This window comes from Aotus nancymaae, unplaced genomic scaffold (assembly GCF_030222135.1).
Source record: "Aotus nancymaae isolate 86718 unplaced genomic scaffold, 86718_ANA_hifiasm-v0.15.2.pri h1tg000076l, whole genome shotgun sequence".
NCBI lineage: Eukaryota > Metazoa > Chordata > Mammalia > Primates > Aotidae > Aotus > Aotus nancymaae.
The window spans coordinates 19,775,189-19,897,084 of NW_026988491.1; the positions used below are offsets into that span (position 1 = coordinate 19,775,189).

General features: G+C 50.5%; 5 protein-coding genes and 1 long non-coding RNA gene across 15 annotated transcripts in view; 3 read left to right on the forward strand and 3 right to left on the reverse strand.

The window, feature by feature from the left end:
* KIAA0930 (KIAA0930 ortholog) overlaps positions 1–20,273 on the reverse strand; it is a 43,760-nt gene extending 23,487 nt beyond the window's left edge. Inside the window, exon 1 of the mRNA XM_012449476.3 lies at positions 20,194–20,273. Coding sequence (XP_012304899.1) covers positions 20,194–20,257 — 64 coding nt within the window. The 5' untranslated portion in view covers positions 20,258–20,273. The remainder of the gene's footprint in view (positions 1–20,193) is intronic.
* A 5,484-nt stretch (positions 20,274–25,757) lies between these two features.
* Positions 25,758–26,907, reverse strand: LOC105715243 (leucine-rich repeat-containing protein 28-like). Its single transcript, XM_064368350.1, has one exon. It carries the CDS (start codon positions 26,748–26,750, stop codon positions 25,758–25,760), a length of 993 nt encoding a protein of 330 aa, XP_064224420.1. The 5' UTR covers positions 26,751–26,907.
* An 11,585-nt stretch (positions 26,908–38,492) lies between these two features.
* Positions 38,493–43,905, reverse strand: LOC105715242 (uncharacterized). The gene is made up of 3 exons (XR_010339427.1): positions 43,836–43,905; positions 43,127–43,253; positions 38,493–39,866 (listed from the first exon to the last, which is right to left on the reverse strand). It is a non-coding gene; the product is annotated as an uncharacterized LOC105715242 (long non-coding RNA).
* Positions 43,906–58,173: 14,268 nt separating this feature from the next.
* UPK3A (uroplakin 3A) lies at positions 58,174–70,415 on the forward strand. Of its 2 annotated transcripts, XM_064368352.1 has the most exons (6): positions 58,239–58,290; positions 59,177–59,332; positions 60,959–61,238; positions 63,975–64,057; positions 67,606–67,738; positions 70,105–70,415. In XM_064368352.1, the coding sequence occupies exons 1-6, from the start codon at positions 58,239–58,241 to the stop codon at positions 70,262–70,264; spliced, it is 864 nt and encodes a 287-aa protein (XP_064224422.1). In that variant the 3' UTR covers positions 70,265–70,415. The 2 variants fall into 2 exon arrangements, with proteins under 2 accessions (XP_064224421.1, XP_064224422.1); XM_064368351.1 differs by lacking the exons at positions 60,959–61,238; positions 63,975–64,057 and having other exon boundaries at positions 58,174–58,290.
* A 1,398-nt stretch (positions 70,416–71,813) lies between these two features.
* On the forward strand, positions 71,814–78,798 carry LOC135271276 (putative endogenous retrovirus group FC1 Env polyprotein). Of its 3 annotated transcripts, none has more exons than XM_064368204.1 (2): positions 71,814–73,361; positions 73,662–78,798. In XM_064368204.1, exon 2 carries the CDS (start codon positions 76,579–76,581, stop codon positions 77,530–77,532), a length of 954 nt encoding a protein of 317 aa, XP_064224274.1. In that variant the 5' UTR covers positions 71,814–73,361; positions 73,662–76,578; the 3' UTR covers positions 77,533–78,798. The 3 variants fall into 3 exon arrangements, with proteins under 3 accessions (XP_064224274.1, XP_064224275.1, XP_064224276.1); XM_064368205.1 differs by having other exon boundaries at positions 71,814–72,686; XM_064368206.1 differs by having other exon boundaries at positions 71,814–72,365.
* Positions 78,799–89,393: 10,595 nt separating this feature from the next.
* FAM118A (family with sequence similarity 118 member A) lies at positions 89,394–121,581 on the forward strand. 7 transcript variants are annotated; one of them, XM_064368209.1, is made up of 9 exons: positions 89,394–89,470; positions 101,582–101,628; positions 102,401–102,656; positions 107,021–107,242; positions 109,919–110,047; positions 112,103–112,388; positions 114,697–114,729; positions 115,765–115,848; positions 119,569–121,581. In XM_064368209.1, the coding sequence occupies exons 2-9, from the start codon at positions 101,582–101,584 to the stop codon at positions 119,586–119,588; spliced, it is 1,077 nt and encodes a 358-aa protein (XP_064224279.1). In that variant the 5' UTR covers positions 89,394–89,470; the 3' UTR covers positions 119,589–121,581. The 7 variants fall into 7 exon arrangements, with proteins under 7 accessions (XP_064224279.1, XP_064224281.1, XP_064224280.1 ...); XM_064368211.1 differs by having other exon boundaries at positions 102,404–102,656; XM_064368210.1 differs by lacking the exon at positions 89,394–89,470 and adding an exon at positions 97,193–97,371.
* The last annotated feature ends 315 nt before the right edge of the window (positions 121,582–121,896 follow it).

Here is a 121,896-nt window from a genome sequence, read left to right on the forward strand (position 1 = left end):
ATTCTGCACGACCCTGGATCAGTGATATAATGGCACCAACAGCTTAACAGCACTGGTTTCAGCAGCAAGGAGCATGATGACAGCTTGCGTGTGCCCTGCATCTTACAGTTTATTTATTTATTTATTCATTTATTTTTGAGAAGGAGTTTTGCTCTTGTCGCTGAGGCTGGAGTGCAATGGCACCATCTCGGCTCACTGCAACCTTGGCCTCCCAGGTTCAAGCGATTCTCCCACCTCAGCCTCCCGAGTAGCTGGGATTACAAGCATGCACCACCAAGCCCAGCTAATATTTTTTTTTTTTTTTTTTAATTTTAGTAGAGATGGGGTGTCACCATGTTGGCCAGGCTGGTCTCAAACTCCTGACCTTAGGAGATCCGCCTGCCTCGGCCTCCCAAAGTGCTGGGATTACAGGCGTGAGCCACCGCACCCGGCCTACACTAGTTTATAAAGCCCTTTCACCCATTGTCTTTTCAGATCCTCAAGGTAACTTTATGAGGTGGGGACAACCTCAGCTTAGTTTCAAACTTCAGTCTTCATTTTCTTTCTTTCTTTTTTTTTTTTTTGAGACGGAGTTTCGCTCTTGTTACCCAGGCTGGAGTGCAATGGCGCCATCTTGGCTCACTGCAACCTCCGCCTCCTGGGTTCAAGCAATTCTCCTGCCTCAGCCACCTGAGTAGCTGGGATTACAGGCACGCGCCACCATGCCCAGCTAATTTTTTGTATTAGTAGAGACAGGGTTTCACCATGTTGACCAGGATGGTCTCAATCTCTTGACCTCATGATCCACCCGCCTCGGCCTCCCAAAGTGCTGGGATTACAGGCTTGAGCCACCGTGCCCGGCCCCTCAGTCTTCATTTTCAACCAAAACTTGAGACTCTAGTGGCTAGATGATATATGCAGGAGCTGAGACTCAAACCCAGTCCCTCTAACAGAGCCCATATCCTTCTTCTGGATAAGCCTTCATCCTTATCCTTATCCTGGCCCTGCACAAGGATTCTCCCGGCTATGTTACAAATGCAGAAACTGAGGGAACCAGGGGGTCGCCTGGTGAACAGCTAAGAAAGCAACTTAGACTTTCAAACCTCCCCTTCCCCAAAATTCTGAGTTCCCCATGGGGGTGGGGTGCTCACGGGGGCCACTCTGAGCCCTGAAGCACCCTCAGGGCTTCCTGGGATATCCTAAGAACCCCTAGAAGAATTTCAGACAAGAGCTTCATGCACAGGGGCTGTAGGGTCCGCTTCCCAGCCGAGTGCCAATTTAACATAATTCAATTATTTTCCACGGAGATGGTTCTTCAGAGGTACACTGAAAAGGAAGAGAAACGTTTATCTTTCAAGGCCTTTCACATGAATCCAATCACAATATGGGATGGGGGAAGACTTCCTCAGATTGGAGGTTCAAGAGTAGACTGGATTCCCCTTCCTGATGCACTGCCCACGTGGGTAAGTTACTTAAGCTCTCGACCTTCAGTTTCCTCATCAGTAAAATCAGAGCTGCTGCCTCCTATGGTTACCATGGAGACCACATGAGCTCCCACACAGTGCTCAGCAGTGCAACAGGCACTTAGAAATGATGAATGACAACTGCCACAGTGGTTCCTATGACAACTTGGAATATTTTCCATTAACCAGACCCTGGGAATAATCATGAATTAGATTTTAGAAGGCATTCCTTGAAATCCACGCCAATCCTCTTCTAAACCATTAAATCACACAAGTTAAGCAAGTCATGGTAAAACCCTAATTAAAATAGTTTATAGCCATTAAAAATGATGGTTCTGTATTAAATAGAGAAAAATGTCCAAGAGTTATGCCCCAAAAAAGTATATTAGCACAGCAGGACAAGAGGTGATTTTTTTTTTTTTTTTTTTTTTGAGATGGAATCTCACTGTCACCGAGGTTGGAGTGCAGTGGCATGATCTTGGCTCACTGAAACCTCCATTTCCTGGGCTCAAGTCATCCTCCTGCCTCAGTCTCCTGAGTAGCTGGAACCATAGACATGGACCACCACGCCCACCTAATTTTTGTATTTTTGGTAGAGACGAGTTTCACATGTTGCCCAGGCTGGTCTCACACTCCTAAGCTCCAGCGATCCCCCAGCCTTAGCTTCTTAAAGTGCTGGGATTACAGGCATGAACCACCTCTCCTGGGCCAAGAAGTGATTTTGAGAAGGCAATTCTACCAGATCTACAAGAAACAGGCAGCTAGCTTCAGGGCTACTCACACAACTTTAGAGCCTAAGAAATATGCCAATTATTTTTCACAAGAAGGCATAATATTGATTCCAAAGACCACACACACAGAAAATTACAGGCTAATTTCATTTACGGATGTCAAGACAAAAATCTTAAATATAGTATTTAAAAGAATCCATTAACTTATTAAAAATATATGCTATTGGCCAAGCAAGATTTAATCAGGAATAAAGAATGGTTTAGGCAGGGCTCGATGGCTCATGTCTTTAATCCCAGCACTTTGATCATTATGTTCACTGCTATACACTTAGTTTCCAGCAAACAGGAAACAAGAAATATTTGCAAATGGAAGAAATGAAATGAATTAAATGATTAACAAAAGCAAGGTGGTATCAGTACATGACTGGACAGATCAATGGAGCAGAAGAGAAAGCAAAAACACGTAACTCAAACACAAAATAACTGAGTTTTGGGTTTTGTTTTTTTTTTTTTTTTGAGATGAAGTCTTACTCTTGTTGCCCAAGATGGAGTACAGTGGCATGATCTGGGCTCACTGCAACCTTTGCCTCCCAGGTTCAAGTGATTCTCCTGCCTCAGCCTCCTCAGTAGCTGGGATTACAGGCGTGTGTGACCACACCTGGTTAATTTTTCTATTTTAGTATAGATGGGGTTTCACCACAGTGGCCAGGCTGGTCTTGAACTCCTGACCTCAGGTGATCTGCTCACCTCGGCCTCCCAAAGTGCTAGGATTACAGGAGTGAGCCACCACGTCTGGCTAAGAGTTTTTATGAAGATAGCACTTCAGATCAATAGGATGCAGATTTTTCTTCCACACTTGGTTTTGGGACAAGTGGCTTGCTGAGGAAAAAGAATAAGGTTGGGTCCCTGCTCGAGCCAAAATAAATTCCAAACAGATTAAAACTTCTAATGTTAAAAGTAAAACTATAAAAAAGAAAAGCCATGAGAGGATTTTTTATTCCCTCAGATAGGGAATAAAATATGTTTCTAAGGAGAACATAAGAGCCATTAAGAAGAATGATCAATCAAACTACATAAAAATTTTAAATTTCTCTCTTTTTATTTGAAACAGGGTCCCACTCTGTCACCCAGGCTGGAGTGCAGTGGCACAATCACTGCAACCTTGACCTCCCCAGGCTCAAGTGATCCTCCCACCTCAGCCTCCTGAGTGGCTGGGATTATAGGCACATGCCACCACACCCGACTAATTTTTGTATTTTTTGTAGAAATGAGGTCTCACTATGTTGCCCAAACTGGTCTCAAACTCCTGAGCTCAAGTGATCCTCTTGCCATGGCCTCCCAAAGTGCTAAGATTACAAGCATAAGCCACTATGCCTGGCTCAAAATTAAAAATTTCTATAGGGCACAAAAATACCCACAACATCCCCTGCAACACACACACACACACATACACCATAAACAAAGCACAAACAAATACCACACTGAAAAAACAGACGAAACTCTTAAATGAGGGCAATTTCCTTAACAAATACTAAGTTGTAACCAATGCATAATAAAATGGAACAGAAAGCAGGAAATATAAGTGGTTTTAGAACACAAAAAGACACTCAACTTGATACAATAAGAGAAATGTAAATTAAAGCTACAAAATTCTATTTTCCACCTATCAGATTTGCAAAGATAAAAATACCTGATGACACTTCAGGTCCAAGAGGATGTGGGGAAACAGGGACTTTATATCCTGTAGTAGGAACGTAAACTGCCAGAGACATCAGACGGTAAAAATCACAAATGCGTTTTACCTCTGACCCACAACCCCACAGATGAATTTTTCCCTATGACCTCACTATATACCACCCATGTAAAATTCTGTATTACAGCACTGTTGGCAAAATACTGGAGTTGCCCTATCAATAGGGAAGTAATTACAAAACTAACCATAAGACATTCACAGAACAGAATAGTATGCAGCAAGTAAAACAATTGAAGCAACTCTATCTGTTCTGAGAAGGAAAGTTCTCTAGGATAAATGAAGTGAAAAATGGAGAGCAGACCAATATTAGAGGTTTTTCTCATTAAAGCCAATCATTGAAGATGACTCAGATGCTTGCTATGCACAGAGCATGCCCAGAAGTGCAGACTGGTGGGCTGGGAGATTAGAGTCTGTGGAAGAAAAGGGAAGTGAGGAAGCCAGACTGTCAGGGTTCATCCTGGCTCCAGCAGTTCTGGTCATGTGACGGACAAATCCCAAACTTCTTGGTGCCTGTTTCCTGACTTGCAAAATGGCAGTAACAATGGTATCTACCTCCTGGGTTGTTGAGAGTTTAAGTTAGTCCATCCAAATGAAGCCTTTAAAATTGTGCTGGCACCAAGCCAGCACCTAGAATCAGTACGAGATAAGCACCCAGGGTCAGCACTGAGCCAGCACCCAGGATCAGCACCAGAGGAGCACCCAGGGTCAGCACTTAGCCAACACCCAGGATCAGCCCCAGATAAGTAACCAGAGTCAGCACTGAACCAGTACCCAGGATTAGCACCAGATGAACACCAAGGGTCAGCACTGAGCCAGCACCCAGGGTCAGCACCCAGGGTGGGAAAGTATTTACATTATTACTAGTATCCTCCTGGCCTCTGGAGAGAGAAACTATGGAAGAGAAAGAAGACTCCATGTTTTCATTAAGAACCTTCTCATACCTTTTGTATTTCATACCCTGAGCAAATTTACCTATACAAAAAAAAGTAATCAAAATATTTTTAACAATGCAATCACTTGGAAAAATGCTCATGGTAGAGGAAAAAAGCCAGGACACAAAATTACACGTAAATACTTAAAGGAAGGAAACTGTCTATTTTAAAAAATGCCTAGGAGAAAAGACTGAAGGAATTACAGGAAACATGGTGGTGCAGTACACAGATCCTCATCCTGCAAACAAAATAAAGACAAAAACGAGTGAAGCCAGAATAACTTTATCCTGTTTTTCAAATATTCTGCAGCATGCTTACAAATACACCCAGGCTTCCTGTGTGCCAGGCATGGCACTAAACACTGGAGCCTGGCATTCTTGATCTCACAACTGAAGCAGGTTTTATTTTACAAATGAGGACACGGCAGGAGGGAGACTGCCCGGTTCCGCAGCTGGCTGGAGTTGGCACTTGAACCCACTCATCCTCACATCAGTCTGGAGCCGGCTTCCCAGTGCCCCTCACCAGAGCACAGAGGCGAGCAGGATCTCATGCGATCCCTGCCTCGCCGCCAGAGCTTCAGGGGAAGCAGGATTTATTGGTAAGTAACACAGACAGAAGTGAGATGGTGGCTGCGGCAGGGGCCAGGAGGGAAGGAGGTGGCTGGACAGGGAATGCCAGTCAGCTGGGGACTCAAGGAAAACTATGGGTCAAGCAGGCAAAGGTGGACAGAATTCAACGCTCCACTGGGAAGAGACTGGTAAGGCTAGGACGGTGGAGCAGCCCTGGGGCCAAGGACGTGGAGTGGGAAGCAGAGCTGGAGGGGCCGGGCCCTCCTCAGTGGGTCAGGGGTTCTATGTTACCCCCAGAGGGCTGGAGACCCCGAAGGGTTTGGTGGGGAGGGGCTGAGAAGGCATCTCTGCTATGGGGTAGCCTGCAGATGCCAGGTGCCTGTCCCGGGACTGTCTCGGTCAAGGGCCTCTCGAGAGCACACCGGGCTCAGCAACAGACTCCACTTGGCCCTGGCCACGGTTCAAAGGTGGGGGTCAACTGGCCTCTTTGGGGAGAGTCCAGGAGGTCCTTGGCCCTCTGGAAGCCTCTGCACCCAGGCAGCCAGGGCCGAATGAATGGGCTTCTGTGGCCCCTCAATAGGCCTTTCATCCACTCGTGCCTCCCAGAGCCTCTCCCAGGGCCTCTCCAGCTGAGGGCCTCCCTCCCTCGGGGCACAGAAGACAAAGGGAGGCCCCTGGCTGCCCTGACAAGGCACGTGGAGGATGGGAGCTGGACCACTGCATCCCCACGTGAGCAGGGCCATGGCTGGGCCCTCTCCTCTGACCCAGGGAAGTGTGGGGTCTCCACAGTGTGAGCCTAAAACCCCTGCCTGGTTCCACATCTTCCTCAGGAAGAAGCCAAGGCTCCCTTGCCATGCTCTCCAGGTAGCCCCCGACATCTACTGTGTGGTCCCTAACGTCCTGGTCAGCCTTGGCCCTTCTTCCCCGACCAAACACCCTGTATCCCCCTGGAAGGCCTTGCTTCCACTCACCAGGTCTTGACCACGCCACAGGGCATAGGACACTGGCACAGGGCCCATTCCCACTTGGCCGGTGCAAGTCAGCTCAGGTCAAGCTGACCTCTGCTGCCACCCCCTCCAGGTGCCTTTCTTACCTTCTCACCCTGGCACTGGCTTCCCTGACCCAGCTGTGGCCCTCCAGGGCATCCCAGGTGCTGCCAGTGCCCACATACACCTGACCGTGTTGCCTCCCTTGATCTTCACAAAGATCCTGAGAGGTAAGAATAGTTCCCTTCATTTACCTGATGAGTACCTTGGTGTACAAAGCCTGAGCACCTGGTCTGCAGTCACTCCGCTGGCATGAGGCAGGGCCAGGCCACAGCCCCACCTGCCTGCAGAGCTGCTCCCAGCACCATGTTATGGGCTTGTCACACTGGTTCCTGACTACCTGTCCTGAGGGATCCTCCCAACCCAGATAAGGCCCCTTGCTGGCAGGGCATCTGGAACTCAGCGCAGGCCAGTATCCACCACAGGGAGTCGGTGAACGACAACAAATAAACACAGGGCATGGCGAGCCCCATCCTCAGTGCGCTCAAAGAACACACGGCAGACTCTCCACTCACCCCCAGCTGCTGGCAGGCAGAACTTTAATCATGGGCCTGTCTTAAACTTACACAACATAGTGAAATCCCTGAAGTGCTTTCACAACCCCAGACCACATCTGTGACCTCCTCATAGCCTCATTTTACACTTAAGGAAACCAAGGCCTTAAAGTCTGGGTACCCTGCAAGCTGGTGGGGGCTGGGCTTCGTATCCAGTTCTGTGGGCCAGCTCTGCCCCAGGCACTGCGTGAGGTCCTGGGGGACAAAGGGGAATAAACCCCGACCTCAAAGTGCATTGTATGGGTTGGAGGCTCTGCTGGATTGGAGCTCCCATAAAGTGTCCTTTATCCTCCTCCAACCAGCAATTCCCACAAACCCCTGCCAACACCTGTGACCACTGCACCTGCCGCCCACACCCCACAGTTGTTTCCAGACAGTTTCAGTATCTCCTAAGCACCATCATCAAGCCGCAACAGTGGCTCCAGATTCAAATTCCCATCTTCTGTGAATCATCCTCATGGGGGCCTCATCCAAGCTCCTAACTCACTACTCTGCTCAGACACAGAAAATGCTCTCTATACAACCAGCTAACCGCTTCCTGAGTAATTTCTCAGGCTTCTCCTGACACCCACGCAAAGGTGCCCCAACTCAGCCAGGAGCCGGCACCACCAGCTTCCCCGCCCTTTCCTTCACTGCCTGGGCTTGAGGTCACCCAGCCACTGCCCAGTCATCATTCCACCTCCTCCCACCTCCATGTCAACATGCTCTGTGGCTGGAAGTCACGAGGAAGTCACAGAACCCTTGAGCCTTGAGGCCCACCCACACCAGCCAGCTCACAGTATCTGCAGAGATGCCAAACTCCAGTGGAGGAACTCAGGCCACATGCTTCAACCACTCCCTCACTCCTCCACTCCCCACTCACTGCCCAGGCCCTGAGCTGGGAGCCAGACACACAGCTGGACCTGTCTGCCCAGTACTACTCAGCCCTGCACCCAACACCTGGCCCACACAGGTGCGGAGTGTGCAGGCCCACAAGTACTAGGTGCAAGGCGATGATACACCACACAGCACAGGGACGCAAGGCACCTTCTGGGCCTTTCTGCTGCTCTGCCTTCCCGGGGGTCTCAGGCCCCTGCTCTCTACAGGCAGTGTCCTCTCGGAACTGTCCGCTACCGCACTAACCCTCATTTCTCACCCTCCTCTACTCTGACTTCTGAGACCCCCTTCATTGTGAAAACCAGGAGGGCTGGGCTCTCATACACTATGCCAGGACAGGCCCACCCAGAAAAAAAGGGCATCAAACACCCTTCCCCGGAGAAAGGGGCATGTTTGAGCATGAGAAGGGCGGCCCCAGTCTCGAGTCCAGGATAATGAGGTCCAACACACCCTGCTGCTATGGGACCCTGCACGAGTGCTCTGCCGAAGTCCCACTGTCTCCCTCTGGCAACAGGGACAATGCCCTTCTCGTCACCGGGCTGTCATCAGAATAAAACGCTGCCGACACAACACTGGCAGAAATGAAATCCCCTCCGTAAAGGGCCGGCAGTTGCTCTGGCTCTGACCGTCCCTGGGAGAGAACGGGCCCCACTAAACTTCAGGGAAGGATCCTGGACACAGAGCCTTCTTGTCGCAGCCTCTGATAGAGATGACCTCATCCCTGCACCCTGAAGCAGAACGGCAGCTCTGGCTGGGGCTGATTCATTGGGGTTTGCTGCAGGAGCTGAGCAGCAGCTAACGAGCTCCCACTGTATGCGGAGGCAGCTTCCTCCTCCTCGGATCAGGAGAAAACCTGGAATCCTAGATCCACACCCCTGGCAGGCCGGGTCTCAGGGATGGCCCGGGTCAGCACCAGCCAATGCAGACAGCCTGTGGGCTGCCAGGATGGACCTCCAGACAGAGCTGGGGGTGTGGGGTAGGAAACCTACGGCCCAAAGTGTGAAGTCACAGTTCTTCACAGGGTTGTGGGACAACAGGGTTCCGATTTCCATTTTGTGGGGCCAGAGTGGGATGTGATTCTTCTCGCTTGTCTTGTTTCCTTCAAACCCCAGCACACACAGCGCCAACCTCCCTGAGCAGCTGCTCCTGCCTGTCCACAGTGCTTTTTACAAGTGGCTTGGTTTCAAGTGGTTAAGCGTGTGGATCGGTAAACATATGTCCCAGAACCTTGGCTGTGAGCAGTGACCAGGTCAACCTTCTTCTCCCTACTTCATAAAAGGAAACTGAGGTACAGCTCTGCATGACATGCTCTGAGGCTCTAGGTCTGACCCTCGCTCCCTCCCCCAGGTAGAGACAGAACAGTAAGCAGTCCTACTCTGCAAAGGGGAATGGAGCCCAGGGAGCTACAGTGACTTCCCTGAAGCCATTCATCAAATTACAGTGTGAACCTTCCCTGCCCTTTTCCTGCTGTCTCTGCTCAGGAGGGGCCCTGTGTGGGGAATGCCTCACTCAAGGGCCAGCTCCCCAACAAATGATCACCTCTTCACCAGAAGGAGCCCTCTCCACCCGTGCCCTCCAAACGAGACCCTCAGCAGCTCCCCCCGCCACTCCCAGGGGCCTGCACCAAGGCATCCATCTATTTTGAGCTTGTGCAAAGGACGCAGAGCCAGAGCCCTGAAGGGGAGCTCAGGGAGCAAGAGAGGGACAGGAACTACATACGGGGCGCTGTGCAGTGTCACAGCACTGGGGCAGGAATCAACAGGTACCACCAAGAACAAGGGGGGCGGTGGCGGATTCCACCAACGGGTCAGGAAGAAGACACAGAAGGGCCCTAGAGCTTAGAGCTGAGCCCCCCACCCACACCCTCAACAACAGGGTGAGGAGGGTGATTCCAGGCAGAGTGTGGAGGGGCCGTCAGGGAACCCTCTCCAACAAGTCTTATGGCTGTAGCTAAGGGGGTCAGCTTGGGCAGGTCACCAAGGGTCTTGGACTATATACCTGGCAGACATCAAGAGGTTCTTAAAGGTGTGAGCATGGGCCAGGCGTGGTGGCACATGCCTGTAATCCTTGCACTTTGGGAGGCCAAGGCAGATGGATCACCAGAGGTCAGGAATTCAAGACCAGCCTGGCCAACATGGCGAAACCCCGTCTCTACTAAAAATACAAACATTTAGCCAGGCATGTTGGCAGGCACCTGTAATCTCAGCTATTCGGGAGGCTGAGGCAGGAGAATTGCTCTTGAACCGGGGTGGGGGGTTGGGGAGGGGCAGTGCAGTGAGCTGAGATGGCGCCACTTCACTCTAGCCTGGGCTAAATATTAGAGTGAGACTCCGTGTCAAAAGAAAAGAAAAAAAGGTGTGAGCAGCAGGGTATGACAGTCAGGAATGGCCACAGTGGGGACACATGGGGCGATGCAGGTGGGGAGGGGAGACAGCCCAGGCACAGTCTGGCAGAGGGGCAAGGGAGGGCTGACTCCTGAAGCATGCACAGGTCGGGCAGCAAGTCAGGCTGAGCTGGAGGTGCCCGAGACACATACAGGTAGGAGCAGATGTCCCAGGGAAGTTGGTGATGGGGTTCAGGCCATGCTACCCCAAAATATGACACACTGGTATTTTAGAAAACAGCAGAAGCAGAAAGGTCCTCTCACCCTCCCCCTGCCCTTCTCCCTGAAGCAGGTCATAAGACCCTCATGTGAGAGGCACCCTCTCTATGTCCAGAGGAAAAGAACATCCTCATCTCTGAAGACACAGGGATTTGTTGAGGGAAGAATCTCAACAAAGAGGCCTCGCTAAGCTTCACCAGTTTATTACCACCAGATCATACTTCTTTATCCAAACTCCTCCACAACTACCTGCTTCTTTATCAAACCTTGCATAGAAAATAAACAGTTGAGGCCGAGCACGGTGCCTCACGCCTCTCATCCCAGCACTTTAGGAGACCGAGGTGGGTGGATCACCTGAGGTCAGGAGTTCAAGACAAGCCTGACCAACATGTTGAAACCGCATCTCTACTCAAAATACATAAAAATGAGCCGGAGGCAGTGGTGGGCACCTATAATCCCAGCTACTCGGGAAGCTGAGGCAGGAGAATCACTTGAACCCGGGAGGTGGAGGTTGCAGTGAGCCAAGACTGCGCCACCGCACTCCAGCCTGGGTGATAGAGATTCTGTCTCAAAAAAAGAAAATACACATGTTCAGCCCTTTTCTTTGGATCTTCATTTCCTTATGAAGGCTCCTGTATCAGGTAAAACTTATATTACCGTTTTCTCTTGTTAACCTGTCTTTTGTTATAGGAACCTCAGCCGTGAGCCTAAGGTGAGAAGAAAGGTATTTTTCATCTCCTACATTGACAGTGGGGCCTGGAGATCCGAGGGGTGTCTTGGACTGGTCCCAGCGATGTGTGTGGACAGGATACACAGCTGGGGGGTGGGCGAGTGGAGGCAGGGGGAGCAGGAAGCCAGAGGCATGAACGATCACCCTGTACCGGCCTGCCACCACACCCTCCCCAGTGAGCACCAAGCTCCCAGGAGTCAGGATCAATCCTAATTCAGCACTGCATTTCCAGGGCTCAATAAATACGACCTCCATGAATGATGCAATGGTGACTACAAATCCATAAAGTGTATCCTCAGGGGCAGAAACTGCAGAGAAGGCAAGAAATTAACAGGCACAAGGGTCTTGTATGGTTGCTGTTGCTGGAAAGTGGCAAGGTGCCTACGAAGCAAGGTTTCAGAAAGAACTAGAAGGTAGAAGCCCAGCCCAGGGCCACCTCACCCCAGGACCGCCTATCACTCCGAAGCCCAGTCTCCCTCTGTAAATGGGGACAACACCCCTCCTGCATTCTGCTCAGCACTGCTGTGAGGACACACAAGGGTGTAAAGGACAGCACTTTTCTATCATAATTACACGGATAATCCACGCACTTCATAAAAAGTAGATTGGTATTCTGCTTTTCTCCCCTTTCCCTGCCGTAAGTGTTGCTCCAAGTGTGAAAGGCATTTTTCAAGATTCAAAGCACATCCCAATAATAAAGCGCTTTTACATAAAGATACCGGACACATGGAGGAAGGGAACTCTGCCTGTTGCTCGCAGGCCTGGGTCTCCTCACCTGCACCACAGGGCAACAGGCGGCACTGGTGACATCAGGCAACCAGCCCTCCTGACTCGTCGCCCTGTTTGAGCCAGTCAGGGTTCACTCTGAGCCTCCCTTACCTGTCTGTGTCAGTGACAGGGCTGGGCTGGTTAAATTCTGGGACCCTTTCTGCTCCACCCCAGCTCCTCCAGGACGTGCTGTGACCCAGAGGACATTCTGCTGCCTGAGCAGGAATTCTGCTGCCTGACGGGGGCACTGAGAGCAAATTGCCGCCCTGCCTTGGGAGGGCCGAGCTCATCAGGCACAGGAAGCCCGGAGTCAGATCTTCTCCCAGGAGAATGCCCATCCTGCAGAGTGGGCCGGGACTGACTCAAGGGGAGGCTGGCCCACAGCCTCTACATGTGGCATGGCTGAGCTAGGGCTCTGTACCTGACCTCAGCCTCTGTCTCCCTGATGTGCAGAGTTCAATTTGACTCAGGGGCACAGGTATCTCTAGGGTAAGGAAAGGGTCCCATGGAACACTGATTTTCCCACCCACCTCCTGCCAGGTGTCAATGTCAATGACATTAAGGTTCATACTGTTGGGGCTCAGGTGGGTCCAAGGACAGGTGGCTGGGAGCAGGCCAGATCAGGAAGGTGGAAGAAGGGCATCACAGCCAGTCCCCTCCTGCTTCTGAGCCTTGGTGGCCCCATCCATCAAATGGGGGCGGGGTGGCAAACAGATAGTCCAGTGGCCACCAACCCAGGCTGATACACCTACCCAGGTACAGAGAATGCATTACACCACAGCTCCAGGCCCCACCACAGGAAGACCTTTCCTCAGATGCCCAGGTAGGGGGAAGGAGCAGGCATTTTGTTTTAAAGTTCCCCAGTGTTCTGTGCTCTGAACACAGTGCGGTACCGGGTGGGTGGACTGAGGCAGGCAGGGTGTTCCAGGGAGGGAAGGCTGAGGTTCAAAGCAGAACGAGGAAGCACAGGCTGGGCCGAGTCCCCCAGCACAGGCCACACAGGGCATGCAGCCCCTCTTCCAAGGAGTCAGTAGGCCTGGGTGGGAAAGGTCCCCTCAGCACAGGAGCTGCAGCCATAAAGGCCTAGAAGTGGATGTCACTTGAAACGTCTGGGAAATCACATCCGGTCAGAACGTGCTTCAAAGACTGACTTTGCAGAATAGCCCTGGTGCCCACCTCAGGGGCAGGACCTGTGCTGGGCTCTGACTCACCAGGGGACCTGGTGGTTGCTCTCAGGACACTTGGAGGGTGAGCAGGACGGCCAGGTTTGGGTGATGGGCAGCGAGCTCTGCCCTCCTAGGAAGCTGAGTGCAGCAGACCCAAGCTGCTGGAAACAACTGAGGGAAGGTCTATCCAACCCTCTGAGCCTCCGGTCTTCCCTGTAAGACACGGGCTAACTACCGCCTTGACGGGCATTATGAGATTAGATGACGTGTTGTTTACAAGTCCCACTTGGCCCTGCTTAGCCCAACACTGCATGCGGGACAGATCAGAGGGACAAGGGCCTCCAGAGCACAGCATGGGGACTGCTGCCATGCACCAGGGCTTCCCCCAAACCCAAACCCTATGGGGGAGAGCCTGGACTGGGACTTGCAGAGCTCCTGTCTGTGGTTGAATTCTGACACCCGGGGGCCTTGGCATAGGCTGGGTGCCAAGGTCAGCATGTGTACTGACCCCTGATGGGCAAACGTCTCTATTGTCTCTGAGGCCCCGGCAAGCTGGGGTGGCCCAGAGTGAGGGGTGACCAGGAGTGGAAGGTCAGTGTGTGTGCGGGTGCAGGTGGGGCGCCAGCCTGGCCTGTGCTCAGGGCTCAGCTTCCAAGCCTTGTATTCCTCAGATGGGGAAAAGGGAGGCCTCTGCTTCCTGCTCTGGGAAGACAAGCCTGAAACCCCAGGAGGAGAGCTCTCGGGTGAGAAGATGAGGTTGGAGAATCACAGACTGGCAGGGCACAGGCCCAATGGCTAGTCTGAGGCTGGGTCCTTTCTCAGTTCCTTGCACACCCTCGGCTGGGACACCCATCACTACCTTCCGCGGCTCACCTTCCTAGTCCACACAAGCTGTCTAAAAGGATTCATCTGAAGCCCAGTAAATACCCATCTTCCACCTATGGTTCTACCCCTGTCCTTGGGGGTCAGACAGCAGCCTCCAAAAAACGGCCTCCCAGGTTGCTAGCTTAAAGACATAATCCAAATACAGTCACCTTTGCATGTATTAGAAAGCTTTGCTGCGTTATTTAGAACAGTGAAAACTGGATCCAAGCTATGTTTCCAACCACATGAGACCAATTAAGTAAATCATTTTGTGCCCACCCCTCTCTCGGGCAGTCATTTAATGTTTAGAGTCTGAACAACATGGGAGATGTTTGAGGAACTTTAAGTGAAAAAGCGTGATTAAGAAACCTGTAGAGAGAAGATCAAGTATTCTTTTAAAAGCCTCTAGAAAGATCAGAGGGCAGGACTTTGCAAAGTTAATAGTGTGTCTCTGGGTAACTGGAACTAGGAATAATTGTTTCCTCTCTCTTCTATCTTCCAGTTTCTGTAACGTGCATATAACATTTTTTTATACTGGAAAACAATTTGTTTAGGAAATCCGAGGATGTTTTTTAACAAGTCTCCTGCTTGGGGTTTCTTTTCAGCAGCCTCATGGTGTGGCTGATACAAGCCTCCCTAGCTGGATGAAGGAGGCAAGGAGACCCAGGACAGTGAGGGGACAGCGCATGCTGTGGAAGTTCCTCTGCAGAAGGCTGGAAGCCAGAGGCGGAAATGACTCCCCAAGGCCACAGAGCAGGGCAGCACAGCGTCCTCACCCAGGCTGGGGGTGCCTACGCGGCCACTGCAGAGTCGTCCGTGCAGCTGTGGTCCTCGGCCTCTTGAAAGTGTGAGGTCCAGCGTCCTCAGGTTCCCCCGAAAGGACCCAGAGTCTCGGCTTCAGGAGAAAGCCTCCTGGGCTGCTCCAGCCCCAAGAACGGGTAGAGGCCAGAACCCACAACCCTTAAAATAGGCCCAGGAACCGAAAGAGGCTCTGCTGCCATGCCACACGGCCACTTCCTCCCCATCATGCTGTCCCACAACCAGCTCTGACTGCCTTGGGGTTGGAGGGCCCCAAGGAGCCCAGGGAGACCTTCTATACCGACTCAAAGCAGCATCAGGGCGCCAGTACAACCCCAATTCCACGTGTAGGTGTCGGGCCAGGCGCTTTGTATCCTGGACAATAGCAGCAGCCTGGTCTATGCCCGACTCCACGCCAGGGGTTTGTGCTGAGCCTGAACCTGCCGTGTCTCACTCACTCCCTGTCACTTCTCTCACACAATCCCCAAGTCCCTAGAGAGTTTGTGGTCTCCAGTCAATAGATGAGGACACTGAGGCCCGAGGGCTGGAGTGCTTACCCAGGGTTCACAGGCTTCCTCTTCAGTGGTGCCTCCCACTAAAGGCTCCACCGGGCCTCCATCACTTATGCCCAGCTACACCTGGCTTAGCAAAGTGACAGGGGTCGGGGGGACGCGAAGGATGAACAGCACTCTTCCCTATCCACAGGCCTGGCACATGTGGGCATTCAGCACAGAGGCAAGGCTCTCCCCCTCACTCCTCTGGCCCATTCCACGAGCCCTCCCAGGACGGCTATTTGCACCTGATGGGCCTCAGCTGGAATCGCAGCCCTGTCACCTGCCAGCTACGTAGCCTTGCGTACATCACTCCCCTCCCCGAAGCTCAGCTTCCTCACCTGCAAAATGAGGTCATGACAGAACCTATCTCTCCGGGAGTGGGACTCAAGGAAACACGGCAGGTGCCAGGCACTAGCTCGCAGCAGGCACCCAGCATTCTCAGCACTGATGGCCCCTCCCGTGCAGCCGCCTCACAAATCACACCTGCAGGGCTCCCCGAGGCCAGCGCTGGGAAATACCAAATCCTCAGCCAGGGATTACTCCAGCCTCAACTCCCACAGTCCCCCTTAGAGCCAAGTGAGCTTCTGTTCCTCCATCCACGCAATACCCAGCCTCAGCCCTGTTTGAAGGCTACACTGTCCACATACCCCTCCCGTGGGCCACACTGGCGGCTCCATTCTCTGTGGCCTCTGGCTAAGTGCTCACAGCTCCACTGAGGCCCTGCCTCCATCCACTGCGGCCAGGCTGCCACACAACCAGACCCTCAGCACCCTGAGGAGGGGGCTGGGTGGGCTTCACCTCTGCACAGGGTCAAGCAATTAAGAGCTTGGGCTCCAACAGGTTCAGCCACTTTCTAGCCTTGCAGGTGGGGCACATTACTTCCTCCCAATCAGTGTTCCCTCATCAGGACAAAGAGAAGAATAGAACACTATCTGCCCTGTAGGATTACTCCAAAGACAAAAGGAAAGAAGGAACATAAAACGCCCCTTCTGCTCTGCAGCACTCCAGACACAGGGAGAATCCCCCCAGGCCACCTAAAAGGGGGTTATAGCCCCAAACACCAGGCACAAATGGCTCCAAAATGCTCGGGCGAGGCAGGTCACCGAGGCAAGCAGCGGCTGCGGGCCCCACCCGCTCATGGCACCTCTCAGGACTCACACCGGGTCTCGAGCCCAGGTCTGTTCCACATCGCCTTACCAACTGTCAGGGCTGCCCCTGTTGAAAGGGGGCCTGCGTGCTTGCGCTGAGGTCCGGGGCCCAGGAGAAGGCCCAAGCCCTGGTAGGAAGTGGCAGGGTCTGTCCCCTCTTTATCCAAATACCTGCATTGCACACCTGGCTCCTGAATCACCTGAGTCTTCCCAGCTCAGAGATTCTGGAGCTTGACAGAAGCCGCCTCGGCCGGCCAGCCTGGCTCATCTGTGACCTGGAGTCACAAGCAGTGTCCTGTGGATGCAATACCAAAATCTTGCTCGGGGCAGCCACAGCCCCACTGCTTCCAGCAAGGTTTGTACTTCAGCTAACAGTGACCTGTGCTCCCACGGACTGTGCCCTCCCACAAGGCAGGGATCAGGGCCCAACACTCCTGCCCTCTTAGCACAGAGCAAGTGTGCAAGTCCTTTTGTACTGCAGAGGCTGCCACAAACAAGCCTCGAAAGCCAGGTGTGAACCTACAAGGTGCCTTTCATCACGAGAGCTGAGGACAATCCCTGAGCGACGACCCCTGAGCGACAATCCCTCAGTGCAGACCAGAGGGCCAGTAGCTTTGTCCCATCTTATAGATAGACAATGACTCAGAGAATGACAACCACTCAACCAAAGCCCAGCGTCTCCACCTGAGGCTCCCCTGACACCTTCAAAACAACCTCAGAGGACATGGCGTGGTTCTGAGTAACCCAAGCTTTCGCTAAACAACAACAAAAATCTGGGAGACTTAAATTCATTCATAAACCTAACAGGCTGTCACAGATGTAAAGTGGAGACGATCAAACACAACCCTGCCCCTGCAGCCTGAGAGGGCTGATGACTCAGTGGACACACAAGTGCTCCAGGGCTGGTGTTTGGGCTCCTATGCTCTGGGTGCCTGGGCAACCCCTGGGTCCCAGCTCCACTCTGCACATTAAGTTCCTAGTAAGCTCACCTCTCACTGAACACCAAATCTCTCATCTGAAAAATGAGCCTTCCTCGTTTTTTTTTTGTTTTTTTTTTTGAGATGAAGTCTCACTCTGTAGCCCAGGCTGGAGTGCAGTGGCACAATCTCAGCTCACTGCAACCTCTGCCTCCTGAGTCCAGGTTCCTCTAGAATAGCTGGGATTACAGGCGTACGCCACCATGCCCAGCTAATTTCTGTATTTTTAGTAGAGATGGGGTTTTACCACGTTGGCCAGGTCTTGAACTCCTGACCTTGTGATTCGCCCACCTCGGCCTCCCAAAGTGTTGGGATTCCAGGTGTAAGCCACCGCGCCCAGCCAAAAATAAGCCCTTCTAAGAAGTTAAGATTCCCATCTCCATGGCCCTCCATGCCCTGCTGGTCCAGAAAATAATTTTCTTACTTGTTTGATAAATGTTTACTGGGCACCGGCTCCGTATGTGCCCTATGCTGGGCACCAAGACGACTCAGACTGGGTAGGCTTCAAAGGCCTCATGTGCTAACTGGGGAGACAGCAAATAGACCATGACAGGGCCACAAGCGTCCTGACTGTCCTAACGACATACCTGCCACAAAGAGAACACAGGCAGAACAAGACTGTGTGCCTGGGAGTTGGAAAGAGTTCCCGGAGAGGCAGCATTGGAGCTGAGACTTACAGGAAAACTTACAGATGCTCGGGGGGCAAATGAGTAGGGGCAGCCTTCCGGGCAGAGAAAACAGCAGGTGTAAAAGTACAGTGCTTCAGAGCCCTGCAGGGACTGAGTTCAGCAGCAGGGTAAGATAGGAGACCTTGCATGTGCGGGAGGCCAGGAGAGGAGACAAGGAACTAGCGTGAGAATCATAGGCACAGAAAGGCCTGGCTGGGGACACTAGGGAGTGGAGGGCAGGCTCTGGGGTCAGCCTGGCAAGGGGTTAGTCCCAGTTATGCTGCTTCCTCATTGCTTGTTCCTGGGCAGGCCTCCTGCCTCTCTAACCCTTAGGCTCTTCATGGCTGACAGGGAGACTATACTGCTCCCTTGCAAAGTCAGTAGTGTGTCAGGATTAAATCTGCAGCATGAGTAAAGCACACGGCACATAGTAAGTGCTCAGTAAATGCTAGGTGCCATTTTCACTGTTCACTGTTCTGGGAATGGCCCTGCAGCCTCCTTGGGGGAGGAGGCGGCTAAAAGAGGAGTGAAGGTGCTCACAGGTAAAGGTGGTCAGAGGACAGATGTGTGTGGAGAGGGGAGTGGGGAGGAGCTGCCTGCAGCTGCTGAGCAAACAGGGCCAAGTGGCCTACAGCAGACGGTCCCTCAGATGCATCCCAGTTCAGATATTCTGTGCCAGGTGACAGGTGGACCTGCCAGGGTGGCACACAGTAGGTGCTCAATGACTGTCTGCAGAATGAATTAATGAGCATCCTCCAATGTCTGCTCAAAACTAAATTTTGACACCTTTTTGGAAAGAAACCATTGAAACCTTGTCAACCACTGAAGTTCTTGTCCATTCCACTTCATAAGCACTCCCCACCCCCACCCCTTCATGAGGAACACTCACCCCAGGCAGGCTAGGTTGGGGCCTGCTCACTGCTCAGCCTGCCTCCTACAAAAGGGATTCAAATTTACTTCCTCTCCCCACTCCAGCCTCCAGGGTGTGGCCTGCTGAGGGACCCTGAACGCCTGGGACTGCCATGTTCCTGTGGCTGTGTGACCCTGGGGGTGAGTTTGCTCTCTGGGACTCAGTTTCCCCAATGGTGAATAAAGGGGCCACTGAGTGAATCTGGAAGGCTGACATTCCCTACTCAGTAATGCTGTCACCCCCTCAGAAATCCCCAGCCCAGCCTGGGGGTGGGGTGGGGGGTGGCTGACAATGTGGTATGAAGTCATTCCCTGCACGGAGGAGGGAGGGGTCTTTTTCATGGAGAAGATGACAAACCTGAGATGACAAAAGAAGGGGCTTCTCCTGGGCTTGAGTCTGGGCACGATCCATCAGTAATGGATTACCTCACTGGCTGGGAGACCCCACCCACACCTGCAGTCCCAGGCCCTTCCAAACAATACGAGGCTCCCCCACCCCACACCCACCAGCAGATCCATGACTTAGGACCAGAATCACACTGAGAGAAAGCAGGCTCTGCCCCTCTGCCAAGCGGGCGGATTCGGGGGCCCACTGCCCAACAGGTCCCTGGATACAGCTAAGGGAGGAGAGGGGCCGGCGGGTGCAGAAAGACAAAGGCTTCGGGAAGCAGGAGACAGTGGCCAGGGCACGCTCGCAGGGAGGTCCACCCAGAGCCCACGAGGGCCCGGCCCTGCCGCGCTGGGCTGAGGGTGTACCCAGATCCCACGCCCACACTCCCTGCGGCCGCGCTGAGGGCCCAGGGCGGGCTTCCTGGAGAAGGAAGAAGACCCGCAGAGACACGAAGAGGAAGGAGGGAGACGAGACAGAAAACCGGACGGACTGACACAGGGAGACGCCGAATGAGACCCGGGCACAGGGGTGCGGGGCGCTCGTCGGACCAAAAGCAGAGACGGAGACCCAGGGACGCACGCAGACCCAGATGCAGGGGCGGGGGGCGCATGGAGGAAGACAGGGCACCCGGGGGACCCAGCGACCATGACACCCGCACAGAGACACGGACGCGCAGAGGCCGCCCCGGAGACACTCACCCCCGGACCCCACTCACCGAGGCCGCAGACCTCGCGGCGCAGGCTGAGGCGGCCGCGCTCCTCCGCTATGGCGCGCAGCATGTGCTGCAGCGAACGCTCCTCGGCCTCGGCGCCGCCCGCAGGCTCGGGGGCGGCGGCGGCGGCAGCGGCGGCGGCGGCGAGGGCGGGCGGCCCAGCTCGGAGCCCCGCGGGCGCGGACGCCGAGGCGCAGGCCCGGCCCGGCGGCCGCGCGGAGGCCATGCCGGGCCCCGGCTCATCGCCCGCGCCGCGCCCGCAGGGGCCCCCGGCGCGCCCCGCCGCCCCCGCCCCGGCGCAGCCCGCCGCGAGCACCAAGGAAGCCACAATCCGCCTCTGTGCGCGTCGCCGCCGCCGCCACCCCCGCCAAGCCCAGCACCGGCGAGCGCACCTCTGCGCTACCGCCGCCCGCGCGCCCCCGGCTCCTCTCGCCCCGCCCCGCCCCGGCCCCGCCCCTGGCCCCTCCCGCCCCGCCTCCGACCGGCCCGGCCCCGCCCCCGGCCCGCCCTGGACCCGCCCACTTCCAAACGGTCAGTCTCCGGCAATCTTCGGATGCCCCCGACTTCCTCCCTCAAACCGCTCGCGGAGTCCCGCCTCCACCCACTGTCCTGAAAGCCCCGCCGGCAGGATCACGCCTCTGAGCCACTCCGCCGCCCATTCAGGGCCCCTTTCTCCTCCCCCGCTGCTGCCCCGCGGGATGTTTACTCTGTCACCCGCCCTGTGCCTTGCCACTTCCACCACGTCCCCTCGGCTGACTTCTGGGACCTTCCTCCGCAGAACCCCTCAAGAGATCACCTGCCCCCAGAAGATGGTCTCCTGCGGAACGCGGTGGCAAAGCCCTTCCGGCCTCCCACCTCTGCACCTGGCACGGTGCGGAGTGCCAGCTGCCCCGTAGGGGACGTCTCCCTGCCTTGCCTCCCCGAGTGTCGATGAAGGGGGAGGTAGGAGGTTAGCTGGGCGTGTCATCCTGATGAAGCCAGGTGGGGTCAGCATCCCTCGGTGTGCTGGTCTTGGCGGATAGAGGAAGGCCCTGGAGAAGCAGCCAGAGGCCTCCCGCAAACCTCACCCCTTGTGGCCCATTTCCGACGACAGGAAGAGATGAAGAGACCAGCATTGATTTCCAGGTCTCCCCAAGCTAAATCTACATCACTTTGCAATCGCAGCCTCTGTGCAGACCCCCAGACCCATCAAGGCCCCCCTTCCCTCTGTCTGGAGTTCTCTTCTCCCCATTCATGTGTAACTTGCTTCCCCGTTTCCTTTGTGTCCCCAGTATCACCTCCTCAAAGAACCTCCCCTGACCGCCTTCCATCCCTCTTTCTTCCCTTAATCTGTTTTTCCTTCACAGGGTAACACTGGCCTTCTCTGGACACATTGGATACCTATGGGTTCTGCTTACTGTCCTCCATGGAGGGAGGGGTCTGTCTGCTGCACAACTGTAGTCCCAGTACCCAGGACATTGCCTGGCACACAGTAGACTCCCAATAAATAAATATGGGCTGAAGGCCGGGCACTGTGGCTCATGCATGTAATCTCAGCACTTTGGGAGGCCAAGGTAGGCGGATTGCCTGAGGTCAGGAGTTCAAGACCAGCCTGGCCAACATTGTGAAACCCTGTCTCTACTAAAAATACAAAAATTAGCCAGGGATGGTAGCATACATCTGTAATTCCAGCTACTCAGGAGTCTGAGGCAGGAGAATTGCTTGAATCCAGGAGGTGGAGGCTGCAGTGAGCCAAGATTGCACCACTGCACTCCAGCCTGGAATACAAAGCAAGACCCTGTCAGAAAGAAAGAAAGAGAGAGAGAGAAGGAAGGAAGGGAGGGAAAGGAGGAAGGAAGGAAGGAAGGAAGGAAGGAAGGAAGGAAGGAAGGAAGGAAGGAAGGAGGGAGGGAGGGAAATAAATGATGTGGGATACACAAATGAAGAATGATGGAGAGTTCTGACAGGGACACAGGGGTCTTCCTGGGAGGAGCAGTGGTAAGGGGCTGTAGGGCTGTGGCGTTGGGCAGAGCCCTGGAAGGGAGTTGGGATCTGGATTCTGCTTCAGGCCTCTGCCCCAGTTTTGTACCACTGGCCCCTGAACTCTTCAGAGCAGGGCCACATCTGACCCCTCTGTGTCCCCAGCACCAGGCCAAGGAGGGCTCTGCAGAAGGGTGAGCAGTGAGGGAATGAATGAAGTGCACAACCAGCCTCGGGTGTATTTCTCTTCTTGAGTGGGCCTACATTCCCATGCGGTGGCTCACACCTGTAATCCCAGCACTTTGGGAGGGCAAGGCAGGCAGATCACAAGGTCAGGAGATCAAGACCATCCTGGCTACATGGTGAAACCCTGTCTGTACTAAAAATACAAAAAATTAGCCAGGAGTGGTGGCACATACCTGTAGTCCCAGTTACTTGGGAGGCTGAGGCAGGAGAATCACTTGAACCTGGGAGGCAGAGGTTGCAGTGAGCCAAGATGGCACCAGTGCACTTCAGCCTGGGTGACAGAGCAAGACTCTGTCTCAAAAAAAAAAAAAAATGAGAACGTTGGCATGAGGGCTCAGGCCTCTGATTCTGTGTCTGGAGAGCTGGGGTTTGGGCTGGTGAACGTGAGAACTGGAAACGGTGGATGAGACAGCATGAGCAGGTCCTCCAGGGCTGTCAAGTCTGATAGTCACATCCCTATCTCCCCAAACCCCACAGCACCTCCTGCCTCTTCCTATTGCCATGCCTTTGCCCCCAGCATTCCCTTGGCCTGAAATCCTTTCTGCTCCACAACTACAGTTGCGTTTGGGGCCCACATTGCCTGGGAAGCCTTCTGGTTACACTTGGCCAAGGCATCGTGCTCTCGTTTGCCTCACAAACCACCTTTCCCCACCCCACCCTCCTGCTCACAGTTGCCTCCTGAATTCTGTCATATGACCAGCATTGAATCTAGTCATCCCACTTTCCCTGGCACCCAGCCCGGGACTGGTGTCAGAAAAATATCTGTTGAATGGATAAAAAAACATCGATTGGGCTCTCTCTTTTTTTATAAAAATAATACTCCAGATATTATCTATACAAAGAATTTTCTTTTTCTTTTCTTTTCTTTTTTTTTTTTTTTTTTTTGAGATAGAGTTTGGCTCTTGTTACCCAGGCTGGAGTGCAACGGCACGATCTCACCTCACTGCAACCTCCGCCTCCCAGGTTCAAGTGATTCTCCTGCCTCAGCCACCAATGAGTGGAGGCAGGCAAGGCCCGAACGTCCAGAAGCATCTGTATTTATTGGGTACAAGGCAGGGGTAAGGGTCAAGAGTGAGGTCATCATCTATAGGCTTCGTGATAGGGAATACATAATCATGTGAGTAGCAGGCAAGAGGGCCACCCCATTATGTCACCTGGGCAGAGAGGTGGGCCATGTGCAGTAGGGGGACATGCCGGGTGCAGTAGTAGAGGGTCATGTACAAAAAAGGGGTCCCCCCCATTAGGTCACTGAGGCAAGGAGGTGGACTGTGTGCAATAGGTGTCATGCATAACGCTTCTTATCTGGGGGCTGGAGACTTCAAAGGATTCTTAGAGAATACTGTAAACCAGTGCAGTGGGAGCTGACAGACTTGTGCTCTTCTTTAAGATATTTTATGGGAGGATGATTTGAGCTAGCACAGAAGCAAGAAAAGGCTGACAGGGTGTACAGCCGCCGTGACCCAGTCACTCAGAGGGTTCTTCTCCCTTGGTTATTTTCGGGATCTCTGGCCTGAGGCCTACCTTCCACAGGAACTGGATGCAAGGTACTACAACTCCTTTATCAGGAGGAGAGACTCTCGCTCCAAGCCTGCCATACAGCGTATGCCCTTTAAGGCAGGGACGCTACTGCCTGGGTCTTTGGTTCTTGTCCTGGTCTGGCTGTTTTTCCCATGTACTTACTTCTGCTCTGTGACTGCTCTAGGCATTCCTCCTACTATAAACTACTATATGGTTATATAGAAGGATTCTATAAATCAGCACTAAATGTGTGGTACAGCTCCGACTACAATATCTACATTATATAGAAAGATTATATGGAACTAAGTATGCTAGATACAAGTACTAAGTATGATTATATAAGCTAGATATATGTAAGCAGTAAGTTATGCTTCAGGCACTAATTCTATAAACTAATATATGATTATATATAAAGGATTATATAAAGGAAATAACTGAGTAATAACACTATAAACTAAGATATTCTTCAGGCCCTAATTGTGCCTGGGGTTTGCACAGCTCTCCTTCCTCGGTGCCCATGTGGGGGTTACCCTCAGCCAGGAGTTCAAGACAAGCCTGGCCAATATGATGACACTCTATCTCTACTAAAAATACAAAAATAAGCCCCACGTCGTGGTAGGCGCCTGTGATCCCAGCTACTCGTGAGGCTGAGGTGAATCTGGGAGGCAGAGGTTGCGGTGAGCCGAGATTGTGTAACTGCACTCCAGCCTGGGGGACAGAGCAAGACTGTGTCTCCAAAAAAAAAAGAAGAAGCTTTTGTTCTTAACACTGCTGGCTCTTTGAATAAGGTCAGCCCCAAGCATTTGGGGATAAAAAGGTGTGCTATCAGACACCACTGTTACAATAGTGTAGAGGAATGGCGTTAGGCGAATCCCAGGCAGGAATGCTAAAAATGAAGCAACTGACCTATCAAAGCAGTTGGATTGAGGTTGTTTTTTCTTTTGGCTAAACTTTGCTTGGTTGTTGTTCAAAGCATTTGCAAAATAAACCTCAGGGATAGAAGTGCTCAGGTGGAAAGCTGACACAATCCCCCTCGTCTTAGGCTTGACCATGTATTGGTATCGATGCTGTAACAATTACCATAATGTTATCACCTTAACGCACTTCCAGTTCTATAGGTTAGAAATCCAACTGGGGTCTCGCTGAGCTAATGTCAAGGTGCAGGCAGGGCTGTGTCATGTCTGGGGGCATCTATAGGAGAATCTGTTTCCTTGCCTCTTCCAGCTTCCAGAAGCTGCCTGAAATCCTTGTTTTGTGGCCCCTTCCTCCCTCTTTGGTGCCAGTAACATTGCATTTACCTGACTATTCTTGTGTCTAGTGTAGGGTCCAGTCCTACAGGGTCCCGCGAGTTCCTCTCTGCTGGTGTGGAGGCAAGAAACTGTGGAAATAAAAGACACAAGACACAGAGATACAGAAAGGAGAGTCTGGGCCCAGGGGTCCACTGCCAACCAAAACGCGGAGTCCGGCAGTGGCCCTGAGTGCCTGGACGCTCTGACTTTTATTGAGTACAAAGCAAGGGGAAGGGCAGGTGGGATGAAGTTATGGTGGCCAGTGATAGGGTCAGGTAAATCACGTGTCTTGGAGACAGGGGCCCAAGACTTTGAAGAAGCCGAGGCGAGGAGAAAACCTGAGGGTCGGCACTTTTTTTTTTTTTTAATTGGGGGGAGGATATATTCCAACTTGGGGGAAGGGTGAGGCATTTTAGCTCTGAAGCCCAATCATGACATTTCCAGAGAGTTCCGCAGTGCCCCACCTTGGACAGGACAGGATGGAAGAGTCTGTTCTGGACTGTCCGGATTCCCCAGCGTCAAGCTGGCAGTGCTCCTGAGGCTCCTAAGTGTTTATCAACTCAGCAGGTCAAAAGTCTGCAGACACTGGGTAGAGCAGCAGTAAGCCACAAAACTAACAGTTGTCCTCCCCTGGTGCAGCCCTGCCATTGGCGTCTCTCTTAAAGGAAAGAGCTTGGGGTAGACGATGGTAAACATAGGCTCACTGCACCGATGACAGTGCCCCAGAGGGCAGTGCAGCAGCTCCAGGAGACTTCGGGGTAATGAGATTGGAGACAGAAAGTTCAAATCTTTCAGAAAGCTGTGGTAGGTATGATACAGACTTCTCATGGCCAATTCCTGCAGAGGGAGGACATGATCATGCTCTGTCCACATGGCCTTCACCTCGGCTGGGAGGAAAATGGTTGGAGGCCCTGATGAAAAGGAAAGCAGCTTCACCTCGGAAACTTGAATGGGAGCACCACAGCCACTGCACCCGATGACTTTATTGTACAGATACGATGGCAAGCCTTTCAGGTTTATGTTGTTATCCACATATACATATTGTAGTTCGCGAGATTGACCTAAATCAAGTGGCAAAAATGCAAGACGGTTTCCAGCCATAGAGAGCTCATTGAGGCTGGGCAGCTGGCAGAGATGGCATGGCACATACCATAGACGATTTCGGTCCACAGTGAGGTACTGCAGAGAAAGGCACATGTGAAGTCTCTCGGGTAAAGTTAGCAAACGATTGGTAGAAATGTCTAGTGTCTGCAGCTCCTTCAAATTGCCAACCTCTGGAGGTAGGACTTGCAGCTGGTTATTAGCCAATCGAAGATGACGTAAAGCTCGCAGACGACCAATTTCTGGGCAAACGATTTCTAAGGCATTGTCACTAAGATCCAGACATTGGAGTTTTACAAGGGACCCAATGGCTTCTGGTACCACAACTATGTTATTTGAGTGCAGGTATAGTTCCACAAGGTTTGGAAGCTTCTGAGCAAGGTTTTCTGGCAAGGTTGTCAGGGAGTTCCTCTTCATATAGTCTCTCCAAGTACTGCAGTCCCTCATCTTTCAGTAACTCCAGTGGAAAATGGTGCAGATTCCTATAGTTTAAGAACAAATTCTTGTGCTTTTCCAGCCTTGCCACAGAGATCATCTTACAAAGTTCAGATGCCATGACTGAACATATCCCATCAGGCATGCTTGTAGCATTACATCTTGCCAAAATTGGTCCATCTCATAGTTCCATTGCAGGTGGACTGGTGCACCGCCACCCTCAGCACCAGCAGAGCCAGCGCTCTGGAGCGCAAGCGGTACTGGAAGCAGCACTTTTTTCATACTTGTTAAGAAATAACAAGGTCACTAAGATTCATGTTACTATTACTAATTCTTATCTTCTAAGAAAAAGAGGAACCAGGTGCAGAAGCAGAACTTGAAAGTAGACATGGAACGTGGCCGCTGAAGCACAGCACCACATACAGACAACTAAGTCCCCGATGTGTGTGGGCCTCCCTGACAGCTGCCAGGCCTGCCACAAGAGCTTGGAAGAGCGGAGTTTTCTCCTTACTCTCCCAAGGAAGGAGACATCTCAGCCATCTTGGACATCTCCTTCCCTAGCTGGCTAAACAGCAGGCGCTTTCCCAGCGCTGACACCGTCGCACAGCCGAGGTGCCCTCCGGCAGCCCTTATGCCAGCATGACAGAAGACTTAGAGCATCTTGCCTTAGGGTTGCCTGTTTCCCAATGCCACTTCAGTCCCATACTTCTTGACCTGAGACTTATTAGTAAGATTAAAGATTATATGATTATATATGTGTATATATTTATGATTACATATGGATAGCTATGTGATTATTTATGATTATATACACAGGAATAACTATGTAACTCTATCTCTCATTCTCATTTATATGAGAATATGCTGAGGCTTCAGACCCTTGCCTCAGCTCTTGCAGGGTTTTCCCCCTTGGGGGTCATGACCAAGGAGTATTTACAGTGCTTCAGAAACATGAGCTGAGGCTGGCCTTGGGGCCTCACACCTGTAATCCCAGCACTTTGGGAGGCTGAGGCAGGGGATCACCTGAGGTCAGGAGTTCAAGACCAGCCTGGCCAACATAGTGAAACCCCATCTCTACTAAAAATACAAAAATTAGCCGGGCGTGGTGGTGCACACCTGTAGTCCCAGCTACTTGAGAGGCTGAGGGAGGAGAATCACTTGGGAACCTGGGAGGCGGAGGTTGCAGTGAGCCAAGATCGCTCCGCTGCACTCTAGCCTGGGCAACAGAGTGAGACTCCATCTCAAAAAAATAAATAAATAAAAATTAGAAACATGAGCTGGGTGGGTGTCAGTTTCCTATGGCTGATGTAACCAGTTATCACAAACGACTGGCTTAAACCAACAGACATTTATTTTCTCACAGTTCAAGAAGCTGGAAGTCAGAAACCCAGGCATCCATGGGGCTGCGCTGCCTCCAGAGGCTCCAGAGGAGGGGGCTTCCTGCCCCTTGCAGCTTCTGGTGGCTCCAGGCACTCCTTGGCTTGGGGCTGCACCACTCTAATTAGTGCCTTCATCTCTTCACATGGCCTCCTCCTCTGTGTCACTGCGACTCAGTCTCCCCTTGCTGCTTTTAAAAGTTCGGCCAGGCGCAGTGGCTTCACACCTGTAATCCTGGCAGTTTGGGAGGCCAAGGCAGGTGCATCACTTGATGTGAGGAGTTCAAAACCAGCTTGGCCATCATGGTGAAACCCCGTCTCTACTAAAAATACAAAAAATTAGCAGGGCATGGTGATGCGTGTCTGTAATCCCAGCTACTTGGGAGGCTGAGGCAGGAGAATTGCTTGAACCCAGGAGGCAGAGGTTTCAGTGAGCCGAGACTGTGCCGCTGCACTCCAGCCTGGGCGACAGAGCGAGACTCCATCTCAAAATAAATAAATAAATAAATAATTTACAAAGTTCAGGGTCACACCTGTACAGGCTCACACCTGTAATCCCAGCACTTTGGGAGGCTGCAGCAGGCAGATCACCTGAGGTCAGGACTTTGAGACCAGCCTGGGCAACATGGCAAAACCCTGTCTCTACTAGAAATACAAAAATTAGCCAGGTATGGTGGCAGTAATCCCAGCTGCTTGGGAGGCTGAGGCAGGAGAATCATTTGAACCTGTAATCCCAGCTGCTCGGGAGGCTGAGGCAGGAGAATCATTTGAACCCAGGAGACGGAGGTTACAGTGAGCCGAGACTGCACCACTGCACTCTAGCCTGGGCAACAAAGCAAGACTCTGTCTCAAAAAAAAAAAAGAAGTTCACTTGCCACTGAAGTGAACCACCCTGAATCCAGGATGCTGTCACCTCGAGTCTGAGCTTCATCACATCCGCAAAGATTTTCTTTCCAAATAAGTTCACTCACATTGACAGGTAGTCACCTCATTTTGCAGGGAGTGGGGACAAACTCTAACTCACGGCAGCAGGCTTCCATCACTATTGCCAGTACAGCCTCCCTTCTATTGTCTTCTCATGGTGGGATTTTTCCTCTGGGACCCACCCCGTCCCCATTTCAGTTCATGAGAGATGAGCCAGGCCTGTACCATCAAAACAGAGCCTCTCCCTCGCCATAGTGATACTCCGGAGATGGTCCAGTCAGGGCCAGTCTCAGGACTCTGGATGTCTTTGCAGTAGAGCCACTAAAAGAACAGCTGCCAGCCGCCATCTTAGTAGGGCAATGCCGGCTGAGAATGGAGCCCACGCAGAAGAGAACAGGGATGAGAGATGAAAAGTGAAGGCCAGTCTTCCAGTTGCTGCGCCAATACACACCCCTTTCCTGCTGAAGTCAGCTGAGAGGGGTTTCTGGTCCTTACTCATTGTTAGATTTTGAAGGAAAGGCAAGAGTTAAAGGAAGACACAGGGATAGAGAGAGCGAGACAGAGAGAGGTGGGGGATCGGGGGGGCGGCTCTACAGTAAATGCAGGCATTTATGTCTAGCATAAGCCCTGCAGAGCTGGAGACCAGCTTGATGCCAGTGCCCCCGCAACCACTGCCACTTACAGGCTGGAGTACCTATAGGCCTGGGCAGGAGGGGTCTTGGGGGCATGGCCTGCTGCCTGGAAAAATGTCACTAACATCCCATGGTGAGGCAGTTTGGACCTTGTTTCCGCAGAATGTGATAGTGATGTTACTTCAGCTGGGTCTTTGCCCAGCAGGATATGATAAGAAAGTCAGGCGGGTGGGCAGGAAGTTTCTCACCGCCCGAACCCTTGTGGAATGTTTCACTGTGACCAGGGTCTGTGAAATGGCGCCGTGCTTACAACATGGTGCAGTTTGGATCAGGTGCAGCAGCACTTTGGGAAGCCGAGGCCAGCAGATCTTCTGAGGTCAGTTCGGGACCAGCCTGGCCAACATGGTAAAACCCCGTCTCTACAAAAACACAAAAATTAGCCGGGCATGGTGGCACCTGCCTGTAATCCCAGCTACTCAGGAGGCTGAGGCAGGAGAATGCAGGAGGCGGAGGTTGCAGTGAGCAGACAGCACGCCATTGCACTCCAGCCTGGATGACAAAGTAAGGCTCCATCTTAAAATAGCAATAACAATAATAACAATAAAATGGTGCAGTTAACACTCATCAGTGGGTTATGCCTGAAGCAGAGACCACCACGAGCCCTCAGTTAGCAAAGGTGTGAGTCCCAATGGTATGTTGGCTGCTGGGCCCTCCCCACCAGAGGTGAAAGTGAGCTGGGCACTAGAGGCTGAGCCTTGCTAGGGCCCTAGGAGGCCTCCGGTCCAGCCTGTCCATTTCACATTGAAGGGACAGAAGCCAGAGAGGCAGGGACCAGACTGAGGTCATGCGTGTGCTGCCCTCAGCCTAGAATGTCCATTCACCCTCACTCTCAGCTCAGGCTTTTCACGAGGGCTCTCTCTGAGGGTCGAGGGTTCAAGGCTGTCGGCGAACACCGTCCTCCTGTCTGCACCCCATAACAGCCCTGCTGATTCTGCCACCACTACTGGCTGACATTTTCTTCCCTTCTGGCCACGCTGTTCTGTTCACGAAGTGCACCAGTCCCTGCCTCATCGTGGCATAGAGCTTCAGCCCTTCACGCTGAGTAAAAGTCTGTGGACAGAATTCAGGAGATCTGGAAACTTGGGTGGGAAGAAAATAACATCTTTATTTTTACTAAAGTCAAATGGAATTTGGCATGCCTTTCATTATGATATGATTGTAGGCTACAGATCACAGATATGCTGTAATATCTGTGACTTTGTCACCAGTGTCCACACAGGGCCTGACAAGAGTGTGAGTCAGATATGGTTCCTGCCTTCCCAGAGCTGCCCTGAGTTTGCAGGGGTTTTCGGGAGGGGCCAGGAGACCCGGGCTGGAGCTGCTGTGTGGGGTTGAAGAAGGGGAAGAGACCAAGTCCAGAGGTAGTGAAGAGGTCACAGTGGCAGGCCTTGGCCCGTGTGCCCTGCAGCCAGCACTGCACTGCTCCCAGCTCCTCGTCCCTCACCCTCTCCCCTCCCTGGTGTCCTAGTCTGTTTTGTGCAGCTATAACAGAATACTGGGAAATTTATAAAGAAGAGAAATATGTTTCTTGCAGTACTACAGGCTGGGAAGTCCAAAATCAAGGTGCCAGCATCTGATGGGGGCCTTCTCGCTGCGTCCTCACATGGCAGAAGGTAGAAGGGCAAAGGAGCCCTCAAGTGTGCAAGAGAAAGGAGGCCAAGTTTATCCTTTATACGTGTTGGAAATAGATGCTCGGTGCTGCAAAGAAAAATCAGCACTGAGACAAAAGATCTTTCAGAAATGCAATTTTTACTTACTGGACTGCAGGAAGGTTACCTTCATTAGCCATCTTGCCATGAGAGTACAATGAACAAAGGGAAAATACACAAATTTATCCCTTACGCATTTGGGGTCATCCTTACTGCTGTGTCTGATCTCCGTTGGCTGGAGCCAGACCTCACAATGTAAACTAAAACCCGATTGGCTAAGAACTTAAAACTTTTCTAAAGAGGTAAAAGCAATGGAGAGCTGGGACGTGCCTGTGAGCACGTCCAGTACAGATATCTTGGTTAAAGTACAAGGACATAGAATGTACTACATGCCCGTAAGCATGGCGTGTCTAACAGCTACATGGGATAGGGCTTAACAAGGTTATTAGCACACTTATTCTTTAACAGGAAAGGAAACTTTAAAAAGGAACTTTTCTACTTCCCACATAAAGATGCCACCCCAACAATAACAAACCAACTCCCACTCCCACTCCGTAATAATGACATTAATACATTCGTGAGGGAAGAGCCCTCATGACCCAATCACCTCTTAAAGACTCCACCTCTCAATGCTGTTGGATTGGGGAGTAAGTGTCCAGCACGAGACACATTCAAACCATAACACGCAGCTTCTAGGGCCTGTGAATCAGCCCCTCCAGGCTTCTTCAGAGTCAGGTCCTTAGGGCTCCACCCTGGGCCTAGCTCCTCCCTCCTATGGCACCAACCTTCATAACACACCAACCACTTCCCACATCTGCTTGACCTTCAGACCTCACCTTTTCCTGTGCCCAGCTGAATGTTCAAGAAGTTCACAGAGATGCCTGAGGGGATACCCAGATCTCATCCTCCCGCAGGCTCTCCCTCTCAGTTTCTTTCCAGACGCCCCCTCCCTTGCTCTCAGCTCTCATCCATCTGGCGACTGCATCTTTTAAGTAGGATCAAGTCCATCTGCTTCACACCATCCCCACTGTCATGAGTTCTTCTGCTTGACTCTTTTAACATAGTATTTGTTTTCTTTTCTTTTTTTTTTTTTTTTAAGATGGGGTTTCACTATGATGATCAGGCTCATCTTGAACTCCTGACCTCAGGTGATCCACCCACCTCGGCCTCCCAAAGTGCTAGGATTACAGGCATGAGCCACCGCACCCGGCCAGTATTTGTTTTCTATTGCTACATCACAAATTATCACAAACTCAGTGATCTGTCAGCTCACAGTGTTACTGGTTGGTAGTTCAGGCTCACCATGACAGGGTTCTCTGCTCACAGCCTCCCAAGGCTGAAATCCTGGTATTGGCCAAGGCTGAGGTCTCACCTGAGACTTGATGCCCTTTTCCCAGATCACATAGTTGTTGGCAGGACTCATTTCCTTGCAACTAGAGAACTCACAAAGGCTTCCTTGACATTTTTTTTTGTAGAGGGTCTCACTCTGTTGTCCAGGCTGGAGTGTAGCGATATGATCTCAGCTCACTGCAGCCTCAACCTCCTAGGCTCAAGTGATCCCCCACACCCCAGCCTTCCAAGTAGCTGCGTAGTCCAAAACCAAGGTGCCAGCCTCTTCTTGCTGTCCCATCCTCTTCATGGGGTGATATGGCTTGGATGTTTCTCCCCTCCAAATCTCATGTTGAAATGTGATGACTAACGTTGGAGGTGGGGCCTGGTGGGGGTTGTTTGGGTCATGGGGGTGGATCCCTCATGAATGGCTCGTGTCCTCATCATGGTAATAAGTGGCAATGAGTTCACACAAGATCTGGTTGTTTAAAATCGTGTGGCATTCTAGGCGCAGTGGCTCAAGCCTGTAATCCTGGCACTTTGGGAGGCCGAGGTGGGCAGATCACCTGAGGTCAGGAGTTTGAGACCAGCCTGGCTAACATAGTGAAAGCCTGTCTCTACTAAAAATGCAAAAATTAGCTGAGTGTGGTGGCAGGCACCTGTAGTCCCAGCTACTCAGGAGGTTGAGGCAGGATAATCACTTGAACCTGGGAGGTAGAGGTTGCAGTGAGCCGAGATTATGCCACTGCACTTTGGCATGGGCAACAGAGCAAGATTCTGTCTCAAAAAAAAAAAAAAAAAAAAACCATGTGGCACCTCCCATCCCTCTTGCTGTCTTGTTGTGTGATACACTTTCTCCCCCTTTGCCTTCTGCCATGATTGGAAGCTTCCTGAGGCCTCACCGAAGCTGAGCAGATGCTGGTGCCATGCTTCTACAGCCTGCAGAACCATGAGCTAAAATAAATCTCTTTTCCTTATAAATTACTCAGTCTCAGGTATTTATAGCAACGCAAAATGGTATCCCAACCCAGGAGGCCTGGTCCCTCCAACCCACCTTCTGCCTAAAAACCAGGGAGATCTATCTGTCTGTCTGTATATTATTAACCTATCTTTTCTTCTTTCTTTCTTACTGTTTTTTTTTTTTTTTTTTTTTTGAGATGGAGTTTCACTCTTGTTGCCCAGGCTGCAATGCAATGGTACGATCTCAGCCACTACAACCTCCTACCTCAGCCTCTCAAGTAGCTGGGATTACAGGCACCCACCACCATGCCCAGCTAAATCTGTGTGTCTGTGTGTGTGTGTGTGTGTGTGTGTGTGTGTATGTGTGTGTATATATATATATATATATATATATATATATATATATATTTTGTTTGTTTGTTTGTTTTGTTTTTTTAGTAGAGATGGGGTCTCTCCATGTTGGCCAGGCTGGTCTCAAACTCCTGACCTCAGGTGATCTGCCCTCCTCAGCCTCCCAAAGCACTGGGATTACAGGCATGAGCCACCATGCCTGGCCTTTTTTTCTTTTTAATATGAAATATTTCAAATAAATCCAAAGTAAAGGGAATTGTATAATAGACAATTTTTATCTCAGTTACCTAGATGTAACGGTTATTAATAAATTGTCATATTTTCTCCATTTGTCTTGTTAAAAAAATTTTTTTTGAGACGAGTCTCACTGTGTTACCTAGGCTGGAGTGCAGTGGTGCAATCTCAGCTCACTGCAACCTCCGACTCCCAGCTTTAAGCGATTCTCCTGTCTCAGCCTCCCAAGTAGCTGAGATTACAGGCGTGGGCCACCAAACCCAGCTAATTTTTTTGTATTTTTAGAAGAGCTGGGTTTTCACCATATTGGTCAGGCTGGTCTCAAACTCCTGACCTTGTGATCCACTCACCTCGGCCTTCCAAAGTGCTAGGATTACGGGTGTGAGCCACCATGTCCAGCTGTTTGTTTGTTTTTGAAACAGTCTCGCTCTTTCACCCAGGCTGGAGCGCAGTGGTGTGATCTCGGCTTACACTAACCTCTGTCCACTGGGTTCAAGCCATTCTCGTGCCTCAGCCTCCTGAGTAGCTGGGACTACAGGAGCACACCACCATGCCCCACTAATTTTTTGTATTTTTAGTGGAGACATCTTGTTAAAAATATTCTAAAATTAATTTTAGATATGATCATTCACACCCAAATGTTTCAGTAAATGCATTGACTTTTTCAAGTGGACATTTTTCTCCATAATCACAATACTATCATCACAATGAATGAAACTACCAACCATCTTTTAGTTCCTTCTAAATCCCAGTCACATTCAAATTTCCCTTATTGTCTCTACAACATTCTTTTTTTTTTTTTTTTTTTAGATGGAGTCTTGCTCTGCTTCCCAAGCTGTAATGCAGTGGTGTGATCTCAGCTCACTGCAGCCTCTGCCTCCTGGGTTCAAGGGATTCTTCTGCATCAGCCTCCTGAGTAGCTGGGATTACAGGCTCATGACACTACACCTGGCTAATTTTTGTATTTTTAGTAGAGGTGGGGTTTTGCCATGCTGCCCAGGCTGGTCTTGAACTCCTGACCTCAGGTGATCTGTCTGCCTTGGCCTTTCAAAGTGCTGGGTTTATAGGCGTGAGCCACCGCGCCCGGCCTCTATAACATTCTTTATATCTGGGTATTGAATCAAGCTTAGAGTGATCGTTCCAGAATCCAAACTTGAACATGTCACTTCCTGCTTAGCACTTTGTGGTTTGCCTCGCCCTGGGATACAGGCTGAGCCCCAGGCTGAAGGAGGCAGGACCCCCAGGCCCCTGGGCCCCTGTACCCCACTCCTACCCTCCCACCCCCTGGCCTTTTGGCTTCTCAGCAGGCCATCCTCCTTCCAGATATGGGACCTTCTTTGCTGTTTGCTCCTCCTGGAATTTTCTTTGTGCTTCTTATCCTCCCATCCAGTTCAGGCATCATTTCCCCAGGGAGGCCCCCAGGAATCCCTGAACCAGACCCCACTCCTGTCTCATCTGACTCCTTAGAACCCTGTTCCTGCCCAGAACCCCCTCCTTCCCCTTGCATCACCCACCTTGATCGGTATGATCCATTCCTGGGTGTGACTGCTCGGCTGCTCTCTCACTCCTCCACAGCCTGTGGCCCTGGAAGTGGGGTGTGTCTGTCTGCTCACCAATAGATTCCCATACCTGGCCAAAGCTGACACATAGCAGGTGCTCCATGAACATGCGCTGAGTTAGCAAATGCATGAATGAGCCAGGGTGAGGAGGAGAACCGTGTTGCTGCACCACTGTCTGAAGGCTTTGCAAGCCTCTGCTGGCAAGGGGAAGACCAATGATAGAGCAGCCTGGCCCCCAGAGGGACAGGGCCCGCTGTGGGAGCATTGCTACCCTGGTGGGTATCAGGAAGGGGGACAGTAACTCTGGGGATTCCCGAGGTCGCAGCCGAGAGTTCCCCTCCAGGACATGTGGCTTTCCTGGATGCTGTGGGCCGTGGCCAGAAAGGGCAGGACAGGAGCAAAAGAGATAACTGTCTCTTTAAGAAGCAAAGTGGCTCACACCTGTAGTCCCAGCACTTTGGGATGCCAAGGCATGTAAATCACTTGCGCCCAGGAGTTCAAGACCACCCTGGGCAACATGGTAAGACCCCATCTACACAAAAAATACAAAAATGAACCAGGCATGGTGGCATGTGCCTGTGGTTCCAGCTACTCAGGAGGCTGAGCTGGGAGGATTGCTTGAGCCCTGGAGGTTGAGGCTGTAGTGAGCTGTGATCATGCCACTGCACTCCAGCCTGGGCAACAGAGTGAGACCTTGTCTCAAAGAACAAAACAAACAAAAGAAGCAAGAATGTACTTGTCCTCCCTTGTAGGTACTGACCAAAGCTGCCTGGGAGCCACCAGGTCTAGGATAGAGGGAGGAAGGGTGAAGGTGGGCACAACACCAGGAGATGTGGGGGCAACAGGAAGAGGGGCTTTGGGGCCAGGTGCGGTGGCTCACGCCTGTAATCCCAGCACTTTGGGAGGCTGAGGTGGGCAGATCACCTGAGGTCGGGAGTTCAAGACCAGCCTGGCCCATGTTGGAAACCCTGTCTCTACTAAAAATACAAAAATTGGCCGGGCGCAGTGGCTCACGCCTATAATCCCAGCACTTTGGGAGGCCAAGGCGGGTGGATCACGAGGTCAAGAGATCAAGACCATCCTGGTCAACATGGTGAAACCCCGTCTCTACTAAAAATACAAAAATTAGCTGAGCATGGTGGTGGATGCCTGTAGTCCCAGCTACTCGGGAGGCTGAGGCAGGAGAATTGGTTGATCCCAGGAGGCAGAGGTTGCGGTGGGCCGAGATCGCGCCATTGCACGACAGCCTGGGTAACAAGAGTGAAACTCCGTCTCAAAAAAAAAAAAAAATTAGCTGGGTGTGGTAGTGGGCACCTGTAATCCCAGCTACTCAGGAGGCTGAGGCCGGAGAATCCCTTCAACCCAAGAGGCAGAGGTTGCAGTGAGCCAAGATTGCACCACTGTACACCAGCCTGGGTGACAGAACGAGACTCCATCTCAAAAAAAAAGGTGGGGGAGTTTTGGAACAGGGACGTGGGCTCCAGGCCTAACTTGTCTCCTGGCATGCTCAGTGATTGGCAGGCCCCCCATACTCTGTCCCTCAGTTTCCTCATCAGTAGGAGAAGGGGGCCCCTCATTCCTCCTGGATACTGAGAGCCACAAGGAAGTGGGGAGAGCCACACTTGGGGCTAGAATCCCAGCCCTGCCAGCCCCTCACTGGGTGAAGTGGCTCAGCCTCTCTGAGTCTCAGTTCCCTTTTCAGCAAAATGGGGGCCATGGGGATCGTGAGTCCCCATGGGGCTGTGCACAGACTCCTTGTGGTCCTGCCTGGAAGCCTCTGGCACTTCCTATACATGAATGGTTTTCATGGTCTGTTCTCCTTAAGACCCAGCACACAGAGACATCATTCATTCTGCCCTCTTTCATCATTGCCTGCCTCCTCAGGGCAGGTCCTTGATGGCTGGGTTCTGGGGACACCAGGTGCTCCCCACAGCCTGAGATCTCAGGGTTTCATGGCTTGGCAGGCTGCCCTATGATTAAAGAAGCAAGGAAGGAACTGGTATGTGTACAGACATCAGAGCAGCCAGGTGCAAAGACAGGTGCGTGTACAGATGTGAGAGGGGCCAGGTGCTGATGTTATGGAAACTTTAGGGTATCACTTTTGTGGCCGGAAACCTCTGTGGCGAGTGGCACCTTTGTCTGAATTTTTCTTGGGCCCACTGGGCTCATTCTGCCCACTTGCCCTGGCAGATTGCAGTTGGCTCACACTACCAGCCTGGATCCTACGTCTGCCAAGGGAGACTGCGTGGGGTGGCAAGGGGTGTGTGAGCAAGCGTGGGGACCAGTCACTGCACAGTCAGACATGCTGGCTGCTGCAGTGGGGTGTGCAGCTCCAGGTGCCATCATGAGTGCCAGCTCTCTGCGAGGCTGCAGCTGGACCAGGCACACTGCAAGCAGTTTCCACAGCTGGCACTGGGGAACATAGTAGTTCTCAGAAGCTTGGAGATGGCAGGAACCACAGGGACCCAAAGGAGTCACAGCCCCAGCTTGGGAGACTCCCAGGTCTGGGCTCCCCAGAGGGCCACAGCTCTTCCTTCCTTCTCTTCACCCGCAACATGGTGAGCAAGGAGCCTGTCTCAACTCGGTTTGTATTACAGCTCTTTTAGCCTTATTCAGTGGGTCCCAAGTTCTTGTCCTGCACCCAAGAAGAATGAGGTATGCAAACAAGGGGAGAGTGAACAAGATGAAGAGGAGCTTTATTGAGTGACAGTAGCTCAGAGGAGGCCCTGGAGGGGATAGTTCCTCTCTACAGCCGATCATCCAGATGTCTGCTTAGCTCTGGCTGAGTCTGGGGCTTTTATGGGTCTCAGAGAGGAGGAAGTTCATGCTGACTGGTCCATGGGTGGCCATGGGCAGGCCCAGAAAAGGCATCACAAATTTGCATTCCAGTCCATGGCACTGGCAGCCTCCCTCCAACCTTCAGGCCCTTCCTGGCCTGAAGGTGGGGCCTCACCAGGACCCATCCCCTTCTACCCAGAAACCTGTTTGCCTCCAGCTGCCATTCATGGTGCCTAGGCTGTAGGTACCAAGGGGAACCTGCAGGTGAGTGCCAAGCTGCCCTCAATTCCCCCTCAGCTTCCCTCCTATGCCCATCAGTGCCCAAAATCTGGAGGGGGTTGAGACAGCAGGGGCTGGTGTATCAGCACTGCCCTGAGTGTGTGCACACCTGGCTGAGCTGTGACAGCACCCAGGCTTGGCCCCAACTTTGCTCCAAGATCAGAGTGGGCACTGATAGCAAGGAGAAGCAAGGCAGTGGGAACAGGCATTTCCAAGCCTCTGAGGGCAGGGGGGCCCTCCAGGGTCCCCAAGAGGGCAGAGATGCCTGAGTCTGCAGCTGCAGTTTGGGCTGGTGCAGCTGGGTGGGAAGGGGGACAGGGCTCCTGCTTGCTCCGTGGAGCGGGAGGCCTAGGTTTGCAACTGCAATTTGGACAGCTGCAACTATGCCCGGGACAGAGGGCAGGGCTCCTGCCTGCTCTGTGGAGCAGGAGCCCCAGGTCTGCAGCTGTGGTTTGGTGGCTGCAGTTGCACCTTGGAGGGTGGAGTTCCCACCTGCTCCCAGGCTCCGAGACCCAAGGATGCCTGGGTCCACAGCTGAGGCTTGGGCAGCTGCAGCAGCACCCAGGGAGCTCCCACCCTGACTCAGAAGGGGTGGAGCTCTTGCCAGCTCCATGGAGTGAGCAGCCCAAGCTGTGCCTCCCTGCTGTAGCTGGTGTGATGGCAGCAGCCACTCCAGATGTTCCACCATTGCCATCACTGAGACAGGTGTGGGTACAGAGGTCCATTGTATTTAGGCTAGTGAAGGAAGGCTTCTAGGTGGAGGTGACCCTCAGGCTTCCTCCAGATGCTCTGGAGTCCTCAGTGTCTGATTCTGTCAAGTCTTCCTGAAGAACAAGCAGTTCTTTCTCTTGTCCCCATCAAAACATTTCCAAGGGACTCTTCAGAAAAGAGTCAATCTGCACAGCTCCCCTGGGGCCTGGGCAGTGGGGGCAGAGATCTTACCCAACCTCACAAGTGAGATTCTGCAGGGTCCAGTGACTTGCTGGAGGTCACCCAGCTGTTAAGAAGAGGAACTGGAAATTAATCATCAGGGCTTCCACCAGGGCTCCTCTCTCTCTCTCTCTCTCTCTCTCTCTCTCTCTCTCTCTCTCTTTTGTAGAGACAGGGTTTCACCATGTTGTCTAGGCTGGTCTTAAACTCCCGACCTCAAGTGATCCACCTGCCTCGGCCTCCCAAAGTTCTGGGATTACAGGCATGAGCCACTGTACCTGGCCAAATTAACTGATTTTTTATCAAAGTGATAAAGCAATTCAGTGGGGAAAGGAAAGTGTTTCCACAAATAGTGTTCGATCAACTGGATGTCCACATAAAACAAAATTAGCAGCCAGGTGCAGTGGCTCACACCTGTAATCCCAGCACTTTGGGAGGCCGAGGTGGGTGGATCACCTGAGGTCGGGAGTTTCAGACCAGCCTGACCAACATGGAGAAACCCTGTCTCTACTAAAAATACAAACTTAGCCAGGCATGGTGGCGCATGCCTATAGTCCCAGATACTTGGGAGGCTGAGGCAGGAGAATCGCTTGAACCTGGGAGGCAGAGGTTGTGGTGAGCTGAGATCGTGCCATTGAACTCCAGCCTGGGCAACAAGAGCAAAACTCCATGTCAGACAAACAAAAACAAAAGCAAAAACAAAATGAACTTCCACACTTATCTCATACTACATACAAAAATTAATTCGGAGGCATCTATAAAATTGATCACAGACCTAAATGGAAGAGTTAAAACCATGAAACTTTTACATGAAAACAGCAGAAAATCTTAGCAACCTTGAGTTAGACAGAGATTTCTGAAACAGCACACAAAAACACAAACTATAAAAGGAATAACTGAAAAATTGGACTTTATCCAAATTAAAAATTTTTGGTTTTTGCAAAACATATGTACAACAAAGGACTTGTATCTACAACAGTTTCTCAGCCTTTTTTCATTCCCTTCCTCCTCCAAGGAGTACTCAGACAATTCTTCCTAACTACCCCCATGAAAATTTAATTCACAGGTGCCTGTTTATGTATTCTATGTTATTGTTCTTTGTACATAAAGAGTACAATTTTTTTCATTTCACAAGGACCAATTTTTTCCCATGGGGGCAAATTTGCCACCATTGAAAATACATGATCTGGCCAGGCGCGGTGGCTCACACTCATTATAATCCCAGCACTTTTGGAGGCAGAGGCAGGCAGATCGCCTGAGCCCCGGAGTTTGAGACCAACGTTGGCAACATGGTGAAAACCCACGTCCACAAAAAAAAATACAAAAATTAGCCAGGTGTGGTGGTGCATAGCTATGGTGCCAGCTACCTAGGAGGCTGTGGTGAGAAGGTCACCTGAGCCCTGGAGGTCAAGGCTGCAATGAGCTACTGCACTCCAGCTTGGGCAACAGAATGAGACCCTGTCAAAAAAAAAAAAAAGAAGAAGAAGAAGAAAATACACGATCTAGACTATAAAAAGAACTCTTACTAGTAAACAATGACAACTCATTTAAAAAAAATTTTTAATGGGAAAAGATTTGAATAAACTTTTCAACAAATAAGGTATAGCGATGACGAACATGAAAAGAAGTTCAAAACCATAAGTCCTGGTCAGGCACGGTGGTTCATGCCTGTAATCCCAGCACTTTGGGAGGCCAAGGCGGATGGATCATGAGGTCAGGAGTTTGAGACCAGTCCAACCAACATGGTGAAACCCTGTCTCTACCAAAAATACAAAAATTAGCCGGGCATGATGAGGCTCGCCTGTAATCCCATCTACTCGAGGGGTTGAGGCAGGAGAATTGCTTGAACCCAGGAGGCGGAGGTTGCAGTGAGTCAAGATGGCGCCATTGCACTCCAGCCTGGGTGACAAAACAAGAGTCTGTTTCGGAAAAAGCAAAAACAAAAACAAACCCATGAGTCCCTAGGGATGGAGATGTTACGATGAGGCGCCACTATACACACACCAGAATGGCCAAAATGAAGAAGACTGAACACACCAAGTGTTGGGAGGATGTGGAGGAACTGGAATTCTCATGCACTGCTGGTGGAAATATAAATGTACATCCACTGAAAAACAATTTGGCAGTTTCTTTTCTTTTTTTTTTTTCTTTTTTTTGAGAGGGAGTCTCGCTCTGTTGCCCAGGCTGGAGTACAGTGGTGTGATCTCAGCCCACTGCAACCTCCGCCTCTTGGGTTCAAGCAATTCTCCTGCCGCAGCCTCCCGAGAGACATGGGCCACCATGCCCGGCTAATTTTTTGTTAACTAGTAAGAATTTTTTTTATATTCTAGATCATGTATTTTCTTCATCCATTTCTTTTTGTATTTTTAGTAGAGGCAGGGTTTCACTGCTACGATGTCTCCTGGATGCTGGCCAGGATGGTCTCCATCTCTTGACCTCGTGATCCACCTGCCTCAGCCTCCCAAAGTGCTGGGATTACAGGCGTGAGCCACTGCACCCATTTTGAACTATTAATATCATCTAAGAAAATGGATGAACCTCAAAATACTTATGCTGAGTGAAAGAAGCTAGACCAAAAAAGAGAACATACTTTATGATTTCACTTACATGAAATTCTGAAAATTGCAATCTAATCTATAGTGACGGAAGCACACCAGCGGTTTGTTAGGAGTGGGATGTGGGTGGTGGAGGGGAGGAGAGGCGTGATGGAGAGGGAATGGATCACAAAGGGACAGGGGCACACTTTTTTTTTGAGACTGTCACCCAGGCTGGAGTGCAGTGTCATGATCTCAGCTCATTGCAACCTCTGCCTCCCAGGTTCAAGCAATTCTCCTGCCTCAGCCTCCCAAGTAGCTGCAATTACAGGTGCCCACCACCACACTGGCTAATTTTTGTATTTTTAGTGAAGATGGGGTTTTGCTGTGTTGGTCAGGCTGGTCTTAAACTCCTGACCTCAGGTGATCTGCCCGCCTTGGCCTCCCAAAGTGCTGGGATTACAGGTGTAAGCCACTGCACCTAGCCAGAGGCACAGTTTTGGGAGTGATGGAAATGGTCATTATCTTACTGTGGTGATATATACATCTATATGACAAAACTCATCAAATTGTATACTTTAAATATGTGTGATTGATTGATTTGATTTGATTTTGAGACAAGGTCTTGCTTTGCCACCCAGGCTGGAGTGCAGTGGGACTATCATAGCTCACTGCAGCCTTGAACTCCTGGGCTCAAGCAATCTTCCTGCCTCAGCCTCCTGAGTAGCTGGGATTACAGGCATGCACCACCACACCCAGCTAATCTTTTATTTTTGGAGAGATGAGGTCTCACTGTGTTGCCCAGGCTGGTCTTGAACTCCTGGGCTCAACTGATCCTCCCATCCTCGTCCACACGTGGTCCTGCTGCAAGCAGAGGAAGAACCAGGGCAAGAAGATCTGTGGGAGCTGAGTGGAGAAGCCTAGGAGAGAGGGGGCCCCCGAGGCAGGGGGTGGAGTGGAGCGGGTGCATGCCCCACCACTGCTGGGCTTCCTCCCCCCTCTCCCTCCCTGCCAGCCTGTGGCCTTCCAACCTCTGCCCCTGCCCCTCCACTTAGGCCCTCCTCTAGCTCCAAAACTGCCCTGCGCCACCAGGGGCCACCCCATCGCCCCCACCCTCCACTCCCTTCCCCTTGCTGACCTCATCACCCAGCCCTGTCTCCTCCCTCCTCCAGACACCTGCCGGTGCTGTTCCCACTGCCTGGAAGATGTTCCCAGCCTCTTGACCCTCCCTCTGTCCCCTCCTCTAGGATCCCCGCACAGACAGTCCCCTCTGGGAGGCCACCGATGCAAGCCCCCAAGCCCCTGTTACCTCTTTGCCTGTCCCCACTCCCTCAGACCCCTCGCCTGCCCCCAACTCCTCACCCCTGACACTCCCGTACCCTTTGCCCGCCCCGCCCCCCTCATCCGCCGCCACCACCCCCTCACCCGCCCCCATCTCCGTCACCTGCACCATCCTCCTCACCTCTCACCCACCCCCACCCTCACCCCTCGCCCGTCCCCACCTTCCTCACCCGCCCCGTCTCCTGCTCAAGTCTCTCCCAGCACTGGAGAGCGCCGCGGGTTTGCTGGCTGCGTCCCCGCTGAAAGGCGACTCCGGGAGCGCAGGCTTCGGCCCTGTTCCGACGCCCCCGGCACAGCCGGGCCAGCAGCGGCGCTCGCTGGGTTTTTGTTGCACCTTTGAGACGGAAAGGAGCGCCGTGATTCCCCAGAGCTCCTGGAAGTGAGAGGGAGGAGGCCAGGATGGAGCTGGGTGGGCACCCGCCGGGTGGTGGTCCCCGGATCGAAGAGGCCGCGGGCCCTGAGCGCTTGACCCTGGGTGGGACCCTCCCTCCATTACAAAAATAATAAATTAAAGCAAAAGCATCTCGCGACTGCGCTGCTATAAAGGAAAATGTACGGAAATTTTACGCGGAAATAATTGTTTCCCCCCGAGAGTACGTTCTGCTACTGCTAATAAAAACTAAGGCAGTCAGCACTGCGGTGGACGCGGCACTGCCCCTCCCGGCTGGACCGCCCGCGCCGCGCTGCACCGCCAGGGGGCGCCCGACACCAACGCGCGGCTTCACACGGCAGAGGGGCGGGGCGGGCGGAGGTGGGGACGGGGCCTGGACATGCAGGGGGCGGGGGGAGGCGGGGCCGGCGCCGGGGGCGGGGCTGGGGCGGGCCCCAGGGGGCGAAGCCAAGCTCCACAGCCAGGACCCAGCTCTCGCGGCCCTGGTCCACTCTTGCGGTCCCGGCTGCACCCAAACCCGACCCCCTGCACTTCCCACCGCTTGCCGTAGTGCATGCCGTACCTTCCACCGGGAACACGTGGCATCCCTTCCCGGTTCAAGACCCAGTCGAGGCACCATCGCCTCCAGGAAGCCTTCCCGAGCCTCAGGCTGAACCAAGCACTTCCTTTGGGCTCCCATAGGCCCCCTGGCCGCACTGTTACTCTGTATTCTTCTCCTGGGACAGTGGACAATGAGTCCCCCAGCCAGGATGGGGCTGTGTAAGGTTTGTTCTTGGGTTCTTGCCCAGTTTAAAAGGAAGAAACTGAGGCCAACACAAGAAGATCCAATGTGAAGGAATTTATTCAGGCTCCCGGGTGAGGTTCTGCGGTCCGACAGGAGGAGCCGGAGAAGTCACACGGACTCCTCTCAGACGTGGGGTTTTATAGGGAGTGAAGGAGCCCGATTGGTTGTGGGAGAGCAGGACTACTATTGGGTAAGGTTACAAGCCTTTGTTTGCATACAGGACTTGGCTGCTATTGGTTAGAATTACTCGGCTGCTATTGGCTAGAAAGACTTAGCTGCTATTGACTAGAATCACAAGGCCCCGCTTGCGTACTGGGTTCTTTAAGGGAAAGCCAGGCTATGCAAGAAGGGGAAAAGGGAACAACCCGAGCATGTCCAAGCTTTTGGAAAAAAGTTGGGGGGGGATGTGCGTCCGAGCTCCTGGTGAGGCAATCGGCCTTACAGGCTGGGTCACCCACGATCCTAGAATGAGCAGGTGGTGAATGGGTTTCAGGTGAAATAAATCTGGGAGCTGGGAGCCCCACTCAGCTTACTCAGATAATTGATGGTGAAAGTCCTGTGACCCTTGCTTAGAGCCTGGGACCACAGATGCTTAGTAAGTAACTGGGTTCTGCGGCTCCTGCCCGAGCCGGTTGGCCCCCATCTGTAACTTCTGAGGGCTGAATTTTCCTCCTGCAGAACCTCAGGCTCTGAAGGTGATCCTTAGCAGGCCAGCTTCCAGCCCGGCTTTTGCATCTGTGGTCCCCCCACCAGGAACACCCTTCACCCTATTCACAGTCTCTGCCTGTTCCCTTGTTCAGCTGGGGTGGGGTACTTGTCTTCAACTTGTGAGCAATAATAAATTACTTAAAGATGTTTGAAAATTATTTTCTTATGAATAATAGAGAGGATTCCAGTTATCCCTTTAGTAATCTGTCTCACTCATTTGCAACCTTGCAGACTTGGTGGTTTCAGAAAGTCTTGCAATACTCAGCCTTTCATTTCCTGGAGTCTGGTGCTGACATCATGCTTACATAGGTACCAGGTGACTGGTTCAGGCACAGACGGAAGTGGACCGCCTGGGTTTAAATTCCAGCTCCACTTTCCATGGCTGTGTGACCTTAGGTAAACTACTCAGCCTCGCTGTGCCTCAATTTCTTCATGTGTAAAGTGGGATAGTGATGTCAGAGCTACTCCTGGGATTCTCAGGCTGATTCAGAAAACTGCACATGGTGTACTCAGGAGGGTGTGGGGCACGGAGGAATGCTCGGTAGGGGTTAACAGTGAGCAGCGTTATTAGGCCTTCAGGGTCGCTCAGGGAAGTGGGGGAGAAGGAATGAACTTGCCTGGCCCCAGGATGGCACTGCGTGAAGTCCCTGAGACCCTCCTTTCTCACACTCCTCTCATGTAACCCTGGCCGCACGTGGGGATGCACCTGTGTTTGTCCTCCCCCCACTCATCGTCCTGACTGAGAACTCCTGGAGGAAGGAGAGGGCTGCATTGTTGGGGCAGGGAGAACGAGGCTACCCTCCTTTCCTGGGAAAGAACTCTTCACTCTGGGGTGGGAGTCAAGGTCCTGATTTGAAGAAGCAGGAGCTCCGAGTGTCAGCTGAGTGGATGAATGAGTGAATGCATAGGTGAGGGGTAGTGCCACACAGTGGCTAAGGCCAGGGGCATTGGCTTCCAACAGCCTCAGATCCGAATTCTGGCTCATCGGCCATGGGGACCTTACTACCTGACTGCTCTGAGCCTTGACATCCTCTTCTGCACTGCCTATGCCATGCCCAACATCTGGATGTTTGTGTCTGCCTTAAATCTGTCCATTGAAGCCCCAAGTGCCTGTATTTGGAGATAAGACCTATAAGGAGGTAGTTAGGTTCAACGAGGTTGTGAGGGTGGGGTCATCATAACCGGATTAGTGCCCTCTCTCTCTCTCTCTTTTTTTTTTCAAGACTGAGTCTCATTCTGTTACCCAGGCTGGAATGCAGTGGTGCAATCTCAGCTCACCACAACCTCTGCTTCCTGGGTTCAAACGATTCTCCTGCCTCAGCCTCCCAAGTAGCTGGGACTACAGGCGTGTGCCACCATGCCTGGCTAATTTTTTTGAATTTTTAGTAGAGAAGGGGTCTCGCCATGTTGCCTAGGCTGGTCTTGAACTCCTGAGCTCAAGTGATCCTCCCACCTCAGCCTCCCAAAGTGCTGGGATTACAGGCATGAGCCACCAAACCCAGCCAAAAACTGAATTTTTAAATTTAATTTTAATCAACTTTAAACACCCACATGTGTCTAGTGGCTATAGTCTGAGACAGCGCAGGTCTAGAGAAAGGAGCGGCTTGGCCAGACAGACTGATTTGAGGGGCAGTGAGAGATCTGCTTCTTCCCAAAAGACACACCCCGCCCCACCCTGCCCCACGCCTTGGTGTGTTTCATCCATCAGTGCGGGTCGTCTGAAGCAAGGTTCCACTAAACTAGCAAATGCTTAGGATTCACTCATCCAGTGCTTATGACGTGCCCCGCCTCATTTAATCTTCACAATTGGGTATTGTTGTGTGCATTATCTTATTTAATCCTAACAGCTGATCCACAAGGGAGAGATTGTCAGCATTTCCACTTGATCTTAGCCAAACGCCTAGAAGTGATGGTTATCATTTTCTTTCTTTTCTTTTTTGAGATGGAGTTTCACTCTTGTTGCCCAGGCTGGAGTACAATGGTGTAATCTTGACTCACCGCTACCTCCACCTCCCAGGTTCAAGCGATTCTCCTGCCTCAGCCTCCCGAGTAGTTGTGATTACAGGCATGCACCACCATGCCCAGCTAATTTTTTTTTTTTTTTGTATTTTTAGTAGAGACAGGGTTTCTCCATGTTGGTCAGGCTGGTCTTGAACTCCCAACCTCAGATGATCCGCCTGCTTCGGCCTCCCAAAGTGCTGGAATTACAGGTGTGAGCCACTATGCCTGGCCATGGTTGTCATTTTCAAATGTGGATACTGTGCAGAGAGGCAAAGCACCCTGCCCAAGGCCACAGAGATGAGTGCTTTGGGCTTAACCTTCATGCCTTTCAGCCTCCCCAGGAAACCGCCCGAGACAGCTGGAGGCGTTCACAGCCCCTGTGAGCAAGTTTGTTAGGACTTGAAGGCTGGTGGCTGATAGGGGTTGAATTGGGACAGGGACGTGAAATAGAGAACTAGTTCTGGAGCTGGGGTTTCTGGCAGAATGTTCCAAAAACAGGAACTAGCAGCCAAAGGAAAATGTCAGAAACGACCAAGTGAGAAGTGTTCCGTGTCTGAGCTGGGAGAGGCAGCAGAGAGGGATTGTGGTTTGATTCACATTTGCGTAAACAAGCTCGCCTGCTTGTAGATGGGGATACTGGGGAACAAATGGGGCAAAAACACAGGTTTTAAGCCAATTCTGGGCAGACATGGTGGCTCGCACTTATAATCCCAACAGTTTGGGAGGCCAAGGTGGGAAGCGGGCTTGAAGTCAGGAGTCTGAGACCAGCCTGGGCAATAAAGTAAGACCCCATGGTGTGTGCCTGTAGTCCCAGCAACTCAGGAGACTGAGGCAGGAGGATCGCTTGAGCCCAGGAGGTTGAGGCTGCAGTGAGCTATGTTTGGGCCACTGTACCCAAGCCTGGGTGACAGAGCAAAACCCTGCCTCTAAAACAATTAAGTAAATGGCTGGACACTTGCTCACGCCTGTAATCCCAGCACTTGGGAGGCCAAGGTGGGCAGATCACCTGAGGTCAGGAGTTCGAGACCAGCCTGACCAACATGGAGAAACCCCATCTCTACTAAAAATACAAAATTAGCCGGGTGTGGTGGCACATGCCTGTAATTCCAGCTACTCCGGATGCTGAGGCAGGAGAATCACTTGAACCTAGGAGGCAGAGGTTGTGGTGAGCCGAGATTGCACCACTACAGTCCAGCCTGGGTAACAGAATGAGACTCAGTCTTGAAAAGAAAAGAGAGATAGAGGTCTGCCTACTCATGACAGCAGCCCCAGTACCTGAATGCACCATGCCAGGCAGCAGTGGCAGCATCAGAAAGGAAGAGGCAGGTTCCAGAGTCACTGGGAAGAGCCGTGTGCCCAGCACGCAGTAGGAAGTCAACAAACATCTATTGAGTAAGTTTGGATTCTACGTGAGGGGGGCCTGAAAGGGAAGAGATGGCCCAGAGGAGACAGGATTAGCCCAACAGAGTCCAGGGCAGGGGGTGACACCTGGGGACTGTGGGACCCTGCTGCTGCCCAACACCCCAGTCACAGTGCACATTCATACCCACGACTGCACTTCATCCCACCCCTCTGCAAGGGGGCCCCTTGAATATCCCCAACTTCCTGAAAAAGAAACCGAGGGTCAGGACCATCACAGTGAGAGTCAGAGCCAGGGCTGAATAGACTCTTCAGAGAGTCCTGTCGTGCACGGCCCCTTGGGGTCACCAAGGAGGGCATGTTTTGCAGGATGGGCAGCTGGAAATGTGGGTCTGGAGCTTGGGAGATAGATAGGGGCCCCTTAGAACAAAGTGGGCATCCTCGTCACAGAGCGAGGGTAGACAGGTGAGCACCAGGCAGGGACTTGGGTTTCTCCACTCGGGTTTTGGTTTCTTGTTGTTTTAAAGTGACCAAATCTCTCATTGGTGCAATGGCTCACACCTGTAATCCCAGCATTTTGGGATGCTGAGGCAGGTGGATCATCTGAGGTCAGGAGTTCAAGACCAGCCTGGCTAACATGGTGAAACCCTATCTCTACTGAAAAAAAAACACAAAAATCAGCCAGGTATGCTGGCATGCGCCTGTAATCCCAGCCACTCGGGAGGCTGAGGCAGGAGAATCGCTTGGACCCGAAAGACGGAGATTGCAGTGAGTCGAGATTGACCCCTGTACTTCAGCCTGGGCAACAGAGTGAGACTCCATTTCAAAATGAATGAATGAATGAATGAGTGAATGAATGAAGTGACTGAATCTCAAAGCATTGAAAAGCTTGGCTTCTGGAGACCTGGGACCGAGCCCCCACACTGAAAACCGGCACTTTCTGTGGTAGGATTCCTGCAACTTCTCTGACTTCTAAAGAAAGGAGTCATGGAAACCGACTGGACCAGGCCTCTTCAATGTTTGCAGAGACATTTCTGGGTCAAGAATTTCCAGCCCATAAATTCCCCATGCTTCAGATTCAAAGGAGGTTTGTGAAGGGCTGGGCTTTACTTAACCTTTCACATAGCAAAACTTCCTGCTTTCCCGGCCTCTGACTAACACATCTTCCAGGCTGGGGTTCAGAAGGGCAGTCTGATGGATCTAGATATGGAAATGACCTCAAGTCAGAGTGAAGCTGAGTGCCCTAGAAGTGCCCGACCAAAAAGGAAACATTAAACAAAAACAATGTTTTTAACTTTGGGCTGGATGCAGTGGCTCATGCCTGTAATCCCAGCACTTTGGAGGCCAAGGCAGAGGGATCGATTGAGACTAGGAGTTGCAGACTTGCCTGGGAAACATGGTGAAATCCCACCTCTATAAAAAATACAAAATTTAGGCCGGGTGCGGTGGCTCACGCCTGTAATCCCAGCACTTTGGGAGGCCAAGGCGGGTGGATCATGAGGTCAGGAATTCAAGATCAGCCTGGTCAAGATGGTGAAACCCCGTCTTCACTAAAAATACAATAAAATTTGCCGAGCATGGTGGTGGGCGCCTGTAATCCCAGCTACTTGGGAGGCTGAAGCAGGAGAACCGCTTGAACCTGGGAGGTGGAGATTGCAGTGAGCCGAGATCGCAGCACTGCACTCCGGCCTGGGTGACAGAATGAGACTCTGTCTCAGAAAAAAAAAAATACAAAAATTAGCCGGGCGTGCTGGTCCCTGCCTATAGTCCCAGCTACTAGAAAGGCTGAGGTGGGAGGATCACTTGAGCCCAGGGAGGTCAAGGCTGCAGTGACCAGAGATCGTGCCACTGCTCTCCAGCCTGGGCGACACAGAGAGACCCCGTCTTAAAAAAAAAAAAAAAGCAAGAAAAGAAACAAACAAATAAACGAACTTAGGAAAGTGCACATGGAGCAGAAAGGAACGCTGGCAGGTATCAGGCACCCTTTTCCCACCTGTTTCTCCTCCACAGACACTAGCCTAGCATTGGTCTCTCCCAAGTGAATTTCCCACAATGACTCATTTCTCTTGTACTCCCCCCTCTTCAGAATGAGCAAAACAAAAGTCAGGAATCTTTGAACTGGACATTTGTTTATAAATCTAAGATTTTTTACTTTCCAGAACATTTTTTTGGGCCTTTGCAGATTATTGTTTTAACATTTCCCTCGAAGTGTTTTCTCCATATTTGGGCAAGGCAAGAGACAAGGGGAATTTTTGATTTTTGTTTTTATAAGAAACGGTGGCATCTTGGAGAAAACAAGTTCCTGGGGCTACTTCCTCTCACAGGCGATTCTGGGCTGAGGCTTTGAGATCAACCCTGCTCAGGCAGGGCACGGTGACTCACACCTGTAATCCCTGCACCTTGGGAGGCTGAGGCGGGTGGATCACTTAAGTTCAGAAGTTCGAGACCAGCCTGGCCAACATGGTAAAACCTTGTTTCTACTAAAAATACAAAAATTAACCAGGTGTGGTGGTGTGCCTGTAGTCCCAGGTACTCAGGGGGCTGAGGCAGGAGAATGGCTTAAACCCAGGAGGCGGAGGTTACAGTGAACTGAGATGACCCCACTGAACTCCAGCCTAGGCAACAGAGTGAGGATCTGTCTCAAAAAGAAAGAAAGAAAGAAAGAAAGAAAGAAAGAAAGAAAGAAAGAGATCAACCCTGCTGGTCTTTGATAAATTGCATGTTTACAACCAGTTTCACTAACAATTGTTGAACAAGAAATGTCAGTCTATAAAAATTCTTGGAAGAAACCCCACCCCTGTTCAAGAGTTCTTTATCTCTGAGACATTTCTGTGTGTTGAAGATAAGGTTCTGATTGTCCACTCTCTGCATGTCAGAGCTGAGAGGTGATAAAACTCCCTCTCCATTTTCTAGAGGGAAAACTGACTACCAAAGAGGGGAACCGTGCATTTGTGGCAGAGTACGGACTCTTTCCCCCACATTTTTACGTTGAAAAATGTCAAACCTACAGAAACACTTCAAGAACACTATAGTAAGCACCCATACTTACTTACCGATTGCTAACATTACGGTAAATTTGCCTTATCTTTTTTTCTCTCGAATGTCATATATATGTTAGTTTCAGGTATCACGACACTTCATCCACATGCATGGAATTGTGGCCAGGCTCAGCGGCTCACGCCTGTAATGCCAGCACTTTGGGAGGTGGAGATGAGTGGATTGCTTGAGCCCAGAGGTTTGAGAACAGCCTGACCAACATGGTGAAACCCCATCTCTACTAAAAATACAAAAATTAGCCGGGTGTGGTGGCGCATGCCTGTAATCCCAGCTACTTAGGAGGCTGAGGAAGGAAAATCGCTTGAACTCGGGAGGTGGAGGTTGCAGTGACCCAAGGTCGCACCACTGCACTCCAGCCTGGGTAACAGAGGAAGACTCTGCCTCAAAAAAAAAAAAAAAAAAAGAAAAATGTCAAACCTAACAGAAACATTTCAAGAACATTACATTAAGTACCCATACTTTTTTTACCTATTGCTTACATTACACTAAATTTGCTTTATCTCTTTTTCTCTCAAATCTCATATATGTGTTAGTTTCAGGTATCATGACACTATTCACATGCATGGAGTCACGGCCGGGCTCAGTGGTTCATGCCTATAATCCCAGCAATTTGGGAGGTGGAGGGAGTGGATTGCTTGAGCCCAGAAGTTCGAGACCAGCCTGGGTAACATGGTGAAACCCTGTCTCTTCAAAAAATACAAAAAATTTAGTAGGATGTGGTGGCACACACCTGTAGTCCCAGCTACTTGGGAGGCTGAGGCAGGAGGATCGCTTGAGCCTGGGAGGCAGAGGTTGCAGTGATCAGAGATCACCTGAGCCTGGGAGGTCAAAGCTGCAGTGACCATGATCATACCACTACATTCCACCCTGGATGATAGAGTAAGACCCTGTTTCTTAAAAAACAAACAAAACCTCCCAAAAAAACACCCCACATGCATGGAGTCTAAGCATACTCCCCTTTTACACAACCATAGCACAACTATCAGACTCAAGAAATTTCACATCCAGGGCGGCTGCGGTGGCTCACACCTGTAATCCCAGCACTTTGGGAGGCTGAGGTGGGCAGATCACCTGATGTCAGGAGTTTGAGACCAGCGTGGCCAACATGGCAAAACCCCATCTCTACTAAAAATACAAAAATTAACCAGGTGTGGTGGTGGGTGCTGGTAATCCCAGCTACTGGGGAGGCTGAGGCAGGGAGAATCCCTTGAACCCGGAAGGTGAAGGTTGCAGTGAGCTGAGATCACACCATTGCACTCCAGCCCGGGAGACAGAGTGAGACTCTGTCTCAAAAGAAACAAAACAAAACAAAATTTAACATCTAATCAATATTGCTATCTAATACATACTCTGTAATTCAAATTTCTCTCATTGTCATACTAACTCTAACAGTGTTCACTAGAGGTTACTCGTTTTTTATCCAAGAACTAAACAAGGATCACTCAGTTCCTTTAGCGGTTACATCTTCATTCTAGCACGGTTCTCGGCCTTTCGTTTTGTTTTGCTTTGCTTCTGTCTCTCATAGTATGAGCATTTTTGAAGCATCCAGGCCAGCTGGTTTGCAGAAAGTCCCTGCATGTGGATCTGTCTATGGTTTCCTATTGATTCAAGTTTCACCTTTTGGGCAGGACACTACATGGAGGATGCTGAGTCCTAATCAGTGCCTGGACACCAGGAAGCACATGAGGTCAGTGCGTCCCATTACTGGGGATGTTCTGTTTCATCATCTGGTAAAGTTGGTATCTCTGGATTTCTACATATCTTGTTCCCTAAAAATCTTTCCCCTATGGTCTTAGTATCCATTGAGATAATTCTTTCATGAATCACTTATTGCCATGGCATTTGTAAAATGTTAACTTTGTTTTGTCATTGCTTCTCTACTGACTGGTTGGTGGTTCCTCCCTCCTTCCCTCCCTCTCTGTCTCTCTTTCTCTCTTTCTTTCTTTGTCTTTTTTTTTTTTTTTTTTTTTTTTCTGAGACAGAGTTTCACTCTTACTGCCCAGGCTAGAGTGTAACGTGCAATCTCAGCTCACTGCAACCTCCATCTCCCGGTTCAAGCGATTCTCCTGCCTCAGCCTCCCAAGTAGCTGGAATTACCAGCGGTGCCACAATGCTCGGCTAATTTTTTGTGCTTTTAGTAGAGAAAGGGTTTCGCCGTGTTGGCCAGGCTGGTCTTGAACTCCTGACTTCAGGTGATCCACCCACCTTGGCTTCCCAAAGTTCTGGGATTACAGGCATGAGCCACCATGACCAGCAATAAGATCTTTATTTTATTTTATTTTTATTTTTTGGGATGACGTCTCACTCTGATGCCCAGGTTGGAGTACAGTGGCGCCACCATGGTTCACTGCAGCCTCAAACACAGGGGCTCAAGACACTCTCCCACCTCAGCCTTCCAAGTAACTGGGACCACAGGCACACACCACCACATCTGGCTACTTTTTTTTTTATTATTTGTAGAGACCAGGACTTGCCACGTTGCCCAGGCTGGTCTGCAACTCCTGGACTCAAGCAATTCTCTCGTCTCGGCTTCCCTAAGTTCTGGGATTACAGGTGTGAGCCACTGCGCCTGGCCAGTGGTCTTGTTTAAAGAAGAATTTTCATTTTTTCTTCTCTCTTTGAAAATATTTTTTGGTTGGGCATCGTACCTCACACCTGTAATCCCAGCACTTTGGAAGGCCGTGGCAGGTGGATCACTTGAGGTCGGGAGTTTGAGAACAGTCTGGCCAACATGGTGAAACCCTGTCTCATCATATTTCATGACATTTGTAAAAATACAAAAATTAGCTAGAGATGGTGGTGGGCACCTGTAATTCCAGCTACTCAGGAGGCTGAGGCAGGGGAATCGTTTGAACCCAGGAGGTAAAGTTTGCAGTGAGCCGAGATCACACCACTGCATTCCAGCCTGAGTAACAGAGTGAGACCCTGTCTCAAAAAATATATGTACATATTATTTTAAAGTATCAATATTGACTCATAGATTTGTATTTTATCCAAGAAGCTGAATGTTGCTGGGTGCAGTGGCTCACACCTGTAATCCCAGTACTTTGGGAGACCAAGGTGGGTGGATCACAAGACCAAGAGTGTGAGACCAGCCTGACCAACATAGTGAAACCCCATCTCTACTAAAAATACAAAAAAAAAAAAAAAAAAATTTAGCTGGATGTGGTGGTGGGTGCCTGTAGTCCCAGCTACTTGGGAGGCTGAGGCAGGAGAATCGTTTGAACCCAGGATTCAAGTTGCAGTGAGCCAAGATCGTGCCACTGCACTCCAGCCTGGGTGACAGAGTGAGACTCCACCTCAAAAAAAAAAAAAAAAAAAAAAAAAAAAAACGCTAAATGTATGACTTCCATTACTTATTTTGTGCTCAAATATTCCCAGGCCTGGCCATTGGTGGCTCCTTCCAGCAGCTCTGTGCTAGCAGCTCCTTTCACACTCCCCCAATTCTTTGAGCACCTCTTTACTTTCTGGCACAATAAAATGTCCCGGGATCCTCTTGACGTTCCCTGTCTCAGCTCTGGAGTCAGCCATCTCCGACTGGGAACTGGAGTTTAGAATCTAACAGTGGTAAGGTGTTCTTGTGTATGACTGCTTCTAGGTCCTCTCAGTGGGCATAGTTATTTCTTTTTCTCTCTCTCTTTCTTTCTCTCTTTCGTTCTTTCTTTTTTTTTTTTTTTTTTTTGAGACGGAGTTTTGCTCTTGTTACCCAGGCTGGAGTGCAATGGCACGATCTCGGCTCACTGCAACCTCCATCTCCTGGGTTCAGGCAATTCTCCTGCCTCAGCCTCCCAAGTAGCTGGGACTACAGGCGCGCGCCACCATGCCCAGCTAATTTTTGTATTTTTAGTAGATATGGGGTTTCACCTTGTTGACCAGGATGGTCTCGATCTCATGATCCACCTCATGATCCACCCCCCTCGGCCTCCCAAAGTGCTGGGATTATAGGCGTGAGCCACCGCGCCCAGGCTTCTCTCATTCTTTCTTTCTTTCCTCTTTCTCTCTTTCTTTTCCTCCCTCCCTCCCTCCCTTCCTTCCTCCCTTCCTTACTTCCTGTTTTGTTTTTTTTTTTTGAGACAATTTAGCTCTATTGCCCAGGCTGGAGTGGAGTGGCACAATCTCGGCTCACTGCAAACTCCACCTCTCCGGTTCAAGCGATTCTCCTGCCTCAGCTACCCACCCAAGTAGCTGGAACTACAGGCACAGAGCACCAAGCCTGGCTAACTTTTTTGTATTTTTAGTAGAGAAGGGGTTTCACCATGTTGGCCAGGCTGGTCTCGAACTCCTGATCTCAAGTGCTCAAGTGATGTGCCCACCTCGGCCTCCCAAAGTGCTGAGATTACAGGCATGAGCCACCATTCCTGGTCAGCCTCTTTCTTCCTTCTCCTCCTCCTCCTCCTTCTTTCTTCTTCTTCTTACTTAAAACTCTTGTCTTGGTAATTTATTTTTTCATAACTAATTACAAATAACAAAACACCAGCATTTTCCTTCCTCCATTCCAAGTCTCCCTCATCCTACAGTGAGAATCTCGGTTTTGGTAACACCAATCCTGGGATAACCCAAAGTTGCTTCAGAATGGCTCCGCCCACCCCGCTGCCAATAACAAACTCACTAATGAGGTATGGGGTTCTGTCACAGGTCTCCCAGTCCTTAGAGTGTACCCCACTAAGGAGGTACAGCTGGACAACCCAGTTCCATAGTTACTCAGATAGCTTTTTTTTTCTGCAAGTGGGTTATGTCATCAACATCATATAGAGATTAATTAGTTTCTGTTGATTTTCGTTTTCATTTTTCTAAGAGACAGGGTCTGGCTCTGTTATTGCAGCTTTAATCATAGCTCAAAGTGGCATGCGTAATCATAGCTCATATAGCCTCGACCTCCTGGGCTCAAGCAATGCTGGGACTACAAGGCATGCCCCACCAGCCTTGGCCTTTTTTTTTTTTTTTTTTTTTTTTGGTAGAGATGGAGTCTTACTATGTTACCCAGAATGGTCTCTAGCTCCTGGCCTCAAGGAATCCTCCCACCTTGACCTCCCAAAGTGTTGGGATTACAGGCATGAGCCTCCTTGCCCGGCCTCTGTTGGTTTTTCTCCCATCCTTGATGACTATTATTTATCTATTTATTATTATTATTATTATTATTATTATTATTATTTGAGGTGTAGTTTCGCTCTTGTTGCCCAGGCTGGAATGCAATGGCACGATCTCCACTCTCTGCAACCTCGGCTTCCCGAGTTCAAGCGATTCTCCTGCCTCAGCCTTCCGAGTAGCTGGGATTACAGGCATGCACCACCACACCCGGCTAATTTTGTATTTTTAGTAGAGACAGGGTTTCTCCATGTTGGTCAAGCTGGTCTTGAGCTCCCAACCTCAGGTGATCCACCCACCTCAGCCTCCCAAAGTGCTGAGATTACAGGTGTGAGCCACCATGCCTGGCATTTTTATTTCTTAAATGTAAAATTGATTTAAGGTGCATTCAGAAATGGGCACAGATTCTTGTGAAGGAAGGAATCACGCAGTACAGGCGAGGAGTCCATCACTATTTTCAACACCCCTTTAGTGGGCAGGCATTAATGCCCTGCTCCATCCTTTGGAGGCAGCCCTGGACTGAGCACAGGACTCCTGGGTTCCACCAGCCTTGGTGTTTCCAGGGAGTCCAAGTGCGGCCGGGGTGTGAGTCCCTGTCCCTGCATCCCCACCCCCGCCATGCTCCAATAACCCTCCTCGCTCCCGGGGCCTCCTGGGTCTTGGCTTGTACCTGTGAACCGAAGGGGTCACATACTAGGGTCTTTGGACAGCTCCCAGGCCTGGACTTAGTTTTCCCAGGATATCACCTTTACTGATCAACCCATTTTGTTTCGTAAGAACCCAGTGAGTGTTTGGCACGTAGTAAGGCCTCCATAAATAGTTGTAGGAATTAGCGTCATTTTACAGCATGGAAACTGAGGCTCCAAGTGGGAGTGGCTTGCCCCAAGATCTCATTAGTGAGAGACGCTGTGGAAGGGCTGCCCTGGCCTGAGCGCACAGTAGGCTCTTTGATTCGAGCTCAGGAAGGTGGGGCTGGTGGGATTGCGCCCGCGGGCGTCGCGCACGGGCCGGGGCGGGGCCGTATGCAAATAGCGCACGAGGAGGTCGAGGATTGGCCGGCGGGGCGGGGGCGGGGCGCGCCGAGCCCAGGGCTGGCAGGTGCGCCGGGCGGGAGAGGCCAGGTGTCCGCACCCGCCCGCTGGACCGCCCGCCCCGCGCTCTGGCGGCTCCTCCCGGGCGATGCCTCCGCTCTGGGCCCTGTTGGCCTTCGGCTGCCTGTGGTTCGGCTCGGGTAGGCGGGGAAGGGCAAGAGGGGGCTGAGCCCGGAGAGAGGGGGTAGCTGTGTCCTGAGGCGCCCGTGGCCTGGATCCTGATTCCTGGCGATGGGGACCCACATATTACTATTATGAATAATAATGATAGCTGGCGTTTACGCGCATCCTCTGGTGGGAATCCGGGGGCTCACGGATGGCTGCAGCCCTGCGATGTATGTTGCAAGAAACCGACACTCAGGGGGACTGCGGGAGGGCAGAGAAGGGACCAGCCCCAGACCTATGGTGAGGCCTGGACGGGGACAGATACAGAGATATTTCGGCCGAACAAGCAGCATGGGCAAGTTCATGGAGATGGGAGACAGCACTGGGCTATCCTGGGAATTGCCAGTCCATGGGATCGGCTGGAGCAAGGGGTGAGGGAAACCTGTGGAGGAAGGAGTGAGTCAGGAGATCCAACAAAGCAAAGCCCAGAACGTTAGGACCTCACTGCCTTTCCAGAGAGGCCGGACTGCGTCAGGGGGCGCTGGGGGACCATGGAAGGGCCATCGCAGAAGGAGGTGGTCAGATTTGCATGTGTGGAGAGGTTTTGTTACTAGGGTCCAAGCGAGGACAGTGGGATGGAGGAGGGCTGGGGAATGGAGTGGAGAGATGGCTAGGAGGGGCAATGGAGTTCTTGGCATCTGAGTGTCTGCAGCCGGGAGAGAAGGCAGCAATTTGGCCCTACTGCCCCATTTCTGAGCAGGATGATTGGGTGGGGGGCAGTGTCTGAGACAGGTTATGTGGTGGCCCATGGGGAGGATGAAGCCCAGTGCCTGGCACACAGCAGGTGCTCAGTACCTGCATGCCGAGTGGGTGTGGACAGTTCTGCCGAGGGTCAGTTCCCATCTTCACTGCCTCCTCCAGCTGTGAACCTGCAGCCCCAACTGGCCAGTGTGACCTTCACCACCAACAACCCCACACTCACCACTGTGGCCTTGGAAAAGCCTCTCTGCATGTTTGACAGCTCAGAGGCCCTCACTGGCACCTATGAGGTCTACCTGTATGTCCTGGTTGACTCAGGTAAGAGTCTTGCTTCCCTCTGGCTACTCCAAAAGGGGCTTTGAGTTGTCTGTAGGGAGGAGGGAAGGAGGCAGGTAGAGGAACGCTCCATGCCTGTAACAGTTGTCTAATTAAACTCCCATGCTAGGCCAGGCGTGGTGGCTCACGCCTGTAATCCAAGCACTTTGGAGGCCAAGGTGGGTGAATCACCTGAGGTCGGGAGTTCAAGACCAGCCTGACCAACATGGTGAAACCCTGTCTTTTAAAAAAATATAAATATAAATATAAACTCCCATGCTCTTTATCAGCATGCCCTGGCCTCCATTCCGGGCCCAGGGTGCTACAGCCACAGACCTGTCCTTGCCTTGCAGGGACATCCAGTTAGTGAGGGAAGTAATAACACCATCAATCACTGAGTATCTACACCATACCAGGCACTTTGCACACCATAGAGCTAATATCTACAACCAGCTTACAAGGTAGCTATTACCAATCCCCATTACAGAACAGGGAATCCGGGCTCAGGGCGACGGAGTCACTCTCTGGGAGCTCCCAGCACTGGAGAGTGAACCTGACCTCTCTAGTCCTCAAGCCCAACGTCCTTCCTGAGGCTTCGAAAAGTGGCTCAAGATTGGTGTTTCTGAGGTAAAACCACACTTTCAGACATGCTGCTCTGGCCCAGCCCTGACCCCCTCCCTGGAGAAGATCCTGAGTTTCTGAGAGAAGCCATCATCAACTCTCGAATTTCTTTGTCTTCTTTTTTTTTTTTTTTTGAGACGGAGTCTCACTCTGTTGCCCAGGCTGGAGTGCAGCAGCACGATCTTGGCCCACTGCAAACTTCACCTCCCGGATTCAAGCGATTCTCCTGCCTCAGTCTCCTGTAGCTGGGATTACAGGCACCTGTCACCACACCCAGCTAACTTTTAAATTTTTGGTAGAGACGGAGTTTCACCATGTTGGCCAGGCTTGTCTTGAACTGTTGACCTCGTGATCCACCCACCTCGGCCTCCCAAAGTGCTGGGATTACAGGCATGAGCTACCTCGCCCGGCCCAACTCTTGCATTTCTAGCAGCCAGTCATTTACAACAGCTGAATCAGGGCCATCATTTTATTCTTCATTACATGTTTAATTGACTAGTAGGTAGTCAGTAAACTACTTACTACCAAATAAACTAAAATGCCTGATCTCTGGGCACCGCAGGGAATTTCTCTCCCATTTCATAGAAGACTAGGCTCTGCAGAGGTAGAGTGAATTGTCCAAAGTCTCCCATCTAGAAAGGAGGAGACCTGGGACCTGACCCCATGTTATTTCTCCTGGATATATGACCCTCCTTTCCCATTTTATACAAGAGAGAATCCAGGGCTTTCAGCAATGAAGTGACAAAGGTCTTTGGGGTTGGGGGTTGCAGGAATGTCACAAGGTAAGGTGAGAGTCAGACAGCACCCAAAGCAAGGGGGGCGGTGATCCTTGTCCATCTCCCCCATTGCACTGGGAGGGCAGAAACTGAGCTTGCCCCATGCCTGTGACCCCAGTGCCCAGCACAGGGCTGGGGCAGAAAGGATAATCAGGGGCATCTGATGAATAGCTGAGTGAGTGCTGCTGAGCTGGAGTGGCCAGGAGCCTCACTCCCTGCACTGCCTCTGCAGCCGGCTCCAGGAACGACTCAGTGCAAGACAGTACCAAGACCCCAGTGAGCTCAACGTTCCAACAAACAGAGGGTGGGAGGACAGGTCCCTACAAAGCTGTGGCCTTTGACCTGATCCCCTGCAGTGACCTGCCCAGCCTGGATGCCGCTGGGGATGTGTCCCAGGCCTCACGGATCCTGAATGCATACCTGGTCAGGGTGGGCGTCAACAGGACCTGCCTATGGGACCCCAACTTCCAGGGGCTCTGTAACCCACCCCTGTCAGCAGCCACGGAGTACAGGTGGGTGTCAACAAGCTGCTACCGGAGAGCAGCGGCCGCGCCCCAGTCCTGACAGGGAGAGAGGGGCACAGTGGGAGCAGCCACATTTCTTGAGAGCTATGTGCTGAGAGCATCCCAGGTCCCGGGCAGGTCACACTGTCTCAGGTTCAGAAGGGGACCCTCTCGGACTGATGCTCTACAGCTACCATCTTGAAATTCTTTTTTTTTTTGCGACAGAGTCTCGCTGTCTCCAGGCTGGAGTACAGTGGCACGATCTCAGCTCACTGCAACCTCCGCCTCCTGGGTTCAAGTGATTCTCCTGCCTCAGCCTCCCAAGTAGCTGGGATTCTAGGCATGCACCACCACGCCTGGCTAATTTTATATTTTTAGTAGAGACGGGGTTTCTCCATGTTGATCAGGCTGGTCTCAAACTCCCGACTTCAGGTGATCCACCTGCCTTGGCCTCCCAAAGTGCTGAGATTACAGGTGTGAGCCACCATTTTAGTACAGATGGAGTTTCACCATGTTGGTCAAGCTGGTCTTGAACTCCTGACCTCAAGTGATCTGCCTGCCTTGGTCTCCTGCATAGTTCTGGGATTACGGGCATGAGCCACTATGCCCGGCCCATCCTGAAATTCTTAATTGTTGAACAAGGGCCCACATTTTCATTTTGCTCTGGGCCCGACAAACTATGCAGCTGGTTCTGGCCCATCTACATGTATGGAAGTCACCCACTCAAACCCCCTCATCTTATAGGAAAGGAAACTGCCCTAGAGAAGGAAGGTTGCCCAGTGGAAAGCTGGGGCCTGGTATGAACAGGAACACTGCCAAAGCCTGGTCATCCTCAGCCTCACCTTCTGCTTTTTCCTTAGACCTGCTGCTGCCCACCCCAACCCCAGCAGGTCCTCGATCCATTCCCTCTCATTTTCTGAAGCGTCTTCTCTATGTAAAGCCCAGCGCTCAGTCCTGACCCACGGCCAGGTCTTACCTGGTGCCAGAGCCTCAGGTTATATCCACTCTGGTACCATGCAGAAGCCTAGGATGGGGTCTCTGCAGCTTCCAGGCCCAGATTGTCACCCACCTGTCATCCTCAAAGAGGGCTTGCCCTCCCTTGGCCTCAGCCACTGGGCAGAACAAGGGTCTCTGCTCAATCCACGTCCAGCCTCTTGCCTGTGACCTTGTTTTTTGAGGGGAAAATCCCCTCCCTCCTCCTTGGTCTCAAAGGCAGCCCTCTCTGCCTTCATTTACAAGCCCACCTTACCCCAGTGTCAGCCCTGCCTCTGGAAATCTCATTTTGGAACAGAAAAAAGTAGGGGGTTAAGCAATACCTGAATGAGAGTTTTTTGTTTTATTTTGTTTTTTAGATGAAGTCCCTCTTTGTCACCCAGGCTGGAGTGCAGTGGCACAGTCTTGGCTCACTGCAGCCTCCACCTCCTGGGTTTGAGCGATTCTCCTGCCTCAGCCTCCTGAGTAGCTGGGACTACAGACATGCGCCACCATGCCTGGCTAATTTTTGTATTTTTAGTAGAAATGGGGTTTCACCATGTTGGCCAAGCTGGTCTTGAACCCCTGACCTGAAATAATCTGCCTGCCTCGGCCTACCAAAGTGCTGGGCTTACAGGCGTGAGCCACTGCTCCTGGCCTGGGTGACATTTCAAGGATCTTAATTTTTATTTGCGTCTTAAGCTACAGGCTGTAGATGTCTGTGTAGTCAGAACATCCATCATTTTAAACTGACTGAGTAGGAGACCTTCAGAGGGCTGTGGATATTTTGTAATGCATTGCCCAGTCTTCTTTATTTGTATCTATTTATTTATTTATTTTTGAGATGGAATTTCGCTCTGTTGCCAGGCTGGAGTGCAGTGGCTCGATCTCAGCTCACTGCAACCTGAGCCTCCCAGGTTCCAGCAATTCTCCTGGTTCAGCCTCCTGAGTAGTTGGGACTACAGGCACGCACCCCCATGCCTGGCTATTTTTTGTATTTTTAGTAGAGACAGGGTTTCACCATGTTGGGCAGGATGGTCTCGATCTCTTGAGCTCATAATCCGCCTGCCTTGGCCTCCCAAAGTGCTGGGATTACAGGCTTGAGCCACGATGCCTGGCCAATACAATGCCCAATCTTCTTTTGTGATTGACACTTGTTCCAGGGTTTCTGCACTTAAAATATATCTCTTATACAAGGGCAGCAGGGTTCATGATGGATATTATTCCAATTCTTCTTTTCTTTCTTTTTTTTTTCTTTTTTTTTTTTTTTGAGACAGAGTTTCGCTCTTGTTACCCAGGCTGGAGTGCAATGGCGTGATCTCAGCTCACCGCAACCTCCGCCTCCTGGGTTCAGGCAATTCTCCTGCCTCAGCCTCCTGAGTAGCTGGGATTACAGGCATGCACCACCATGCCCAGCTAATTTTTTGTATTTTTAGTAGAGACATGGTTTCACCATGTTGACCAGGATGGTCTCGATCTCTTGACCTCGTGATCCACCTGCCTCGGCCTCCCAAAGTGCTGGGATTACAGGCGTCAGCCACCGCGCCCGGCCCGCTATCCAATTCTTTTCTTTCCTTCCCTCCCTCCCTCCCTCCTTTCTTTCTTTTCTTTTCTTCCTTTTCTTCCTTTCTTTCCACCTCCTAGAAGGACTGGCCCCTCCCTCACTCCCAGGCCCTCCTACATCTGCAGCCTGCGCCCCTGCCCCCACCCTGCCTCCTTGTGGCTGGGGCTTGCAGGAAACATAGAAGTTACCCCGGCTCTGTCTCCTTCCAGGTTCAAGTACGTCCTGGTCAATGTGTCCACAGGCTTGGTAGAGGACCAGACCCTGTGGTCAGACCCCATCCGCACCAACCAGCGTAAGTGGTGGGCAGTGGTGGGAATGACACTCCAGGGGCCCCAAGAAGGCAGGACCAGGCACAGCCGTGAGAACCAAGGCCCATCTGTCCCTGTGGAAGCCTCCCAGGCCAGGTGGTGATGAGGAAAATGCTCCTTAAAGTGTTGACCCTGGAACGTTCTCCTTCCTCCCTTCCATCCTTGAGGGCCAGGTGTGGGAACAGATCAAGGTGGAGGTTTTGGTGGCATTTGGACCAGGGATGGGTGCAAGCGGAGATCTAAGCCAGCCTGTCTCTCCGTCTCTCCAGTCCTTACGGTGGGTTGGCTTCAAAGGCATGTGGAGCTGACCTGGCATTTAGGTCCTAACCAGCCCCTTTGCTAAATCCTCACAGCAGCAAGCAACTATGGCCAGGTAAGATGGCTCTAAGGCCTAAAACTAAGACAGAGAAGTTAGCAAGGAACTGCTCTCCCTCCCCGCACTCCTACCCCGTAGCACCTGGGTGGCTTTCCTGAGAGTGGAAAGCCAGGGTCCTGCCCTGTTCCTTGCTCAGCAGAGACCCAAAGTTCATACACAGAGTCGAGTCTGCTGAATGGGAGGGGCCATGCCAGGGACTTTGATGGTAATTTTGAATGAATGACACCCTAACAGAAGATCCCCTCCCGCCACACCGTGGCCCCCACGACGAGGCTGTCTGGCAGGATGGGTGTCAGGAGACTGTGCATTTCACCTGCAGAGCCTCCACATGCACCCCAGGGGTGTGGGGGCTGCAAAAGGTTGCCTGAGGTCACCCATGAGTGGATGGTGGAGAGCCTTGTGTGTGTGAGTATGTGAGTGCCTGTGCCTGCTGTGGTGTGTGTGTGTGTGTGTGTGTGTGTGTGTTGTGTGTGGTATTGTCGTGGATATCAGGAGACCGCAGAGACCAATGGGTGAAACAGGATTTTATTTAGGTGCACTGGCTCAGTGGATTCGCATTTGAAAACTGAGCACAGCACAAAGAAAATGGGTGCCTTTTATGCACCTTTGTGATACAGGATGACGAAGCAGAAAGTGATTTTACAGAACTAAGAACAAAGAGCAGTTAACTAACCCGTGGCATGTTTTGTGAAGTACTTTACATTTGAAAAATTACATTTTGAGAAAAACATTTTGCAGTTTTCAGGTTTATTTGCCCTGTGACCTTGCAGTTGGCCAGCAAGAAAAACAGGAACCCTTAGATGACTGGGAACTTTGCTAAGAATGTGGGGAGGACAGATAAGCTTAAATGGTTTACTGAGAGACAGTTAATATTTATTTTGTCTTAAGCAGAACTGGGGAGGAGGTATTATATTAAACAGCACGCAACACAGCAAAATATACCTTATTATATAACAACTGCTACAAATTACTATTACTGTTATTTAATTTTCCTCTTCAGTATGTGTGTATGTAGTTGATGGTGTTGTGTATGTGTGTGTGTGAGGGTGTGTGGTATGTGATGTGAGTGTGAGAATGTGTGTGGAATGTGGTGTGTGGAGAGTCTGTGAGGAGTGTGATGTGCATGAGTGTGACAGTGTGTGGTGTATCCCAGAGGTCCCCAACCCCAGGGCCACGGACCAGTACCAATCCATGGCCTATTAGGAACTGGCCACACAGCAGGAGGCGAGGGTAGGTGAGTGAAGCTTCATCTGTGAGTGTGAGCATGAATTGGTGTGTGTAGTGTGTGGTATGTGAGTGTGTGATGTATGTGGTGTGTGAGTGTGTGTGGTGTGTGGTGTAGGTGAGAGTGTGTATTGTGTGTGGTGTGTGGTGTGTGTGGCAGTGTGTGTGTGAGTTTGAGTTGGTGTGTGATGTGTGTGGTGAGTGTGTGATGTGTGTGGTATGTGATAGATGTGTGGTGTGTGTGTGGTGTGTGGTGTATGTGAGAGTGTGTATTGTGTGGTGTATGGTGTGAGAATGTGGCAATTTGTGTGTTTGAGTTGGTGTGTGATGTGTGTGGTATGTGATGTGTGTAGTGTGTGATAGATGTGTGGTGTGTGAGTGTGTGTGGTGTGTGAGTATATGAGTTGGTGTGTGATGTCTGGTGTGTGAGTGTGTGATGTGTGATAGATGTGTGGTGTGTGAGAGTGTGTGGTGTGTGGTGTATGTGAGTGTGCATTGTGTGTGGTGTGGTGTGAGTGTGGCAGTGTGTGTGTGAGTTTGAGTTGGTGTGTGATGTGTGTGGTGAGTGTGATGTGTGTGGTGTGTGACAGATGTGTGGTGTATGAATGTGTCTGGTGTGTGGTGTATGTGAGAGTGTGTATTGTGTGTGGTGTGTGGTGTAAGTGTGGCAGTGTGTGTGTGAGTTTGAGTTGTGTGTGATGTGTGTGGTGTGTGAGTGTGTGTGAGTGACTTGGTATGTGTGGCGAGTGGTGTGCGTAAGTGTGGCAGTGTGTGTGTTTGAGTTGGTGTGTGTGTGGTGTGTGAGAGTGTGGCAGTGTGTGTGACTGGGGTGACTCCTCCTATCCTCACTCCCTGCCCGCCTCCTGTGACATTCCCACGCAGTGTGGTTTTACTGAAACAGCAGGGGAACCCTAGGGACCTCAGTTTCCTCATCTGAGAAGAGGGAAGAAGAATTCTTGAGGCCCTACGCAGCAGGGTTCCTTTGGGGAACCCAGGCAGAAGCACAAGGTCCCCCTCCCTTGGGGGAGGACTGCAGGGCCCTTGGGAACAGCATGCACCTCAGGACCAGGCCGGCCCAGCTTGAGCCTGGATTCTGTGCGTACTTGGCCGGGGACTCAGGCTCCCTGAGTACAGTGAGTGATCTGCAGAATGGGGTCTCCAGGGGACCTGGGACAGTAGCTGCAAGTGGCTGGCTACAGTAGGACCCATACATCATCCGTTCACATAGTTCCAAAGGGTGAGGCCAGCCCCGGAAGAGTGACAGCCACTGTCCACCTGGCCCCGTCAGACCAGAGCCCTTTGCCTCATCTTTGTTTATAATCCGTAACCTAGCCATTTCACCAGAAGACTTGAGTCAGTTTGTGATTTAAAATTATGCAAAGGCCAGGTGCCCTGGTGGCTCACACCTGTAATCTCAACACATTGGGAGGCTGAGGCAGGAGGATTGCTTGAGCCCAGGTTCAAGACTATTCTGGGCAACATAATGAAACCCCATCTCTACAAAAAAAGTACAACAAATTAGCTGGGCGTGGTGGCATGCACCTGTAGTCCCAGCTGCTCGGGAGGCTGGGGTGGGAGGATTGCTTGAGCCTGAGGTTGAGGCTGCAGTGAGCCAGGATGGTGCCATTGCACTCCATCCTGGGTGATAGAGCAAGACTCTGTCTCAAAAACGATAACAGAAAATAATGCAAAAAAAAAAAAAAAAAAAATTTAAAAGAGGAAGTGGCCAGAAACACACAAAAGAAAGGTGGGAGGTGGAATGTGGGGAAAACAAGGTAATTGTGCCTAAAACCTGGGAGAAGTTGCTGTACTGTATCCCAGGGTCATCCCTGGATCCCCGGCAACCAGGGTAGGGGAGACACCAGCCGCCTCCTGGGAGATGTCCGAGGGTGGCGCAGTGTCTGGGGAGTAACAAGCGGTGTCCCACCACAGTCACTCCATACTCGGCGATCGACACATGGCCAGGTCGGCGGAGCGGAGGCATGATTGTCATCACTTCCATCCTGGGCTCCCTGCTCTTCTTTCTACTTGTGGGTTTTGCTGGTGCCATTGTCCTCAGCCTCTTGTAAGTACCCGCCAGTTGGGAGGGCTGGACCCCCAGGGACACACCAGACACATTTGGCCCACAGGGACTCAGAAGTTGGGTCCTCTGAGGCAGGGGAAGCCTGGGAGGCAAGGAGGCTACCCCTCTGCCCTGCGGCGGGGCGGCAGGGGCGGGGGCCTGGTGAAGGGGGAGCAGAGTCCTGGGATTCAAAGCGGGAGGATCATCAAAGTCAAGTTGCTTAGCTGGGGAGGGGAGGGTTCAGCAGCTGGGCTTGTGGGCAGATGGCCGATTCAGATCTTAGCTCTGACACTTAAAGTTATGCACCCTTAACTCTAAGTGGCATGGCTTGCTATCCTTCTATTCTTCAGTTTCCTCATCTGGAAAATGGAAATAATAAATATTAGTCATCTCATGGAGTTGTGAAGGTTAAGTGGAATGATCTCTGTAAAGTCTCTAGAGGCCGGGTGCGGTGGCTCACGCCTGTAATCTCAGCACTTTGGGAGGCCAAGGCAGGCAGATCACAAGGTCAGGAGTTCGAGACCAGCCTGGCCAATATGATGAAACCTTGTCTCTACTAAAAATAATCTTAAAAAAATAGCCTGTCGTGGTGGTGCATGCCTGTAATCCCAGCTACTCAGGAGGCTGAGGCAGGAGAATCGCTTGAACCCGGGAAGCAGAGGTTGCAGTGAGCCGAGATCACACCACTGCATTCCAGCTTGGGAGACAGAGCGAAACTCTGTCTCAGAAAAAGAAGATCAGTGCTCAGAAACTCAACAAGTATTTGCTTTTGTTGTCATTATAATACACTCACTTGCAGTACAGATGGGGAAACTGAAGCCCAGAGGGGGTCAGAGTGGCCCAAGGTGACACAGCCTGGCACCAGCACCTAGAGCTGGGCCTAGAACCTGGGACTCGGCACTCCACTGACACCTCTGATTCGTGTTGGCTTTGGATGAGGACTCTAGGTCTCCCGGGGGTGCACCAGGGTTAGCAGGGCTGTGAGTGGGCAAGACAGGTGAGCCCACAGTCCACCAACCCCTGGAAGGACCAGGCAGGGATGAACCAAGGTTCCATGGGAATCTAGAGGAGGGCAGGGTGGTTGCTGCCTGGAGTGTCAGGGTGGCCTTCCTGGAGGAAGGGTCAGCGTGAGCAAACTCTCATCAGCAGAGTCCTCCTTAGTGAGAGGCAGGGAGGCCCAGGGGACTTTGAAGACCGAGAGAGGTCCCCGTGTGGGTAGGGGTGGAGCAGATAGAAAAGTGTCTTGTTTAGGTATAATGTTATGGATACCTGGAAACTAGCCAGGCCGGAAAAGAGAGGTGGGGGCGGGAAAGATGGAGTGAGGGAGGAGGATAAGAACTTGCAAATCAGGTTGACTCTGACATTTCAGTTTAACAAAAACACAACAGGTGATAACAGCTGCCCAGAAACTGCCTGGCTGCACCCAGGAGCAGTCAGAACACAGCAATGGCCCTCCTTCCTTTCGGGCAGTGCCCTAATCTGGCACTGAAGACCCTGTTATCTTCAGTCATCTGAATTTAGCCCAGCTTTTTCATGTATCCCGCCTGCCATTCTCCCTCTGTTCCGGCTCCAGCTGCACTAAACTCCAATCTGCACTGTTTCCCGATACTCTTCAGCTCTTCCTGCCTCACACCCACCAAGTACAGACCTCACACCTGAATGCCTTTCTCTTCCCCTACATTCCTCTTTTTTGTTGAGACAGAGTTTCACTCTTGTTGCCCAGGCTGGAGTGCAATGGTACCATCTCGGCTCACCACAACCTCTGCCACCCAGGTTCAAGCGATTCTCCTGCCTCAACCTCCTGAGTAGCTGGGATTACAGGCATGCACCACCATGACAGGCTATTTTTTTTAAATTATTTTTAGTAGAGACAGGGTTTCACCATGTTGGCCAGGCTGGTCTCAAACTCCTGACCTCAGGTGATCCACCTGTCTCGGCCTCCCAAGGTGCTGGGATTACAGGTGTGAGCCACTGTTCCCGGCCCACACTCCTACTTTAGGGCCATATGAGCTGCCGCCTCCTCCAGGAAGCCTTCCTGCAGCTCCCCTCTGCACTTGTCCATGCTGTGTGGTCATTGTTGCAGTTGGTCTCCCCCTGCAATCTTAGTTCTTTAGGAACATGGGACAATGGCCTCAAATTGTCCAGCTCCCAGTAAGACCTGTAAGTTGTTCACATTGTTCAAAAAGGTGCACCTCTTCCTTATTCCCAGGGCCTAGCACAGGGTCAGTGCTCCAGAAAGATTATTTGATGAATGTGTATGAAGACGATGTCTGTGAAAGTGATGTCTGAGCAGGAAGGTCCCCAAGCAGCTGAAGGAGTTTGGGTTGCTCTGCTTCCCTAATCCTGGGTCTCTCCATCCCCTCGGCCAGGGACACGGGGAGTTCTGACGGGGAAACAACTCACGACTCCCAGATCACTCAGGAGGCTGTTCCCAAGTCACTGGGGGCCTCAGAGCCTTCTTACACGTCCGTGAACCGTGGACCGCCGCTGGACAGGGCCGAGCCGTATTCCAGCAAGCTCCAGGACTGAGCCCAGCACCACCCCTGGGCAGCAGCGTCCTCTCTGGCCTTGCCTGGGTCCTGCAGCGGTGGTTGTCACACCCTGACTTCAGGGAAGGTGAAACAGGGTTTGTCCCTTCAACTGCAGGAAAACCCTTAATAAAATCTTCCGATGATTTGTAGTTCAATGACTACTTATAGAATGAATGAGTGAGAAGGTGAATGAATGAATGAGTCAAAGTCAAAGTGAGAGCTTGGATTGTTTCACTACAGGGTGAGTGGGAGCACGGGACTAACTTTCAGTCAAGGCTATAGCACATGAGTTGCCAGGAGGTGGCACGTGCTTGTAGTCCCAGGGACTTGGGAGGCTGAGGTGGGAGGATCGCTTGAGGCCAGGGGAGCAGGGTTGCAATGAGCTATGATCCTGCCATTGTGCTCCAGCCTGGGCCACAGAGTGAGATACTGTCTCTAAAAATAAACGGACTGGGCTCAGCGGCTCACACCTGTAATCCCTGACCTCAGGTTATCAGGTGGGCCCATCACCTGAGGTCAGGAGTATAAGACCAGCCTGACCAACATGGTGAAACCCTGTCTCTACTAAAAATACAGAATTAGCTGGGCATGGTGGCACGTGCTTGTAATCCCAGCTACTTGGGAGGCTGAGGCGGGAGAATCACTTGAACCCAGGAGGCAGAGGTTGCGGTGAGCCGAGATCATGCCACTGCACTCCAGCCTGGGCGACAAAAACAACAACAATAAAAACCAAATAGACTCAGCTGCTGGAGGGCCAGTAAAGGTTGTAAGGGTTATTGCCGAATTTAAAATGAGGAAACTGAGACCAGAACAAGAAGAGCCAAATGCGAATTTATTCAGCTCCCGGGCGAGGTTCTGCAGGCCAACAGGAGGGGCCGGAGAAGTCGCTCGGACTCCGCTCAGACGTGGGTTTTATAGGGAGTGGAGGTGTTTGATTGGTTGTGGGAGAGCAGGGCGTGGGCCGGGCAAGCTTGCTATTGGCAGGTAGGCAGGGTTTGACTGCTATTGGGTAGATTTACAAGACTTCTTTTGCATTTTGGCAGGGTTCTTCAACAGCTGGCTAGGTGCTGAGTGCAGAGCCTAGTGTGGAGTGCAGAAGTGGGCGTGGAGTAATGATGTGGTTTCCAGGCGCGGATGGGGCATGTCCGGGCTCCGGGAGAGGGAGGGGGTGTGGGCGTGTCCAAGCTCGGGGGCGGGGGCGGTGTCCGAGTTCCCGGCGAGGCGAGGCGACCGGCCTTACAAAGGTGGGATCCATTTTTGTGACCCCCACCCCACCCAGCACACAGCAAGGAGGGGAAGGAGTTTGGCAGTCATAGTTCTCACTCGCCTGGTTATTTATTGGGCACCTGCTTTGTGCTCCGTGTTCATAGAAGGGATGAGGCATCCACTGTCAAGAGCAGTATTTTTTTTGTTTTTGAAATGGAGTCTCGCTCTTGTCCCCCAGGCTGGAGTGCAGTGGCGCCATCTCCGCTAGCTCGCCTCCCGGCTTCAAGCGATTCTCCTGCCTCAGACTCCCAAGTAGCTGGGATTGCAGGTGCCTGCTGTAAGGCCGGTGCCTCCTTGGGAGCCGAATGGACATGCCCTTCTCTCTCTGTGCCTAAAAACTACATCATCATACTGAGCACATTGCTCAGCATTTGCCCTCTACACGCAGGCTCCCCTTTCCGATTTCCGCATTCCAATCTCAGCCTGCACCTGCCATAAATTCTGAAAAGGCCTGCCAAGAGCCTGCCCTATGGTAGCTCCCCCGTACATCCTCGGCCAGCCCCTCGTCCGTGCTCACTCCCTTCATACCCAATGGAAATGCCCCCGCTTTGTTCACCTCGCCCGTCCCCAGTCTTTTAATACCCAATAGAACTACCTTGTCTTTGTTTCCCCCGTAGTCAATCAGCTACCTCTATTCCCTATAAAACCCCACGCCGCAAGAAGAGAAGCGCGACTTCTCTGGCCCCTTCTCGGACCATAGAACCTCGCCCGGGAGCCGAATAAATTGGCTTTTAATTTCCTCACTCCGGTCTCTGTTTCCTCATTGAGCTCGGCGGAAAGTCTAACATTTGGTGCCAAAACCCTCTGCGAGACCAGGAGCCTTCCGCCTCGAGGTAAGACTTCTATTACCCACAACTTTTCCCGCTAGCTGCTCCTCGGACTCCCTGCTCGAAAACGCGGCCGCGTCAGGGACTCCCCCTCCCCTCGTTTACCGCGGGCCCCGCAGCCCCGGTCTCGTCTCGTTTCAAAGACTTAAGTGTGCCGGAGACGTCCGTACACTTTTGTCTTTCTCCCCGTAAGGGGTCACTCAGGATCAGAGTTCTTCGGGAGACGTCCCGTTGATCCTGCATCCTCTCGTGCTCGTCGGTGTTCGGTGGGACGGCTCGGGACGCTGATCCGCCCTACCGATCATCTCCGCAGCGGCGGCGGTTTGGGTAATTAGGAGCCCTTTAAACCTCTGGGTCTCAAACTTCAACTCGCTCTTTCACGAGCCGGCTCCCGCTTGGGTACTTTTCCTTTTTCCTGCTCTTGAGTGAGTGTCTGTGTGACTCAGTTTATGTGTAGTCCCACAGCCTAACAGCTACGGGGCTTGTGTGAGCCTCCTCTTTCAAACTGCCCCCAACCCCCCTCCCCCTCCTCCTCTTTCAACCTGCTCCCAACCCCCCTCCTCCTCCTCTTTCAAGCTGCTCCCAACCCCCTCACCTCCTCCTCCTCCGAGTCCTAACATAGCCTCTCCTGCTAGTGCTCACGCTCACCTACACAGCGCTCCCACCAATGAGAACTCCCTCCTTTGTCCCCTCTGCAAACTAGCTACAACGAAAGGTGTCATCCAAGTACACGTTCCCTTCTGTCTCGCTAATTTAGCCACCATTAAAAACGCCTGGGGTCATTCTCCACCAATCCTACTGTTTACACTAAAAATTCCCCTATCTCACTCAGGCCTATAACTTAACCCAGCTACCTTCCTTAACCAATTAACCAACGCTATAGTCCTACATACCCAAGTAAACCCAAACTCCCATAGGAGACCTGGTAAACATGGCATTTAAAGTTTTAATAGCCGAGAGGAAAAGGCTGAGGCCATCCGCCAGGCCCATTTACAGCAACAGGTAAGCCTCCAATCCCAAGCTCTTGTAGTGGCCCTAAGACCAGCAGCTTACCAAGCGTCTGGCGTAGGGGGCTCATTAAGACCCCCCCAAAGGGGTCCCTCGAGACCTGCCCAGACTGCTTCGAAGATCCTGCCCGGGCCCTGCTTCAAATGCGGCCAGGAGGGGCACTGGGCCCGACGGTGCCCCTGTCCACGTCCGGCCCCTGGCCCCTGTCCTATCTGCAAACAGACTGGACACTGGAAGGTAGACTGCCCGTCCCGGACTACAGGCTCACCCCCTGCATCTCCATGTGAGGGGCAGGCCAGTCCAAAGAATGCAGTCCCTTCATTTAAACTCCTCGGCCTCATGGACAATTGATGCAGCCCAGACTCGAGGACCTCCATCACCCTTGCCAAGCCTAGGAAAATGCTGCAAGTAGCGGGTAAGTCCATTTTCTTCTTAATGGACATGGGAGTTGCCTGTTCTGTATTGCCTTCCTACTCAGGGCCTAGTATACCTTCCCAGGTTTCAGTTATGGGACTTAACGGAGAGCCTTCCTACCCTAATCAAACTCATCCTTTGGCCTGTGTCCTCCAAAAACACCCCTTTTCTCAGTCTTTTCTAATCATACCCTCATGCTCAGTTCCCCTATTAGGATGAGATATTTTCCAAACTGTGGGGGCCACTCTCCAACTTACTGGCCCCCATACTCAAACCTATCACCCAGTCGCCTCCTACTGCCCCTCCTAACCAACCCTATGCCTGGGCTCAACCCCTTGTCTCAACCCCCTATCCCTCCTAATGTGGTTAATCCCTTAATATGGAATACCTCTAAGCCTGTAATGGCCAGTCCAAAAGCCGTGCGGCTATCACCTAGTTCAGGACCTACGCCTTATCAATAAGGCAGTAATTCCCCTCCACCCAGTGGTTCCCAACCCTTACACCCTCTTATCCCATGTTCCCTCTAATACCTCTTATTTTACAGTCCTTGACCTCAAGGATGCCTTTTTTACCATCCCCCTACACCCGGATTCATATTTCCTCTTTGCCTTTACTTGGACTGATCCGGACACTAACCTCTCACAGCAGTTGACCTGGACAGTCCTGCCCCAGGGCTTTAGAGACAGCCCTCATATATTTGGACAAGCATTAGCGGCTGATCTAACCTCTTGCCCCCTGCAGCCTAGTCTCCTCTTGCAGTACGTGGATGACCTGCTGCTTTACAGCCCTTCCCTCTCCAGGTCACAGCAGCATACTGCCACTCTCCTTAATTTCCTTAAGTCTAGGGGATATCGGGTTTCCCCCTCCAAAGCACAGCTGTCGGTCACCTCGGTAATCTATTTAGGTATTCATCTAACTCCCCAAACTAAAGGCTTAACAACCGACCGGTCGGTCGGAAGGCACTACTTGCACTGCAGCCCCCGGAAACGGCTGACGAAATCCTCTCCTTTCTAGGATTTGTGGGTTTTTTCCGTCACTGGATTCCTAACTTCGCCACTTTGGCTAAGCCCTTATATGCGGCAGCCAAAGACACTCCCACGGGACCTCTCTCCCATCCAGGGGCTGTGAAGAAAGCCTTTAAAATTCTGCAGACTGCCCTGTCCACGGCACCTCCTCTTCAATTGCCAGATCTTACACGTCCTTTCCATTTGTTCACTGATGAAAAACAGGGAACAGCAGTGGGGGTCTTAACCCAACCTCTAGGCCCCATCTATCGTCCTGTAGCCTATTTGTCTAAACAGCTCGATCCCACTGTCAGAGGATGGCAGCCGTGCCTGCGAGCCCTAGGAGCGGCAACAGAGCTGACCAAAGAATCCCTAAAGCTTACTTTAGGCCAGCCCATCTCAGTGTTCTCTCCTCATCGACTTACTGACCTTCTCTCTCATAAATCCCTCATGCATCTAGGACCCTCCCGTTTACAGGAGTTTCATCTACTCTTCATTGAAAATCCTTCAGTAAGCCTCCATCACACCTCCCCCCTTAATCCGGCTACTTTGCTTCCTCTCCCATCTCACTCTCCCTCCCCAGCCCACTCCTGTCCTGAACTCATAAACACATTTGCCAAACCCAGAGAAGGCCTAACCGACCTTCCTCTACCTAACCCAGACCTCACTCTATATGTAGATGGGAGTTCCATAACAACAGCTGAGGGACAGCGAAGAGCAGCTTACGCAGTAGTTACAGATTCAGCTACTCTCGAGGCTGGCCGACTTCCTGATGGAACCACCTCGCAGAAAGCAGAACTCGTTGCCTTAACCCGAGCTCTCACGCTTGCACAGGGAAAGCGAGTGAATATTTATACTGATTCAAAGTATGCTTTCCTTATTACCCATTGCCATTCTGCCCTCTGGAAAGAACGGGGATTCCTTCACTACAAAGGGATCTCCCATAGTCAATGCTACTCAAATCTCTAATCTCCTGAAGGCCCTACTGCTGCCCAAGGATGTTGCTGTCATTCATTGTCGAGGGCACCAGCCCCAGCAAGATGCTGTTTCCCGGGGCAATGCAAGGGCAGATGCAGCAGCTAAATCCTTAACTAATATCGGACCAGCCCCAACTCCGGTTCTTTTCCTTGCCACATCTACACCGCCAGTTTACTCACCCTCAGAAAAACAGGCCCTCATATTAGAAGGGGGAAATGAGTCAGACCAGGGCTGGATTTTCCTGGATAACAAAATCGCCCTTCCCCGGGCACAGGCCTCAAAGATAATTGCTGAAATACATCAATCCTTGCATATAGGACCCAAGGTGTTATATCGCTTTGTACAGCCCCTTTTTTCCCTACCGGGCTTGCAACAGACAATAGAGCAAGTATACAAAGCATGTGCCACTTGCTCTAAAGTCTCCTCTCAGGGTGGCTTAAAGCCACAGTTCCCTACTCACCAGATGCGGGGCAAATTACCAGCCCAAGACTAGCAAATTAATTTTACCCATATGCCCTCTCATGGCAAGCCTTTTTTGGTTTCTCACAATCTCCCAGTACAACCACCTCCTCTGGCTTCTTACCTCCCCTACCTCTCTCTTCTCCGTCACTTACTCAGGGAACACGCAGACCGCACTCTTCCTGTAGTTCCAGGACTGGAGGACTCCCATCCTGCAGTACCTCTCCAGCCAGGTGACAGCGTCCTCCTCCGGGAACTCAAACCGGGGTCTCTGCAGCCCAGGTGGTCAGGACCCCACATCGTTGTCCTAACTACCCCAACTGCCGCCAAACTTTTAGGCCACAACCCTTGGTACCATGTGTCCCGCCTCAAATTGGCCCCTGAGGATCGTCAATGGAGGTCCGAAACCTTGGGCCCCACTCGCCTACGCCTCACACGGGGCCCTTGCTCGTTATCCTCTGACCCTCCAAACCTTTCTCATCACAGTCATTCTAGTCCTTCCCCTTAACGCCAGTCCTTACTATGTCTGGTGGTTCTACCTTCAAGAGTCCTGGGCAGATGGCCCCACCACTAAAACTCATTACCTCGCCCAAGCAGACTGCCAACCCGCAGGGTGCCAGTCAGCTATAAAGTTCGAATTCCCGCAATCCAAGTCCAACACTATTAGGAGTTCTAAAGATGCCTTTGCCCTCTGTTTCCTATATCAGCAAACCCAGGACCGCTGTCGTTTATGGAATCAAACCTATGGTGGGTGCCCGTACGCTAACTGTGTCATACACAAGCCCTTTCATACTGAAGGTGCCCCACCAAGTGATATGCTCCTTTTAGACAACCAAGGTAAAGTGTCTCTTATTATCCATGACCCCTGGAACATCCACTGGGAAAAGGGCACTACAGGCAAAATATACTTCTGGTTTCAAAATAGCCACCCCAGTGGTACGTGGCTAATATATCGAGTCTATACCCGCACTCTGCCCATAGAAATAGACCGACTTAACTCATTGAGCAACACCATCCGACAAAATGAAGCCACCTTAACTGACCAAATCGAGCCCTCGAGTAACACTCCCCAGCCTTTCTCATGGATAACACTAGTACAACAAGGTGCTAACATGTTGAGCTTAACTGAAGCCGATAACTTCACAGATTGTTTTCTATGTGCATCTCTTAACCAACCCCCCCTAGCTGCAGTTCCCCTCCGGACCGGATTCAACTTGTCACGAACGCCCACAGGACCTGACACCACCTTAACAGGAATCCCATTATTCAAAATACATTCCCACTCTCTCTCTCTCTATGTTATGGAATAGCTAATAACCCCAGCCTCAAGTGCAACACCACAGTAAATGTAAAATCTTCCCTTTATGTGCCCCCAGGAGAATACTTTTGGTATAATGAAACCCTAACCAAAGTTATCAAAACATCCTTCACGTTCCCCTGCGTGCCCGTCACCCTAGTCCCACAGTTAGAAGTGTATGGGCAAGCTGAGTTCCTATCCCTCATCGTACCCTCCCCTAATCACCAGAACAAACGAGCAGTCTTCCTCCCAATAGTAATAGGCCTCTCTTTAGCAACCTCTCTGGCAGCAGCTGGGATAGGAAGTGGAGCTATGGGTTACAGTGTCACTTCGGCCGCTCAGCTGGAGGACAAGCTCCGGGTGGCCATTGAAGCATCGGCTGCCTCTCTGGCATCTCTCCAGCGACAGATAACGTCACTGGCCCAGGTAACTCTCCAAAACCGGCGGGCCCTAGACCTGTTAACGGCAGAAAAAGGGGGTACCTGTCTGTTTCTCCAGGAACAGTGTTGCTATTACATCAACGAAACAGGCCTAGTAGAAGAAAATGTCAATACTCTCCACCGCCTCCAGGAAGACCTCCGAAGGAAACAGAATGTACAAGTCTCTTTCTTTAACTGGTGGCAATCTCCCATATTTACCTGGCTGGCTCCCGTTGTAATTCCCTTAATCATAGTTTGTCTTTTACTAATGTTAGCCCCGTTCTTTCTCAGGTTTCTACAAGCACGCATAAGGGAAATTTCTAGGGTAGCCGTAAACCAGATGTTACTTCACCCCTATGTCCGAATCCCGACTGAGGCACCGGCCAACTGACCCCCCAACTTCGCCCCTGTTCAGCAGGAAGTAGCCAGAAAAGAAGCGACGTCCTATATCATCAAAAAGGTCGGAATGTAAGGCCGGTGCCTCCTTGGGAGCCGAATGGACATGCCCTTCTCTCTCTGTGCCTAAAAACTACATCATCATACTGAGCACATTGCTCAGCATTTGCCCTCTACACGCAGGCTCCCCTTTCCGATTTCCGCATTCCAATCTCAGCCTGCACCTGCCATAAATTCTGAAAAGGCCTGCCAAGAGCCTGCCCTATGGTAGCTCCCCCGTACATCCTCGGCCAGCCCCTCGTCCGTGCTCACTCCCTTCATACCCAATGGAAATGCCCCCGCTTTGTTCACCTCGCCCGTCCCCAGTCTTTTAATACCCAATAGAACTACCTTGTCTTTGTTTCCCCCGTAGTCAATCAGCTACCTCTATTCCCTATAAAACCCCACGCCGCAAGAAGAGAAGTGCGACTTCTCTGGCCCCTTCTCGGACCATAGAACCTCGCCCGGGAGCCGAATAAATTGGCTTTTAATTTCCTCACTCCGGTCTCTGTTTCCTCATTGAGCTCGGCGGAAAGTCTAACACCTGCCACCACGCCTGACTAATTTTGGTATTTTTAGTAGAGATGAGGTTTTACCGTGTTGACCAGGCTGCTCTCGAACTCCTGACCGCAAGTGATCCTCCCTCCTCAGCCTCCCAAAGTGCTGGGATTCCAGGCGTGAGCCACCGTGCCGGGCCAGGAGCGATATTTTGCCAACGTTGGCAGATTCAAGGCCAGCAAGAGGCGAGGTGGCTGAGGGGGAGATTGGAGGGAGATGAGGTGGGGAAGGCTTGAGGCCACCACAGGGAGACTGGATTTTATTCCAGGCCTAATGGAAGCTCTGAACAGTTTCACACAGAGAACAATCTTCATAAAGCCCTCTTCACTGCTGTGCAGAGGATGGATTTAGGGGCAGGAAGCCGAGGGGCAGCAGTGTGACTCTGATGAGGACACAGAAGAACTTGCTGACAGACTGGCTGTGGGGAGAGAGGGAGAAAGGGAATCTGGCATGACCTCTGGGTTGGGGGCCGGGGCCACTGAATACAAGCTCTTGCCCTCAACCAGAATAGAGAGAGGAAGTTTGAGCTAGAGGCAATCCAGAATGCGGGGTGGTTCAATGCCAGCTGCCTGGGACGCCTCTGGTAGGGCTGAGTAGCAGGCTACACGGTATCCAGGTCTGATGCTCTGGGGGAGGAAGGGGCTGCAGATATCCATGCTGGAGTTGTCGGAGTTATCAGAGCGGGTAAAGCAAATGGTTGCTCCCAAATACTCGCTGCCTGGATTGGAAAGGATTATACTCCCTCCCACCCTGCACTGCTGGTCTGGCCATTGGACAGGCGGGGGCCACTCTGAGCAGAGGCTTGAAGAGCCTTTGGATGGTTCTGCTGTCACTCAGCCTGAGAGAGCAGCATAGACCACTGGGGGCTGCTCTGTGTGGCTCGCCCCTGAATGAGGAAGAAGCATGGAGCTGAGCCACCGCCCGCCCACAGCCAACAGGGATCCCAGACAGGGAATAAACCTTTGTATTGTAAACCACTGAGAAGTAGGGTTGGTTGTCACTCAGCGTAGGGGAACCATTCAGAGTGGAGCCAGCGTCCCACAGCCCTTGTCCGTATCCAGAGGCCCAGCTTCCCCGTTGCTGATCTAAACCTTGGCAGAACTCCCCGTGATCCTCCCAGAACACGAGAGCATGGGACGTTTTCGAGTTGCTGCCACATGGCCCTGTCCCCACCTTCCATCTTCCCGGGAGGCCATTCTGCAAGATTCTCCTGGCCCTCAGCTCTGGTGAGGTTTGGGGCTCCTGCCTTGTCCTCTGCCTGAGGGTACAGCTGCAGCTCAGCAACAGGGTGCCCCTGCTCACGCTGTCATCGCTGGGCCCCTTTTATTTCAGTGTCATCTTGTGGGATAAGGATGCAGGGGGCAGGGAGCAGACATCTTTAATCTTTTGCCATCTGAGTTTAATGAAGACTGTTTTTGCTTTTTTTTTTTTTTTGGCCACCTAAATCCATTAGCCTTGCCTCGTCAGTCATTTTAAGCAAAAAAACCTGTGGCAAGCTTTCTGCTACGCTAAGCAATGATAGTATTTGAAGCTCTGGGACAGCTGAGATCACGAAAGGGGAAGGACCAGAGATGCAGTGAAGGTGATGGACAGAGCCTTGGTAGTTTTTGGGTAGGGACAAAAGGACAACCATGGAGACCAGGAGAGAACTCATGGGAAAACCGGACCCTGCTCTGTCTTTTAACATCCCTGTGACTGAGACAGTGACAGTGCTCCTCTCTGCCCCTCCTCCTGCACTTCTGCAGAGAAAACAGCTCCTCCTCTTTGGATGGGTCCTTGTAGAATGCGGAGCCTAGGCCCCCATTAGGCAGCACCAGGGAAGAGGTAGTAAGTCTGGATTCCCAGAGGTAGGACAAGCCCTTGACAATTTCCAACCAGCTCTCCCCAATCCCCTGAGCTGAATAACCCAAGCAGGTGGTGAGGGTGAGTGGAATTTTGGCTCTTGGGTTCTGGGCTGGACTCGGGCTTCACAGAAACTGCTAATTATAAATCCATACAGAAGCAATTCTATTAGCTTGCATCTCCAAGTCTGTAGGAGTCATCTGCTATGGCTGAGATGGCAGGGCCTTCAGAGCTGAGCTTCCCACCTCTACACAGAGGCAGCTTCACCTTCGTCCCACTCCGGTCATGGTTCATGAATTAGCTACTCACCCTAGCTGTGCTGTGTGTTCTGGGGCAAGGAGGTAACCTCTCTGGGCTCCCCTGACCTCATCTGTGCAAAAAGGGTCAAATGCTTAGGAAGGCTGCTCCCAAATGGGTAATTTCTTCTGAGATCAGACCAATCACAAAGGATGCCATTCAGTTTGATCCAACGAATCCCTGAGCCCCAGGTTTAGGACACCTGGGAGCCACCCATCTGGTCAGAAGAGTGGAAATTCCTGAGGAATTGTTAGAGCAGACTCTTGGACAGAATCAGCACCCTAAATAAAGAGCACCTGTTCCTCATCACCTTCTGTCAACTTACCCAGCTTGATTTTTCCACTTTATTGGGGCATCTCTGATGCATAACAAGATGCACCTATTTAGAATATATAGAAGTGTTTTAACATATGTGCACACCTGTGAAAGCTGCACTGTAAGGCCAGGTGTGGTAGCTCACGCCTGTAATCCCAGCATTTTGGGAGGCCGAAGTGGGCGAATCATAAGGTCAGGAGTTTGAGATCAGCCTGGCCAACATGGTGAAACCCCACCTCTACTAAAAATACAAAAATTAGGCATAGTGGCACGTGCCTGTAATCCCAGCTACTCAGGAGGCTGAGGCAGGAGAATCACTTGAACCTGGGAGGTGGAGGTTGCAGTGAGCTGAGATCGTGCCACTGAACTCTAGCCTAGATGACAGAGTGAGACTCTGTCTCAAAAAAGAAAAAAATAAGAATGCTCCACTGCAATGGTGATAACATATCAATCTTCCTCAAAAACTTCCTTGGGCCTCTTGGTAATCCCTCCCTCACACCGCTCCCCACCCTGCACTGCACTGATTTTTTTTTTTTTTTTTTTAGAGATAAAGTCTCACTGTGTTGCCCAGCCTGGAGTGCAATGGCACAATCTTGGCTCACAGCAACCTCCACCTTCCAGGTTCAAGTGATTCTCCTGCCTCAGCCTCCCAAGTACCTGGGAATACAGGAATGAGCCACCACACCTGGCTAATGTTTGTATTTTTAGTAGAGACAGGGTTTCATCATATTGGCCAGGCTGGTCTCAAACTCCTGATCTCAAGTATCCACCAGGCTCAGCCTCCCAAAGTGTTGGGATTACAGGCATGAGCCACCATGCCCGGCCTGATCTTTTCATCACTAAAGATTAGTTTGCATTTTCTATAATTTTTATATAAATGGAACCACACGGTATGTTCTCTTTTGTGTCTGGCTTCCTTCACTCAGCATAACCATTTTGAGATTCACCATGCTGCTGCGAGTATCAACACTTTGCTCCTTTTCCTTGCTAAGAAGTATCCCACTGTGTGGATATTCTACAGTGTGTGGATCCATCATGGACCTGTTTTGTTTCAGTGTGGGGCCATCACACATAAAGCTGCTGTGAGTGTTCACGTGCAAGTCTCTGTGTGGACATCTGCTTTCACTTGTCTTGAGTAAATACTGGAGAGTGGAATGGCTGGGTCATATTGTGGGGATATGAAAATAATTTTTTTTTTTTTGAGACAGAATCTCAGGCTGGAGTGCACTGATTCCATCTTGGCTCACTGCAACCTCTGCCTCCCAGGTTCAAGAGATTCTCATGTGTCAGCCTCCCGAGTAGCTGGGACTACAGGCGTGCCCAACCACGCCCGGCTAATTTTTTGTATTTTTAATAGAGACAGGGTTTTGCCATGTTGACCAGGCTGGTTTCGAACTCCTGGCCTCAGATAATCTACCTGCCTCAGCCTCTAAAAGTGTTGGGATTACAGGCGTGAGCCACTGTGCCTGGCTGCAGGGCATGATGGATTTTTTTTTTTTTTTTTTTTTTTTTTAAATAGAGATGGGGTTTCACCGTGTTGGCCAGGATGGTCTCAATCTCCTGACCTTGTGATCTGCCCGCCTCGGCCTCCCAAAGTGCTGTGATTACAGGCAGAGCCACCACGCCCAGCGATCAATTTTTAAAGAAACTGCCAAACTGTTTATACATTTTTTAGAAAAAAACCTTTTTATTTTGAAATGACTCACAGGAAGTTGTAAAAAGAAAATGTACAGGGAATTCCTGAGCACCTTTTCCCAGCCTCTCCCCATGTTAATGCCTTGTATAACTACAACATAGTTATGTCAAAAACCAGGAAGTCCATATTGGTACAATCTACAGAGCTTATTCAGATTTCAGCAGCTTCACAAGAGCCCGTGTGTGTGTGTGTGTGTGTGTGTGTGTGTGTGTGTGATTCTTTTTTTTTTTTTGAGACGGAGTCTTGCTCTGTGGCCAGGCGGGAGTGCAGTGGCACTATCTCAGCTCACTGCAACCTCCAACTCCCTGGTCAAGCGATTCTCCAGCCTCAGCATCCTGAGTAGCTGGTGTGTGTAGTTCTATGTAATTTTATCACATGTGTAACTTTGGCTTACCATCAACGCAATCAAGGTACAGAAGTGTTTCATGTCCACAAGACTCCCCAACCCCTGCAGAGCCACACGCACCGCTTCCCCAGCCCCTAAACCCTGGCGATCACTAACCTGTTCTCCATCTTGACAATCTTGTCATTTAAAAATTGTTCTATGTGACATTTTGGGCTGGATGATAAAAAAAAATGTTAAATGAAAATAGGCCGGGCGCGGTGGCTCACGCCTATAATCCCAGCACTTTGGGAGGCCGAGACGGGTGGATCACGAGGTCAAGAGATAGAGACCATCCTGGTCAACATGGTGAAACCCCATCTCTACTAAAAATACAAAAATTAGCTGGGCATGGTGGTGCACTCCTGTAGTCCCAGCTACTCGGGAGGCTGAGGCAGGAGAATTGTTTGAACCCAGGAGACGGAGGTTGCAGTGAGCCGAGATCGCGCCATTGCACTCCAGCCTGGGTAACAAGAGCGAAACTCTGTCTCAAAAAAAAAAGAAAAGAAAAAAACAAAATAAAAACTGTTCTATAAATGAATCATAGAGTATATGTAACTTTTATAGATTGTCTTTTCTTCATGCAGCGTAATTTCCTTGTAATCCATTCAAATTATTGCATATATCAAGAGTGCATTGTGGCCAGACATGGTGGCTCATGCCTGTAATCCCAGCACTTCGGGAGGCCGAGGTGGTTGGATCACCTGAGGTCAGGAATTCAAGACCATCCTGGCCAACATAATGAAACCCCATATATACTAAAAATGCTAAAATTAGCCAGGCATGGTGGTGGGTGCCTGTAATACCAGCTATTTGGGAGGCTGAGGCAGGAGAATTGCTTGAAGCTGGGAGGCGGAAGTTGCAGTGAGCTAAGATCATGCCATTGCACTCCAGCCAGGGAAACTTCATCTAAAAAAAAAAAAAGTGCATTCTTTTTTATTTTTTTAGAGACAGGATCTCACTGTTGCCCTGGCTGGTCTTGAACTCCTGGCCTTAAGCCATCCTCCCCGCTTAGCCTCTCAAAGTGCTAGGATTACAGGTATGAGCCACCTTGCTCAGCTTCCTACTTATTGCTGAGTAGTACTCCACAATGTAAATGTGCCACAGTTCCTTTAACCCTTCGCCCACTGAAGAATATTTGGGTTTGTTTCCAGTTTTTGGCTATTATGAATACGACGGTTATGAACATTTGTGTACAGGATTTTATATGAATATAGTTTTTATTTCTGTGGGATAAATACCCAAGAGCACAATACGATTGCTGGGTTTTTTGGTAAGTGCAAATTCCTTTTTTTTTTTTTTTTGAGATGGAGTCTTGCTCTGTTGCCCAAGGTGGAGTGCAATGGCACAATCTCGGCTCACTGCAACCTCCGCCTCCCAGGTTCAAGCGATTCTCCTGCTTCAGCCTCCGGAGTAGCTGGGATTACAGGTGCCCGTCACCACGCCCAGCTGATTTTTGTATTATTAGTAGAGACAGGGTTTCACCATGTTGGCCAGGTTGGTCTCTCGATCTCCTGACCTCATGATCAAACCTACCTCGGCTTCCCAAAGTGCTGGGATTACAGGTGTGAGCCACCTCGACCGACCAGAGGGTCACTTCTTATCTACGAAGAGATCTGAACCCCTGGCCTGTTCCAAGGGACAGGCTGCACAGGGGAGCCAGGCCCTTTTTTCTGGCTTAAATGGAGGTTGCTAGGTGGAGGGGGCTCCATAAAGATTGCTGCCTAAATTGCATGCTTTTTACAAATGAAGGTGTTTCTCCTGTCCAGTAGGCTATCATTGGATCACTCCCGTATCCAAGTCCTCAGTAAACCCCACATCTCATTCACTGGCTCTGGGTCTCTTCTTTGGCCTCTCAGACATGGTGCCATTCTCACTGGAGTCAATAGGGGTCTGGCACGCCATGTTGTTAGCGCCACCAGAGCAGGGCTGGCTTTCTTGCTACGTCCTCGGCTCCTCCCACAGTGGGTGTTTGGTAAATATTGTTCAGTGCTCCTGCCAGTCCTCCAGGACATGGCATGGCTTGGGGACAGGTGACATGGATTGGTGAGTAGAGCCTCAGAGCAGCCTGTTGCAAAACTTCCAGGCCAGCAGTAAGGGGGCCTGAGCTGGGGAATGGGTGGAGTCTGGGGAAAGGAAGATGAGTTGATGGAGAAGGAGGGCCAGAGAGACTTTTCCAAGGGGCAGGCCCCCCTCTATCCTTCCCCTGCCTGCCACACGCACCCCGCCTGCTGCTCAGTGTTGGCTTCACAGCCTTTCCTGCCAGCCTGCCCAGCAGCAGGGAGCAGCAGGAGAGTTTCTATAGGAAATAGACATGGTGCGGATGGCATGTGGGGAGGCTCTGAGGCTTAGCTAGCTCCTTGTCCATGAGTGTGTTTACAGCATGTATGTGTAATGACACACACAGTGTGAGGGTGTATATTGCATGGTGCGTGTTATCTCTGTGGGGTGTGTTCTTTACACTGGTGCAGGGCACGTATGTGTTATGCTGCGGGTTTGTCCACACAATAAAGCAACAACTTCCTCTCCAGGATGGGAGGATTGTTGTCTCTGGTGTCCTTTCTGTCCATTCTTTGGAGCATCCCAGCAGGAACCCTGCCTGTGACTCTGTTGGCTCTCCTCTTTTCTGACAGTGCAAAACTCCTTCTGCAGCCAGACAGACCCCAGCAGTAATTCCAAGTGGATGCCCACTGTCCAGCTTGGACTAGTTGCCCTAAAGCCTCTAAGCCTGTTTTTTGTTCTGTTAAAGGAGATTAATAATACCTACCCCACAGGGTGGCAGTGACGGTGAGGAAAGATACGCCTATGATGAGCTTGGAATAGCACCTGGCACACAGTAGGTGCTCAGTACACAGTGGTGTATATGTGCATACACAGGTATGTACATTCCAAATGCATGAATGCTCCCCAAGGAACCCTCAATACAGAAATGGATTGAGTCTGGGCTGGGTGTGGTGGCTCATGCCTGTAATCCCAGCACTTTGGGAGTCAAAGGGTGGTGGACCACCTGAGGTCAGGAGTTTGAGACCAGCCTGGACAACATGGTAAAACCCATCTCTACTAAAAATATACAAAAATTAGCTGGGCATGGTGGTGGGCGCCTGAAATCCCAGCTACTCAGGAGGCTGAGGCAGGAGAATCAGTTGAACCCTGGAGGTGGAGGTTGCAGTGAGCCGAGATTGTGCCATTGCACTCCAGCCTGGGTGACAAAGCAAGACTCCAACTCAAAAGAAAAAAGCATTAAAAAATATTTTTTAATTTGAAAATTAAAATATATATATTATTTTTAATTTCTCTGGACCCAAAGAGTTTTGTGGAAGAGCAATTTATTAGACAGAGAGAGACAGAGAGAGAGAGAAGACAGCTCCCACGCTGTTGTGGTGTGGGAAGGGAATCCAGAGCAGGAAATCCCTAATTTGAAAAATTTTTTAAAGGAAAGAAATGGACCAGGTCTGTTAGCTGGGCTCCTGGTGACAAGCCTTGCTGTGCACACGCATCTTCACTAGTATGAGTTATACTCACATCAGCTGTGTGGAGGCTGAGGCAGACACGGACACCCCGTAGTATCCAGTGACATGTCACACCCAAACACTAGCACCATGCCGGCCCCCTGCCAACCTGGCATATCTGACCCCTTATCTATTCAGAATGGTCAAGGTGCCCAGGGGACAGTGCCTCTCAGTAATTTTCCACAACCTAAGAAAAGCTGCATCTCTCTTGGATGTGGGGAAAGGGGAGGCCTTGTTCCTGAGGCTTCCCTTCTGCTATCCTTGTTCTTGTAAGGCTGACTGGCTGAGTTTTTGGGTGGAGGGGCTGAGACTCCCAGCCTGTTTGGGATGGTGCTGAATGTGGCTGGAGGTTATGATTGCTTTGGTCTCACCACCTTTCAGAGGATGCCCTGCGCAGAGCCTTGGGTCTGCAGCACCCAGCCCATAAGGTCCTATTAATCAAAACCCTTTCTGGGGCCTGGGAGCTCCTTGAGGGCAGGGGCCATGGCTCCCACAGGTCCAGGGCTTCAGCACCCAGTACAAGAGCAGTTATTCATGAACTGAATTTTTTTTTTTAATTTGAGACAGAATCTTTCTCTGTTGCCTAGGCTGGAGTGCAGTGGTGTGATCTCAGCTCACTGCAGCCTCTGCCTCCCAGGTTCAAGTGATGCTTCTGCCTCAGCCTCCTGAGTAGCTAGGATTATAGGCACCTGCCACCACGCCCAACTAATTTTTGTATTTTTAGCAGAGATGGGGTTTTGCCATGTTGCCCAGGCTGGCCTGGAACTCCTGACCTCAAATGATCCACCCGCCTTGGCCTCCAAAGTGCTGAGATTACAGGTGTAAGCGGCCGCACCCGGCCTTTTTTTTGGATTTCAATCCCACCTCCAGGGGTTGGGGAGCTGTATTCAGTGGTGATTAGGTGTCGGCTGAGGCTTGAATCTACACAACCTCTTGAGCCTGAGCTTCGCTTTCTGTTAAATTGGGATAACAATGAAGACGCCCTCCTAATAGAGTTGTTCTAAGAACGACAGAAGGAACGAATGCAAAGTGCTCAGGGGGTGCCTGATCCCATATACTAAGCCCAGGGCCTGCCCTCTTCATCCCAGAGACACTGTCCCCCAGTTTTCTCGGCTCTGGGCACCCCCAAATTTCACAGGCTAAGACAACACTAGCTTCTGTCACAAAATGAGAGCTTCCTTATGAGCTGGGGTGGGGGGAGGTATTAACAGTCAACTTTAAAATCAGGCAGGAAAAAAGGTGCTGAGAAGAGACGAAGTAATAATTGACTCCAGCTTGGGCAGGGCAGGCTGGGAAGAGGAAGTGGCTGGTGTTGGATTCGGTCCTGTTTAGGTAAGGGAAAGACTTCAGTGGCAGACAAAGGAGGAGTTGTAAAATCGTTAGGGGGCCCGTGCCGAGCCTACCCACGCACTATCTCACTTAGTCCTCGCAACACCCGCGGGGAGGGTTCTAGGATCACACTGGCTTGACTGAAGCGGAACCTGGGACAGGCATGCGCGAGGAGTCAGCGGGCCTCGCCGGATCCAACCGCAGCTGGCCCCATTCTCAGCCTCGGGGAAGAGTATTTCTTGATGAGGGACGAGCATGAGGAAGGCACGGAGGAGGAGGAGAAGAGGCGGGGACATGCACGAATCTGTGGGCTGCCATGCTGTGCCCAGCTCCGTGCTGGCTTCTGGGGACCCCCCAGTGGACAAGACGCACTAGGTACCTGATCTCACGGGAAGGGGGAGCCAGTCACAAGCGCACCTAATTTCGGAGAATGACAAGCACTCGGAAAATAAATAAGGTAGGGCTGGGGAGGGTACTGGCCAATTTAAACGGGCAGGAGTCTGTTGGGGGACTAAAACCAGCCCCAGGTCTAGGCCCGCCTCGGGCTGGGGACAGAAGCTGTGCCTGAGTGTGGTGTAGGACGCAGCTGCAGAGGAGCGCTTCCGATAACACTTGACGCTCACCACGTCCCTGCAAATGTGCTCCCGCCCCCATTCTACAGATGAGGAAACTGGACGCGCCGCTCGACCGTCCAGGTGAGGCTGTGACGCCTACTCCGCGCCCTAGCGCTTCCCGAACACGCGACTGCGCCTGCGCCGGAGGCTCCGTGGGGGGGGGGAAGGAGGGGCGCGTGGCCTTTCAGGTGGGCGTGGCCAATTGCTCTGACGGAGGGGCGGGGCTTCTGGGCGCCGTCGGGCCATTGGTTTCGGAACGGAACATTCACGCGGCGGGGGAGGGCGCGCGGGGGAAGGCTTTGAGGCGGCGCCGCTGCCGGCTAACGCGGAGGGGTGCCTGGAGGCGGCGCAGCGTCCGATCCGACTCCGACTCAGGCTCTGGCTCTCGCTTCCAGCCCGCGTGCGCGCGCAGTCCCCCACGAGGACCGTCCCCCTGCCCCGCCCAGCGTGAGGGGCGCGCGGCCGAGAGACCCCGGAGGTGTAGTCACCCGCAGTGGAGCTGGAGGAGGAGAGGCGGGAGCGCGGGCTGGGACCAGCGTCTCGGAGGCGCCGCAGGTGAGGGGGCGGGGCGGGCCGCGGCCTCTGCATCCGGAGCCCTTGGGGACTCCGAGACCCTCAGAATCCGCCCCGGCTCCAGGACCACCCCAGTATCTCCTCTCAGCTCCCCGCTGGAGCCCCTGCCCTCGAGATCCCCTCAGGATCCGCCCGGCCCCTCTAGGCCCGCGAACCTCGAAACTCCCAAGATTTCCTCTGGACTCCGAGACCCCTCTGAGAGCCTTGGCCGCTGATGGGCCCTGAGAACCGTTGGTTCCGGAAACTCTCGAGGTTCCCTTGGGACCTGCCTCCGGCGGCCGCCTTTGAAATCCCCTGGTCCCCTACCTTCCTGGGGGGAGCCGTGAGTTCCAGTGTCCTGAGCCCCGTGAGTCCCCGAGCTGCCGTGCCGCCCACCCTGAGGCTCCCTCTCCCACTGATCTCAGCGCTGGGTTTCTCCAACTTGGGGTCCCTGGATCTGCGGGGCGTGGGTGGAAGTGTTCCCAGGGCCGGTGATAACTTAAGGCGGTAACAGCGTGCCGGACGGCGATCTCCTACAGACGTGGGCTGTGGTCCCTGCGCCTGCATGTGCGGGGCCAGGTTGAACTTAATGCTCTGCTGAGACTCAGATGGCCCCACAGGACAGAGAACACTGAGGAAGGAGCGAGTTAGGGCACATGGGGACGCTTTTAGCTTGTCTCCTCCTCTTAATTTTTTCATTCAAGGAACTAACTTTTTTTTGAATGCCTGATAGGCTCCAGGAATTGACACTGGAGATGACACAGTCCATGCTGTCAGGACCTAGGGAACTGGGGCATAAGGAAAGTAGGTCGTTTTATTTTTATTTATTTTTATTTTTTGAGATGGAGTTTCACTCTTGTTACCCAGGCTGGAGTGCAATGGCGCGATCTCGGCTCACTGCAACCTCCGTCTCCTGGGTTCAAGCAATTCTCCTGCCTCAGCCTCCCAAGTAGCTGGGACTACAGGTGCGCGCCACCATGCCCAGCTAATTTTTGTATTTTTAGTAGAGACAGGGTTTCACCATGTTGACCAGGATGGTCTCGATCTCTTGACCTCGTGATCCACCTGCCTCGGCCTCCCAAAGTGCTGGCATTATAGGCGTGAGCCACCGCGCCCGGCCAAGTAGGTCGTTTTAACCTGGAGGAGGAAGCCGTCGCCGCGCTGGACGGGAACCCATCTAAGAAAGGGTGGGATTCTGGGGAAGGGATTGGTCATAAGAGGGCTTCTTAGTAGTCGGGGGAGGAGGTGCTAAGTAACAGGTGAGCTGATTCTTGAAGGTTGAGAAGTTTGCCAGGGTCATTCCAGGCAAACTTCCAGGGGACAGCCAGTACGTGAAAAGGCAGAGAGGCTGCCACGCACCCAGTGTTGGAAGGCGGGAGGTGTGGCTGGAGCGCACCTAATGAAGGTGGTGGAGGAGGGAGTGCTAACTGTGGAGAACTCGGCTTGACTCCCCCAGGCCCACCATGCCCTTGACCCTTTATTGAACGACTGCACTTGCCATTGCCCTGAGAAGTGACCCAGCTGAGCTGAAGGAAGGCGGGAGGTGGGCAGGGGGAGAAGTGAGGGAAGTGTCTCCGTAGAGACTCGGAATGGGAGAAGCTGAGACTTTTGCAGATTGCTGGGTTTGAGGTGGGAGTGACAAGAAAGAGGATGTGATTCTGAGAGCCAGTCAGGATTAAAGCATGCCCAGTGTAAGCCGAATGGAGGGCTTGGTACTTTAAGGGAGTGAGAGGGCATTGAAGGGCTTCAGGAGGAAAGAGGCAGCAGTTGATGTGTTTTTGAACAATCCATATGGCTGTGGTGGGGAGACTTTTTTTGGAAGAAGCAAGACCCTGTGAGAGATGGGGGTGACCTGGACCAAGGCGGTGGTTGTGGGGACTGTGACTTCCTAGAACGGGGCTAAGTTTCTGAAAGCCCAGGCCCAGAAGCCTGGTTCCCGCTCTTTCCTGTCTGAGCCTGGGGACTGAACATTTGAAGTGAGGTTTCTGTCCTGTTACCATAAGGCCTGTGGTTGCTACAGTGCTTCAGGGTGACTGGGTGTCTGTGCATCACTATAGCCTAATGACCACACAGGAGAGGCACACAGGACACAGTGGGCCAGGGTGAGGAGAGGCAGAGTCTCAGAAGTGGGCCAGGACCATGCTGGGCTAGGGGTCCTGAAGAGAACCCATGTGTGGGAAAACACCCAACATACTTTTTCTATTCTCTCAACCACAATCAACAGAGATGTCTTCTGTGACCAATATGAGGAGAGGTTTCTCACCAAGCAGGCAGTCAGTTGTGCAACAGACACCAACTGGGTATCTTCAATTTAGTTCTGACACTGTCTACCTGGAGATAGCATCAGATCCCACAAGTTGAGGGCTCAGTCCCCCAAGACTGCCTCTACCCCTTCGGACAAAGGACACCAGTCCAAGTCTGGGCTTCCAGAACTTCTGATCCACCAGCTTCAATTTGGGGTTCCCATTACCCTTCCTTAGGTTTGATTAACTTGCTGAGTTCAGTGGCTTACGCCTATAATTCTAGCACTTTGGAAGGCCGCGGTGGGTGGATCACCTGAGGTCAGGAGTTCGAGATCAGCCTGGCCAACATGGCAGAACCCCATCTCTACTAAAAATACAAAATAATTGGTTGGGTGTGGTGGTGCACACCTGTAATCCCAGCTACTCGGGAGGCTGAGGTGCAAGAATGGCTTGAACTCCGGAGGATGAGGTTGCAGTGAGCTGCGATCGCACCATTGCGCTCCAGCCTGGGATACAGCAAGACTGTCTCAAAAAAAAAAAAATTACTATAGGACAGGTCACAAAACTCAGGGAAATGCTCACATTTGCTGGCTTGTCATAAAAGATACTGCAAAGGATACAGATGAAAAGATGCATAGGGCGAGGCATCGGGGAAGCTGTGCAGGGCTTCCATGCCCTCCCCCGGGCGCCATCCTCAAAAACCTCCACAAGTTTGTATTTAGTTCTCAGGAAGCTCTCAGAACCCAGCCCTTTGGGGCCTTTTATGGAGACTTCCTTATGTAGGCATGCTTAATGAAACCATTGGTGATCAACTTAATCTTTAGCCTCCTCTTCCCCAGGTTAGGGGGTGGGGCTGAAAGTCCCAAGGATCTAAACCTGCCTTGGTCATCCTGGTGATAAGCCCTCTCCTGAAGCTACTCAGGGTCTATCTGCCCCAGTCAGCTCATTAGCATACAAAATGACAGCGCTTTGGAGATTCCAAGGATTTTAGGAATAGTAAGATGGGAAACAGGATTGAAGACCAAGTTAAATACTTCACAATTCACAAAATGGCAGGCTGTTGGAGGGGAGACATGTTCAGATGTGTCAGAAATTTCCCTGTGGTGACAATATGGGACTAGAGGACTAAAAGGGCTGGAACTGGAAGCAGGTGGCTTTCAGTGTCAGACACGTTGTGACGGGTTTTTTTTGTTTTTGTTTTGAAACGGAGTTTCGATCTTCTTGCCTGGGCTGGAGGGCAATGGCTCGATCTCGGCTCACCACACCTCTGCCTCCCGGGTTCAAGCGATTCTCCTGCCCCAGCCTCCTAAGTAGCCAGGATTACAGGCATGCACCACCACACCTGACTAATTTTTTTTTTTTTTTTTTTTTGTATTTTTAGTACAGATGAGGTTTCTCCATGTTGATCAGGCTGGTCTTGAACTCCCGACCTCAGGTGATCCGCCCACCTTGGCCTCCCGAAGTACTGGGATTATAGGCGTGAGCCACCATGCCTGGCAAGATAGTCTGTTCTTGGTAGGAAAAGTAAATAGGCTCAGGAGTGAGTCCTTGCCCAGGTAGTAATAGTTCAGCCAGTACTTAATTGGCCAGGCTCTTTCTCCTATGTCCTACTTCCTTCCCGCAAGGAGCCGGCAGCGTCTTCTTGCCAGGAAAATGCTGTCCTCTTGAGTGGCAGCATTGTTCCTCCATGTGGCCCTCCTTATCTGTTCCCACCCTCTGCCAAGCTAACCGGGACAGTTGAGTCATAAGCACTGGCCAGGACTGGTCTTTTTGTCTGGGGCTGCTCTGCCACCTCTTCTGTTTGCCTAATGGCAACTCTTCTTTTCAACATTCCTGGGGAAGGAGAAGCTGTGGAAAACAAAACTGTGTGCTTTATTTGTAATGATTTGGTGGTAAAGAGGTAGAAATGAGTGCCTTAAAGTTTTGAGGTCACAGTGGACCAGGCAGTGCCCAGGGCAGTGGGAAGAGTATGGGCCACAAGCCAGGAATTACTTTATAGCTTGTTCCCAGCTGCTTAGGGAAAGTTGACAAAGTCACTGGCTCTCAGTCTCAATTTTCACTTTTGAAAAATTAGGGCATTTGGTTTCATGTAACCTTTAAGATCCCGCCTGCTCTGAAATTCTGTCATTGTAATTTTACCGGAGGTTTACTTTCTGGTATCTTCTCGAGGTGGGGTAAATGTGGGTGGATCCACAAGCCCCTGGCCTCTGTCTTGGCGTGTTTTAAGTAACACGTTGTCATAAAGTAACACGTTTATTTGAGTTAATGTGTTACATCTGGTAGACACACTATGTAAAAGGTTGAATGTTTTAATGTATGGCAGAGTTCCCAGTAAAATATCATGTATATTTGTTTGCCATTTCAAGCTGTAGTGATGTTAGGAGGCAAGGCACAGGAATATATAATACATAACATGGGCTGGCCTGTTAGAAGGCCTGTTAGAAGGGCTCAGTGTTGGCCTTGGCCAGGTTATGGGTAATAGTAGCCACCTCATAGGGTTATGGAGAGGGTTAACTGAGATAGTGTGTGTAAAATCCTTAGCATTTTCCCTTGAATCTCTATTCAGGGCTGAAAAAGTGGCAGTAATTAATGTTGCTCTTTGAATTAATTTGTGACTAAATTAAATTTGAGTTAAATTATTTTCCTAGTGGTGGGTTTTGCTGTTTTTTTTTTTCTTTTTTTAAAAGACGGGGTTTCACCAAGTGGGTCAGGCTAGTCTTGAACTCCGATCCTCCCGCCTTGGCCTCCAAAGTGCTTGGATTACAGGCGTGAGCCACCACGCCCAGCCGGATTTTGCTGTTTTCCTGGTTTGGGTGTATATGTCCAAGAAGCTCTGTTTGGAGGGACTGGTTTCAGGAATCCAATTAATTTATTTCCATCATTACAAAATAAGGCATTTTTCCCATTATAAGTTCAACTGAATAAAAAGTGATTGGTTAAGTGTAGTGCATTCAAATGAAGGGCTCATATTTTCTGTAAATTGAGGAAAATTCATCCTGAAGATCCCTTATTATTAGTAATGGCTGAAATTTAAGTTTGACCAGAACCACGGTTACATTGAAATGTAGTTGTGGTGACTGCCTTGGAAAAGTGGTGCTGATGTAGGCAGTCTAGAGTAACAGAAAATTGTATACTTTATGAAGTACCCTTCAGACATTCATCGCACTTGAAAGTCTTTGCAGCAGTCCAGTCAGTGATATGCGTGTTGGCAGATGGGGAAACTGAGGCTTAGAGAGGTCTCCTGGCTGGGGAAAGGGTGGCATTTCCTTGTCTCCAGATCCTGTGTTTTCTCCACCTTCTTCCTAGTGCTGCTTCGGATGGAGTTGTGGTTTCAAGGCTAAGCCTCTCCTTTGCGCCTTGTTTCCAGTTCAGGTGAACCTAGTCATGGTAATCAAACTCGCCAGAAACCTATCAGCTATATTGCAGATGATTCATCTGTGGTTAGAAATACAACTGCCAGATGTGCTTGAAGACTGACTCTTAGTAATTTTTTTTTTTTCTTTTTGAGATGGAGTTTCACTCTTGTTGCCCAGGCTGGAGTGCAGTGGCACAATCTCAGCTCACTGCAACCTCCACCTCAGGGGTTCAAGCCATTCTCCTGCCTCAGCCTCCTGAGTAGCTGGGATTATAGGTGCATACCACTACACCTGGTTAATTTTTGTATTTTTATTAGAGACACGGTTTCACCCTGTTGACCAAGCTGGTCTCAAACTCCTGATCTCAGGTGATCCGCCGGCCTCGGCCTCCCAAAGTGCTGGGATTACAGGTGTGAGCCACAGCGCCCAGCCTTGCTCTGTGATTTCTGCTGCCACACTCTTCCTCCTCTCTCCAGCCTACCTGGGAAACCTGGTTGCTGTGAGATAGGACATTTTTGGGACCTGTATGAGAATGAGGGGAGAGGAGGATGTTAATGAGCAGGGTCTGGCCACGGAGCTTCTGTAACATGCTCTCATCTGCCATTTGCTGTGGGCCATGCTGAGAAGGGCTTGCTTGAAGGCTCCCGTCTTCCAGACCTGCCTTGGTGTAGTCAGAACGCCGTTGATAGATTCCGGACTCCTTTACAGACATTCCGGTCCTAAAGATCCACCCTGGGTACACGGATCACATTTAGTGTTTCCAGGTCTCCTGTCTCCTGTCAGTAGCACATTTAAAAATGGTTTCTTAGTGTGAGGTGCTTTGGTAACGGTGGCAGTAGTAATATTGGTGCTAATAGTCCTGTGTTGCTGGGCTTTGCTCCAAGGCCTCAACATAAATCCACTCATTTGTTGTCACAGTGACCTTGTCTGACTTTCTTTGCAAATTCTGGGTCGTTTTATTATCACTGTGTGGACTGACTACTGGTGAGTTAAAGGTCAGCATTTGGAAACTGCTGAATAAATGTGATACCACTCACTCCTGTGTGAGATGGATATATTTTGAGCATATGTCTACTCTGATCCCTCTTGCTTCATTGTAATCAGATGCAGCTTGGACGCTCTTATCTCCCTGCTTTTTGAAACTGCTCAAAGCCCATATGATAGTCTATTTACAGAGAGAAATTAAGAGGGTCAGGCGCAGTGGCTCACACCTGTAATCCCAGCACTTTGGGAGGCTGAGTCAGGTGGATCACTTGAGGTTAGGAGTTTGGGACCAGCCTGAACAACACGATGAAACCCGTCTCTACTAAAAAAAAAAAATACAAAACTATCCCGGGGTGGTGGCATGTGCCTGTAATCCCAGCTACTTGGAAGACTGAGGCAGAAGAATTGCTTGAACCTGGAGGTTGCAGTGAGCCAAGATCCCGCCATTGCAGTCTAGCCTGGGCAACAAGAGTGAAACTCTTTCTCAAAAAAAGAAAGAAGAGGTTTTTTAAAGGATACTTTTGAGGATCCCACAATCTCGACACTTCCAGTTGATGGTTTATGCTTGTTAAGTGAAAGCATAGCTTGTAACGGAAAGTGAGTAATTTAAGCTCTTTTTGTTATGCCACTTTCAATAATTGCAGTTCTTGACACAAATTCCCCTCTGCCATCAGAGCCTTGTGGATGTTCGTTCATTTGTCTGCTCTGTTTTCCTTGGCACCCTGGGCTGCTGCTTGTCCCATGAGGGTTTTAGACAGCCACAGCCTGTTTGCTAACTCAGCGCCTCAGTGCCAGGGCCAGGGCCCGGCCCAGCCGGTCTTCTGCAAGGCTCGCTGGGGTCACTCACGCAGTTGTGGCCTGAGGCAGCCTTGTTCTTGTGTTAGCGGATGGTACATTGGCTGCCCACCCGGTGGCAGGCCAGAGCTCTGCAGGGCAGAGTTCCCCCGGGACAGGCTCTGTGGTAAAGAGCTTGTCAGACTGGGACTTGCTTCCCGTTATCCCATTTGCTGTGATATCCCAGTGGCCAAAAAGTCACATGGCTAAGCCTGGAGTCTACGAGGGACTGTAGAAGGGTGTGGCTGCCAGCAGGCATGAGAGGGGCGGGGCAGTTAACATCCTACCACAGTAGGCTTATGAGTTACTTTGTTTTCTACCTGTAAATAACAAGTTCAATTTTGGTAGCTTATATTCTGCGTTGAACTCAGTTTGATGAACGTTTTGTAGTGCTGGGTGCCAGAGGTTGAAGAATAAGGCAGTCTGCAGCTACTCTGCTAGTTTATAAAATGCTTGTGATCTCAAGTTCTAAGCAGACAGCATCCTGGTAAGACTTTGGCTTTGGACTAAAAAAGACAGGAACTGCTTATAAGAATCTCTGCTGGGGCCAGATTTTGCTTTCAGAAATGCTGATAAGTCCTTGAAAAAAGAAAGGGTTGCTATGATGACTTGGCTCTGGGCCTGCAAACTGTGGTGACGACATAGTCACCGAGGAAACCACGAGATACAGTGTCTGAAAGGCCTCCGAAGGGTTTTGTTACTGTCATCTGGGATCTGATTGGCTTAGACGGTGTTTGGATGGGAACAGAAAGATGGAGCTTGCTGTCCTGCTGAAACTTCTAGGACCTGGTGCTGAGTGCTTTGGAGATCACCAACCTACTGGGACCTTGGTTTAAAAAGGGGGAGATTTAGGGTAATTTCAACTTCTAGGTAATTTCTAGGTTATTGTGAGATTTGACTCTGATGTTTGTGCTGCTGTAAAACAGGAAATGAGGTAATGCCTTTAAACATGTAGTGTGATAATGAACTGTAAATGTCTAAATATGGGCAACTGTGCAGCTCAGGTTGCAGAGTTACTGTGTTGAGTTTTTATGTAACTGGGTACGTTCCATGTTGGCTCCTTTGATCCTTAAAGGTATGCATGAGTATTAAAGTCTAGAGGCCCATCTGCCTGTTGAGGTTGGACTCTGTGTGGTTCTGTTTGAAATACTGTAAAGGAGCCACACCAGAGCTGCAGTTAAGGCTAAGAAAGAGGTTTTGAGCACTTAAGCCAGCCACAAACCACCCTGGAGTGCAAGCTGTGGCCTGTTACATAAGTGTTGTGGATAAGGATATCTTGATCTTTCGGGAAACTTTGAAATCACTTAATTTTAGAGTTAAATGTAGCCTACAAAAGTTTAATTTGTTCATACTGTTTTTGAAGATGTGTAAATGCAATATTTAGGGTTTGAATTTCTAACCATAACCATGTATATATGGAGAATCAAAAGCAGTTGAACAGGAATTGAATGAACTAGAGGTTGATTTTTCAAGTTCTTTACTATGGTCACAGTTTTGGGCATGTGGTTTTTTGGGGTCACTGGAATATTTAGAAATATTCTAAAATGTTGTGTACAGAAGGCTGAGCCAAGCCCTTCTCATAGGCGGGGAGGAGTAGCTGGAAGTGATGTGGATTATTTTGGGGGGCAGGAGTAGGGGGCACTTGGATTAGTCAGCTGATGAGCCCTCTTATCGTCACCTTCCAAATAGGATTGAACAGGAGTGGCTTCTGAGTCTTGCCCTGCAGCAGGAGGCCAGGAGTAGACGTGTAGGGGCAGCCTCGTCCACAGGCCAGAGCATGAGCTATTTGACTTGACGGTTCCAACTTCCAGAGCACTTGCATATGAGAGTCCTGAGCTTTCGAAACTCGGCCCATTAGCAAGAATCCATGTTTTATAGTTGGTAAAACTGAGGGTTGGTGAATAGTTAAGTCAGTCATTGAAATCTCAGGGCTGGGGTCCAGAGTTGCTTATGTTATTAATTTGTGGTGGAGGGATTATATTATATAGTGGAGAACTTCAACATTTGTTACTTTCCTTAGAAAGTATCTAGTAGATTAAAAACAAAAACAATTTGCTGTTTGATGACTCTGATGTTAACTCCTCAGTGTGAAGGAGGATCAGCATTAGGGCCAAACACCAGCCCGCCTTCTGCCAGCCTTTACCTGGGGCGAGTTACAGACACCTGTGAGGCTGGTTTGCTTTGGCTGTGGACTGTGGTTTCTTAGCATTTGGGAGAAGGTCGTAGACACCTTGATGGAAGCCATGAACTCTCCCTGGGGAAAATGTATGCATGTACTTAGTTGTGTACATTTTCAGGGGATAAGTGGGATCCCTTTTAGCTCTGCAATCTAATGATGTTTATGGACTGATTAAGCCTTGTTTCCTTACCCTGGAAAATAACTTTTGATAACCTGATTCTAATGGCAGGTTGTGTGTGTGTGTGTGTGTGTGTGTGTGTGTGTGAAGATTACACATGTGAAAAAGTAATTTTTCAGCTGCACGAGGTGGCTAACGCCTGTAATCCCAGCACTTTGGGAGGCTGAGGTGGGTGGATCATAAGGTCAGGAGATCAAGACCATCCTGGTCAACATGGTGAAACCTGGTCTCTACTAAAAATACAAAAATTAACCGGGTGTGGTGGCACATGCCTGTAGTCTCAGCTACTAGAGAGGCTGAGGCAGGAGAATTGCTAGAACTTGGGAGGCAGAGGTTGCAGTGAGCTGAGATTGCACCTCTGTACTCCAGCTTGGTGACAGACCAAGACTCCCATCTCAAAAAAGTAATTTTTCTTTTTGTCTGTCTGTCTCTCTCTTTCGTTTTTTTTTTTTTTTTTTTTTTAAGAGAGGGTCTTACTCTGATCCAGGCTGGAGTTCAGTGGCATGATCGTGGCTCACTGCAGCTTCAACTTCCCAGGCTTAGGTGATTTTTCCCCACTCAGCCTCCCAAGTAGCTGGGATTGCAGGTGAGCACCACCATGCCTGCCTAATTTTTATATTTTGTGTAGAGATGGGGTTTCGCCATGTTGCCCAGGCTGGTCTCGAACTTCCCACCTCAGCCTCCCAGAGTGCTGGGATTACAGATGTGAGCCACCGTACTCTGCCAAAGTGATTTTCAGCCAGTGCTGGTGTGGATGTGGCAAAGCAAGCACTGACGCATTCTGGTGACCGCTTTTTTGGAAAGCTGTTTGGTGGTATGTGCTAAGATATTTTACAGTGTTCATACTCTTTAACTTAGCAGTTCTTCTCAGAAATCTCTCCTAAATAAGTAATTTCACAATATACAGGCTTTGTGCACCAAGCCAGTCGTCAGAGTGTTATACTAACATTCTGCAACAGAAATGATCAGTAAGAGAATTCATATGTGTACATTATACTTACATTTATGAATAGTTTTTAATAACAAGGAAATGTATTTTAATACATGAAAAAGTAGGATATGCACTGTGTTCTCAAATTACGTCAACTCTTTTGTTTATTTATTTATATATATTTGAGACAGAGTCTTGCTCTGTTGCCTGGGCTGGAGTGCAATGGTGCAATCTCATTGCAACCTTCACCTCCTGGTTCAAGTGATTCTCTTGCCTTAACCTCCCGTGTAAACACTTTTAAAAGAGAGTAGAAGGAATATAGAAATGTTAACAGTTATTGCTCAGAGATCATAGGATTATAGGGAAAACCTTATTTTTCTGTATTTTTCCTTGCTTACAGTAGATATTATTTCTAGAATTGGGGGGAAATGTGATTTTGGAAAATTTTTATTTTTTATTTTTGAAACTAGTCACTCTGTTGCCCAGGCTGGAGTGGAGTGGAATGGCATGGCCACAGCTCATTACAACTTCCCAGGCTCAGGCAATCCTCCAACCTCAGCCCTCATAGTAGCTGGGACTATAGGCATGTACCACCATGCCCGGCAATTTTTTTTTTTTTATATATAGAGACAGGATCTTGCTGTATTGCCCAGGCTGGTCTGGAACACCTGAGCTCAAGCAATCTGCCTTGGCCTCCCAAAATGCTGGGATTACAAGCATGAACCACCACACCTGGTCTGATTTTGGAAAAATTAAAGAATCTGGAGATAGCTTGGTGATAGAGACCTAGATGGTTTGGGATTCCTATTTTTATGTAAGGTAAGAATTGGCTTTTTACTTGGATGACTTCTTTAGACTGGATTTCAGTATGGCCAAGGGGAGGACTGGTGACTGGAGCTACTGCTGGTGCCGAGAAGGGCCATGCCCCAGCCCAGTGCTCTGCACCTCACAGAGTGCTCTTTGGCTTCCTGTGAAAAACTGCCTCTGACTTCACTTTGTTGTGCCACTTGCTGTGTTTTGCTCCTGTGATAAGTCGTTTGTGTTCCTGTGCACTGGAAGTTCTTCTAGAGCAGTGTGGGAAGAGACCTCAAAACCCCCAGCTTGGCGCCCACGGAGCCCCCTCCTCCATCTGTGCTTCTGTGTGTGTGTTTTCATTCTATGCTGTCCCATGCAGAACAGCCAGAGTCTAACTAGCCTGATGAGTCACATGAGATGAGGAATGGTGGTTTAGGACACGTTTTGCATGTATGTCATTTGCGTGTGACATTTTTCAGGTATTCTAATTTAAATAAAGATCCAGGACCTTTGATTTTAATTCTAGCCTTAACTCTCTTCCAGGGGATGAATAAAAATTTTAACCTAGGAATTAGAAGTCACTTCTGACCAGTTTTTCTCTTTAAAATTCACAGATGGATTCAGTGGAAAAGACAACAAATAGAAGTGAACAAAAATCCAGGTAATTAAAGGCGACCGTACCTTCCAGCAGCTTCATTGACTTCATCTAGCCTCTGTCGTGAGTCTGCTTACCTGTTTTTTAGTACCTGCAAAGGCAAAAGTGAAATGAAAACATTGGGGCACGAGGGGACCTCGAGGGCCATTTCCCAGCCTTTGCTTCAGTGTAGGAAACATTCCAGAAGGCAGTTTTCTGCCCAAGGAAGCGGCCATAGTCCAGTCTCCAAACCCAGCAACGTGTAATTAGAGGGATCATGTCTCAAACTGGAAGGGTCGTGCTTCCCAAGAAATAATTCTTTGACTACAGATGGACAGCAGGCTGTGTTTGTTGTGAAGTGAAGCGCAAGAAAGAGGCACTTACTGTAGAATGGGTTAGGATTGGAGAAAACCAGCATTTTGCCAGTCACTTTCTTATCTGTCACTGTAAGCAGGGGTCATTTTGTCATCATGATGTGTCTTCATAAGCTGTGTGCAGCTGCAAAGGAATGAAAATTGCTGAGCTTTTTGTTCACAAATACATATCACTTCAACATGATCTTAACACTGGGCAACTTAAGATGCATGAGACATAGCTGTCCCACATCCTTTAAGGAATCAGGATAGAACATGTAAAATAAATACATGAAGAAGGATACACAGGCGGTGTCCCCATAGTGTTGAGGGGAGTGTGTGTGTGTGTATGTGCATACACGCACAGCGCAAGGCCTGCCTGAACTCACTTTGTGTCTGCATTGTTTCCACTTTGACTTTCATTCTCTCCCTCCCTTGTTTTCAAGTAGAAAGTTTTTAAAAAGCCTCATCCGGAAGCAGCCCCAGGAACTGCTCTTGGTTATCGGGACTGGCGTCAGCGCAGCCGTGGCCCCAGGAATCCCTGCCCTTTGCTCGTGGAGAAGCTGCATCGAGGCCGTCATCGAGGCTGCAGAGCAGCTGGAGGTGCTGCACCCCGGGGACATTGCCGAGTTCCGGAGGAAAGTGACCAAGGATCGGGACCTGTTGGTTGTTGCCCATGATCTGATCCGGAAGATGTCACCTGTAAGTGTCAGACAAGTACCTCTGGTTTCTTGGGAACAACTTGGCTCTGCACCAGGCTGGATGAGTCTGTGAACCTAATGATAAACTCCTGCAGGCCTATTGTGTGTTCAGTGCTCAGCAGAGTTGGGCTATTGAGCCAGAACTCCTTGAGTCCATCGGAGGGTCATCTTTTAAAATTGAGGGATGCCAGGCACAGTGCAGTGTGGGGCTCCTGAAGCAGCTCCTGTTAAATGGAGCCTGACCGTGTGAGACTGTCTCAGGGAGGTCGTCAGCTGCACTCGGTGTGAACTTTGTGATTTTATATTCAGTGAAGGAATAGCCCTTAGGCATGTTTGGTTTAAGCAGGCCAGCCATATTTCTTCAGATGACAAGTGCTTCCTAAAACATTTTAAGATGGGAGAGGTTCTAGCTTCTTTGTCTGCGGTGGAGATGATCTAGTTGAGAGGAGAAGCAGCTGGTAACGTAGGAGCTGTTCCTGAGCAAGGCCCGGTGCTGAAGGGTCTGGTGCAGGGCGAGGTATGCGGCAGGTCACTGTGGTCCCAGGTCAGCCATGGCGTGTGGACAGAGAGGCTGGGATGCTGGATGGTGTGGCCCAGGCTCTTCGCAGTCATTGTCTTCCACTCTTGTATTTACTGAAGAGGCTCAGTCACCATCTGAGAGTCAGGACGGGAGGAGATGTTGGAGGTGTGAACATAGAGGAAAAAGCAGGAAAAAAGGTGAACTCATCACCAAGGAGAGTGGGAGAGTTGAGGCTAGCTGTGAAAGGATACCCAAAACCATGCGGCTTCATGTGAGCACTTTCATAATTCCCACCTAGAGACCCACGTGGGCAGCCCAGGGAGAAAATGGTGGTTGGGCAGGGCCCCTCTGTGCTGGCAGCTTCCGTCTGGTGCTCTGCAGGCAGCTGTAAATACTGTGCTTGCTCAGGGAGTGCGTGGAAGAGGGCAAGTGCAGAGAGGGAGGGAAGTTGGGGGCTTCAGGGCCGCCACTGAAGTCACACACACCACTCCTGTTTCGTCTCATCTGCCAGAGTTTCACATAGGGCTGCACCTAGCTTTGCCAGAGCTTGGGAAATGTTTTTAGTTAGGTGACTTTGCCACACGTGGGTGTTCTACTGAGGGATGAGTCTCATCAGAGGCCAGGGGTTGGAGAAGTACGGCCCTGGGCCTGTGTTTGTTTCCGTATAGTCTGTGGCTGCTTTCATGCCTCCAGGCAGAGGTGAGTCGTTGCATCAGAGACTTTATGGCCCACAAGGCCTGAAATATTTACTCTCTGGCCCTTATAGACAACATTTGCTGACCCCTGTCACAGGAAGAAGAAGGGAGGAGTTGAAGAGAGGCCAGGAAAGGTAGTGGGGTCACTGGGCAGCATGGAGGGCCCTTGTTGTTCATGTGGAGAGAGGCTGGCTAGAGTGAGAATTGTTTGTGGAAAGAGGCTGGCTAGAGTGAGAATCATTTGTCTTGAAAATGAGTGTTTGAGTTTCAAAAGTGAACCTCTTCTGTTCACTTTTGCTTGTTTTTGAAAACCTCCATCAGGGAATGTTGAAGTGAGGCCAGTCGACACAGCTGTATCGAGGGTTGGTTTTATCAGGAATTCCAGCAATACCAGAGAAAGGCGAGGGGCTTGAAAGTATTTGGGGGAGAGGGTGGTGTACAGACGTTACAGACGCTAAGCTGCTTAATGGAGGAAGGCAGGACAGAGGGCAGCGAGTGACTGTGGTTGGTGGTAATAGGGTCGGTAGCCCACAGGCCTCAATGGGCTTGAAGTTTCCCTGGGAACCAAGGTGCTAGAGAGGTGGGGAGCTGGGAGGGAGTGGTTGGACAGCAGGGGAGGCTGGGCCAGAGGTTCTGGAAAGGATCCACGTTCTGGGTAATGATGAGGTCTGGGGTGTGGCTGTATGTGTGGATGGCTGAGATGGGCCGGGACCATGGAGGAGAGTGGTAGGAGGAATTTAGAGGCCATGATCCCAGGAAGGATCATCTAAGTGGACATGAGAGTCACCCCAAATGATGACAGAAGCACAGCTGGAGAGATTGCAGGGAGCCCGGAGCCAAGCCCCCAGCTTCATCGGTGCAGGGAGTGCAGATTGACACCTAGAGCCAGGTCTCAGGTAGGGGAGAAGGTGAGCACTCCCAGAAGAGAATGGAGCTGTGGGAGTTGGCTGATGGCAGACACGACCCACTGGGAGCAGCGGGGGAGGGTTTTGGGGTATGGGAGAGTCGGAAGAGCTGTGGGATGAGTGGGAACCCTTGAGTCTTGGGTCTGTTGTGCTGGCGGAGCGACACAAACAGGCACAGAGGGCGAGGGGAGGGATTTTGATGCCCAGGTGCCAAGGCAGAGGGTGATGGTGAGGCTGGGAGCCGGGCAGAGGGGACACTATGTCCCCCTGGGCCCACCCCCACCCTGCCTCTGTGTCCCCTCCCAGCAAAGCTCTGAGGCACAGCTGTTGCATCTGCTATCGCCAGTTCCTTTTTCTCCTGAAGCCATCCAGCCAGGTTTCAGCTCTCAGGGCCCCTTAGAGGCAGCTCCTGTCGAGGCCACTGGAGACCACTGGGGCTGCCTCTGGAGGCCAGGCCTGAGTCCTGACCCTCTTGCTTCTCTCAGAGTATCTGCAACACTACTGGTCAGGTGTGCTGGCTCATGTCTGTAATCCCGGCACTTCCGGAGGCCGAGGCGGGCAGATCACTTGAGGGCAGGAGTTCAAGATGAGCCGCGGCAACGTAGGAATACCTTGTCTCTCCAAAAAAAAATTTTTAAATTTTAGGCTGGGTACAGTGGCTCATGCCTATAATCCCAGTACTTTGGGAGGCTGAGGCAGGTGGATCACCTGAGGTCAGGAGTTTGAGAGCAACCTGGCCAATGTGGTGAAACTCTGTCTCTACTAAAAATACAAAAATTAGCCGGGTGTGGTAGTGCACACCTGTAATCCCAGCAACTTGGGAGGCTGAGGCAGGAGAATTGCTTGAACCCAGGAGGGGAGGTTACAGTGAGCTGAGATCATGCCATGACACTCCATCCTGGGCGACAGAGCAAGACTTTGTCTCAAAAAAAACCTTTTTTTAAAATTAGCTAGGTGTTACGGTGTGCACCTGTAGTCCCAGCTACTTGGGAGGCTGAGGTGGGAGAATCACTTGAGCCTGGGAGATCAAGACTGCAGTGGGCCATGACTGTGCCACTTCTTGCACTCCACCCTGGGTGACAGAGTGAGATGGTCTCAAAAAAATAAAATAATAAGATGACATAAAATAATATAAAACAAAAAATTAAATTAAAAAATAAATTTTTTTTTTTTTTTTTTTTTTTGAGACGGAGTTTCGCTCTTGATACCCAGGCTGGAGTGCAATGGCGCGATCTCGGCTCACCGCAACCTCCGCCTCCTGGGTTCAGGCAATTCTCCTGCCTCAGCCTCCTGAGTAGCTGGGATTACAGGCACGCGCCACCGTGCCCAGCTAAGTTTTTTTTGTATTATTAGTAGAGACGGGGTTTCACCATGTTGACCAGGATGGTCTCGATCTCTTGACCTCGTGATCCACCCGCCTCGGCCTCCCAAAGTGCTGGGATTACAGGCTTGAGCCACCGCGCCCGGCCTTAAAAAATAAATTTTTAAGGAAAGAAAATGAGCTGGGTGTGGTAGTTGCACCTGTAGCCCTAGCTACTTGGGAGGCTGAGGTGGGAAGCTCGCTGGCGCCCAAGACTTGGAGGCTGCAGTGAACTATCCTGGCACCACTGTGCTCCAGCCTGAGTGACAAAGCATGACCCTATATCAGAAAAAAAGAAAAAAGAAATGCTGCCTCCCGCCTCATTGAAGGTGCCATCAAGACACACAGTTTCGTACACCACCGAGAAAGAGAAAACTGGACGCTGCAGCTCTCAGGGAAAGCCAGAGTCTTTACTGTGGTCTTCAAGGCCCAGGTCATCAGGTTCTGCTGCTGACACTTCCCCTCACTCCTCTCCTGCCTCAGTGGCCTCTGGCTGACCTTGGGCATACCTGAGCCATGACCTCCGTTCTGTGACCCTTGCTTTTCCCTCTGCTTAGAACATTCTCCAGGAGCCCTCACCTCCTCAGGCCTCTGCTCAGGCTTCCCCTTCTCAGAGAGGCTTCCCTGGTGCCCTGGTCCTGTCCACCCTCACCCCACAGCGCCTGCCCCTGTTTCTGCTGTGCTTTCCCATGGCAGTGTCACTGGTGGCGTGCTACACATGTGTGCGTTGCCTGTCCCCTGGTCTGGAGTTTCAGTGCATTCTGTGAAGCCTCATTTTCTTTGTTTCCAGCTGCTGTGTCTCTGGCACCCAGAACATGGCCTGCTTACCTGCTGAGTAGTTGTTGAGGCTGATGTTTTTGTAACTCTGATTCCACCTTTCGGTAGCGCACAGGCGACACCAAGCCCAGCTTCTTCCAGGACTGCCTGATGGAGGTGTTTGACAACCTGGAGCAGCACATCCAGAACCCTCTGGTGCTGCAGTCGATCCTCAGCCTGATGGAGAGGGGCACCATGGTCCTGACCACCAACTATGACAACCTGCTGGAGATCTTTGGCCAGCAACAGAACAAGCCCATGGAGTCTCTGGACTTGAAGGACAAGACTAAGGTATGGGCTGGGGGCACGGGTGGGCTGTGAGTGTGTGGAAGCTCTGTGGGTTAGAAGCAGCTTTCACTTTATAGCAGTGAATTAGTAATAAAGGAGCCAGGTGTGGCAGCGCCTGCCTGCAATCCTAGCTACTGGGGAGGCCGAGGTTGGGAGGATTGCTTGAGCCCAGGAGTTCCAGGCTGAAATGAGCTATGATCATGCCATTGTATTCCAGCCAGCCTGGGTGACAGAGTGAGACCCTTTATCCTAAAAAAAAAAAAAAAAAAAAAAAAAGTAATAATGGAAGGTGGCACACTGGCAGCCTCTGGAATACTGTGCTCCATAGGAAAACAAGATGCTAGGACTTAAAAGGCTGAGCTGGCCTCTCCCCAGGGCAGCTGGGCAATGATGGGGCAGTGTTCTGTGCATCTGAGGACTTCATATTTCCGCTTTTATTTTTTATTTTCAGAGACGGGGTCTTGCCGTGTTGCTTAGACTGGAGTGCAGTGGCACAATCGTAGCTCATAGTGTAATTTAGGCCATTCTTATACTACTGTATAAGAAATACCTGAGGCCGGCCGTGGTTGCTCATGCCTGTAATCCCAGCACTTTGTGAGGCTAACGTGGGTGGATCTCTTACAGTCCAGGAGGTCAAGGCCAGCCTGGCCAACATGGCAAAACCCTGTCTTTACTAAAAATACAAAAATTAGCTGGGCGTGGTGGTGCATGCCTGTAATCCCAGCTACTCGGGAGGCTGAGGCAGGAGAATCGCTTGAACTGGGAGGTGGAGATTGCAGTGAGCCAAGATCACTGCACACCAGCGTGGGCAACAGGGTGAGACTGTGTCTCACAAAAGAAAAAAAAATACCTGAGACAGGGTAATATATAAAGAAATGAGCTTTAATTGGCTCACGGTTCCACAGACTGTATAGGAAGCATAGCAGCATCTGCTTCAGGGAGGCCTCAGGAAGTTTCCAGCAGTGGCAGAAGGCAAAGTGGGAGTAGGCATGTCACATGGCCACAGAGCGGGTGGCGGCAGGGAGGTGGCACACACCTTTAAATGATCAGATCTCTCAAGAAGTCACTATCACGAAGATGGCACTAAGCCAAGGGATGATCCAGCCCCATGATCCAAGCACCTCCCTCCAGGCCACGCCTCCAGCACTGGGGATTACAGTTCAGCATGAAATCTGGGTAAGATGGATGTCCAAATTCTGTCAGTTAGAACACTACAGAGTCCTTAGACTTTTATGTCCTCTATTTTCAAGATCAATTCCTAGAAGAGTTTTATGGTCAAAAGGTATGAATATTTTAAAGACTGATGATGTAAATTACCAAATTGTTTTCCAGAAAGAGTACCAGTTACCTTCCCAGTGGCTGTGTATGGGAGTACCCATTTCCTGTATCTTGCCAACACGTGGTGTTATTAAAAAACAAAATGAAATACGCTTTGTCCATTTGATAGGTGAAAAATTTAAACATTGATTTCTTTTATTAAGGTTGTGCATACTTTCGTTGTGACTGTCGATATTTCTTTTGTGACATGCTTGGGACCTTTGCGCATCTGCTTATGTTATTCATAACTAACACCGCTGCCTGTGTTGTCTGGGCTGTCTTGTGAGAGAAGGCCCTGGCCCTGCTCTGGACAAAGAAACTGAATTACACAGAGATGATCTCTCAGTGTCAGTGTAAGGGCTGGGCTCAGCTGCAGCCCCTGATCCCCTTCTGCCCGGTGCGGTGTACATACGGGCAGGGCATCCACTCCTGCCAGCAGTGCCATGGGGTAGGCACCTGCCCTCTGTGTGTGAGCCACACCGTCCCCACTGCTGAGGCTTGCTCTGGTCAGTGTCTCTGGAAATGAACAGCCAGTTGCATAAACAGAACTGCCAGCTGGCTCAATGCCCAGCGATGGCAGTGGGGCTGTTGGTGTTTGTGTCCGTTCTGCCTGCTGCTGTGTGGGCCGCGGAGTGAAGATGTCTAGACATTGACCTGCTGGGCATCTTTATAAGGTCCTGCGTTCTGTATCTTGAACGGAAAGGAATGTGCTTAGCCGTTTGATAAATACTTTTCTCCATATATATGTGTGTGTGTATGAGTGTGTGTGTGAGATATATTTATTTGTGATACAGATATTTTCTGGGTGTTTAGAAGTAATACAGAAATAGCAGTAATTAAAATATATAACTTAGAAGTGAAAATCCCCATAACGCACCTAAAGTAATCACTTTTAACAGTTTGCTGTAATCTCAGGTGTTAAAGATATTTTCTGTGTAACTGTCTGTCTTTAAATAAGTTCTTTTTTTTTCCCCCTGAGATGGGGGTCTCACGCTGTTGCCCAGGCTGGTCTCGAAATCCTGAGCTTAAGCGATGCTCCTGCCTTGGCCTCCTGAGTAGCTGGGATGATGGGCATGAGCTACCATGCCCAGCTGAAGAAGCTCTTTTGCTATCATGGGACCAGCATGACTGATGCTGACAGCCGATTCTCTCTCATGTTTTAAAGGTGTAGTTGTACTGTCATAGGGCGGGAATAACTAGTGCTCACAGCCGAGTTTCTCTTAGGTTTTGAAGGTGTAATTGTTAAAGTGAAGGATCTCTCTGATTCTTTCCAAGATAGGTTTAAAAACTATGAATCAAATTTAAATATTTTCTATCTGTTTGTAATAGTTTAAGGATTTTTTTCGTCTTGGTTTTTGACAGGTGCTTCAGTGGGCGAGAGGACATATCAAGTACGGCGTTCTTCACATTCACGGCCTCTACACAGACCCCTGTGGGATGGTGTTGGATCCATCGGGATATAAAGATGTCACTCAGGACCCGGAAGTCATGGTATGGTCCGTCCTATTTAGCACTGGTGCATCCTCTGGGGAATTTGTGGTGACCCCTGGCCATTTGATTGCAGTCAAAGTGGTATCCCAGGCTCCAGGCCACCATGTCCTTCAGGTCGGTCCTTCACACAGTTGCTGAGGGAGGGGCCGCATCTCTTGTTCTCCTCTGTGTCTCTGGGCCCTGCATGGTGCCTCCATGTTGAATAGATGCTCAGTGAACATTTGTTGGAGGAAGGAATCTATGATTCCTTTGAAAGCATAGATCTGACCTTACCCTCTCCAAGAGCCCCAGCCATTCTGTGGTTCTCACCTGCCCAGGTATACAGTGAAACTCCTCAGCATGACATACAGGGCCCTGTGCAGTCTAGAATGTTCTCCAGTTCTCTTTGTTCGTCCATACATCTTCTGGTCTGAAATGCTCTACTCTCCTTCCTGTAGTTTTATTTTTAATTAATTAATTTATTTATTTATTTATTTTTTGAGTTGGAGTGTTGCTCTGTTGCCCAGGCTAGAGTGCAGTGGTGTGATCTGGGCTCACTACAGCCTCCACCTCCCAGATTCAAGTGATTCTCCTCCTTCAGCCTCCTGAGTAGCTGGGATTATAGGCATGCGTTACCACGCCTGGCTAATTTTTGTATTTTTCAGTAGATACGGGGTTTCACCATGTTGCTCAGGCTGGTCTTGAACTCCTGACCTTGTGATCCACCCGCTTTGGCCTCCCAAAGTGCTGAGATTACAGGCATGAGCCACCATGCCCAGCTCCTTCCTGTAGTTTTAAAACTTCATTCTTGGCCTGGCATAGTGGCTCATGCCTGTAATCCCAGAGCTTTGGCAGGCCAAGGTGGGAGGATCACTGGAGTCCAGGAGGGAGAGGCTGCAGTGAGCTGGGATCGCACCACTGCACTGCAGCCTGGGCAACAGAGTGACACCTCATTTCTAAAAAAATAAAAGTAAATAAAACTTCATTCTCTGTGAGGCTTTTTTTTTTCTTCTTAAGTAGACAGGGTCTTGCTCTGTGGCCCAGGCTGAAGTTCAGTGGCATGCTCAAAGCTCACTGCAGCCTTGAACTCCTGGGCCCAAGGATCCTTCTACCTTAGTCTCCGAAGTACCTGGGACTGCAGGTGTGCACCCCCACTCCTGGCTGTGAGGCCTTTTTTGATGCCCTAGACACAGCGAAGTGTGGACAGCATGCTTCTGTTAAGCACTGAGAAACTTGATATCTTTGTGGATTCCCCCAGGAGCACACAGCCAGGTGTTCTGTTCCTCAGGGCTCCTGCCTGGGCCTGTGTCATGCTGTGGCAGGTGTCAGTAAGATGAGTGATTGGGCAGATGCTTTTCAGTTGCCTAATTAATACTACTTGGTTATAAGAAATACCTGTGCTGAAATTGAGTCTCTCTGAAATATTTGGTTAGCTGAATTGGTGAGAGTCTCCTGCTTGCCTGAGTGACCCTACACAATCTGCTTTCCCTGTGCCCATCCCACCTTCTCAGTCCCTGTCACTGATCCCCTCCCCAGCTCTCCTGCCCTCATTCGCAAAACCCTCTCCTGTTGACTACCCTCCCAGCCCCTGCAGGAATTCCCACATATGACCCATTGAGGTAGACATTAGTTTTAGGGTGTTGCATGTGCATAATTCTGAACTGAAAACATTCTAATGTCCCCATTTTCTGTTTTAGTCATTTAAAGTTGTACCTAATTTGAGAAAATTTGAATTGGGTGACTGCCCTGGCGAGTGGGCGGGTTGGGCGATGGATTGGCCTTGCTGCAAGGGGCGTGCGCATTGCCACCCACCTCAGCCAAAGACCAGTTACTCCAGCTCAGATGGGGAGAGGCAGGCTTAGCCCAGCTTTGGTCTTTGCCGCCACAGGCTGCTGCTATGCGGTGACCTGAGTGCCATGTTGGGAGAGGATCCTGTCCTTCCATGTTCCTCAGTGTGGCCCTGGGAACAGCCTGTCAGGGGGCAGTGATTTAAAAGCACATGCATGTGACTTGGTTAGTCGTAAGCTCTTGCTGTCTTTCAGATGAGCACCTGATTTCTTCATTGGCTTTTTCCAGGAAGTCCTCCAGAACTTATACCGTACCAAGTCTTTTCTGTTTGTGGGCTGTGGAGAGACCCTTCGTGATCAGATATTCCAGGCCCTCTTTCTTTACTCTGTGCCGAATAAAGTGGATTTGGAGCACTACATGCTTGTGCTGAAGGAGAATGAAGACCATTTCTTTAAGCATCAGGCAGATATGCTTTTGCATGGAATCAAAGTTGTATCGTACGGGGACTGTTTTGACTATTTTCCAGGATATGTGCAAGACCTTGCCACTCAGATCTGCAGACAGCGAAGCCCAGGTATAGATTCTGTCTTCACTTTTTTTTTTTTTTCCTTGAGACTGAGTCTCGCTCTATTGCCCAGGCTGGAGTGCAAATAGCACGATCTTGGCTCACCGCAACCTCTGCCTCCTGGGTTCAAGCGATTCTCCTGCCTCAGCCTTCCGAGTAGCTGGGATTACAGGCATGTGCCACCATGCCCGATTAATTTTGTATTTTTAGTAGTGACTGTGTTTCCCTATGTTGGCCAGGCTGGTCTCGAACTCCTGACCTCAGGTGATCCACCCGCTTCAGGTTCCCAAAGTGCTGGGATGACAGGTGTGAGCCACTGTGCCTGGCCTGTCTTCACTTTTCATGTACAAAACTCATAGGGCTCTTTTAGTTCTTTCTCTCTCTTTTTGATGTAATTCACATACCCATAAAATTCACCAATCTTCCGGTTATTACTTTTTCAAACTGCCTCTGTAATTTAAAATTAGAAGATTGAAGTGATTGGTGTCCTAGTGACAAGTCTGTAACTAACTAAACTTTAACACCAGGCTGGGCTTGGTGGCTCATGCCTGTAATCCCACCATTTTGGAAGGCTGGGGCAGGAGGATTGCTTGAGCTCAGGAGTTTAAGACCAGCCTGGGCAACATAGGGAGACCTGGTCTCTACAAAAAAACATTTTTTAAAAAATTAGCTGGGTGTGGTGGTGCACATCCGTGATCCCAGCTACTTGAGAGGCTCAGGTGGGAGGATTGCTTGAGCCCAGGCGTTCCAGGCTACAGCAAGCTGTGATCAGGCCACTGCATTCCAGCCTGGGCATTGGAGCAAGACCCTGTCTCTAAAAATAAAACGTAAAGTAACTTTGAAGTTGACAGCTGTGCACACATGTGTACCTGGACACATTTATTCATGTTTCAGGTTTCCTTAACCAAGAAAGGAAACTACCAGGCCAGCTTTATCAGTTGTGATACTTAACACTGGAAAGAGGCAGATATCTCATGTTTGTGTCCTGTCACTGCAGTTGAAAAGTTCGAACTTCAGAAGCACAAAATGATTTCATGAAGACTTGACTTCTTTTTTCAAGTAACATATTTTTCCTGTTCTGAATGCAGCACCTCTTTTAAGTAATGCTCCTTGGCCCTTGTTTTGACAAATTGCTTGTCTGTCAGGAATGACCAAAATAATTGAGAAATTCTTAAACTTGGTCATCTTGACATAAGGGAATTGACAGCTGCAAGTTTGGCATCATAAAACATTGATGATGGCAAGCTTGGAAAGGCCTGTGCTGGCTCTTGTTTAATTGTAACTGAAAGCCCAGGCACTCACCACACACCGGAACCAGGTTAGCCACAGAGGCAGGTGTATGTGACCAGCTATGAACTTGGAGACTGGAGAATGCACAGATAATCCAGAAGCTAAGGTTTTTGTTGTTTTTTTAACCACTATCGTTTCCTTTCAGAATTGCTAATTAGCAAAATGGACCAAAGTAAGTTCCATTTCCATGAATGAAAGTGTAATGAGGGCAACAGCATCTTATTAAGGGCAGAAGAGGGGAGCTCATGCGTGCCGAGGTGTTACCCTCCACTAGGAGTTCCATATTCTTGACCTTAGTTTTTAGTGGCAGCATGCAGTGCTGGTAGGTAGATGATTTCATAGACAAGACAGGCTGAGCTGGCACAGGCTCATAATGTGCCCAGTTAGTGCCCAGACATTTTGAAGCTGGGGTTGGGATCCTAGCCTGACTGCAGAGCAAAATATACCATTTGGTGCATCCTGGCACCAGCCCACATGCGTGGCTCTGCAGAGAGGCAGGCAGCAAGCTTTCCTCATTTCTGCCCCTGTCCGCTGCCCCTTCCACCCCCACACTCCCTGGAGTACCGGACCCAGTGGCAGCCCGCATGTGCTTGGGCTCCTGGAGGAGCTGAGCAGCTTCTGTCATGCCAAAGCTCCCTTTCCAGGTCGTGGCAGCCAAGTGGATTCAACCAGCTGCCAGAAGACTGCAAGGTCATTGGGAGTTTTAATCTGTGACTGTGTCATGAAGGATATTTGTACTCGAATTCATGGAGTGCCACTCCTGATGGAGGAGGAGGCCCACTGATAGTGACAGTAATGCTAGTGACCACGGACACCGCACCATGCTCTCTGTGCCACCTGGCTCCTTCAGTGAGTCCTCACGCCAAGCCTGGGAGGTGGAGAAGAAAGGGCACCGGTAGCGCAGGAGCCCACAGCCCACGCGGGCTGAGCTTCCCAGAAGCCTGTTCCCAGTCACTGCCTCAGAGTGGCCTGAGGAGGACGAACTTTGGCGTTTCAGCTCCACTGACTGCTCTTCTTTCTCCTCCAGATGCTGATCGAGTGGACAGCACCACTTTATTGGGTAAAGCAGATCTTTCTTCTTGCCAGCCTGTGTTTTACCGACACATTCCATTGTCTCCTGTCACTAACTGTAAAATCATAAACGTTTGTTTTTCACATTAAATGATTAGCCTGTGTTAAGACAGCCCCACTGAAGATGATAAATGGGCATGCTTAGCACGGCCCCTACCACACCCAGAGACTAAAAGCCATCCCTTTGAGGCACGCCTTAGCACGGCCCCTACCACATCGAGAGACTGAAAGCTATCCCTTTGAGGGACGCCTTAGCACGGCCCCTACCACACCAGGAGACTAAAAGCCATCTGTTTGAGGAGGGAGCACAGCCGAATCACACGTGGGCCAGCTGGCACCTGAGAAGAATTTCTTGCCCTAGAACCAAGAGTGACAGAGGACTTGGAACAGGCTCTGTTTGTGTGGTACCATGTGGTGCAAGATGCAGTGCCTTAGAATTACCCAGCTCCTGAGAAATTCTCATTGCAGGGGTCTGAGCTTTCACACAGAAGCTTTGTATTTCATACTCGTTTGAAATGTGAATGCTTTTCTTGCTGGGCTCAATTCTGCCTGTTTATAAATTAACAAGACTCAGTGGCTATGAATGCCCTCCTGTGTATGAAGTGGGCACCAGGTGTTTTTCCTCTTGCTGAGTTATTTGGGTAAAAGGGGCCCTTGGTGGTGCGGAGGCCTCGGTGTGCAGCCCCGTTTTCCCAGTGCGTTCACAGATGAGAAAATGTGTTCAGTATGGGAGCCACTGGCATCGCATCCGTGTTAGTGGTTCAGGAAGTATAAAACCAGCGCAGTCAGCTTCCTATTTCCTCCTATTCTCGTGTGAAAGGACATCTTTATTACAGTTGCTTTCTTAAATGCGACTCTTGGAACCATTGTTTTCTTTTGAAAGCAGCAGTAATGTGGCGGAGATCATCTGTAGCATGGGGTAACGCTGATTTGGCCAGTGCTTCAGGAAGGTCACATTTATAAACTGTGCCTTGGTGGGTGGATTCTAAATAAACAAGCTTCTTACGAAGTTTTCCTCTTTCAGGTAATACATGCCAGGACTGTGCAAAGAGGAAGTCAGAAGAGAATGGAATTGAAGTTTCAAAAAAACTCAGACAACCAGATACTGGTATTTTATCTGTTCTTTTTGTGGGGAGCTGCCTCAGGTCTGGCTTGTTGGCAGGTGTCTTCAGGGGCAGTGCCACACTCTCACGCCCCAGGCTTGGGTGGGAGGTGCATATGTTCTGTCAGGGCCACAGGGCACAGGAGGCTTGGCAGAGAACCTGACTTCTCACCCCAACCCCATTCCAACTCCCCAGAGGGAAATGTCTTTTAATTTAGGTGAGCATGTTATGAAAGTGCGGCAGGCAGAAGGGTGCTCTCTACAAAAAGAAAGGTTTAAAAAGGTGAATAAAAAGTGCACAGATCATATAAGGTCAGCTCAGTGCAGTTTTGCAAAGTGAACTCTCTCATATAATCACACCCAGTTCTGGAAGCAGCAATGCCACTACCCCGTTTGCCACTCCTCAGCTTCCCCCGGCCCCAAGGGTGACCACTAGCCTGATTCATGCCACCTGAGTCCCTGGAGAAAGCCACTTTAAATCATTTGAGTTTTGTTACCTCTGTGACAGGCTAAGATTTAAGTGATTGAACTACTTATCTAAACAGTGTGTTTGAATAGGCCTCTCTGTTGAGCTGGGAAGGGCTGTCTCGCTGGCTGGTGCCAGCTCCTCCCTCTCCGCCCCTTCTCCTCCTCCTCCTGCCAGGTATGGATAGTGCGGTGTGTTCCATCTCATTCTTTAAATAACATACTTAAGCCACACTTCCCAACATGAAGCTTGGGCTGGATGGGCCCCGCTTCCGTATCCCGCCCCAGAACCAACCGGCTTCCCCGTTGTGTCTGTCTCTGTGGTGTCAGGACAGAAAGGAAATGAGACCCCCAGTCTGTCTGTAGGTTGATTGTAAAAGTTGGAAAACAAAAGCATTACTTGATTAAAACAGCGTCAGTGTTCTTTCCTGCCTAGCCACCTTGTGGTCGTGTTCATGGGCCCAGTGCCACCGTGCCTGTGCCAGTGGCAGGACGTGTTCTCAATGTCGGCATCGAATGTGGCTTATTCCTTACATTCCATTCTCCTATTTCTTACCACTTCATGTTGCGGCCTTAAGACGTCTGTTACTTCTTATTTTTTGAGGAGTTCTTAGGTTCTTCTTTCCCCTTTGTTTTTCAAAAAATAACATTTCCCAATATTCTTAAATGTATGCGTTCCCTTAGCTTTCAGAACTGATTAAGAAAACTTTTTTAAAATGTATCCATTCTCTTCATCCTGCCAGCCCGCATCTCCCAGGACACCTCCTCCTGGCCGTCTACTGCGGGACCGTCGCGTGCCTGCCTCCCGAGCTTCCCTGCTTCTTTGAGATGGAGGCCCAGGTCTCCCTTGTTCTTGCCCTCCCTTCTCCCAGTCCGTCCTGCTAGTACCTCCTGAAGCTGCTTCTGCAGACCCCGGTGTGGGGTCGCCTCTTGAGCACCACGTGTCTGCAGGTGTCTGTGCTGTCCTCATGCCTGTCGGTGGTTTTGGCTTGGGATTCTTGGGTATGATTTCCCCGGACTCCACTGTCTGAAGACCAGGTTTCCTGTGAAGAGGGTCTGATGGGAACCTGGTTCCCAGTGGTTTGAAGGTGCCTGTTGCTTTTTTTCCTGGGAGTTTTTAGGATCTTCTTTTCCCTTGATGTTTAGATACTCAATGAGGATGAGTCTAGGTGGAAATCTTTTTTACCTGCCTTACTCAGGTGTTCTCTTTCTTCTTCCATTTCTCCTGGAATAGTCTGTGATACTCTTTCTTTCCATCTTCTGTTCTCCCTTTCTGGAAGTCATACTAGTTGGGATCTCCTGGATTATTTCCACTGTCTTGTAAATTTTCTCTTATGTCTCTTAATATTCATTTTTTTATACTTCCTGGGGGATTCTCAAATGATGCTCCAGTCCTTGGGTTAAATTTCTCCTTTGCCCGTGATCTCGTTTCTGAGAGCTCTGATTTTCTTAGTTACCCTTTCTCAGCATCTGCTTTCTTTGGCTGTGAGAACTCTCGAGACAGAAGTCAACCTGCTTATCTGATCCTGCTACATTCCTGAAAACGTTGGGAGAGAAGATTTTCATACAATAGGAGTTTATATTTTATTATATAAGTAAACCCAAGTAAAACACTCTTAAATACCTATATAGCAGTCCACCAAAAATTTCTGAGAGCTATGAAGCGTCCAGCTTAATCAATTACCTCTTCATTGAACACTGAAATCCTTCAGTGGGTGTGTTGGAGCAGTATTGTGTCCCTGCATGCCCTTCAACACCACAGGGACCATGTGCAACAGTACATGTTAGAAAGATTCATAGTGAATGCAAACTTAGTTGAATAAAATAAGGCAGTTGTAAAAGGGCCACTTGCAGAGTGAATCACAGTGCAAGGAGGGCTGGCGGCAGGGGGTGGAGGTGCCACAGCATCCTGCCATCCAGGGGCAGGGAAAGTGAGAGTGAGCTGGCGTGGAGGTCCTTGTGGAAGAGCTGTGAGGGGCTGCTGTCGCAGACTTGGCATCATCTCATTTAGTTTTATACAACTTCGCTCAGGCCCGGTGGCTCATGCCTATAATCCCAGCACTTTGGGAGGCTGAGGCAGGCAGATCACCTGAGGTCAGGAGTTTGAGACCAGCCTGGCCAATGTGGTGAAACCCCATCTCTACTAAAAATACAAAAATTGCCAGGCATGGTAGCACACACCTGTAGTCCCAGCTGCTTGGGAGACTGAGAAAGGGGCATCACTTGAACCAGGGAGGCGGAGGTTGCAGTGAGCTGAGATCACACCACTGCACTCTCCAGCCTGGGTGACAGAGTGAGACTCCATGTAAAAAAAAAAAGTTTTAAACAACTTCAAGTGCACTTAGGGGCACACACATTTTAGAGAATTCGATTTTGATAGTGTTTTGGATCAAATTATCTGAAATCTTTTTGCAAATATTTGGATTGCGAGTTCGGCTAGTAGAACCATCTATAACTAAGTAAAAACAAAACACAAAACTAGTGTTCTGTGAATTGTTTCCTCTGGGGTAGGTGGTTCTTTACCACTGCTATCTTTCATGCTCCTTGTTTTCTGCTTATCTGGGCTTCTCCGGTGCCTGCTGACAAGAACGAAGGCCCAGGCGATTTTCCTCAGTAGATTGGCTTTCTTCTGCTGTTGTGTGTACATAGATTTTGTCCCCCCGTGGCCTACCTCTGACTGGTGTGCACATCAGGTGCAGGGCCTACTGCCTGGTAGACTTTGCTACAGAGCACTGGGCAGGTGTTGTCTTCAGGGCCTGTGAGATCTGTGCTCCTAGACGCCATCACCTGCACCTCAGCCCCAGCTCTCCCCAGGCAGTCATGTCTCCTTAGGGCGAAGCCCCTGGCCTGTGTTGTACAGAAAGCCTTGGACTGTCCTACATGTGAGAGAGAGAAGCCAAGCCTGGAGAGCCCAGAGGAATCGACAGCTCATTCTTCATATTTCAACAGGCTCTCTCACTGTATGTTTGTTGAAATTGGCCCATCTTCAGTTCACTAAGAAAGAAAAGAGCATCCATGTTCAAGGATTGAAATTCCCACAGATATTTGCAAATGCAATGTCATCACTTACTTGATCCCCTGATAGTATTGGTAATTACACAAGGCCATTTTCAGATAGCGACTACTATTTCCATTTTAGAGGGGTTTTCAGTCTTCAGCACATAAGAACAATTGTAAAGCAGTTTCTGAAATAGAAATCTGTAAATAACTTTTTTTAGCTGGACTTTAACCCTTTGGAATTTTGTTCTTTTATTTAAACAGATGATGCTGGAGGGTCTTGAAATACTTAAAACCAGTAAAACTTGCAACTTGAAAACCAGCCTTCTGTAACCACAGTGCCATGCCCAAACCAAGAGGAATGTACGGAGAACTCCATGTGAATCTCTGATTGCGAAACAGTCACATACACCAACAGAGCCACATGGGTGTGTGGCCCTCAGGGCTGGGTGAGAGGGCTCCCCTGTGTGTTGAACCGTGCAGGAGGTGATGCGGGCACACTTCAGGTGGACTTTGCGAGGACTGATGGACAGCTACCTCAGAGGCCAGAGTCAGTGGGAAGAGGTGGAAACTGGTGTTCCAGTTCCCATCTGACAGGCTCACTTTTGTCAAGGTGGTTCTTTTTCCTAATAAAAGGGGAGAGCAAAGACTGTCCAAGCAACAGTAGTTACCAAAGAGAAAATAAGAAATAGAAATATATATATATATATATTTTTTTTTTTTTTGAGATGGAGTCTTGCTCTTTTGCCCAGGCTGGGGTGCAGTGGCGTGATCCTGGCTCACTGCAGCTTCCACCTCCTGGGCTCAAGTGATTCTCCTGCTTCAGTCTCCTGAGTAGCTGAGATTACAGTTGTCTGCCACCACGCCTAGCTAATTTTTGTATTTTTAGTAGAGACAGTTTCACCATGTTGGCCAGGCTGGTCTTCAACTTGACCTCAGATGATCTGCCCGCCTCAGCCTCCCAAAGTGCTGGGATTATAGGCGTGAGCCACCGCACTGGCAAAATAGACACGTTTTATAATTTCTATGTGGAAACATGTTACTATAGAAAACATTTTAAAGGTATGTTTGTTCCACTGTTAAGTAGTAAAGAATGAATCCACTCTTGAAAATGGTATGTTTTTAGAAAGAACACCTGGATCAAAAGGGCTTCTTTGGAATTAGGTCGTTTTAGTAACTTACGTTCCAAAGAAACACAGGTCTGATGTTGCTAAGAACTGTGAAATCGGAAGAGCTGGAGGCCCTTTTCAGAAGTTCAGGCCAGCATTGTGCAGGGCCACTGCGGGACTGACAACCAGGACAGCACAAGTGATGCACGAGACCAGGTTTCAAACATTGTAAATTCCAAGCTTTGTCTTTATTCTCTGGGGTAAGATCCAGTCTTTCTGTTACTGTTTCTTAAAATTCTCTTCCATGGCCCATATTAAGGAAGTTTGCACAGAGTGAGGGAGGCAAAACTTGAAAGGGGCCTGCAACACTTTAAACCTTTCCAGGGTTTACTCACATGAAACAGCTGTGCTGTGCACTCTGCTGGTGCCTAGGGAGCTTCCCTGACTGACCTGGCAGAGCTTCCATGGTGATGCATGACTGGCACTAAAGTGGAGGGTTCTCTTTGGAAACAAGCAGCGCTGCTTGGTTTCAGTTTGAGGCCACTTCAATGTGGCATTTCTTACCAATCCCTGTGACACTCCCCATTGATGACTCCCACAGGTACAGAGAAAGTTAAGAACAGGAAACAGAAGGATAGGATGCATAGGGAGGGACAGAGCCCAGAGACCTGCCGAAGACTTTTTTTTTTCTTTTTGATGCATGGAAAACGCATCTTTTATGCCACTCCGGCCATAAATAAAATGGTAACTTCAACCCTGTGTGCTCAGTGTTTCAGTTATGCCAAGGCTTGCTAGAATGTATTTAATGAGAATTTTTAGCTCGAGTTGCCACCCAACTATGAAATCAATTTAATGTTTACTTGAATGTGTTTAAATGTTTTATTAAACAGCAAACATAAATTATTATTTTTTTTTTTGCAATCAGGGAATATCTGAATCTGAGAGCTGGCCTGACACAGGATATAGCAAAATTACAAGCATAGAGGATGCTGTGCACTAGGATGGAAAGCTTGTTACAGCCCATTTTAAGAAAAGCTTTGCGTGCTCTGCTGGAGGATGCAGCCATGTTGCTGTACCACATGGGTGCATCTGTAGTTCGTTCTGTTGTATGCTCATTACAGAATGTAAGTTTATTCCAATGCAATTGATAAAGGCAACTCCAATACGGCACTTGTGTATAGTTGAGTCAGTGAGAAACATCACATCAGGAGACAACAAAGTTGGCCCTGCTGTTTACTGCCTCAAGCTAGAACAGCTATTACATTTTAAAATGGTTACATTTTAAGGCAGGTCATGGTAGCTCATACCTGTAATCCCAGCACTTTGGGAGGCTGATGTGTGTGGATTACTTGAGGTCAGGGGCTCGAGATTGGCCTGGCCAACATGGTGAAACCCTGTCTCTACTAAAAATACAAAGATTAGCCTGGCATAGTGGCGCACACCTGTAGTCCCAGCTACTCAGGAGCCTGAGGCAGGAGAATCG

Excerpts from the sequence above, each read along its gene's own strand:
- LOC135271276 (XM_064368204.1), top strand. The coding sequence starts at position 76,579 with ATGTGTCCCGCCTCAAATTGGCCCCTGAGGATCGTCAATGGAGGTCCG.
- UPK3A (XM_064368352.1), top strand. The coding sequence starts at position 58,239 with ATGCCTCCGCTCTGGGCCCTGTTGGCCTTCGGCTGCCTGTGGTTCGGC. Across the intron at positions 64,058-67,605 it reads CCCCATCCGCACCAACCAGC|TCACTCCATACTCGGCGATC; the intron begins GTAAGTGGTGGG and ends GTCCCACCACAG. Across the intron at positions 67,739-70,104 it reads GCCATTGTCCTCAGCCTCTT|GGACACGGGGAGTTCTGACG; the intron begins GTAAGTACCCGC and ends CCCCTCGGCCAG.
- LOC105715243 (XM_064368350.1), bottom strand. The coding sequence starts at position 26,750 with ATGAGGGACTGCAGTACTTGGAGAGACTATATGAAGAGGAACTCCCTG.
- FAM118A (XM_064368209.1), top strand. The coding sequence starts at position 101,582 with ATGGATTCAGTGGAAAAGACAACAAATAGAAGTGAACAAAAATCCAG. Across the intron at positions 102,657-107,020 it reads TGATCCGGAAGATGTCACCT|CGCACAGGCGACACCAAGCC; the intron begins GTAAGTGTCAGA and ends ACCTTTCGGTAG. Across the intron at positions 114,730-115,764 it reads GGACAGCACCACTTTATTGG|GTAATACATGCCAGGACTGT; the intron begins GTAAAGCAGATC and ends TTCCTCTTTCAG.